Source organism: Pinus tabuliformis, chromosome 4_2, assembly GCF_031772625.1.
Source record: "Pinus tabuliformis cultivar Carrire ecotype Pingquan chromosome 4_2, CPIR1, whole genome shotgun sequence".
NCBI lineage: Eukaryota > Viridiplantae > Streptophyta > Pinopsida > Pinales > Pinaceae > Pinus > Pinus tabuliformis.
In genome coordinates, this window is record NC_142304.1 from 1,147,659,129 (window position 1) to 1,147,803,307 (window position 144,179).

A 144,179-nucleotide genomic window follows, 5' to 3' on the forward strand; every position below is an offset into this window, starting at 1 on the left:
TGATTCAGCATATATAGACGTAACCTTATTTATAATCCTTACAAATAGAAGTTGCAATTTTTTTTCATATATATATATTCAAAATAAAAAATCATATATATTAAAGAGTTAATATATACATAGTTTGTTTTCCTCTATCATTTTTATTTAGAGGCAACGTCACAATTACAAAAATATTGTGAGTATAAAAAAAGTATGTCTTTCTGCATCTATGCTTGGTACTATCCAACATCTAGTGACAAAAACTCAAGGGGAAAGTGCCCATGTATCTACAACTTCTGTTCGAACATATATATATGTATACATACATATATAGAAAAAGAATAAAAATATTTTTTAAATGAGAAAATAATTAAAATATATTAAAACAAAAAAAATGGAAAATTTAATTTAAACATAAAGCATAACCACAAAACACACACACACATATATAACATGAAAATAAATTAAACAATAATAGTTGTTAAAAAAAAGGTCAAAGGATTTAAAAATCATAGTTAATAGCATCATTGTATTGAGCAATAACTGACATCGCCCCATTGTTATTTCTTTTTATTTTTTATTTTTATTGTTTTTTCTTTAATGTCATGATTATTTGGTCTTTAATGCCATGATTTAAAAATGTTGGAATTTTAACCCTAAAAAAGATTCAATGTTGCATCACTATTTTTGACTTTTTGTGTGTTTTCTCATATCTTACATAATCATGATATTTGGTTTTTAATGCCATGTGTTAGCATTAGGTTTACACCTTCATATCAAGTCAGGGATGTTAGTCTATCTTTTTTTCAAAACATAATCATGAAAATGTGTGTGTTATATTCATTACAAGGTTGGCTAAACCTAGGGAAATGTGTCATTTAAACCCTTTTACCTAACCCTAAGTTTATGCAAAATTTCACTTTATGATTTGACCTTTAGAAAAAAATCGGGTAGTGCTACGAAATGTTTTCGTAGCGCTTTTCAAAAATATTCAAAACTTGATTTTCGACCTGTTAAGCCATCTTTCCTGACTAACCAAGTGGTGTTTTATAAAATAATGATCCTCCCCTTGCATGATGTGACATTTTCCACCAGTTTGAGCCCATTTGAGCCATTTTAAACCAAACCCTAGTTTACGTTGTTTTACCTAAAAATAGTTTTTCCAACAAACCAAGATTTGTCATTTTCCAATGCAAAAAGAGGGTTAGTTGTTTTGTAGTCCCCTATTAAGTTATTGCAAGGTTAGTGAAGGTGTTGCAGGTCTTGGAGCTTGGAAAAATGGGTCAGTTTGGTCATGTGAAGAGGTTTGAACCTGATGGAATGTACTTCGAAGTGCACCCTGAAATGCTTGATCTTTTCAGAAGTGTGGGTTAGGAACCAATATTTCAACATTTTAATGGGTACAACCTCCACTGGTGCCATGATTTTATCTTCTATTTTGATGGTAATACAACTAGAATCAGGATATTATAGTTCCCTGTCACAGAAGAGTTGATTGTTGAAGCAACAGGTTTGTCAACAAAAGGTGAAAGGTGGTTCAAGAAACAAAGGTTGTTGAATGTGGATTTGAATCATTCCTGAAAGAAGACTACCAAAATCAAGACTGGGATGCAAGGGTCCTCTAAAGAAAACTAAAACCTCAATGGGCTACTGCACTTAGAACTATCCAACTTTTCTTCACTTGTGAAGGTAGGTATTCCAAAGCTTACCTATATCACATGAGGTTTCTTTGTCACTTAGCAGGTTTTAGGGAAATGAATTTGTCATACTTCCTACCTCAAAATTTTTTGAAAATTTGCACTAAGGCGAGGAAGAGATTTGAATTACAAGTTCATGATATTTATCATCACAGTCTCATTAATATTTCATATACCCATGATTGGAATAAGCAAGTGGAACAATTAAGGCAAATGAGACAAAGGAACCCAAACCCACATGTACCTAGAAGATCAAAAAGAGGCCAAAACAAAGTTCCTTCTCAACTTGTAGCTCATGAGACCAAAGGAGAATCTAGCCAACCTCTGGTTGAAAGACATAAGGAGGTCCTTGTGAAAATTCCAGAAGTTGAGGTTGAGGTTTACGAACGAAGGACTAGAAGCCAAAGAAGCCAATAGAGAAATTTAGTAGAGGAGGAGGAAATAAAATAGGAAATATCAAAGAGAAAAAAGGGCAAACAAAAAATTAAAATAGAAGATGAGGAAGTGAAGAGAATACAAGTCAACATAAGGAAAAACAACCTTTAAATGGAACAAGTATACCAACTAAAGGAGAGAAGTGATTTAAGAAGAAATTACAACACTCTGTTTTTTCCTGTTTTAGTAACCATGTTCAAACAGAGATTCCAGGCAGCTGGTAATGAATTTTTTTTTTTTAAATGAGGTTTTTGTTTTAAACAAGATGCTTTAAAAAATCCTCCTTCATATTTTACCTAGATCTAATAATTTAGAAACTATAGAGGAATGTTTCAGGCCTAGTTTTCAGATTTTGTAGTTCTGTATTTTCAAGTTTTAGTTACTATTTTCAAAGCAGTTTACGAGCATATGGAGATGAATTTGGGAAAAACACAATATATTTTTTGGACATAATGGATCAATCAACAGAAACATCCCTCCGTTTTCTAACAGGTGTCATGGTTTGGAAGATAATAATGCACCTTTGGACCCTATTTTTAGGAATTTTCCAGATTTTTCGAAATTATGTTTCCTATAAAAATGCCAAGTCAATAGCTAAAGGCCACCTCATCAAATTCGACTTAGAGAGCAGACTAAATATGGGTTTTTATATTCATTTCTTTTAGACCTTGATGGTTATTGTAATTAACACTTTCCACAAATTGTGGATCTAAACCTCTATTTTATTTTCCTATATATTACATGAAAAATATGGAGAAAGGGTTGGATTTTCTGAAGAAAAAAAATAGTCATTGTCTATGTGTGTTTGAATGATTTAATTATTTCATTTGCCAAGATCAGTAGATTGTAACCAATGATATAAATATTAATGAGATAGTTGGTTTTAGTATGTATCTCTGTTTTTTTCAAATTCTCCTTTAATAATCTCATGAATGCATTCCTTCTGAATATTTGGAAAAGATAAATTAGTTCAAAATTCATCTTCTTTTTTGATGCTCTAAGTTAAGGTTTTCAAAGGTTCCCATTTTTATATTCTAAATCCACCTTAGGATTCATTTAGCATGCCCTATAGTGGCGGATTGTTCTTATTTTTCTTCATCCATATACAACAAATGGCAAAGGAATAGGATCTTCTATCAACCTTGTCTTTATCAATCCTAATTAGATAGCTAGTTATCTTGGTAAACCTATATAAACCTAACTATTTGAATCCATCACCCAATGAACTATTGATTTCAGGCCCAACCAAATGCTACATCAACACAACCTATCTAAATATCTAGCCACAATGTAAAGGTCAGAGAGATCCCTCTCTAGATTGAAGGGGCTAGCCTTCAATCTACAAGTTGGAGTGAAAAGGTTACCTTGGGAATTTCTCTCCTACATCCAAGAGAATATTTCTAAGTGCTAACACCATGGTTGAAAAATGTTGGAATTTTAACTCCCCCCACCAAAAATAGAGAGAGAGAGAGAGGGGGGGGGGGGGGGTGTTGGGGGGGTTTGATGTTGCATCACCACTTTTAGAAATGAGCATAAAAATTAGTACTAAATGCAACCTAAAAAAACCAAATAATTTGATTAAATTCTCATTAAGTTTAGATAACTTTGTTTATAATGAAAAATAGTATCGTTTCAACTTATATATATATATATATATATATATATATATATATATATCATCCCATGAAAAAAATGCATACTTTCTATTCATTAAGTCAAAGTATACATAGTGGAAATTCAGATAAAATAGCGTTGATCAGAACAATTGAGGTGTAACTCTAAGATAGGTCCTCAAAAGGAAAAGAACCCCAATAGATCTGTGTCCCCAAAACTTAAGGATCAAACTTAATAGATGGAAAATGCGGACTCATTAATGCGAGTGGGAGTGGATTCAATTATCTCCCCCTAACCAACTATGAGAACTAGAGTCCTTTTGGAGAGAAAGTCATCCTTACTGTTATGTTCCCAGTGGATGTGTTGGATTTGTAGATCTTCAAAGAACTCTTGTAGTTTTTGAATCCTTTATTTCCAGGGTGAAAGATGAAGATTGTTGATCATGCTTAGACCTTTTAACTAGTCAATGACTACACAGGAATCACCAAAAACTATAGACTCTTTATATTGTGTTTTTGGGAAAAATGTAGTGTGTACCAAAAAGCCACCATCTCAACCTTGTTGTCTTACCTTAGACCCAAACCCGGTCTGATAGAGAATAAGTAGTCATGTTTGTGGAAAAGAAGAATTACAATGCCACATTTGTTGGGGACATTCATTTTTGAACCATCAAAAAATTCCCAGGACAACCTAATTTGGACGACCATAGGTCCCACTGGGATGTAATCTGGCTTCAGTCGACAATCATCCTTCAACTCAGCAAAACTTTATTTAATTTTATGGACCATTGTGGCCCAATTGGTCATTGAATCTTCAAATATGACACCATTCCTTGTTAACCAAATGTCTAAATCACTAAACATGACATAAAGTAAAAGGAAGAAAGTGGAGGCGAGGTGAGCCAATTACTTAGGCACTTAGTTGGTGATTGACCCCCTAGATTCCTAGGAAATCCAAATCAAATTGTATGTTGTGCCAAATTGATAGTGAAAAGGTACATAGAGAGAAAACGTGATCCACGTTATTTGATTCCTTTTTGCAGAGTACACACCAGGTAGCCCCTACCCATCCTCTCTTCTGCAGATTATCATGAGGAAGAATTTTTTTATTCAATTGCAACCAAATGAGCAACTTGATCTTTATAGGGCATTTCCACTTTCAAATTAGTTTTTACCACCTAAAAATTACTAATACTTGTTCAATGTTCTCTTGCGCCTCATATGCCAATTTTGTCATGATTGTGCCATTTTATTTATTTTGAGCCCACATCAGCCTATTTTCACTCAACTTCAATGTCATGACATTTAGCGCTAAGGATCATGTGAGGTCCTCTCATTTGGTAACTATCCTCCCAGAGAGACCTAAGTCACCTGCTGAGAACCAAGTTTGTCACCTACTACTAGATACATCCCGGGAAGCAAGGTCATCCAAGTTGTTGACACCTTTAAATTTGAGAGTCAATGCTATATTTAAGGAGGGATATGGCACTTCATTCACCATGACCCAAGGATCATAAATGAGGTTGATATTTTGACCATCACCAACCTACCATGCCATGTGTTTTCTAACTAATGGTATGAAGCCAACAAATATTGCCATACATTTGATCCCCCTTATCTCGTCTTGTTCTCTAACCTTAACCAATTTTATACCACTTGATTTTTCCAGTGGTTTTCTCTCATAAGGAAACCCCATAGGCCCACGTTGAACATACGCATCCAAAGTATATTTTCCACCAAGTATTTTGAAAAGTAGAATATATTCTACAATCCCTAGCCACCCCCCTTCTTTAGTTTAGTCAATGTTTTTCAGCTTGTGAGATGGAACCGTGATCCTCTATTGTCCTTCCACAAGAAATAGTAACACAATTTTTGTATTTTTTCCATAATAATTTTGGGAACCCTAGCGAGCGACATTAAGTGTATTGGAATTCCTTCCAAAATAAATTTGACCAGGATTAGTCAACCACCCAAGGTGAGCCACCTATTTCATGAGTTGGAAATATTGTCTTCAACCTTCTTGACTAACCAATTCCAATCTACAAATTTTTAATTGTTAGTTTCAAGTGATACCCAAATATTTAAAACCTAAATCAAAGGGGAAAACTGAAAGGGTAAAAACTTTTTGAAGTCCTTCAAAATATGATCAAAAATGTCATGGTAGAAAATAAAGGATTTGGTATTGTTGATTTCCATCCCTAAAGAATCATAAAACAACTTAAGGATATCACTTATAATACTCCTGTAACAACCCTAAGTAAAACATACAACCAATTACATCAATTTATGCGATTAATAATCAACACACAACTATTCAACTAATTAGCATAGAATTTCCCAGAAACATGAGTAGAGATGCCATACCTATAGCGACAATATTTATTACTTGTGACTTCGGAGTTGAATTCTATTTTAATCCTGCTTACAGAAACAAAGTTCTTAGGGACAACTCTCCACCCAATCATAGGCTCAGTTGCACATAATCTTTCTACATTTGGTCATCCCCGAGCCCTCATTCAACATACTGCTGTCAGGGAATCCTTTGTCTTACAACACTTTTCTTCCAAGAGAATAGATGAATGAAGGGATGAATCTCAATCTCCTTATCGTCCATTAAATAGACCAAAAAATAGAAAGGGGTTTGCATGCACACATTCCATGTGTCAACATGCAACTTTTATTTCTTTATTTTAAGTTTTAATTAATTTAATATTTCTATTAATTTAGCTCTTTTCTAATTTATTCATTTTTACTTTCTTTTGAACTTTACTTATTCTTACTATTTTTATATATAGTTATTTAGAACTCCAGTTTATTATTCACTATTTTATTTATTATTATTATTATATTCTCTTTATTATTTATTACTTATTCACTATTATTATCTTTTATTTTTATTTTATTACTTATTTACTATTATTATATTTTCTCTATTGTGTATTATTTATTTTATATTTTAATATTATATTATATTTATTACTATTATTATTATTATTATTATTATTATTATTATTATTATTATTAAGGGCATTACATACTACCCTCTTTAAGGAACTACGTCCTGAAGTTAAGTTGAATCATTTAACATTTTATTTAATTTAGTTATTTATTGCTTCATGTTTGCCCTACACCATCTACTGAACTAGTATAACCAGCAGGAATCGAAATTTTTCACATTACCATGGAAATCCAAATGAATATTTGTCCTTTTTCCCAACTTTTGGAACCAGGCATAAAGCCTCATCGGTTTGTACCATAGCCCAAGGTTGGTGCCTGGCTTAGGCCTCATCTACCCCAAGGTGGACACCCGACTCAACACTCCATGTAGTAGTACATCAGGCATCTCGAAAGGTTGGCCCACTCCCTCCAGTCTCACTAAGGTGCATAAGCCCAAGTATCAAATACCTTACACCCCCGCCAGAATTTGGCATCCCAATCCAATATCAGGCACTTGACCTCCTCAAGATGGTCCTATAGCCCCTCAAGAGTTATCTATCAAGAGCTATACAAGACAAAGGAACTATTAGCATATATAGTGTTGATTGAATATGTCCCCATCCTATATGGTGTTACATATTCTCCCTCATAGGTATGGGCTCCCATGAGATCATCAAATAAACCATCCCTCTCAACCCATTTGTGGAGTTCTTGTCAATCACCACATCTCAACATACAACCAATGCATTAGTTATAATCATAGTATCAATGAAAATAATCCCCATGTGAGCTCTTGCATGTCAACATCATTCTTAATCACCACATTTTGAATACAAAGAACTGCATGTTCATGCATGTCATAAAATCTGCATGCAATTACCACATGCTTCACATAATAATATCCTCATAATTTGTAACATCAACAGATCAACATCGAAGATGTATCATCACATAATAATTGGAACCACACATCAACATAACCTCATACCATAACATCATAAATATGAGAATCAACTCAATACATATCAAATGTAGAGTAATAAGCATTCTTATCATGATTCAAAAATGGATACCAACTATGAGATAATATTATTCAACATTGATCTAGTATCTAGATTATCTCATCAATACTATTAATGTCATGTTTTCATCAAAATACCAATTACTTTACAATAATCATTTCCTATTCCTTCTACTAGGAAGTTGTCTATTTATATAGTAGTTATAGTCTTTTAAGCATAATGTTATACTTCAAAAAAGTCCATCATCTTGAGCTTCAATCTCGAGTTATGTATTCTTCCTTCCCCAAGGACATTTAGTGAAATTCATCATATGATATTATTGGCCATACAATCATTTCTCGAATCATCAACATCAAAAATTAAAATTCCATGATCAAGGTACATATTTTTCTTATCCACTCTAGTACCATTCCATGTAATTACACAGAGCCACTAGATCATCATTGTTTAAGCTTTATGTCATGCTTAATCCACCTACATAATTATCCTTTTGTGGTTTAACCATCACCTAGTAATTTTCAAAAATATTGGCTCATCTCATCATCTTGGCAACTCAGTACCACTTGATCTCTTTTATCTTAGATGCACCCTTCTTCGGGTTAGACTAGGGATTATATCCCATAACTTTTGACTTGTCAAATACTATCTTTAATTTATAATTTCAAGTGCTTAGAACCACTACTACAATTATCATCCATAAAAAGGTTTTGTATACCTAATGTGCTTGGTAATAACTTCTTTCAATACTAATAGCACAAACTTGATAAGTTATCCTATATAAAGTCTCACTATATTATCAACACTCATGAAATAAATAGTATATATTAATCAAATTCACCTCCCATTAGCTGATAAAAAAAAATTTAAGTAATTTTTCTCAAAACTTTATTATAAAATTCCCAACAATATTCCTTCTTACACTTCATGCTTGAATTTTTTACCATATAAATAAACCCAATTCCACCTGATTTTACTCTAGGACATCCAGATATTTTATGTATAAATTACAAGTATAGTTAGAAACGTGTATGTACAAGTTACAAGTATAAATTTAAAGTGAGAAACATACAATAGCAAATCTTTATAAAATTAAAATTAAAATTGTTACTAATATCTAAAACTGTTACTAATATTTTATACCAAATTTTAGATAACATGCTTACCACATGCTTACCCGTTGATTTGGATGTTTTTTCGTTGCATGTAATTTGGAAAGTATAAATTTTTATGATGATGAATTAAATTAGAATGTATATGCATGAAAATATATTATTTAAAAAATTGGATTAACACAAGAAAGTGTTAATGTTTTTAGTTAATTATTAAATAAGAGAATGTTTATTATGTCATCTTCACGATCAAACATTTTTTATGGAATAAATATAATAGAAAATATGTTTCCATATATTCCATGTAAGTAATAATGAATAATAGAAAATGGGTTCATATTGAATTACATAATAACAAAAGGTTCTTAAATCCCAAGTGTTGTAACCATGCTCTGATATCATATGTAATAACTTTAAATTAAAACATATAACTAAGTACATCAATTTATGTGATTAATAATCAACACACAACTATTCAATTAATTGGCATAGAATTTACGTAAAACATGAGTAGAGACGTCTTACTTGTAGCAATATTTCTTACTTGTGACTCCAAAGTTGAACGCTATTTGAATCCTACTAACTGCAACAATTTTTTCACAAACAACTCTCCACCCAACCGTAGGTTCAGCTACACATAATATTTCTATAGCTAACCACCCCCGAGCCCTCAATCGACTTACTATTGCCAAGAAATCCTTTGTCTCACAACACATTTCTTCCAAGAGAATGGATAAATCTCATCCTCTTCATCGTCCATTAAATAGACAAAAAAATGGAAAGAGATTTGCATGCACACATTCCATGTGTCAACATGCAACTTTTATAAGAGGTTCACATGCACACATTCCATGTGTCAACATGCAACTTTTATAAGAGGTCTACATGCACACATTCCATGTGTCAACATGCAACTTTTATTTCTTTATTTTAAGTTTTATTTAATTTAATATTTCTATTAATTTAACTCTTATTTATTTTATTCATTTTTACTTTTTGTTGACTTTACTTCTTTTTACTATTTTTATAGTTTACTTTTATATATAATTATTTAGAACTCCCGTTTATTGTTTACTATTTTATTTATTTATTATTATTATTATTATATTCTCTTCATTACTTTTTATTTATTTACTATTATTATATTTTCTCTATTATTTACTTTTTATTTACTATTACTATCTTTTCTTTATTGTTTATTATTTATTTACTTATATTTTAATATTATATTATATTATATTATTTATTATTATTATCTTTATTATTATTAGGCGCATCACTACTCCACTCCTCCTAAGAGCTATAACAAAAAATGAGTATGTTGTCCACAAACAATAGTTGAAGTAATTTGATAAGAGTTGTGATGTGAATACCTTTTAGTCTTCCACTCTTCCTTGCTTCGTTTAATAGAACACTCAAAGCGTCCCCAATCAAAAGGAACTTGAAAGGTTAAAGGAGACAACATTGTCTAACTCCATGTGTAGCCTTGAAGAAATTCGTCGATTCATTGTTTACAAGGACTGTAAAGTTAGTTGAGGTGATGCGGGCCATAATCCAGTTTGACACTTCCAAGGAAAGGCCAATTTGCAGCAAAACTAGATGTAGGAAAATCCAATTTACTTGGTCATATGCTTTCACTAGATTTATCTTTAAGACCAACCCCAAAATTCTCTTTTTTCATACTGTGTAGGCCCTCCTATGTCATTGTTATAGCATCTAGTATCTCGCAGTTAAAAAGGAACATAAATTGTTCTCGCAATTGATGTTTTGGTGTTAATCTTGTAGAGGAAATTACATATCGAGATAGGTCGGAACTCAGAAAATGAAGATGGCTTTAAGTTTTTTGGAATGAGGGATATAAACATCACGTTTAGCGCTCCCTAAATCTGACCTATAACTTGAATCTCCTTTAATACCCAAACTAGATCCTTTACCAAAATATCAAAGAAGGCAAAGTAAAACTTTGTTGTCCAGCCATCAGTTCCTGGGCTCTTATCTTTCTTGGTCTTGCATAGGACTCCCTGATCCGGACTCTCAGCTTCCGGAATTAACCAAGATCTTTTACTTTTGTGATGTTAGCATAATTGCATGTGATTGAGTATGAAAACTCATATGTACATACTTTAAAGAAGAGGAAACATAATGATGACCATCAAATCAAAGGAATACATACATTGATAACGGAGTTCACTCAGTATGGGTTACGTTTCCGAGTCCTGTGTCAAGAATGGGGAGGCTGCTTCATTAAATGTTGCAAGCTTATGATGATGTACATGGTATATTATTTTTCATTACAATGATGTACTCCCTCAACAAGAGTGGCATGTCTCTCCACGAAACGCTCTCCTATATGAAATATCACTCATATGGGCCCTCCTTTAGCATGACAAGATCTCTAATTCTCACATGAAGTGACATACAAGTATCCTCCAACATAGTAGCAAACAAGGATCTCAAGATCAAAGCATCATCTCAGCAAATCAGAAAGAAAGACATGACATCACTGCATCATATACCTCCACTTCTGGGGATGGCCTGAAACTGCACAACTCTACTGAAGAAATGGATTACACTATTGAATTCATGGAACACAATCGTGTCGAATGACTGTAAACTCAACCCCTTTCTAACACCGTTAAAATCTGGACCCTTGAGAATCTCGAAGATTCCCCAAAGATTCTTTCTTATTGTTTGATTAGATTTATGTTGCTCATATGACAATTCTAAGTTCACCATTGTGCTCCTTGTGAAAAACTGAGTAAATTTGAGTATAGAGTCGGTCTGGTTTTGAAACTATCAAAAATTAGCCCTTAGGGAATCTTTTAGATTCCTCATGGTTCCACAAAGATTTCTCTCTGCAAGTTGACTAAAGATATGTTTCTCAAATCCGAAAATCGATCACACCATCAGATTCCTTGCGGAAAAATTATTTAAATGAGTATAAGGTTGGCATGATTCTGTGACTATGAAAATTTGGCCCCAAGAGAATCTTTTAAATTCCTCATGATTCCATAAAGATTCCTCTCTGCAAGTTGACTGAAAATATGCTACTCAGATTACAAATCTGATCTCACCATCACACTCCTTGCAAAATTCTGAGAAAAATGACTATAAAGTCAGGATCATTTTGTCTCTGCCAAATATCAACTTCCAAGGGAATCTTTTAGATTCCTCAAAATTCCCTACGTCAGGGTTCCATGCCTCATTTTTCGTGCCTGCGAGAAGGTTTCATATGACCTCGTTTTGCATACCCATCTTCGCCATCCTACAGTTCGTTTCTCCTCTGCTGCCCTAGGCAAATGAATTTTTGAGTTTAAATATATTGTTTTCAACATAAATATCAAAGATTTTCCCATTGGCCCATTGATAGCAATGGTTAACTTTAGTGTGGGAGGCCCTGGTTCCATTCCCATGGCCTCCGCACTTGGAAATTATTATTTTTTCATTTTCATTTTAAAATGGGTGGCATTTAATATGGCGGTGGTATTATTTATTGTGTGATGTTTGATGGTGGGGCTGCTGGCGGGCAGGTCGGCGACCAACTGGGCGGGTTCGACTCCCGTTGGCCTTGGTTGTTATGTATATAGTGGCAAGTTTGGGGTGGCAGTTCCATTAATGGTGTCTCGGCCATAAATTTAATATGTTTTGTTAATATCATTTGGGGGTGGCGGGGTGGCAGCCCATCACCCCATTTTAATATTTTTTTGTTAGTTTAAAAAGAACTGTTCAAAAAAATTCAACCAGATTTTGGGGTTTATCGGAAAAATTAAAGAGGCGACAAATCATCTCATTCCAACTACTAGAATCTGTTGCTGATAAGTGCCAAATTGTTGTCTTGTTAGTGGTTGCCAATGGGTTTAGTTTGACACAAACTTTGACTAGCCATAACTTTCACATATGAACTCGGATTGAGGTGTCGTTTGCACCGCTAGAAAGATTGTGATGAGATCTTAGATTTGACCCTAGTATAACTTAAATCCAACAACTTTTACTTTTTAGTTTTTCCAAGGCCACTTCTGAAATCTAATCGTTTTTGGAGCCACCTGGATTACTCCCAATACTTCATTTTTTGTAATTGGTTCAAATAATTTTTTATTTTAGTCATCTACAAACGTCCTCAAGAAGTGTTGAATGACTTTCATCTATGCTTCAAGTCTCTAAATCTTTGGTTCTTGATAGAGATCATGAAAGAATTGGTAGCCTTACTTGCTCAGATCCTCTTGAGTGGAGACAATTGTACCATTTCTTCTAGCTAATTCCCATATCTTACTCATCGCTTGTCGATGTTGAGCTTTATGGAAAATAGGGTTTTTCTATCCCCTCGAGCCAATCATAGGGCTCTACTTTTAAGCCTCCATGTTTCCTCCTTGAAATCTAGTAATATTTCATTTAAATTAGCTAACTCCCTTAGTTTTAGGGACTCTTCTTCTGAGAGTATTTTTTAGTGATGACACCTACTCAAAGTTGACATTTCAAATTCTAGGGAGTTCAACTTCTGGTGTTGTCTCTCCTTCTTCTGTGTGTCCCAAGTTTTCACTACTTGTTTGAGGAGACAAAGGGAACTTAGAAATTGTGATGCCATTGATTCATGACCAATTAGGTCGATGGGCTTCCAAGTAGAGTAGACCAATTTCTTGAAGTTGTTATCCTCAAACCAATGTGACTTGAACTTGAAAGGTGATATTTTCTTTTCCCTTGGCTTCCCTAGCTAAAGGTAAATAGGGGAATTTTCTGAAAATCCCACCAAAGCGTCCTCGATCCAACTTTGGTAATGACTGAAAATCATCGACATATACTCCACCACCAGGAACCGGTCCAGTCTCTTAGATATTCCTTCATTTTTGACCCACTTAGTTTTCCAAGCCGATCTTATTGGGAGCGACTCAACAGCAACCAGTCCTGAGTCCTCGAATAGGTGGTTGAAGATGGGAACTAGTGAGTCTACCCTTTAGTTGTGCCCCCATCTCTCCCTGATAGACAAGATCAAATTTAAGTCTCCCCCTACAATACACATGGTGTTATGCAGTAACCCGAACACATGAACATGTTCCCCAAAACCCCATCACTTCTCATACGTCCTATAAACATTAATCAAGGAAAAATATCGCTACTCCTGACAGGGATAACCCTCTAGCACTAATCCCACTTGAGTGCAGTGTGTGTTGTGAACCAATATTCTTCGTCCCCACCCCAACAAGAGACCACCTGACATGCCTTGAGCGTCCTGAGAACAAAAATTCCACTAAACTAAAAAAGAAGAAAGAAAGGATGTCAAATTGTCACCATAACTCATAGTCTCTTGTAGCATAACAAGATCTGACCTAGTTGACTAGATCAAGTTCTTGATGGCCCTTTTTTAGAGGTTCACTCTCACCCCACAAAGGTTCAATGATAAGATCATCATCATGTATAACCCCCATAGGGCTTGCAACCTCTAACAGCATAGAAAGAAAAGTGATTAGCTTTGCCAATACTTGCAGACCTCCCACTCCCACCTCCTCTCCCCAATCTAAAAAGCATCTCCCAATGCTCCAACACCCCCTTCATCCTTAAATGCAATCCTTCCCATGATCAAATTTTCCTTATGCAGCCTAGGAGTGTGGATCTTCTAACATGTTCCCTATGCATGTCCCTGTCCTCCCATTACTTCCCCTTCTAAAAAAAGGTTCCAGATGCTCATAATTGCCCAAAATAGGTTTACAAATACAGCCAGTTGTTAGAGGCTTCAGGATATGATACAATATTATAATAGCACAATCTGATTGTGTCGAGAAGTGCTCTACAATCCAATATGAGAGAGATGTTGTCATGTAACGCTACATTTAAAAATAATAAAAAAATACTTACATTAACAAATTAAAAAAATACTAATAATAAAAAAATCAATGTCCGTCATAAATAAAATACTTCAGTTTCCACTTTAACGTTACATCAAGCTTTATATAGAGAGATAAAGTAATTGAAAGTATAAAAAATAATTTACTTTTTAGTACAAGGGATTCATGTAGTTGTCAAATGACATGTTGAAATAATGTTATTGATACAACATATTACATTCATTTTATGTTCAATTGACATGTAACTATTAAAACATATATATCAACTTTATACAAAAGAAAAAATCTTTTTTTAAGGTATTTATAACAAAAAAATTTATATTTTTATATAGAGAGAAAAAATATATAACATTTTAAAAAATATTAATAACAAAAAGAATTTGATGATGATGATGGTTAACGTCCACTAAGACCAAATTGGTCTATCGGACCTATAATTTGCTTAGTTTTTAATTGTCTGTCTCCTTGTCTTTCTTGGCAAGATTGGTGTTGTAGATTTCTTTTTTTTCTCTATGGTCTTCCAACTTCATTTATCTTGCATCTCCTTCATCTCTTCTGGTTCTTGGGACATTGGTGTCTTAGCTTTGCGATCTGTTGTGTTCGTCCTTTTGAAGATAGTCGGAGAATAAGTTTGGTCTAGGAGATCTGCTTTGCTGTTAAATGAAGATTTATTTTGTGTGGTATTCGAATCCTCATAACTGTTGATGCTTGAGGGGTTGTCAAGTTCACTTTTTTGTTGTTGGGCGGGGCTTTCTCCCTACTTGTCTTGAGAGTTGTTTCTTTCTTGCCCAATTTCTTGTGATTCAGAGTTTTCTCTAGAGTATTCTTCTTTGATGACAGTGTTGTGTTCTTTTTGTGCTCCTTCCCACCATGTAGATCTGTGGTGGTTTTTTCTAGTAGAATTTTTCTGGGAGGCTTTTGGGCAATTTTTGGCTAGATGGCCTGTCTCAAAGAAGGATCGACATCGGAAGAGGACACTTTCATAATCGAGTTTCTAGTTCCACGCATAGTCTTTACTTGTTAGGTTTATTTCAACTGGGAATCCAGCGTTGAAGTCCATTTCCACACAGATGCGTGCATAGGTGGTTCTAGCATATTCCTCTGTTTCTGGGGACCTACAGTAAAATTTCCCAATTGCATTTCCAATGGCTTTCAGTGAGGAGAGATTGCATAGATGCAAGGGTAGGCTTGGAAATCTCACCCAAACTAGTGCTGAGGTTATGACTGCTGTTGAGGGATCGAATGATGGGTTCCATGGCTTCATGAATAGGCCTGAGTTTTCCCAAAACCAAGGGTTGGAATCTAGAATACATTATCTGCTTTCAAGATTTTCAAAATCTACTATAAAAAAACCCCTAGCATAGGGGTAGATATTAATTTCATCAGATATGACAGGCTTCCATACCTCCGAGATCCAATTGTGGAGAGTTGTCAGTCGCGGCCAAAAACCATTGAACCAACAGATTAGGGCACTTTCAGAAAACTTCAAAGCCTCATTGAGTGAGGCCTGGACCACCTAGACAGTGGGAGTTGGGGCTTCACTGACGATATGGGCAGGAGCTTGCCCTCCAAAAGTGGATGGAACTGAGCCAACAACTATTTTTGTGAAGCTGGGAGCCATATCGTACTTGCCCTTAGAACCCAGCCACAGAGAAATAAGGCAGAAGATTAAATCTAGATCTAGCCACAGAAGATTGAACAGGTGGTTTGTCTATGAAATTGGTTGTTGCCTTTGATAACCCCACAACGTGAGACAGCGGAGAGTGCCAAAACACAGTGTGGGATGTAGAAATTTTGAATAATATGACACTTATTCATAGAGATTATCCTGATTATACACTATTGCGGAATACATGCATAATACATAACCTCCTCTACGTTGATCATCAATTTTGCAGAATTAAAAACAATGAAACATCAATCGCATGCACACATTAACACAGTATGTAATCCGGGGAAAGCATACAGTTGAAAACCCCACACTATCTGTATATTATATTGATTGAGAACATGTAACAATACATAGTACAATACTCCTCACAAGTACTCAGTACTATCTCCACCTGTTACACACAAAACTAGCTTAGATCTGAATCAATCACAGGTTCAAATCTCCTCCACTACTTTGCCTGCCTCCACTGTGCAATCCTGCATGAGAATAATGATGAATGGCTGAAGCAAACTTATATTTCCTTGGCTGAACCACACAATCCTCATTGGCATTACTCAATCCCATTGATTGTGCAAGATCTCATGCACAACTATAGTCACAACTGATAGCAATCTCAACCTCTAACACCTGTCTCCACTTAACTGTCCATGCACTAAGTTAATTGATGCATTCTTTAGTTGCTTTATGAGTTAATAATTAGTGAAATAATTAACAATTAATTCACATCACTCGTCACTAGTGTATTCTGCAGTGACTAAATACAACTAGTTTAACCAAGTCAAACTAAACACAACTCCATCAACTCCACAATCAACTCCACAATCAACTCCACCAAAACTCAACCACATGAGTTCTAACTGAAGTCCACCATGCAATAGCTCAACTGACCCACAAGAAAAGCGTATTTCCTTCTGACAGCTGCATGTGCCACATCTGTAGCTCAAACTAAAGTGCTCCAAGGGGATAAGATAATGTTTATAGTCCAAATATTATTATGAGCTAATAATATTCGACTGTTCTATTTTTAGCCTGGCAGTCTAAAAATAGAAACCGCCCATATGTCTAAAAATAGAAGTCCATATATTTTTACCAACATGACCAATCATCCACAAATAGCATCCTACAACTCATAAACCATGATCCATATGTCTAAAAATAGACTTTGCACCAAAAATAGCCTACGGGCCCACTTAGTGAAGGCGACTCCTTTCCACTGAGCTCCATCATCTTGTTGCATTTTCAACACTCCCTCTCAACAAGATATGGATTATCTGCAACCCCTATCCTGCAACTCTGGAATGTTCTGCATGCAACACATTTGTCCGGTCCACTTGCTCCAACAACACTTGGAACAAAAAAACACTCCCAACCGACCACTCTGTTGGGCTAGGAACATACTCTGATGCTAAAGCTCTACCTGCTGCTGACAAGTGCTCCCTCTCTGACATCTACGCTACTGCAACATCTCCATGCATCTTGCACCATTGCACACTTCTCTGTGCCACCTAGCACTGCCACCTAGCACTATGCAAAACACTTGTGCCTCTCGCATTGCTGCAGCCTGCTAGCTATGCACTATCCTGGGATTCCCTACATTTTCACTCTCTCTGCCGCTCCATCCGCATCTGTCTCTACCCAATCAGTCAGTTCCTGCTACTCCACATCAGGGCTTCCGTAACAAGGTCTCATCCAAGAGGTTGGGTACCTCAAGGATCTTGCCCCTCCTCCTTGGGACGATCAATCCACATCACCCCACCTCCTACCTGGAGTTATGGCTGCATGCGATCCCTCTGCCCACCTGGCTCGAAGTTTCCCCCTACTGGAGGTCTCTACATGAGTAGATGTCTCTACTCAATCTCCTCTCAGCTTCCCTTGTTGTGGCTGCTCCACAACCTCCTGAAGCTGCTGCACCAATCGTGGCTCCTCCACAATCGTCTGAGACTTCTTCTGGCTTTGCATGTTGAGAGGTAATATACGCACCCTCTCAACCACCAAGTCTCCATTAGTTGCCTCGCCGCTCAAGGCTTTGCATGCATCTTGAACCTCAAGAGCATACAGGTTCTTGAGCCGTGAACCAATCTGCTTCACCTGTCTAGTGATGATGTGTCTAAGGAAAACCTTTCCCTTACTGAAAACTAGATCACAGCCTCTGTCTTCCAGCATCGCGATCGACACCAAGTTTCTCTTCAGTCCTGGTACATACTTGACATCGGTCAAGGTAATGTGAGCTCCATGCTCCCTCTGAAAAATAATCATGCCTACACCTGAGACACTATACTTCTCATCATTACCCATTGCTATAAGTATCTGGAGATCTTTCTCTTCCAAAGTACTGAACAAACTCTTGTCACTGGTCATGTGGAAAGAAGCTCCACTGTCAAGAAACCAACCACTTCCCACCATGGATGAAACCATGCATGCAAAGAGTGTGAAATCCAACTCAAACTGTGAAGAAAGTGCATCACCTTCAGATCCTTCCCCAGATCCCTTCTCGGACTTCTTCTTTAGGCAATTAGTAGCATAATGGACCAACTCATTGTCACACGGAATCTGTCAAGGGTGCGGACACGACTGACCTTCCTAGAAGTCTAAGACATTCTAATGACAAACAAGACAAAATGGAGTGATCTTTCTCTAAATACACCTTTTACAACATGAAAACTACAAGTGTTTAGGCTTACCTTATTCCAAAACGCTGTTGTTGAAGTCCGTTCTTGACGATCCGGATGAGCTCCTCCTTCAAGTCAATTCCTGCAACCACAAACAATCAAACAATTACCAAGCACTTGCATTTCATATAATAAAACATATATTCAACATGCAGACCAAGGAACACATGAAATAACTCATTAACACAAGCTATTGAGAAAAATAAACCAGTTTGTATTAATAACGAAACAAAGAAACTCTTACAACCTGGCCTTGGTGTTGTGCAAGTTCCTCCCAGGGTCCATCAAGGGTTTTCCTCTACTTTGACAAAGCTCACCCTCTCCCAAGTAGAATCAAGTGAAGACAATCTCTCCTCACAAAGGCTCTAATGGAAGACCTAAATCCTGCAGCATTTACCCAAAGAAAATGTATAGCTCCAACCTCCTCTCCTTCTGGCTCAATGCCTTCATTTATAGTGCTGTAAAGAGGTTATTCAGGTCCACTATCAATGGGATCATCCCCCTCTATGGGTGGGATAGCTCCCTTATTGATGGGATAAGTTCCCCCTTAATAGAGATACATGAACCAACTGGAGGCGCATCCATTTCATCAAACCGACCTCTAGAATGTTCTAGAAGTAACCACAAGTAACTTTTTCAAGATAAAACTCGCGCATTTTGCCTTTTACAGAGGGACGCACCTGTCCCTTAACATACAGAGCGTCCATGGACGCATATTTTGTGAACATGGTCAGCGTCCCCGCAGGTAAGGCTAGAGAGAACCTGCGACCCCAGAGATAAACATGATTTTTACAAGACTTTCTCTCTTCTTTGAGTTTGAGATGGATAACAGAGGCATGAGACTTGCCTAAGAGGGTAGCATGACTGTTGATTTGAGCCATACTAACTGTAAGTAGTCAAGGTGACATTTTTTAGTGTAACAGATTGCCCCCTAAAGTGCGAAGCCTGGAATAGAATAGGGTTTTGTAATTCTAGGAAGGGTGAAGCGCTTTATCATTTCAAGGATTGCCTTGTGGATGGCCTGGTTGGAACCTGCAATTTTCAACACAAAATACATGGATAAGATTATATCATCACTGAGGTAGGCATTCCCATACTCAGATTCAAAACTTTAACTAATGGACTAACTATTCTGATACAGGAATGATCTTGCAGTACATTATTTTTATAGACTTTTGTAGACACAGTATGGACGCAGCCATCTGTTTATGATAAGTCTACATAGACAATGAATACAAAACTCCTCGCAGCCTGGATGGTAGAAACTAGATCCAGGGTCTTCACTTCTACTTCCCGAATTGGTACGATTCTAGCCATGTGATTAAATGATTCGATGTCGAACATGGTAGAAACCACTTGATTACCAGTCAATGATGTAAACTGTTAACAAGCGTGAGAGAAACCACCAGTAATGTCAATGGTCCTCAAAGTACCAAGCACAACCCGTGAAATGTGAATAGATGTTTTGATGTCGAACACTTCACGGAATCCTTTGATCGAAAGTCAATGATGTAAACTGACGTCAAAGGCGAGAAACCTGCCATTGATGCATGCAGACTTCAAGGTACTGTCGATTCCTAAGTCATCTTTCTAGATAATGTGTCGATGTCGATAGAAAGCGACCCGTTGCAGGCAAGCCCGCAACACGAAATCATTGTTCAAGTTGAAGAAATGTTGCTGTAAGGACTGACTCAGGGATGGTCAAATGGATGACAAGTATTTTGCAGATGAAAGTTTTGCTTGCAGACCTCTTGAACACATAACGACACAACAGATGGTTTGGTGACGAATAACTCAAAGTTGATCCCTGAACCCGGTTAAAGATTTTCAAAGTGATTTAGTCAACTGTGAGGTAAAAGATTTCCCAACCCAGGTGAATGAAAAGTGTCGTGTTCAAGAGCGGTAATAAAGTTTCTTCTGAGGCAAAAGGTGACAAATAGGTTCATTCTTCTCTTTTTTCCCCCACCATTTCTGGCAAGTACCTCTTTATTTTTAACAAGCTTGAGGAGGATAACATATGCTTGATTATAAGCTCATCCTTCGGACGAGTCCAACCTAGTTTAAATGCGAACCCTAGGAAGGAGTGGTTCGTTCCTGTTTGTAATTGAACAGGTCCTTTACTGTAAAAGTTTAACGAGCCCAGTATAGGAGAAACTCGGCGTTTTTCAATTTTAGAGAGTCTGAAAAACTTAAGGAAACTCCACGTTGAACTTTTTCGTATATTTGTGTCCCTCAAGCCCGAAAAAGTATAAAATAATACCTGGGGGAACCGCTTGATCTTGCGACCAAGGAGTACTTTCATAATAGTATCGTTGACCTGAAAAGTAAAAAGCGATCAAAGACACGTCGTTTTATTTCCTTATCGAGTTTGAAACGACAAAAACCCGGCAATCTTTTCCTGATTTTGCGGTCAGAAAAGAGCTAAAAGGGGACCGTCTTTTAATTCCGTTTTAACGAGTGAAAAAGAAACACTCGGCGATCTTTTCATGTTTTAGGAGTCAGAAAAGGGCTTAAAAGATGACTCTGAAATTTTGTTTGTGAAAAATTACAATTTCCCTCGAAATCCCTTCGTCCTGCACAAAAGCGACACATTACTCATACCTGTTTAAAATAGGCAAAAATACATTCGAAAACATCTTTTCATGGTAAAAAATGAACTAATTCATCCAAAAAACCTATAAAAAGACCTTTTACCATGTCATTTTTACCGTTTCACTGTTGAGGTTGAAAAAGGAGCTTTTGACAAGAAACTTCCCGTGGTTGCTGCGGAAAATCTGACCGTCGGAATCGAACGCCGTTCACCGAGGTATTTTACACATCCCACTCTTCATTTTTATCCGTTTAGTTTTTTGTTTTTTGGTCTCTGTTTCATTTTTTGGGGGGGTTTTGGGTTCAAAATGCGCCCCTCGGCGGACGCAGGTGCCCTTCGGGTGACCCGCGTCCCCCGACTTTTTCTCACACGGGAAAAAGGTCGGGGGACGCAGTCCGCCTTCAGGCGAGCTGCGTCCGGACGCCCTGTGCTAAAAAGCCGGGGTGCGTCTTCCGCAAAGGGCGCATTTCAAAACCCTAACTCTCTCAAAAAACCACCAAATTTTCTCAAATTAATTTCTAATTGACTCTTTTGATGTGCAGGGCCCAAAACATGTTAGACTGGAGAGAGAGAGAGCACGTAGAAGACGATGAAGCTGCGATTAACCACCAACCCTCTCTGGATGCCCTAAGAACATGTGGATTGTACAAATATTGGACCATACCGGGCATGAGGGGCCAGGTAAGATTTTTGGAATGGCTGGTTGAGCGATGGAACGTTCAAGATCAATGCTTTTACATTGGAGGGCACCAGCTCGAGATAGAGCCCTCGGATGTATACTTTCTCACTGGCTTGCCAAACAGAGGTGAGCAACTCAACCTTGCGGGGACCAGGCCGGGTGGCCAATCCCTTGATGATCTCCGCGAGGAGTGGTGCAGACCAGGGACTCGCCATAAAAAAGGCGTGGAGATAAAGCACATCGCTCTGGCGGAACTTAGAGTTATTGCATTTACGGTCACTAGGATTTGTGGCGCGGCCGCCTTGCACATTGCCTCCGGATCCCAAATGCGGATGGCAGTTGACTGTTACCAAGGCACCATCTTCAACTGGTGCGAAGCTGTGTCGGCTCATATGAAGAGCCAACTAACCAAGGCAAAGAACGGACGACTAAAGACTTTTGGATATGGGCCTCTAGTCGTGAGCTTTGCCTTGGAGAGAGTTCCTATGCTGATCCCTCAGCAACTCACTGTTGATGACTTGGGTCCTCGGGAGCCAAAGCTTGTTCGATGGGTTGCGGTGATGGCCCGGCATCCTGACGAGGGTGCTGCAGTGGTTCGATTCTCAGACAGTTACTTCGACTGGCTAGAGGGCCAGCTTTTTGTGATACAAGACTTTCCATATGCCGGAATGGATTTCAGAGGTGATCCGGACATGGTTCTTCCACAGGGAGAACAATGGGATGACAGAGGTACTTTCATTTTCACAAGTTTTCTAATTATGTATTTTTTATTTTTCATATATATCGTCTCAAAGTAACAGTAAAATTTTAAAAATGCAGATGTTGGACCACAGCGTCCAGCCAATCTCCGGCCTTACGACAGACGACATCCAGCTGCACCGGCACCGGCCTTACAGGATGCGACAGCAGAAGTACTAGCCGATTTGGAGCATGATCTAGAGCGTCTCACGGCAGATATACCTGAGACTACTATGGATGATATTCCAATGAGGCTTCAGCGCTTCGTGGTCGCGGTCCCTGGACCGTTTAGGAGATTTCTGCGCAAGATAGCCCGCGCAGTGGTGTCGTACAGAGAGCACCACCAGTGATTGACTAGTCACTTTTGTAGTCACATGTGACATTTTTGACTTTTTGCACTATCATTTTGCCGATCATAAGGTGTGTTAAACCTATGATCGAAGACGATGTATATATTTTTGGACACACTTCTATCTATATCTATATATCACTATTACCGGCTTATCTTGTTTAACATGTATGATGAAATGTCTTTAAATTTACTTGCATGATTATTATAAATGTCTGTCCAACACTCGAGAAGCAATTGCATCTGCTAATGTATTCAAAGACCTTGGAATATGTTGATATTCAATGTAATCAAATTCACGTTCCAAGAGACGCACTCTCAAAAACAACCTTAATAACACAGGATTTCTAATGGCATAAACTCTATTAAGCTGTAATACAACAAGTTCAGAATCTAACCTCACTATCAAACGTCGAATTCCAAATGAAATAGATTCGGATAATAATTCAACCACTGCACTGTATTCTGCAATGTTATTCGTTGTTTGACCGAGGCTTACCCCATGCATAGAAACTAACTCGTCAGAGGGCGAATAGATAACCCAAGCTGCGGAAGAGATATTCCGTGTACTACGACAAGCACCATCAGCAAATCCAATGTATGTTTGGAGAGGCGTCGACATCTACAATATCAAGAGTAAAACCAAGATGAGCCAAAATAATGACGAAAAACCACACTTGCTAAGCTAAGCACACTGACTAAACTAACACACTTGCTAGCTAGAAAGGAAATCTAACCTATCTAAAAATTTCTCCATCCATCATTTTAAGCATAATACCTCTTTAGGTAAAGTCCATTTCTGGGTTTGCCCAAAGAGTCCCCATCAAAATCAACTAACTCATAAGCCCCTTTTGCTAGCTTTCGCTTTACAATGTAGGGCCCATGCCACATGGGAACGAATTTTCCGGCACCTAGCTTATCGTTAGCTTGATCATATAATAGTACTAGGTCTCCTTCCGAAAAACTTCGAGGGGTTACATTTTTATCGTACTGAGCTTTCATTCGTTTCGCGTGAGTCTCGATAGCTAAAGTAGCGTCACGTCGAGTCTCATCTAATTTAGCTAAGTATAACAACCGTTTCTCCTCTTCGGAAGTAGCTGGAAGTAATTCGACAGCCATTTGAAGTGATGGGATTTCGCACTCAATAGGTAACACAGCTTCTAAGCCATAAACTAGCTGAAAAGGGGTGAAACCTGTTGAATTTTTCACTGAAGTTCGATATGCCCATAGCGCCGAAAATAACATGTTATGCCAATTCGTTCGATGGATACCAATGATCCGTCGAATCATGACGACTAGAACTTTGTTGATTGACTCAACCAAACCGTTGGCTTGCGGATAATAAGGTGTAGAGCTATCGTGGCGCAAACCAAGCTGGCTTGTAAGTTCAGTCATCATGACATTTCGAAAATGGCTTCCATGGTCCGTAATGATTGCTTGTGGGACACCAAACCTAGTTATGATATGATTGAATACGAAAAGTGCAGCTGTCTTGCCGCTTGCGTCGAATGTAGGCATCGCCTCGGCCCACTTAGTAAAATAATCAACCGCAAGGATGATATACGCATGCCCCCCGGCCGAGTGAGGGTTACAAGTAATAAAGTCAATGCCCCATTTGGCGAATGGACCAGCGGCAATTATAGGGTGGAGAGGAGCAGGTGGAGCGCGCATCTTGCGATCAAACACTTGACAGTTGTGGCATTTTCTGACGGCAAGGATACAATCTTTAAACATAGACGGCCAGAAATAGCCAGCGCGCAACACCTTCTGAGCTGTGGCATACCCAGACATATGACCGCCACATGCTCCAGAGTGACAATCATTCAAAACTCTCTCAGCCTCATCGTGAGTTAAACAACGTCGAAAAACTAAGTCTGCCCCCAGGCGATAAAGTGTATCTCCAATAATTCTGTATTGCTGGGATTGAAACCGAATTTTTCGACGGTTTTCCTTGGAAGCTTCAGGCCGAAAGGTTTGGGTTTGGAGATAGATGATTATATCCCCATACCACGGATCTACAGTGCTAATAAGAAACAAAGATTCGTCCGCAATGGACTCCTCTGCCACAGTCTCTGTGTCAGCACTCGGGAAATCACACATCAATTCCGCGAAGACTAAAGATTTCTTAGACTTGGACTTCTCAAACTCCAAGTCGAACTCTTGCAGGATGACGATCCATTTAGAGTACTTGCCCCCTAGCAGTTGTTTTGTCAAGATATAAATCATAGGGTTGCAATCCGAAATAACAGTAGTTTTGCGGAGAAGAATGTAGTGACGAAAACGCTGGACAGCTTGAACGGCTGCCAGGGCCAATTTCTCCACATGCGAATATTTTAACTCAGTTGGATTTAAGGTTCTGCTAAGGTAATATATCACATGCTCTGCCTTGAATTCATCTTCTTGAACTAACACCATTCCAATGGTGGAATGCGAAGCTGCGAGGTATAAGAAGTAGTCCTGGTTGTAGTTGGGAGGATGCAATAACGGTGCATGGGTCAACGCGTGTTTCAGTGCATCAAAAGATTGTTGAGCAATCTCGTCCCAAAAGAATTGTACGTTCTGTTTCAACAACCGTGTAAAACCTTTAGTGACCTCGGCGTAGTTAGGGATGAATCGGCGTAAAAAGTTTGCTTTCCCTTGCAAACTTTGGAGTTGGCGCAAACTCGAAGGAGGAGGCAATTGGATGATAGCCTCGACTTTCGAGGGATCGACGCGAATGCCGGTTTTGGAAACAACAAATCCCAGCAATCGACCTGTTTCTATACAGAAAACACACTTGTGGGGATTCAACCGAATTCGATAATGCCTACACCTCATAAAGATTGCTCGTAAATGGACAAGGTGATCAGCTCGGTGTAAAGAATGAGCAGGCAAATCATCGAGATAGGGTTGCACAATGTGCTTGATGTCATGAAATGCATAAGACATGGCCCGTTGAAAAGTAGCACCGGCATTCTTAAGGCCAAAAGGTAATTTGCAATAAGCAAATGTCCCCCATGGACAAATGAATGCCGTTTTTGGTTGATCGGCAGGTAGAATATTGATTTGATTATAACCTGAGAAACCATCCATGAAGGAAAACATCTCACTTCCGGCACAATCATCAATAATTTGATCGATATAAGGCGTAGGATAGTTGTCTTTTGGACAAGCTCGATTGATATCCCTATAATCGATACAGATTCTTATTGTTCCTTGTTTTTTATTGACGGGAACAATATTCGATACCCAATCCGTTAACGGGATCGGATAAATGAAACCTGCTTTCAACAGCTTTTCGACTTCGGCTTTGATTGCAGCTGCTTTTCGAGGGTGAATCTGACGCAACCGTTGCCGAATGGGTTTAGCATCCGGGTAGGTTTTGATTTCATGAACAACAATGGCAGGATCAATTCCCGGCATTTCTCGTAAGACCAGGCAAACACGTCGCGGAATTCTTGGAATAGGGCCTTGTAAGTTTGGATTTCTTCTTCAGTACATGCGGCACCTATATGAATGTTCTCCTCGATTCCGGGCTTCACTGAAATATCAATGGGAATAGTACGAGAAATATTCCCTAAATTCAGCTCTGAATCAGAATGTTTCGTTGGATCCTGAGCGTCTTTGACATATTCAGCGGTAAAGATAGATGAAAAATCATTTTCAAATGCATCATCCTTAGGTAAAAACGAAGATCTGTGATGGAGATCTTCCCATGGTAGATCATCTACACTTAGGATTTCGCGAAGTTGTTCGTCAGATGACACTTCTTCGGGAAACGTTATCCGTTCTAAGGGTGAGGTGAAAAGTGACTCTTCACTGACCACATTCATTTGGTCGGTTGAATGAAAGTCGGTAAAAGACATAAGAGCTTCATAAGCAATCTCATACGGACTCAACGGCATAACATCACCGAGTGAGTCTAGCTCAGAGTCAGAGGGAACATACCAAGGATCATCATAAATAATGTTTTCTGACGTGATCATATGAATTGTTGCGAACGAAGGGTCTGCATTGAGTGGAGGGAGAGGAAAAGTTCCCAGTAAACCGGAATCCTTAACTAAACCTACACCAATGTCCCTATAAGGGATTGTCGTTTTACCAACATGCTGGATAGTTTCTAAAGAGGTTGGGTCGGATGAAAAGTATGTCAGCTGATCAATAGTCACGATCTTACCGTTATGTGGAAACTTAATGACTCTGAAGACCGATGAAACGACCGCTGTCATAGCATATGACCAACTTCGACCCAAAAGAAGGTTGTAGTCTAGAGGGGCATCAACCACTTCCACATCCAGACTAACGGTTTTACCTTCGACCCCTATAGGCAATTCTTGTAGAATACCAAACGGACGGAACCCACGGCCATCAAAGGCCTTAAGGATGGTGGGGGATTGGTTCAACGAAGGAGAACCAAGCGATCTCCAACATTGAATCGACATAATACACGTAGAAGCTCCCTCATCAATCACAGTCCGATGAATAGGCCTGTTTTTGACTATCACTGGAATTTGGAAAGCCATTTGATGGGGGAGACGCGGTGTACTACTTTCTAGATCAAAGATCATTAGGTTCGGGTCCTGAACATCGACAGCTCCAATAGCCGACAAAAGCAATTTTCGTTGCGCTGGACATGATTGCAGCACTTCGAGTGCCGACATTGCTGAAGGTGAAACAGCTAAGTCTTCAACAATGTTGTAATTCTGGGCTGCTCTCGCATGTGGATTGAAAGCAGACCTTCGAAGTACACCCTTGGCGGGCGGCTTAATCACTAAGTCTGGGTTAGGTTTTTCGATCTGTAGTGGATCGGAACCAGGAGCTGAGGTTGATGGGTTAGAGTGAGAAGATTCTGCTTCTTTACCATCAACAGGAGCCTTACTACCATAATCTTGCGATCGAGTCGCAATCCTGACATGAGACATCATCAAAATGGGTTCTTCACTGGCATTCGAAGAAGAACCTATCATCTTATTTTCCTGCTCGGGAAATGGATTCTTTAACACAGCAGGAGTCGGAGAACCTTTAACTATTTTCACTACCTCGGCCCGATGAGGGCAGTCTCTCGTAAAATGATCTTCTTCACAAATGAGACAAGGATAACGAGGTTTGCGCTTTTCGTCATTGGTTTCCGACTTTTCCGTTTTCTCCTTTGGAGCCTTGTCTGCTTTAGCCTTCTTCTTTCCTTTCTTCTTTCCACCGTTTTTGGATTTGGCCGTAGATGACTCTACAGCGTGAATGTCGGCGGTAAGTTCAGGAGGAGAAGACTCTCCTGTCGGAGAATCAGGCAAAGTGATAATTGGAGTATTGGAGGTCTTGGAAGACTTCTTCTTACTCTTCGTAGTCACGATACCGATCATACCATCAGCGGCATGAGATCCCGAAGGAGCAGCAGCGATTTGGTTTGACTTTGGAAGATCCGGAATTTTCTCGTGTAACGTACCCGACTGAGTGTAAACTAAGTCAAGGTATTGTGCCTGAGCAATGACTTGCTCCTCAGTAACTACGCCGGCCTTAGCTACATCTTCAGTAATTCTTGGTAATAATGATTTTACAAACCATTCAGCTAAAATTTGGTCCGGGATAAAAACTTTCACTAATCTTCTTCGACGTCTCCACTCATGGATGTGATCAGAAATGTACGTGGATGTCGATTGTTTTAGCGAAGTTAATAATTCTGTACCATTATCGTATCTGACTGGTAACTGAAAATGAGTTAAGAATGAAGTAGCTAACTGGCTAAAGTTGTAAAAAGAAGCCCGTGGCAACTCAATGTACCACTTGGCTGCGAGACCAATGAGTGTACGCTGGAAAAGACGTAAGCGGATAGAATCATCTGAGATGGAATTTGATGCACACCAGAGGTGGTAAGTCATCACGTGATTAGACGGATCCTCTCCAGACTTACCTTCGAACTTGGGTATATCGCTGGGCAACTTATTTGGCATTGGCGGCCAGAACGGAAGATATTGAATTGGATCGTTCGTTAGGCGCGTCAAGTCGGGTAAATCTAAAGTCGCAATAAATGGTAACTGCCGGTTAGGATCTCTGAAACTCTGAGTCACAATACCAGCCCCAGGAGGAGGATATCCAGGATAACTAGGAACAGGATTCGCATTGGGGATATTATATCCTCCTGGAAAACCAGGATTAACCGGACCGTACTGGGGTTGTTGAGGTGGTTGATAAGTGTACCCAGGATACGGTTGATACTGGTAAACCGGTTGTTGGGCAGCTTGCCCAGGTTGATACTGTCCCTGGTACGGAGGTTGAACAAATTGAGGTTGAGTAGTAACAACCGTACTTGTACCAGGTTGACCTGCAGGCATCTGGACTGTGGTTTGAACCGTGGGTCCAGACAACGGTACAGATGTCTGAGGAGCGGTTACAGGGACAGTAGAAACCGGAGCTGCCGATACTCCAGATGTAAGCATGGTAGATGAAGCGGTAGTTGCTGCAGCCGTGTGAGGTGGAGTACTCGGTGCAATTGGCGGCTGAGTAACTACAGAAGTTACAGGGGTCTGAACACTTGACTGGACAGGTTGCGGTTGCTGGGGTGGACCAGGAACTGCAGGTTGTCCTGCTTGAGGTACCGACTGTATACTTGGTTGCGACATCTGTTGACCCTGTGACGGATCCCATGTTAACATTCCAGGGTATTGACTCGTAACAGGTTGAGGATACTGAGATCCATAGCCGTATTGAGGATAGGGTTGATAACTGTAAGGTGTAGTCCCATATGATTGCCCTTGAGGTGGTTGATAACCTTGACCAGGGTATTGACCCGTAGGTTGATAACCTTGAGGTAAATACGAATACTGGGGTTGACCTTGACCTTGAGGTTGGTATCCTTGAGGTTGATACCCTTGGGGTTGATACCCTTGGGGTTGCCATCCTTGAGGTTGCCATCCTTGAGGTTGATACTGATACTGAGGTTGACTTTGGGGTACATATTGAGGCTGGGGTTGATACCCTTGGGGTTGATACCCTTGAGGTTGCCCCCCAGTCACAAATGAAGTACCTTGAGGTTGCCCCCCAGGCATTAACGAAGGTTGCCCCCCAGGCGGTAATTGGCCACCTTGAGGTTGGTTAATGGGAGTTGAACCTGACATCATATAAACTTCACCTATACTCAATGGTACATTACCACTGTTTCCAACTAATAACCCATGATCAACAGGTTGAGGAGATGCTCCCGCAAAGGTACCAGAAAGTGATTGATACCCAGTAGGAACAGAAGGACCGCCATGTAAAAATGATTCAGGACTTTGTGAAAACACAGATGACTGACCAGACATATTTACAGGAGAATGAATTCCTCTAGGTGGAACCGGAGTACGAGGTGTAGAAAAACCTACTGAGTTGTCTAAAAAATTGGTTAATGCAAGGTACCAAGATTCACTTCTAGGAGGACTGTAAAAGATGGATTCACGCTCCCTTAGATCAAGGGTAATTAGATCTTCAGAATCAGAAACGCCTATTTCTTCCTCTGGAACAAGTTCTTCTATAGCAATTAATCCAACAGGAAGATTTTCGGTGATAATTCTTTCTATTCTTGGTGAATCAGGAACACTAGGAGTTGGAGTAACAGGTTCTGAAATTTCAGGTTCTTCGCCTGTTTCACTGGCAGATGAAAAACTACCAGCAAGCTCGGAAACTGTAACAGCTTCGGGATTGTAACCTGTTTCTAATCTTTGGTAATCTGGATGGACTACCAAGGAAGATTCTCCTTCTTCAGGTGAACCTACTCTACTGCCACTAGGAGGAGTTACAAGGACCTTTAAACCCTCTAAATAACTGGGGTCGTCTCGAGGAGGTGAACCCCTAAGTTCACGGGATCTTCTCAACAATTCGGCCACAGAAACAACTTCAGGAGACTTGCCCGCAATGCGACGGGACCTTCTCGGTAATTCCGCCACAATTAAAGATTTTAACTACAACACACGAAATCAAAGTAAAAAATTTCAAATCAAACCACCTAAAGTCTTCTAAAGAACCAATCAAATTTGAAGCACACGCCTAAATAATCTAGAGCGTCAAACCACACACAAACAGTAGTCTTCCGGACCAAAAGCGCTAGTTGGTGATTAGGCCCAACCTCGCAGGATTCAGTACAGAAATAGTGGGTGGAACAGTTACCCCGGCAACCTGCTTAATGAATAGACTGGACCAAGTTCCTCCACTTTAACCGTCTCGAAGTGAAGCGAACCCCCCAGAAAATCCAAGTGAGTATAACCGACGTCTGCTCCAGGTACAGTGGGACCTTCCCTCCACCGTCACCTTGGGTAGAATCCTAGATATTATGGCCACTAAGGTTACCAATCACAACAATTACACCTGGGGGAACAGTCTAAACTCCGACAGCACGCAAGGGCAGAGTAGCAAGCTCCAATCCCCTTACCGGCTCCTTGACAACAATCCAAGGTTTACCGATAAGTGACCCCTGGCTCCTCGACAATGGTTAATCCGAGGTTTACCGTTTGTAATACGTACTGCCTGGCGTCGTTCCCAACGAGGGAGGAATGATCCCCTCACTGGTTCGGACACGAGCTCGTGTTTCTCCTTTAAGAGGAGCTTTCCCAGAATGTAACTGAAACAATTGGATTTGTTCTACTCAAGATAGACTATCTGTTTGGTTTTGTAGTCTTGGAGAGTTAAGTACTCACCTACTCCAAGACCCTAGCCTAAGCTATGTTGGTGCTTCAGAGCCCTAGAAAAATAAAGATTACTAGATTGATTTTAATTTAAGCGTTACTTTTAAGGTTGTTTCTTAAGTCAAAAGGTGATGGAAGTGAAACTAGTGGTGTGTTGACTCGACTCGAAACCACTACAAAATGCACCTAAAATGATTTATCCACTACTTTACTTTTTCGATGAATTGCTTAACTAAAAAGTTGAGAGAATGCAATCTTTATAAAAGCAACTTCTTAATTGAAGACAATCAAAGAAACAATTCGTTTTTCTTTTCCAAGCATAAAAACATAACTTCTCTTTACATGCACGAAAAAACTCTTTTCTTCTTTTGAAAACAAAAAGCTACTTGAAACAAGACTTTTTAAGAAGATGTTTTTGTATTTTTCTTTTAATAAAGCAAATAAATCTAATATAACCAAAAAACAATCTTAACAACTCTTAAAATCTATGAAAATGCACTCATAAGCAAACTAAAGGCAAATTTACTCTAAGCAATCTTAACGAGGCCAAAACTAACAATGATTATTTCTAAGGTGTTTTACTTGATCACAATCAAATCAAGGACTAGCTTATTGCAGAACCAAAAACTAGTCAAAACAAAATTCTAATCTTTTTGTCCTTTTTGAAAATGGAAATCAATACTTTAAAAACAAGCAATTCGAAATTTGACCCAAAACAACTCAAATGACAAGTTGCTCAAACAAGGAGACTTTACGGCAGGCTCAACTTCTAAGAAGGTTGACTAACCAGAGATATCTAAGGCTGGACAACTTTCTAAGCTCAAAGTCACTACAAAGCCTTTCCAAAAATCAAACCCTAGGTCTAAACTTCGTTGAAAACCACTAAAACACTCAAAGCTCACAAAACCAGTTCAGGTGAGAATTCTTGACAGGGTACTAAAGGATCTGGGCAGAAAACACTAAGAAAAAACAAAATCTAAAAGTAATTTAAGGCAAAAATGGAATTTTCTTAACTTTTACAGGAAGACGCAGGCCACCCGTTGTCACAGGTGCGGCCCCGCACTGTGCAGTCGACAACAGCGCGTCCAAGGACGCACTGTGCAGCACACAGAGACTGCGTCTTTCTGGAAAAAGGAAGAAAAACTAAAGCCAACTAAATCTACAGCTAAGCCACCCAAATACTAATTCTCACAGTCAAAAACCAGAAAATAAAAATGATTTTCTCAAAGCAAAGTTCATATAAAGGAAAAGACTCTCTCATTAATGGATTCCCCAGCGGAGTCGCCAATTTGTCACACGGAATCTGTCAAGGGTGCGGACACGACTGACCTTCCTAGAAGTCTAAGACATTCTAATGACAAACAAGACAAAATGGAGTGATCTTTCTCTAAATACACCTTTTACAACATGAAAACTACAAGTGTTTAGGCTTACCTTATTCCAAAACGCTGTTGTTGAAGTCCGTTCTTGACGATCCGGATGAGCTCCTCCTTCAAGTCAATTCCTGCAACCACAAACAATCAAACAATTACCAAGCACTTGCATTTCATATAATAAAACATATATTCAACATGCAGACCAAGGAACACATGAAATAACTCATTAACACAAGCTATTGAGAAAAATAAACCAGTTTGTATTAATAACGAAACAAAGAAACTCTTACAACCTGGCCTTGGTGTTGTGCAAGTTCCTCCCAGGGTCCATCAAGGGTTTTCCTCTACTTTGACAAAGCTCACCCTCTCCCAAGTAGAATCAAGTGAAGACAATCTCTCCTCACAAAGGCTCTAATGGAAGACCTAAATCCTGCAGCATTTACCCAAAGAAAATGTATAGCTCCAACCTCCTCTCCTTCTGGCTCAATGCCTTCATTTATAGTGCTGTAAAGAGGTTATTCAGGTCCACTATCAATGGGATCATCCCCCTCTATGGGTGGGATAGCTCCCTTATTGATGGGATAAGTTCCCCCTTAATAGAGATACATGAACCAACTGGAGGCGCATCCATTTCATCAAACCGACCTCTAGAATGTTCTAGAAGTAACCACAAGTAACTTTTTCAAGATAAAACTCGCGCATTTTGCCTTTTACAGAGGGACGCACCTGTCCCTTAACATACAGAGCGTCCATGGACGCATATTTTGTGAACATGGTCAGCGTCCCCGCAGGTAAGGCTAGAGAGAACCTGCGACCCCAGAGATAAACATGATTTTTACAAGACTTTCTCTCTTCTTTGAGTTTGAGATGGATAACAGAGGCATGAGACTTGCCTAAGAGGGTAGCATGACTGTTGATTTGAGCCATACTAACTGTAAGTAGTCAAGGTGACATTTTTTAGTGTAACACTCATGCAAACGAAATCATCTCACCTTTGACTTGTCAACCTTCTTCCCACCATTGGAAGAACTAGATTCAGAAAGAGAACCCTTCTCCTTCCCCTTCTTTTCTTTGGCAACCAAAGCATAATTTTATTCATCAGATGCATTTGATGAATATCCTTCCCTAGTATTCTACCTGATCTCCTCTTGCACAAGATCAGACCAAAGTCTCTCCCATCCTGGCAATTTCTCCCGACCATTGACAGAGTCCTGATAGGAATTCCAACTCTTTGGAATACCAAGGAGAGCCAAGCTCACCAAGTCCTCATCATCGACAGTCACCCCCACACTTCCCAGCTCATCTCGGCATTGGGTGAACTTCGTGAGATACCTAGGCATACTGTCTCCATTCTCACACCTAATGTTTCTGAGTTTATCCTTGAGCGCCAGCTTCCTCTCATCGCTCTTGCCTTGGAATAGATCTATCAATGCTTTCCACATCAAGTATGGAGAAGCCTTTCCATGCAAGTTGGACACAATGTGATCCTTCACGCCCTCCAACAGAATCCTTCGACACTTTGCTGTCTTCTTTTGCCAAACCTCAACGTGAGCAGCATCAGTAGGCTTTGGGACCTCAGCCTCTATGAACTCCTTCAGCCCATTGTCATCTAACACCGCCTCCATTGTGTCTTTCCATGCAATATAATTTTAGCTTCCCTTAAGAGCATACTCCAATCGCAATCCGTTGAAAGACATTTCAACTTCGACACCAAGAAAACACTACTGCAAATTCGAATTCCACCAGCTCAAAACTCAACCGCTTCTGATCTAAAATTCGTGAGAACAAAGTATTTCTCGTACAGAGATTGATTGTATGGGCTTTTACCGGATATCTCACCTTCCAAAAGAAAGATGAATCCAGAGGCTACCTGGCCCAATTACAGACTCTGCCTGAAGAAATAAAATGTAAACACTTTCTGAATAATAGATCTGATGATCAACTTTGCTTCGATACCATGTAGAAATTTTGAATAATATGACACTTATTCATGGAGATTATCCTAATTATACACTATTGCGGAACACATGCATAATACATAACCCCCTCTACGTTGATCATAAATTTTGCAGAATTAAAAACAATGAAACATCAACCGCATGCACACATTAACACAGTATGTAATCTGGGGAAATCATACAGTTGAAAACCCCACACTATCTGTATATTATATTGATTGAGAACATGTAACAATACATAGTAGAATACTCCTCACAAGTACTCAGTACTATCTCCACCTGTTACACACAAAACTAGCTCAGATCTGAATCAATCACAGGTTCAAATCTCCTCCACTGCTTTGCCTGCCTCCACTGTGCAATCCTGCATGAGAATAATGATGAATGGCTGAAGCAAACTTGTATTTCCTTGGCTGAACCACACAATCCTCATTGGCATTAATCAATCCCATTGATTGTGCAAGATCTCATGCATAACTATAGTCACAACTGATAGCAATCTCAACCTCTAACACCTGTCTCCACTGAACTGTCCATGCATTGAGTTAACTGATGTATTCTTTAGTTGCTTTATGAGTTAATAATTAGTGAATTAATTAACAATTAATTCACATCACTCATCACTAGTGTATTCTGCAGTTAGATTAAATACAGCTAGTTTAACCAAGTCAAACTGAACACAACTCCATCAACTCCACAATCAACTCCACCAAAACTCAACCACATGAGTTCTAACTGAAGTCCACCATGCAATAGCTCAACTGACCCGCAAGAAAAGCGTATTTCCTTCTAACAGTTGCATGTGCCACATCTGTAGCTCAAACTGAAGTGCTCCAAGGGGATAAGATAATGTTTATAGTCCAAATATTATTATGAGCTAATAGTATTCGACTGTTCTATTTTTAGCCTGGCAATAGAAACCGCCCATATGTCTAAAAATAGAAGTCCATCTATTTTTACCAACATGACCAATCATCCTCAAATAGCTTCCTACAACTCATAGACCGTGATCCATATGTCTAAAAATAGACATAGTCTAAAAATAGACTTTGCGCCAAAAATAGCCTGCGGGCCCACTTAGTGAAGGCGACTCCTTTCCACTAAGCTCCATCATCTTGTTGCATTTTCAACATGGGAGACGAGACCCAGCCGCAGAGAAATAAGGCAGAAGATTAGATCTAGATCTAGCCGCAGAAGATTAGATCTAGAACCTAGCCACAGAGAAGATTAGATCTAGAACCCAGCCGTAGAGAAATGGCACTCCTGAGACAAAATTTCTCTCAATAGAAAGCTCCCAATTCAATACTCTCTGATTTCCACAGTCCAAACAAAATTTTCTTCTTCTTATTGGGGTTTCAACCCCAAAACCCTTTTAACAGTTCTGGTTTAAAAGCTGTACCAATGGTGGCAGCGGATCCCTTGTTTGATTCTCCCCAAAGTACACAGTCTATGATGGAATCCTTCGACAAGTCTTTGTTCGAGCTTTGCAAAGACAACACTAGCGAGTCGGTTCTCGATCTGCAGAAGAACCTGATGGAGTTCTCGACAAAACTCTGCAGAAGAATATGCAGAAGAACTATACTCATGTGGAAGAATATGCGGAAGAACTATACTCTGCCAAAGAAGGAAGAACTATGATCTGCGGAAGAATACCATGGAGTTCTCGACAGAACTCTGCAGAAGAATATGCGTTCTCTCTGTGGAAGAGTATGCGGAAGAATTTTTTTTAATTTATTTAATTTATACATATACAAAACAAGTGAAAATTAAAAATGTTTTATAGTTAAAATATTTTGTTAGTACATTGTTCAAAATTAACAATGATCCAAAAAAAATTACATGTCAGAAAGTTCCCACTCGAGGCTTGGTAAATGTCCAATTAAAATGAATTTATGTTAACTATATAACAAGCAATTACAAATTAATCATCTATAATAATAAAAATTGAAATAATAATTTATTCTACCTAATTAATATTAAAAATATATAATTTCATCTCCATATAAAATTTAAATATAATAAATATATAATTTCATCTCTATATAAAATCTAAATATAATAATGTTATATATCATTATAATGGTATAATATAATTATAGAAATCAATTAGAGTTATCTCAACCATTGATAATAAATTCACCATTAATTTTTTTTGGTTTTAAATACCAATTCAAATTCTCTATAAATTAACCCACAAAAAAAATTGTTAATCAAATTTAAAATTAAATAATTAAAATTAAATCTAACCTTAACGAAAGCTCTTAATGTCGTTAAGACTGAAAGATACAAAATTCCATTTCACTTCATCATAACAGAAAGAAACAAAATTTCATTGCACTGATAAAGCCTCCACGTTAACATTGAAACAAAGACATTGTAAAGCTTCATTATGTTAGGAAAGAATGGTTATAATGTGTTTGTACTAATATATATCACTTTCAAGTTAAGGTATTGGTGGGAGGAATAACAAAAGTTTATAATTACAATAATTTATTTTATCTTAATGAAAAAATAAATAATGTTTATTAATTAATTATTGTAATGTTAAAAGTGTTTTTTATAATTGAATATATTAATTAATTATTATAATATTAAAAGTGTTTTTTATAATTTAATATAAGGAAAATGTGTAATTAGTTTTATGTGAAGGAAAATAATATATAATTAATATAAATTATAAATTATAAATTAAATATTTTAATATTTATATTAAATAATATTTTTTTTGTGGGTGAGTTTAGTTAGAGATGGTCGTGAAAATGAAGTGTTATGTGGGAGGAGATTCTAGGTTCAGATCTCTCTATTCACCTATGTTTCCAAAACAGGTATATGTAGGCACCTAGAGATTATAGTAGTAGTAGTTGAAATTGACTCGTCACCAGAGTATGAGACCAGCCCCGTTTCGATATATATATATATATATATATAGCTTTAATGTTCAACATGGATTTGATACTTGGTATATATAGAGAAAAATCAATTTTAACTTGGCATTTATGATGCCTTAAGAGTAATCTATATATATATATAGCTTTAATGTTCAACATGGATTTCATACTTGGTATATATAGAGAGAAAGATCAATTTTAACTTGGCAGTTATGATGCTTTAAGAATAATCATGCTTCTAGGTGTAAATTTATTTTTCGAGTGCAAAACTAAAAAAAAGATTTTCATTTAAAAAGATTTGATTCCAATGCATTGCAAATCTAGAGTTAAGACAGATTTTGGTTAAAACATTTAAATGATATATTGATTATTGTGATGGAAATATGCAATTATGTCAATGCTCAAAATAAAATTGATATATAACCTACTACATCTAAAACCAATTTAAATTTAACTTCAAGGCTAAATTTACTAAATTAAGATTAAATACAAAATTTAAAAATAAATAAATAATTTCACCAAAAATTTCCTCCCTCTAAATACATTAAAAAAAATTAGAAATTAAAATAAATTTATATATACCTAATTTTAAAATCCCAACGATTAATAAACACATAAATTATTTTAACTTCAAACGAATCTGCAAACCTAACCAAATACTGAAAGAGAGGTGACAACAAAAACAGAGAAATGCCCAGAGGGTTGGTTTAATCATAAGAAGGGACAAGTGAAAGAGAGAAATGTGCAGAGGATCCCTTAATCATAATAAGGGACAACAAAAACAGACAAATGGTCGAGGGGTTAGTTGATGATATCATACCGATCCCACAAAAAGAAAGGTCGACAAAAACAGAGAAATGCCCAGAGGGTTGGTTATTCATATCATAAAAAGCCATCACATCGCCGTGATCTCCAGAATCAAACCAGTTGCCTGCAAACTCTTTCTGATACATTCGCCTGTTGACTTTTTCTGAGCTCAATTTTATATACTGAAAATGAAAAATAATAATTTGGTTGGCAATGGAGCATTGTTAAAGTTAAAAGAAAACATACAAAATTAAATTTGTTAAAAACGGTTAAAGATAAAACGTAATTGTATAGATTGAGTTATTTTTATTTTTATTTTGATTGTAGATTTTGGAATATTTTGAAAATTTAGATAAAAGTGAAGTAACATTGAATCTTTAAAATGGAAAATCATGCTTGTGTTTTACTATTCAGTATTGATTCTCAGTTTTGTAATAAAAGAGGCCCACAAAATTTGTTAAATAAATTTAAAGATAATAAAATGTAGTTTTTATAAGATAAAATTGATAGATGATATATGTTATGCTAGACGTGTTAGAGTTATAAATATTTCATTTAATGGAAGATGTATTCCAGTGGTAAATATTTCATTTAATGAAATCAGTTATTTTTTTTCCAAGAAATTAAAAGGAAGATAAAATTGATTTCAATTGTAGATTTTGATATATTTGATAAAATATATTTAACTTTAATTTTAGTTAATATTCAAAATATTCTAAAATTTAAATAACTATAATTAAATAAAAATATATATTTAAAATTTAAATAATTACAATTAAATAAAAATATATATTTAAATTTTATTAATTTTTTAATATATTCAATGTATTTCAACAAATCAACCGAAAATATTTGAATTTTATTGATATTTATATATATTTAATGTAATTAAGTAAATTAATTATTTTTATCTATTAAATATTATGTATTCTTAAATTTTTTAAATTTAAGATAAAAAATTAAAATCAACATTTTAAAATTATAATTTTAATTATTAAAAGTATAAGTTTAAAGGTTTTGAGGATGATTAAATCAATTTAAATTTCCAAAATTGTAATCTAAATAATACATGTAGTAATTTCAATAACGGGTGATTTAGATTTTAAAGCGATCATTCAAAATGGATCAAATTGTGTGTTAATTATTCTTTGGATTGAATTGTGTGTGAATTATTTGTGTGAGTTTGTATATTTTATCATTTTTTCAAATTTTGTAAATGTTATGAACAACAAGTGGATAATGTTCATGTAGATGCTAAAGAAATTATGTGAAAAGATACTCACTAATTATCATATAATAGTAAAGTTGAGTGAAGTCACATATTTGCTCTTAAAAGTTACATCACACACTATTATGCTCGTGGAAGTTGTAGATATAAATGCTTCTAAGAGATTAGGTTTTACTTACTCCCATCATCGATGATAGCAAAAATCAAGTCATGTGCCTTCCAACACTTAATGAAGAGTGCTTTGTTCAATCCTATTAGCATGTTGAGTATTCTCATTATTGCAATATGTCAAAAATCTGGAGCAACTGGATAGGCAACTGTAATTTTTGAATCCTCTGAATGAATCTATTAAGGGCCTTGAAATCTTTTTTTCCCTAAAGAGTTTTTCTTTATTCAATAAAGTGACCATGATCCTTATAATAATTAAAGTGATTTTTCCCTTAACCAAAAAATGCAAAACACTAGCTTTAAATTGTCTAGTGCCCATTAGAGTTTGAAGGAGTTTGGGAGGTGGAAGGGTTTGAGAAAGAAGTACTAGTATTGCAAAATTTCTTCTCGGAAAACTTGAATCCAGGTTTGTTTTCAACATATGTGGTTATTTTGTATACTCTTTAGAGAATCTACTTCAAACATAGCTCTCTCTCCTAAGGCTAGGAAGTAACCTAGAAAGAAACTTGATCTTAAGTACCTCTTCCATATCTAAGATTCTAGCATGACCTAAAGCTTGTTGAATAGATCAATACATTGTTGCTCTAATTAATTTAGAAGTTCCCTAAGTTGAACTCGTCGTGCCAAAAAATTTCGTCCTATGAGGGTAAAACCTTATTGTCATGGAAAATTTGCAATCTACACATCCAATGATTTATTATCTTCAACAACCAACAAACTATGGCGTTCTCTTAGAATTCTGTAATCATTTCATGCATCATCTTGGTTTAATTTGGCATGGTTGGTAAGGCATTGCTCAAGGGAAATGCGATCAGCCAAGTCATCCAAAGATTCAACTTTAGGTTACTTTTTGGGTTCCATTCAAGGTCAAGTTTGAGATCAATCTACATTTTGTCTTTCCTTTCACATTTTTCCTTTTCTTCTTTTTCCTATATTTTTCTTACAAGGAGGTTATTTCCTTCTTCGCCCTTGTGATAGTGGAAAAGGGTCATTGAGAATGTGTATTTCAATGTTGAATGGAGTTGTCAAGAAAGGCACAAAAACATGGAAATATCAAAAAAACACAATAATGTATTGATTGTCAACTCAACTATTCAAACTCACTATTTTTTATAGATATAATAAGTAACGACCATGTTAGACACTACCTAGTAAGTAGATGTTGCCTCAAATTCATGTCGTGATATCATACTAAGTTCATTGTGGAGTATTGATTGTCAACTCAACTATTCAAACTCACTATCATTTTTTTTTATAGATATAATAAGTAACGACCATGTTAGACACTACCTAGTAAGTAGATGTTGCCTCAAATTCATGTCGTGATATCATACTAAGTTCATTGCTCCACAGCATAATTGTACACATCATAAAGTTGGTGAAGAAAGTAGATTTAATAAAAAGAGTAAAAAAAAAACTAATTGACTTAAATATAATAAAAATAAAAAATATAAACACTTAACATAATAATATTAGAAACCATGGTAAGAAAGCTCTTATTCCTATTGATATAAGAACAATTATAACGTGTGATAAATGTACAAAAACTCACGATAAAACTCTTTTCTATTATACCTACTCACAAGCAAAATATCCATTCTTAATTAATTTTATTTAAATAAAATATGTCTTTTTTCATATATAAATTTTATTTTTTCTCAATTACCCAATATTATTATAAATAAATATTTTTGTTAAAATTTTTGAATTTATTTAACTACTATGTAAACTATGAATCCTACAGCTTATTCATCCTGCATTCAAACAGCATCCATGTGGCAAATTAACCAAATTATCCTATGCCCATGCTAGGATGAGATAACGAAACTAATAATTTTGATCATTTTATTGAACATCTAATTATTTTCATCATTTTAAATATTCTAAATATGTCTAAGATGAACTTGGTCAATTTAATTTTAAATTTTCTTAGTTAGCTCAGTTTTTTTTAAATGAGGGAGACTATCAGCAATGATGAAAAATGATGAAATACAAATTTTGAGTGCAAAGTGACAATGTAACAATAGATATATAGATAGATATGGAGACAGAGTGTGTATGTTCGGGGGGTGAGATAGAGAGACAAAGAAGGAGAGACAATAGGAGATAGGGATATAGATGGAGGGGACATAGATGTGCTTTCTCTAAAATCAATGCACATTGTTAATCTAATTAATTTGAAATTAATGTACAATATACATCTAATTGTATAAAATTAAAAATCAACATCTACACTGAAATCAATGCATCTAGTGCAAACAATCAAATAGGATTAGAAATCAACATCTACATTGAAATCAATGCATCTAGTAAAAGAAACTAAATAGGATTAGAAATAAATATCTACACTGAAACCAATGTATCCAGTGCAAGCAATCAAATAGGAGTAGAAATCAACATCTACATTGAAATCAATACATTTAGTGTGAGGTATTAAATAGGATTAGAAATCGACATTTACACTGAAATCAATGCATCTAGTGCAAGAGATCAAATAGGATTAGAAATCAATATCTACACTGAAACCAATCCATCAAGTGCGAGCAATCAAATAGGAGTAGAAATCAACATCTACACTGAAATCAATGCATCTAGTGTAAGGTATTTAATAGGATTAGAAATCGACATCTACACTGAAATCAATGCATCTAGTGCAAGCAATCAAATAGAATTAGAAATCAACAATTACAGTGAAATCAATACATCTATTTTAGTGAAAAACCAAAATATTCATGAATTTCTAGATCTAACTTCTATATCTATAGTTGTCTCTGTGTGTCTCTTTTTTCTTCCCTCTCTCTCCACTTACCATTGTGTCTATCTCCCTCCCTCTCTCCCTCACATCTCTCTCTTTGCCTCTCCCTCCTTTCCTCTATCTTTCTCTTCTTCCCTCTCTCTCCCTACCATCTATATATACCTCCCTCCTCTCCTTATTTGTCTCTCTAACTCAGCTCCCTAAACACATCTCTCTCTCTCTCTCTCTCTCCAAAGCTATATGTCTATCTATCTCCCGCCCCCCCTGCTCTCTCTCTCTCTCTCTCTCTCTCTCTCTCTCTCTATATATATATATATATATATATATCAGCCTAAAAACATTCTCTCTCTCTCTCTCTCTCTCTCTCTCTCTCTCTCTCTCTCTCTCTATATATATATATATATATATATATATATATATATATATATATATATATATATCCCATTGTCTCTACCTGCCATTGTCTCCCTATCTCAGCCCTAAAAAAAGCACACTCTCTCTCCATATTTATCTATGTATCTATTTCTCTCTGCCTCCCTCTTCCACTCCCTCTCTCCCTTCGTCTTCCTCTCCCTCTCTCTCTATCTTCCCCTTCTCTCTCTCTCTTTCTATCTCTCTCATCTATATATATATATATATATATATATATATATATATATATCTCCCATTGTCTCTACCTACCATTGCCTCTCTATCTCAACCCTCAAACAAACACACTCTCCCTCCATATTTATCTATATATTTCTTTCTCTCTCTCTCTCTCTCTCTCTCTCTTCATATTTATATCTCTTCCTCCCTCTCTCTCTTTGCCTCTACATCTCGCCACCCTCAATCTATATCTCTATCTCCCCTTGTATATCCTTTTCACCCCTAAAACACACACACTCTCTCCATATCTATATATATTTCTCTTCCTCCCTCTCCCTCTCCCTCTCCCTCTCCCTCTCTCTCTCTCCCTCTCTCTCTTCCTCTTTTCTCTCTCTCTCTTCCCCTTGTCTCCATCTCTCTCCCCCCCCTTCTCCCTCTCTCTCTCTTCCCTCTTGCTCTCCTCTCTCCCTCACCATCTCTCCCTTGTCACTCCCTCTCCCTCTCCACCTTTCTCTCTCTATGTCTTTCTTCCCCTTCCAACTCCATCTCTCTCCCCCTCTTTCTCCTCTCCCTGAAATCCTCTCTCTCTACCATCCTTCCTCTCCCTTTCTCTCCCACCTCCCTCTGTCTCTCCCCCCATCACACTCTCTCTTTCTCTCCACCCTCCAACTTTGTCACTATCTCCCTCCCTCTCTCCTTCTCGCTCTCTCCCTCTCTCCCCCCTCCATATCTATGTCTTCCTATCTCTCTCTTCCCATTCTTTCCCTATCTCTATCCCCTCCTTTTCTCTCTCTTCCCTCATCTCCTCTCTCACTCATTCCATATTCATCTCTCCCTTGCCACTCCCTCTCTCTCTCTCCACCTCTATCTCTCAATGTCTTTGTTCTTCCTTCCCTCTCTTCCCCCCTCCAAATCCATCTCTCTCCCTCCCTCTCTCCCACTCTTTCCCCCCTCCTCTCTCTCTCACTGTCTCTCCCACCTCTATGTCTCTCTCCCCCACTCTATTCCCCCTCCATCTCACTCTCTCTCATAAGAAAGTATCTAAAAAAACATAATTGGTTGTAAAATATTCAACCTATATTTTGGATCAATCATGTCAACGAAAATACAATAATAAAAAACTCAAAAGAATCATGCATTATCTTTCATGTATCATTGTTAGTCACTTTTCTTTCTCTCTTCGCTTGGATCTTGGTTAAGATGCATATGTATATATAAAATCATTCTCATTTTTAATTTATTAAAACCTCTATTTAATCTCTATGGGGAGGGTGGAGGGTTTAGATACACCTCAAAAGTAATTATAACATTTTTCTTTTAGATTTAATTAAAGAATATTATAAAATTAAATTAAATTAAAGTATTTGTAAAATATTTTGATTTTGAAATAAGTTATGGTTTTTGGGCATGTGGTATTGATAAGCCCTGGTATTGGCCCATGGTATTGATAAACCATGGTACTAGCACATGGTATTATGATTTTCTTCCTTCATCTCCCTCTCTATCTTTCCCTTGTGGTTATTGACCCATGATATTGTAAAAAAACCTATTTAGAAATTAATAATATCCATGGTAAATATTCGTGATTAAAAATCTTGCCATGTTGTAAATATTAAATTTTTTATCCACTTATTAATTAAATTTATAGATAATTATGGAATCATTATTTTAATTTACATGGTAAAATGGATATATATATATGATGATGATGATGATGATGATGATGGTTAACATCCGCTGAGACCAAATAATGGTCTATCGGACCTAAATAAACAAATTATCTATTTTGATTTAAGATTTTATTCCTATGCTCAAAAAGCTTGGAGAGAAGCCTCCCGAGCTCACTATAATTTTGACATTGTAAAAGGCTAGGAAGGTCAGTATTGTAGCAAAGATTGTGAAACTGAGATCTAATGTGGTTATACGTGGGGCACTCTAAGAGGAAGTGGTTTTCATCCTCGATGTTCCTATTCTCACATATATGGCAGATCCTTTCCGTCCATGGCGTTTTAGGAACTGCCCAGCGACCTGTTTCACTATGGAGCTCATGAGAATTCGTTCTAATCTTTGCTATATTAATTTTCTTCTTTGAGCTAGTTAAAATAGAGAGATACTTTTGATCTTCTAGGGTGAGGTTGATGACCTTCTTATAATAACTTAATTTTCTTTTAGCCGCTAAGTCTTTCTCACACCACATATATATATATATATATATATATATATATTCTTTTATCTAAAAAATTGTTCATAATTTTATTAATAAAAAACAAAATTACAATAAATAAAAAAATGAATTTAAAAAATATCTAACATCTCACACTTCACATTTAACATCTCATTCCTAACGCTCACACATCTATCCTACACTAATTATTCAATCAAATAATAAAATGGAAAAAACTAAACCTTCTTTCAAGTTTTTGCATATGTAGAAATTTTTAGTTTTTATGCATCAACTATATTAGATGATGTAATTTAAATACACTCGAAGAAAAAAAAAAAATTTCTTAAAAATAATTAACGTAATTTTTCAAAAATAATATTACAATTTCTATTTCATTATATTTTTCGCATAAATAAAAATAAGTACATATACATACTATATTTACCATCCTTATCTTGTATATGCAATACAAAGATGATGAATTAAAAGCTATTTTTTTAAGTGTAAGAAAATAGATTAACCTAAAAGTTTAAAAGTTAAAACCTCCATAAAGGGAAAATTTGTATTTTTAAAAACCATTAATTAATTATTTTAATTAATTAAAAATTATTTATATATTAAAAAAATTATATTAACTTTTAAAAATTAATTAATTAAATTGTGGGGATTTGAATCTGGTTGTTAATTGAGTAAATGGATGAATGTGTGGGCATTGTAGCTCCATATCTTGGGCAGATTCGGCAGGGCATCAAATCTGCCATGAGCAAATTGCACTTGTTCCTATGCAGACATATATAAAGAGCTTAATTCATTAGTAGATAGATTTTCAAAGGATTCTATTCCAGTTATTTCTAGGGCTTTCGAATATCCAGAATTTGGTAATGATCAACTTGCAGGGGTACTAGGCCTCCATTTCTAAACTCATGTATTTAGGAAAGTTTTTCTTTTATTTATTTTTTTTAAATTGAGTTGTTATTGTCTTTATAGAGGACTTAAGGCTTATTAATTTTTTTTGGTTTTGTTAGTTTCCTACTATTTTTTTTGTTTTGGTTTTCTTTTTAATCTAGATATAGAACAATAATATATATTTTTATAATGAACATTTCCAAAATTTAATCTAATAATTTTTTTCCAAAAAAATCATTATTGAGGGGAGAGGCTTATTCTACAGCTCACTGTGAAGACTATATGTACGTATGTTCGTGCTCAGCTTGTAGTTGACACATGTCCCTTTTAAAATAAAGATTTCTCTAAATAGAAAAGAAAAGAAGAATATGCTATGCATGTTTAATTAGTTGTCTCAAAAATACAATTTAAATAATAAAAAATTACACAATGTTTTTTGCACTCTAAAATAAGTTTACACTTAAAAGAAATTTAATCTTTTTCAACCCATCTTAGATTTGTACTTAAAAGTAATCTATATTGATTAATAAACAAATTACCCTACTATTTCTAAATTTTCACTGGATATATTATAGTGACCTACTAAAAGAAAGTGATGCATAAAATTTCATTTTGAAATAATAAAAATGCATCTCCTTTGCTTCAGTTAGTTGCATTTTTATGTTTCTTGTTTAAGGTTTACATGTTTTTAAATTTTTCCAATATGGCATGTTTTAAATATTTCTCAACATTTTTAGTTATATATATTTTTTATGAATTTTTTTTTTTAAATTGAGTGAACATTTTACAAGCATTGTTTTAATTGTATATGTTAATTGTTCAGATTGTATAATCCAAGTGCAATAAAGGTTTTTCTAATTTGAATTGGAGCAATTTATGGAAAGTACCTAGTTTAGAGAATTTAGATCTAAAACTGTTTGTGGTCTTAAAGGATCTATTTTTAGGAAGTGGGTTGGGATAAATATTTTCCACTTAATCATTTGGCCTTATGATGTTATTCTACACTCAGAGACCTTCTAGCAGTGTAAGAAAGACATCAATCAAGTTCATATGCAAACATTATGGCTCATGGAAGTTGACATTTCATGATTAACCACCATAATTAGAGAGAATGTCACTTGTCAGTCATAGCAAATGATCTAGCCATGTGAATACTATGAATAATACTTTAAAAGGGTTAAAGTTGTAACTCTAATTAAAAGTTGAAGGAGTCAAACTTGATCCTTATCGGGCAATGCTATATTCATGCCACTAGGAGGAAAAGGGGTTCCATTTGTTTTGATTGTATCGTGTTCCACAATAGAGAGGAACAACTTTGGGGTAAAAATGAGAAAGCATAACAAAATGGATTTAGTATCTATAATATCCCATTAGGCCACAAGTCTCAAGTAACTCCACGGAGAATGCATTTTTTCTTTGTAGTTGCATTATTTACATTTCAAATAAAAATAAAGAACAACAACCTCACCTTCTAGTTGGGTTTTCTCCTGAAGGGTTTTCTATAGCATAACTTGTGCTCATTGTGATTGATATGTCATTGCAGTTTATTGTTCTCTATTTTCCACATTTTCTCTATTACATGCATAAACAAAAAATAGTGGTTAATAAATATGGAATCTAAGGGAATTAATCCTTATAATATATATTTCAGTCTATTTTTATCATATCTATGTTGAAGAATTGTCCAGTAGAATATCCATGTTAGATTATGAATCATTTCCAAGGTACTGAAACCATTTATACAGTAAAAAATGCAATTTAAGTCATGAAAAAATGTAATGTCACCATCAATTAGGTAACCCACTTGTGTTTTCCAATACTAATATTGTTTTTAATTTATAAAAAAAAAAAAATTATTAATTTTTTTTTTAACATAAAGTGATTATTGGCTCATGGGCCTTTGGATTGACGGTGAATGGGTGTTGTTAAGGCACTCCATGTGAAAAGGTCACCAGTTCAAATCTCTCATGGGCGTTAACCCCACAAGAAAAACATAGAGTGATTATTATAATTGTCATTTCAAGTGGCATGGTTTTCCTTGAATAATGGTGATGAGTTAGTCCAAAGCCAATAATGGCTATCCTTATTGGGATAAGTGTTCCATACCTTGAAATCTTGTAGTGCAGCAGGTCATGATTGCTAAGTGGTAGCAAGGAATAAATGCAGAGCAATAGTAAGAAAGAAATGAAGATCGCTAGCAAACAATGAATGTAAAGAGACAAAAATTAGCCAATTAATTATTGATGGTTTCTAGCATGTAGAATTGGAAAATCCTAAATTGTTTATTGTTTGGTTATACCTATTTATTGAGTAGTAGGATTGAATGAAAAGAAAATGTGACTTTAACTTATTTTTATGTTGTTTAAATTCCTCAGAACCCTTATACTATTTATTAACACACTTTTTGAGAGCACAAACACATGGTAATGTATTATAACCATTCAGTTATTGAATTATGAATTAACTGTGTTTTAAAGTGTGATGATTTTCTCCCATAAGGTTTTTCCCCAAAAAATTGTTGACTAATGGTTGTATGTTTACAACTATGTTATTTAATGTTTGCACATTCTACTCTCATTTACTAGTGTAGGAAATGTATTCCAAATATTTGCTTCCTTTCATTTGGTATCATAGGTTAATCACCTCAGATCCAAGGTGTTACAAATAAGGCCTCTTTATCTAATCTTGGTTTGAGTGGGATCTCACGAAGAAATAAATATTGTTGCAAAGAAATGGCAATCACATCTAGACTAGAAATGAAGAAGATTAATGGCACTGACTTTAAGATGTGGAAGTTCAAGATGGAGGATATTCTTGTATATCAATATCTATAGGTTTCTGTATCTTGAACCAATATCATTAGTATGAAAGATAAAGAGTGGATGGTGTTAGAGAGGAAGGTAAGAAGCCTTATTAGGTTATGTTTGGCCAATTCAATATCATTGAACATTTTCAATTGAAAAACAAAGCAATTCCATAGAATAAGTTGGAGGATTTGTGTCAAGCTAAATCCTTGGTGAATATACCTTTTTATTGGAAAAAAAAGTTTTCCTTTAAAATGTATGATGATGATTTTCAATCGAGTACTAATACATGCAATATAATTGTGACTCAGTTCATTGCACTTAAGTGAAGATGGATGAGGAGGATCATTGTATGACCCTCTTGTGTCTTTACTAAATTTATGTGAGAACCTTGTAATGGCCATTGGAAGCATTGTAAAGACATCAATGCCAAATGAGGTCATGGATGCTTTACTCTGAGAGCAGGTGACTTGTTGAAATATTTTGAATGTACAAATGAGGCGTTAGCAGTTCATGGAATATCGAAGGAGAAAGGCAAGAAGAGAGAAAACGACATATCCAAATCTTGTGGGAGACATAAGTCTCCTAGAAATTCTAAGGAAAAATGTAAAAACTATGGCAAGGTTGAGCATTTTCAAAATACATTGCAAGAAAAGAAAATGAAGAATAAGAAGCAAAATAATGATTAAGATGACAAATCTAAAAAATCTTCTTAAGAGGATGGTGAGATGTTTTCTTTGCAACTTTTTCAACCCATGCAAGCCAAAGTGCATGGTTGATATACTATGGAGCTTCCTTTTATATGACTTCCCATCGCTACTAACTTCCAGTGTGATAAATATGATAGTTGGATATTATACCTCAGGATGACTCTCCTTTTAACATATTTGATCATGGCATACCCTTAATTATATTCTCAAAAATAGATAATGGGATTAGTGTAGTTTTGTACATTTCAATTCTAGCATGCAACCTATTATTAGTGAGCATAGTTATTTTCTCTAAAAAGGAATGTAAGATGGTCCAAGGAGCTATGGTGCTCACTAAAGTTGTTTGTGTGGGAACTTTGTTCTAGTTTTATACATGCACTATTTAGTATAATAGTTCATTGATTTTTGCAATGGAAATATCTATAGGATTACACTTTCACAATCAAAACCTATATCTACTTATGATGCCCATGCTTTTTGGGTACCCAAACAAGCTCTTGCTTTAGAAATCAAGCTGCCTTTTATGGCACCAAAGGTTGGGCCATATAGATGAGAAGGGCCTACAAAAAAACAAACAAAAATTGATGGATTGAATGCTCATGCTCTTGAATTTGAGATTGTATAATCCAAGTGCAATAAAGGTTTTTCTTTTTGAATTGGAGCAGTTTTATGGAAAGTACGGGTCTAAACCTTTTTAAGGCCTTAAATGGTCTATTTTTAGGAGGTGGCGAAGGTCATAATCCGCAGGAATATCCTATGGTGTTGATCAGAGGAGGTAGAGTGAAAGATCTGCCAGGTGCGAAATTCCATCGTATTCGAGGAGTCAAGTATTTGCTGGGAACTCCGGGTCGAAAAAGGGGCAAATCTAAATATGGTGCGAAAAGACCCAAATCGATATGAATGAAAGAACGAATGAAAGAGGGATGAAACTTGTTCATTATTCTGCTATCTTTAGCTCCGCAGTTCATTCGAGTTTCTCCCTCCCCCTCTTATGAGCGTTCGTTGGGTTGGGGGTAAATATTTTCCACTTCATCATTGAACCCTATGATGTTATTCTACATTCAGAGACCTTCCAGTAGTATAAGAAAGACATAAATTAGAGTTCATATGCGAATCATGGAAGTTGACCTTTCATGATTAACCACCATAATTCGATAGAATACCACATTAACCCTTGTCACTCATAGAAAATTATCTGGCCATGTGAAGATTTTGAAGAATACTTTAAAAGGGTCAATGTTGTAACTCCAGTTGAGAGTTGAAGGAGTCAAACTTGATCCCTATCGGGCAATGTTATAGGCATGCCACTAGGAGGAAATGGGGTTCCATTTGTTTTGATTGTACCATGTTCCACAATAGAGCAAAACAACTGTGGGGTAGAAATGAGAAAGCATAACAAAATGGATTTAGTGTCTGTATTATCGTATTAGGCCACAAGTCCCAGATAACTCCACAGAGAATGCATTTTTTCCTTATAGTTGCATTATTTACATTTCAAATAAAAACAAATAAGAACAACCTCACCTTCTAGTTGGGTTTTCTCTTGTAAGGGTTTTCTATAGCATAAATTGTGTTCATTGTGATTGGTATGTGATTGCATTTTATTGTTCTCTATTTTCCACATTTTCTCTATTACATGCATAAACAAAAAACAATGGTTAATAAATATGGAATCAAGGGAATTAACCCTTATAATATACATTTCAACCTATTTTTATCATATTTGTTTTGAAGAATTGTCTAGTGGAATATCCATGGTAGTTTATGAATCATTTCCAAGGTATTGAATCCATTTATACATTCAAAAATGCAATTTAAGTCATGAAAAAATGTAATTTCATCAATAATTAGGTAACCAACTTGTGTTTTTCAATACTAATATTGTTTCTAATTTATTAAAAAAACATTAATTTTTTTTAACATAGGGTGATTATTGGCTCATGGGGCTTTGTATTAACGGTGAATAGGTGTATTGTTAAGGCACTCCATGTGAAAAGGTCATTGGTTCAAATCTCTCACGGGTGTTAACCCCACAAGAAAAACATAGAGTGATTATTATAAATGTCATTTAAGGTGGCATGGTTTTCGTTGAATAATGGCGATGAGTAAGTCCAAAGCCAATGACGTCTATCCTTGTTGGGATAAGTGTGCCATACCTTGCAATCTTGTAGTGGAGCAGGTAATGATTGCTAACTAGCAGCAAGGAATAAATGTAGAGCAATAGTAAGAAATAAATGAAGATCACTAGCAAACAATGAATGCCAAGAGACAACAATTAGCCAATTAATTATTGATGGTTTCTAGCATGTAGAATTGGAAAATCATAAATCATTTATTGTTTTGTTATACCTATTTATTGAGTAGTAGGATTGGATGAAAAAAAAAAATGTGACTTTAACTTATTGTTATGTTGTCGAAATTACTCAAAATCCTTATACTATTTATTAACACACTTGTTGAGAGCATAAAGACATGGTAATGTACTATAACCATTCAATTATTGAATTATGCATTAACTGTGTTTTAAAGTGTGAGGATTTTCTCCCATAATGGTTTTCCCAAAAAAATTGTTGTCTAATGGTTGTATGTTTATAACTATGTTACTTAATGTTTGCACATTCTACTCTCATTTACTAGTGTAGGAAATGTATTCCATGTCTTTGTTTCCTTTCATTTGGTATAAGAGGTTAATCACCTCAAATCCAAGGTGTTACAAATAAGGCCTCTTTATCTAATCTTGGTTTAAGTGGGAGCTCACGAAGAAAGAAATCTTGTTGCAAAGAAATGGAAATCACATCCAGACTAGAAATGAAGAAAATTAATGACACTAACTTTGAGATGTGAAAGCTCAAGATGGAGGACCTTCTCGTATATCAATATTTATAGGTTTTCTTATCTTGAACCAATATCATTAGTATGAAAGATAAAGAGTGGATGGTGTTGGAGAGGAAGGTAAGAAGCCTTATTAGGTTATGTTTGGCTGATTCAATATCATTGAACATTTTCAATTGAAAAACCAAAGCAATTCCATAGAATAAGTTGGAGGATTTGCGTCAAGCTAAATCCTTGGTGAATATCCCTTTTTATTGGAAAAAGTTGTTTTCCTTTAAAATGGATGATAGTGATTTTCAATCGAGCACTAATACATGGAATACAATTGCGACACAATTCATTGCACGTAAGTGAAGATGGATTAGGAGGATCATTGCATGACCCTCTTGTATCTTTACTAAATTTATGTGCCAACCTTGTAATGGCCATTGGAAGCATTGTAAAGACATCAATGCCAAATGAGGTCATGGATGCTTTACTCTGAGAGCAGGTGACTTGTTGAAATATTTTGAATGTACAAATGAGGCGTTAGCAGTTCATGGAATATCGAAGGAGAAAGGCAAGAAGAGAGAAAACGACATATCCAAATCTTGTGGGAGACATAAGTCTCCTAGAAACTCTAAGGCAAAATGTAAAAACTATGGCAAGGTTGAGCATTTTCAAAAGACATTGCAAGAAGAGAAAATGAAGAATAAGAAGTAAAATAATGATTATGATGATGAGTCTAAAAAATCTTCTTAAGAGGATGGTGAGAGGTTTTTTTGCAACTTTGTCAAGCCATGCAAGCCAAAGTGCATGGTTGATAAACTATGCAGCTTCCTTTTATATGACTTCCCATTGGTACTAACTTTCAGTGTATGAGAATTATGATAGTTGGATGATATACCTTGGGATGAATCTCCTTTTATCATATTTGATCATGGCATAGCCTTAATTAGATTCTCAAATAGAGGTAAGGGGGATTAGTGGATTTTTGTACATTTCAAGTCTAGCATACAGCCTGTTATCCATGAGCATAGTTATTTTCTCTAAAAAAAGCGTAAGATGGTCCCAGGAGCTATAATGCTCACCAAAATTGTTTGTATAGGCACTTTGTTCTAGTTTGGTACATGCACTATTCAATATAATAGTTAATTGATTTTTACAATGGAAAGATCTATAGGATTACACTTTCAAAATCAAAACCTATATCTATTTATGATAGATATAGGTGGAGAGGGAGAGGGAGTGATAAGGGATAGATGGATAGAGAGAGGGAGAGAAGGGAGGAGGGAATAGAGAGAATAGGTGGGGATAAAGATAGGGAGAGAAGGGAAAGGGAGAGAGGGAGGCACAGAGATGGAGGGGAGAGAGAGAAAGAGCGTGAGGGATTGGGGGGAGACAGAGAGAGGTGGGAGAGAAAGGGAGAGAGAGAAGAGAGAGAAGAGAGAGATGAAACCTATATCTATTTATGATAGTCATACCTTTTGCATACCTAAATAAGCTCTTACTTTAAAATGCAAGTTACCTTTTATAGTACCAAAGGTTGGGCCATATAAGTGAGAAGGACCTACAAACAAAAAAGTTAAAGATGGATTGAATGCCTATGCTCTTGAATTTGATTTTGCAAGCATTAGAAAACAAAATCGTACTATTCTAGTTTTCATGACTCTTATAGGTGTAGACTTACTTCATTTTGACGTATTTGGTCCAATTAAATTTCCTTCCATCTTAAGATTTTATATTATGCGTTATTGAATAATGATTATTATAGAAAAATATAAGTACATTTCTTAGAACTAAACCTAAGGTTTTTAGTTAGAATGAGTTTAAAGCTCTTTTGGGAGACTAAGATATTGAGCAGTTGAGTTTTTTCAAAATTTAATAAGTTTTATAAAGAAAATGGCACTAATAACCATGTTGATTTTTATTTTGCAAAATTTCATATGTTTTATAAAAAAAATGGTATGGAAAGACATAAGAAAATTCCATGTGCCCTCAGCAGAAGGGAAAAAGGAATGATCATAAAATGATATGGATGAACCAGTATTAGAGAAGAAGTTCTAGAGACAAGCTAATGCTATTTTATATTATTGAGCCTAGAGGCTCATTATACAGCTCAGTATGATGTGTAAATGATATTTTATATTATTGAGCCAAGAGGCTCATTGTACACCCAGTGTGATGTGTAACTTTGTTATCATCAAAGTTGAAATTTTGCTCAAATAAAAAATTAAAAAAAAAAAAAAAATAGATAACTATACAAAATATTTAAATAGTATACAAAATATTTAAATAGTGTTGGTTCATAAAAATTTTGCATTTAAAAAAATTAAATTGGATTCCTATAAGCTTATGTCAGATCCGTATTTAAAATAGATCTATACTAGTTTTATTAACCCGTCTTCAAAATTAACTTTTTAAATAAAATTCTTTGTTAACTTTTTAAATAAAATTCTTTATTTCTTCATTGGGGAAAAAATATACACTCTTGTTTTGTGTTTTCTTTGCAACTGCAATAGCAAAATCATTTTGACCTTCCCCTTCTGTGCTGAAATTGACTTTGACCTTCCCCTTCTGAGCTGAAATTGAAAAGTTTGTAACGTGATGTATTCAGTGATGCCCGTGGTCACAACTTACAATAGATTGGTGAAATTATACAATATATCTTAGATCACGTTGACCGTGTACTTGAGTCTCAGCAAGATTCTCGCTGCCGAGCCAGGTATATAAAATCGAGCGCAATGAAATCTATTAAAAAAAAACTTAAGAACAGAATAATTTGACAACCATAAAGTTCAGAGTATTGTCACTTCAGCGAAAGCTTGAAATTTTTTATTTGCAGTAAGGAAGAAGCAGAATTTATTAAACATAAGCCATGTGGCAGCTGATCGAGGCTGAATCGAAACACCTGAGCCATGTTGTGGATACAATAATGCCCAGAAAATTGAATTAGGGCCTCCTGTTAGACCACAGCTCAAACAAATTTAAACATACTACTTACTAGATATGTCAGGCTATAAGATGAATTACTGAGAGCTAAGAATTATAAATCCCTGCAGGAACGATTAATAGCGATACGGTGTATTCAGCATATCAGTGAATACCCAGAGGGCAACACATTATTATTTGAAATTTATACCTTCTACTCCCTCAAAGTGATTGTACCAGTAAATGGGAGGAGGTGGAGTTAGATGCAGTAAAAGTTGATTCCCAGCTAACAGATCTGCAAAATGAGGTTGGCTTTCCTTCACCAGCTTGGCAAAACGACGCCATGAGACCTTCAGCTGTGAGAGCAGTGTAGCCCACCTGAGACGACGTCCAATACCCAATACAAAACGAGCCCTCCTGCTCCTCCTTGCCCTTGGCCTCCGCCTGCTTAATTTGAATAAACGTCTTGCTTTTCTCCCTGTTACTGTTACCCCTGTTTCTGAAGATATCTCCTTTTGTTCTTCTGAAGGTATCTCCTCTTCTTCTTCATGTTTCCTGATTTTTTCATAATGTCTAATCCCATGCCACATCCTGGGTAGCCATAGCTGAGAAGAATATGTTCTGGTTGCCATTTTTTCAGACATTTTTTGAAACAAAAAGTTCCAAGAACATTTCCCTCCTGGGATTCTTAAGCAGAGCCCATACAGAAATGCTCTGGAAATCAAACCCTACCTCCCTTCTGGTATTCTCAGGTAGAACCTCTCCAGAATGCACTGAGAATCAAACATAACTTAGTTATAGACATGGCCCAACCTACCACCAAAAACTGAAATACAGATCAATGCAACAATGATGGTATCCACAACCCTCCACCAATGATATCGACAACCCACTACCAGAAACTGAAAGGCAGATCACTGCAACCATGAAGGAGATCTACCACCTCCCATTAGAAACTGAAAAACAGATCAATGCAATCATGAAGGAGATCTACCACCTCCCATTAGAAACTGAAAAACAGATCAATGCATCAAGGAATGGTATCTATATCCATACAAATGTGTGTGTATTTTAGATTTAGATATGTATCTCATATATCATATATCATCTGTTTGGTGATGCACTTCAATCGGTAGGTATTTCCATTGCACCCATTATCACCAGCTGCAGCAACTGGCCATTAGCATTGAATGCATGGGAAGGCTGAGTGTGTTGCTTTACCCTGTTTTTGTTTGCCCCTTCAACTACTCTATGTATGTCAGCATGACTTCATGTGAAGGGCGGAAGCCTGTCTATCTATCATGTGGTAAGTACACCGACCTGCCACTGGTCCCTCTGTGATAGGTAAGATATTGCAACATGCAGTTAACATAAAGGAAGGAATTTGATCCTGGTCTGTGAGATACATCAATATAGGTCACATGCCATCAAGTTTTAAAATACCAAACTTCTGCAGAGCTCCTCTCCATATATCAAGTCAACCTTCAAAAATCTATCAAAGGTTCATCTTTCATCTTTCACCTCCATTATAAAGAGAGAAATTACTACTTCAAAAATATAACATGCAATCATCTTTCACTGAGGAATTACAGTTTCAATCTAACATACAATCATCTTTCAATGAGGAATTACAGTTTCAATCTAATATACAATCATCTTTCACTGAGGAATTGAAGTCTTCTTAATCCTGATGGGTTTTCTATTTCTGTAAATCACATTTTCTGATTTTTATTGCCTAAACATATAATCTATTGAGTTAACGTGATTTTACCCAGAGAATCTCTGTTGTTTCTGCAGCTGATAAAATTATGTTTAAAGTATATTTGTGAACAGAAATGAAAATTAACGTAAATTTATTGCAGTAACTTTAATTCTGCTACGTATTATTAGATGGGTGAAGTGGGAGGTTCAAATGTTCCATAAATGGATCTGTTTGTGTTGTCTTAAAGAACAGGAAAATTAATTGTTTAGATTATCATGATTGTTGCCATATTATTTTGGGTTGTTGAGTTATGGGACATGGAATTTATTATGAACATTTATATAGTCGGCCCATTGGAACCGGCACTTAAGTGTAAAGAGAGACATTTTTCATATAGCAATCATTATGTATTGATTATTGGTATTTTTGAAGGGTAGGAAAATGTATGTTTCAATTGAGTAATATTAAAAATATTGTTTATTTGATATTGAAGGATTTAAAAATGGTTTATTTGATATTGAAGGATTTTAGATTTTATGTGTGGTTAAGTTATAGTTTTAAAATTAATAATATTTTTTTTTGGTAAGTTTGGTAGGATTATATCATTATTATAATCAATTTATCATTTTGATCACGAAAATAGCATAAGATTTGAACCTAAGATTTTTGATTCGATGAAACTTCATTTCTATAGCCATTACCAAACAAATTTTATTTATTATTATTACTATTATTATTATAAAAACTAGAAAAAAATAGTTTATAAATTATGTTTATTTCGTAATTTTATTATTATTATAAAAATTAGAGAAAAATAGTTTACAAATTATGTTTATTTTCTTTTCCATAAATTAAATAAAATCTAATAATAAATATATTAAGTAGTTTGAAATATTTTTTAAAAAATAATTGATTCTTTGAAATCATTACTTAAGTGACAATGGAATAACATTCATAATTATAAAAACTAGTTCTATATAATGTATTGGTATAGTTAAATGATAATGGAATAACATTCATACTTATAAAAATTAGTTTTATATAATGTATTGGTATTATGTTAGGGGCATTTATCAAATGTTTTGACATTTAATTATATGCAAATTTCTAATAAAAAAATATATTTATCGTAATGTTATAAATAATATTTATTTTTAGTGATAAAATATATAATTACAATAATATTGTTATTGTAAAATTTATATTAAAAATAAATGATGAGTCTATATGATGTTCACCAATAGTAAAGATGGGTATTTATTATTATGTTTTGTATCCATAGACGTAAGGCTTTTATCTTGTTGATCTCAAGTATATTCATAAGTGGGCTTTTAAAATTATAAAAAATAAAGTCAATATATTATAGGTATTAGGGGAGGTATAGGGTACCAAGGGGTCTATAGGGTTGAAGGACAAATGAAGATATCTAGTAAAAATAAGGGATTGTTTTGTTTGGAAAGTTGTATTTGGAGGGGGATTTGGGAAGATATTTATTAGTTAAGGAATTTAGACTTCTGTGATCCATAACATTGTTAAGATAGTCTTCGGCAAAATCACATAATCAATCTTTTGTCGACGCGTTTCGAACCAACCAGTGTGGTTCATCGTCAGGACAAGTTGAAGGACTGATCTGGCTAAGCCTGATTAAAGATATTTATTAGTACTTATCAAAATTAGGAGTATTTTTTAATATTTCACAAAATTGCATACTATATCACAAGTTCATTGAGTGAAAATCCTGAATCCATGCCCATCTACAATTCTCCTTGATATATGGTTGTAATTTAATTTTTAAAAAATAAGTTTGATAATATGCAACTTAAACACTTAATGCTTTAGTTTGATGAGGTTAAAATTATTACAAAAAATGATTCTCCAAATTTACTCTGTTATTCTTTTAAATTGTCAAATCTACTTTAATATATTTTTATTTAAATATGTTTTTATGATTTATCTTATATTAATTTATAATAGGTACAAGCTTTCGAGGTGATGATTGATGTTGTGAACTAGTTGCGCAGAGAGACTCACTGAGTCGAGAGCCTCATTCTATTGTGTAACCTTGTTTGTAGGCCATCAAAGCTGAAATTTTGCTCATGTTGACCAAATATATCTATATATATATATATATATATATATATATATATATATATATACAAAACATTTAAATAATGTTGGCTCATAAAAAAATTACACCTAAAGAAATTCGATCCCTCTTGGCTCATGTTAGATCTCTATTTAGGATGGATCTATGGTGATTCTATAGCCCATCATGATGTGTAACCATATTCGTCCATCATCAAAATTGAAATTTTACTCATGTTGGCCCAAATAAAAGTTTATATATATATATATATATATATATATATATATATATATATATATAGATATAATGTTAGTTCATAAAAAAAAATTACAGATCTATGCTCGTTTTAATCTCACTTCTTCACCTTTGTGAGTATTGTTCCATGCAATGAGTGTTAAATAGATTATTTCAAAATCATTAAGAATTGGTCACTTGTGACTAATACTCATAGATATGAATCATAAATTAAGAGCTACTTTATTCACAAAATTTCTAAAATAATACATTCATGGATATGGATCATAAATTAATCACTTACACTATTCAAATAATTCCAAAAATAATACCTCCTATGTTTGATTGTGCAAACCTGTCAAGAAATAAAAGAGTAAAGGGATTTCAACCTGAATTATGTTGGACTACAAGATTTACTAATACTCATAGATATGAATCATAAATTAAAAGCTACTTTATTCAGAAAAATTCAAAAATAATACATTCATGGATATGGATCATAAATTAGTCACTTACACTACTCAAATAATTCCAAAAATAATATCTCCTATGGTAAGCATGTCAAGAAATAAAAGAGGAAAGGGAGCTCAACCTGAATTATGTTGGACTACAAGAGTAATGAGAATTCAAATTGAATAATTTGTAAGACATAATATTTGTTAAAGTTTTGCAAATGAGGTAGCAAGTTAAATAAATTTGATTACAAAGAAAACTCCACAATTAATTGTGCTTCACAAAAGACATCTTGAATTAAATGATCTTCCAAAAAGTCTTAATTAAATGATAATTAACCATATGTACTTCATTTTCTTAATTTCAATTTCACTTTTTCACTAATACAACTTATAGAATTAAATGATAATTAATGTCATGTAATTCATTTTCTTAATTTCAATTTCACTTTTTGACTAATACATCTTATACCATTAATGCTAAATTAATTATTCCTAATAAATTTGTTACTTATCCTTAATGTTCTACCCCTATTAAAAAATTTGTTACTTACCATTAATTTTTTATATTAATAAATTAGTGTAAAATATCAAAAAGGATTTGTTTGAAATAATATTAATAAATAAAAAGTTCCAGTTAACTCTTTTGACTTGACCATAAATGTTTTAAAAAGTTGTCATGGACTTTGTGTTTAGATCCTTTGTAATTTATATTTATATGCATGTTGCTAACATAAAACCAGGCTGACAATCTCAACTCCTTTCTCATTATACAAAACAGAAAGTCAACCTCAAGCTACTGTCACGGTATCGTAACTCCCCGAGCTTTTGATGAATTGAAGGAGGATACTCAATTATTTCAATTATAAATTCTGCGGACGGATTGATACTCAATTATTAAAACATGACGACGCACACGTTATAAGAATCGACAGCCACAATCAGGAGGATTGACGGCCAAGATTAAACAAGGACCATCGCGGGTATAAAACCCTACCTCTTTTCTCTTTGAGCCCTTCGCAAAACCATCAGGTTGACATGAGCACCAGGGTGACGTAACCTTTTAAATTCTCCGGGGCAAAATCCTATTTACATAATTTGATGGGAATTTCTCCTTTCCCTTGACAGTAAATACCTTGATAGTTTCTCGTTTTCCTTTTCCTCAAACCATTTGGGTGACATCATGTTTACATCATCTAGTTCATGTCGCCTTCTCTAGTAGCACCGTGTTTCATTCATTTTTGAGTTATTTTTTTTTGAGTTATTTTGTCTTTCATATACATATGCATGAAACAGATACATATATCATTTAGACTAAACAAAATAGCTGAAATATAATATTACATATGCATGAAATGTGATGGCTTTGTTATATTAAGAAGTGTAAGTTCCAGTCATACAATACAACCATGACCAACCACTAGTTTCGACAATGGAATGATACAGTGACTATCATCTGCTCCTCCAAAGAGGTATACTAGCTCTACACAGTGGAGAAGCCAAGGCTCGTTACAATATTGGCCCAGCTCTCTCTAAGATACTTCTATTGGAAGCTTGGCTAACCAAAAGCCCATAATATGAGTCATGAGGGACTATATATAGCAAAGGCTGGGGTGGCCCTTGACATTCCCTTTTGTGATTGTTCATCTATCCTCATGACTCTTCATTTACTCTATGACTATTACATCCAACTATCGACACTTGAACTTCCACTTGACAAGACATTACATACAATCTGCACATGTACCCATGTGAGACAAAACAGGCTTGAGCAAGCCATGCAAGACATCACTATGACTCGGACAACTGTGGGAAGACCAACTCTTCGACATCCTCACGATGGTCGACAGTAGCACTGATGCCAAGCTTGATAGTCCGCGATGGTGTTCGTGTACTCTGTGGTGACATCTTTCTGGAAACGAACTCTTGCCTCCATTGCATCCAGGTACACTGCTCGAGCTCCGCTGTCCAAATCGTTTGATAGCATGCGCATCATTGTCTTGAGTGTGTTCGTACCAATGACATACTGATGCATGGTGTTAGCACTGATCACCAAGTCTACGCTAGTTGCTATGCGCATCAACTCATCAAAGTACGAGTCAAGCTCTAGTTGGACTTGTGCCTTTTTCTTTACCTCAGTGAGTGTCCCAATAGATGGGATTGTTTGTGCACACACAACAACATCCATATTCCTGAATACCGTGCATGGGAAGCCTGCAAACTAGTGATGAGTTGTGGGAGACATTCATAGTTATGGATCTGACTTCAGATGTGTGCCTTCAACTCGATCGCTCTGGGCTTCATCATCTTTGGCAAGTGTAATGGAGCTCCCTTGTATCTCATTTTCCATGTTTGCATGTAGTCAACAACAACATGCATGTTTTACAAGATACGTGCTCTCCTAGCACATCGATGCTACCAACCGTTGAGATGGACAACTGCCTTATGCACGGTACAAAACTTGGAATACAACGCCTGTGTGACTGCCTCAAGGGACAACACTTCATCCGGTATTGCCTTCTTCAACTTTGTTCAAGCAGATGTTGTAACCAATTCTCCTCCTTGCTTGGCCATCTGTAGCTCCTTAGCCATTTTCTCGTTCTCATCTATCAAGAAGTGAACACTCACGCTAGTGGTTTCGACATATGCTCTGGTAGCATTGACCAATGTTGTTGGATGCTTACACACGTCAGACACGATCACTCATTCCTCAAATTTTGCAGGAGATGTGTTGTCATCCGGATTAGACACTCTGCGAGATTGCACAAATCTATGTTGCAACTCGTCGATTGATATGTTGTGCATCTCTCCTTCTGGACTGTCTTTAAGGATCTCAATGTCTCCTTGGTTGCTTGGGACTTGCTCCACTTCCAGATCGGAGTATCTGGTGGGTTGACCTCTTGGTGGTAAGGCATGAGGTCGATGTCCTGTTCTAACTCTTGCTGCTCCATATCTGTATCCATCTCTTCAAGTGATTGTTTTATCTTTTGAGTGAAATCCTGCTCCTGCGACTGCTCACCTTGTCTACTTGGTGCCGGTTGTTTTGATGAGTCTACTACCTGTACAGGTGAAGTTTCATCTGTCTGTACATGTTGCGCCCCCTGTTGTACATGTTCTTGCTTCCTTCTCCTGTTTGCACAGCTCTTGTTCCTTCTGGAGTTTCTCCTTCAACTCATGCAACTCCTTCTCTATTTCCTCCATTTTTTGTTTTTCTCTCTACCTTTGCGCGTTCCTCCTATCACATTGTTGCCTCTTTGCCTCTATTGCCAAAGCTGTTTTCTACACAAGTGGGTTTGCTCTGAACTTGCAGCTTTGCTCTGCCTCCACACTGTCGACAAGCTTCCTCTTGCCTTTTTTGCGCACTAGTATGTTTACCTTTACTGCTTGTGCTCTCCTAGTTGCTGCTTCGCTAACCATTCCACAACGATGCCGACCAATTCATTGGGTCTGTAGAAGCAGTAACAATATCTCCATGGGTCTTCCTCTGCCTAATGACATGCCCCGTGGATCCATTGAAATTGTACTCTCGTGCAGTGATCTTTTACAAAACAATGATGGTCATACGGATTGTAGCTTTGGGTGTCGAAAGGATATTTCTTGATCTCCTCTGCTTGGACAACTACATGCTTGAAATTTCATATCTTGTATAACCTGATCCGCAACAGAAGAGCGGGCCAACATGCCTTCTTCTTCCGGTGCAGCCTCGTTGAAAATCTTGCCAAGATGTGGTATGATACTTCTTGCATGACGAGCTTGTCCATGGAAAACTTCGGCAAAACATGCGGAGGCTTCTCCGCGTTGTACATCCGTATGAAGGTGTCCAACAGTGAGGCATACAAATCTGCAATATCAATTAGTGTCTCCATTTCTACCTTCGACATGCAAGGTGGATCCTGCTCAAATATTATCTTGTACACCGGGGTAACAAAATGATTTGACAACTGTGTGATAACTCCTCTGAAGCTACATTCGGAAAACAGTTTACAATAAGTGTTCACAGAGGTCTCTACCGATGTCCATGTCCACTTCATGCCCAGGAACTGCTAACGGGCACACATTGCATCCAAGATGTATGCGGACATGTATATTTATGATTGTTGACCTTTGGGCAGTTGTCAAGCTCCCGTTACCCGTTCCTTCAGCTTTTGAGCCAATATGATAGACCAGTTGCATGCTTTGCCTTCACTGCCAGTTGGTCCAACACGATCACCCAACTCTGCGGGAAGGTCTCTGTGCTCTCTTGGCCATACAAGCGACATGCAAATATGAACAAGTGTCACATCCCCGTGTAAATACATAAAAGTTTTTTTTTTTTTAAAATGGTAAAACTATATTACATTTACATAACCCTTACCGTAACCATTATTGCGCAGTTTTATCATTTACTTATAGCTGAACAGAGGTGATATATCTTGGACCTACTTTATTTGTTTGACAATCTATACAGTTTATTGACTTAAGGTTCGGCTTGACTGCATGGGTGACATGTGTAATAAACGGCAATCGGATTACATGCCTTGTCCGACCCGTAGCCTTTTCCGGCGTTGAGCTGTTGGCGGCATTTAAGTTTCATGTCAGTGATTTAACAGGTGGCCTGGCTCACCCGCTTGGCCATGTGACTCGTCGGTTCTCGCACCCTTGGCCTTCACGCCTTGGGTTCCCGCTCTATTCCTACGGTGGAGATCTAATGCCCAGATCGGAGGGCAGGGAAACGTCTAAGGGTTTGAGGCTTTTCATAAACCCCTTAGAGCTTTGCTCGTGGCTCATTTGGAACGGGAAGGACTCTCGGCATTTCTCTGGTCAATCAATCACCTGGTTTCGTTTTTCATTTAACGCCTCCCCTGAGCTTCATCTACAGCTCCGAGGTCTTATGCTTACTCTTCAGGGACACTGTGCAGGTAATACACTCTGTTTTTTTTAATTTAGACACAGTCTTTTCGCTACAGATTATCTCCTATTTCCAAAAGTTCGGCACAAGCTTTGCATGCGTTTAAAAATGAGGTTTGCTACTGGATTGTAAGCACCCATTGACTGATATCCCTCGATATTGTTGTGTGCAGGTAAGGATTGTTACAAGCCCCCTTTCTGCTTGTGGAATGACGGAGCCCAAATGCCTCGACCTTCTCCGTCTCATACCAGGTAAGCAATCGACCCTAAAACCTGGTGCGAAGTCTAAGGGTTTTTCTTTCCTTGATGTGCCGAAACGGCTGTGATTTATACCCGCGTGTTTTCTTCTTTTGTTTCTTATATGTACTGGTTTTCGGCTGTTAGATTCCAAGCGAGGAATTCCAGAGGAGATCCTCATGATTCGCATGTGTTTTTTCCTATTCTCAGGTCTTTATGTTCCGACTTACCCTGTTGAGCTATGAGAAACAGGCAGTTTCCCTTGCGCCTTAACCCCGTGCAGCGGTTGAATGATTCGATGGCAATCTTTGCCTTCCTGTGTTTTAGACATTCAAATGCCACTGTTATATGTAGATGTTGAGGCAGTTGTTGAACTGGCCGCTGTGTTTGGACCTCTCTGGTCAAGGATGTTTTTATTTGGACATAATGAATATATATTCAATTTTACTCTTTCAGTTCTTCGCTCTTAATTACTATTTGTTCTGTAATTGCTGGTTCGCTTCTGGTCTTTCCTTGGATGGTTAAATTGCATGCCGCTCATACTTGCAGTATGCTCAATCTGATAATGTTGGTTTGCCATTCTGAATTCAGTTAGTTGTTATGTCTAATTCTGTGAGCAGTATGTATTCCGGTTCTACCACTATCGCATAATGTTATCATCTCAGGAATGGTAGTTGGTTTTTCTTTACTATTCCTTTTTGTTTATGTCCTCCTTACGCAGTTATGGAATGCTGCATTACCAGCATATGGTTCTTTCCGTTACTGAGTTTAAGTTATAATAAGATTGTTGGATTGTTACAGCGCATACATATATGTAATACCTGTTGAATGTACGTGTATACATGTGATTACTTACGCTGCCGTGTCCATAGCCACGGTTAAGCAATTTCTGTGGTTGCATTCGTTGTCCTTTGAATGGATACTAGGGAAACTAGACTTGGCTGGTTAATCATTCTCGAAATATTTACTTCTCAGTACCGTTCAGTTAACTGCAATTTATTTCACTGTTAAGCAACCAGTTTCGTAATATTTACTCTTTTCGATGGCATTTGGTTATATGTGACTAATTCTCTGTGTTATACGAATTCTCTTGTGGTCACAGTCTCGTAAAGTCTCTAAACTCTGAACTTTGTTCACAATGTGTAATTACATGATTTGTCCAACGGTATTTGGTTAGCATAACTCTGGCTGTTCTCTAAAGAAAAAGTAGTTTGAGGTCTTTTACTTTCCTTCTCTTAACTGTGGATAACACAGGTAATGAAGATAGTCTAGTCGTTCTTTTAATGTACCTATCTGCTCGGATACCCACTACAGTGCTTCTGGTCCGACTTATTGTTTATATGTTTCTTTTATTTGAACTACCATTAGCGTGTCAGGTTTTCTCTTTTACAATTATCTGACATTTAAATAGTAATATTTGCCTGAATCAAATATACTAAAGCAATATGATATCAAAGGAAAATTTATGATGTAAGGGTCTGCACTGTCAACTACTGTAAATTTATCTGCAGTGTGGTCAACAGTCATTGCTGAACTAATTTTCCTTCAAATGCTAACACGTACCTGGTTCACCAGTGTTGTATATATACGCTTCAGAAATTCACCTGCAATCCATATTTGCTCTTGTCCACCCAACCTTGAGATCCATCGCTAAGACTGGAATCTCCCCCCGAGCTATCTTGCAGGCCTACAGCCCTCAACAAGATACATGCACCTTGTGCCTGGTTATCTGGTCCTTACCAGACTTAACCAGCTTTTTTTTTTTTTTTTTTTTCCTTTGGAATCCTTCTGTCTGTCCCTACAGCACAGAATTCCTCTTTTCTCTACCCAGGACTTTTCCCCGTTAGGGAGGGTAGTTTCAGTCAGTTTTCATAACTGATTTTCTTCTTCAAATCCTCCTTTCAGAGGTTGCCAGCATTTCAAGAAGTATATATTTTCCAATATATTTTAATTCACAAATAAAATAATATGATTAGAGTTTTTTTTTTTAAAATAAAAGAACAACAATCTTTCAACTCTATCTCTTACTACAGTAAAATTCCAACATTTACATTTTCTAGGGTCATCACACCAAGTATTGATACGCCTTCCACAGTATCTTTGTCTTGTAAATCTGGTTGGGTTTCATCCTAAATTTGGCCAGCTCCTTTACCCAGTTCTTCAAGATATCCCTTGAGTTGGCAACACTATTGGGTAGGGTGAAAGGTGTCTCCATGGTGATCATTGGCTTCAATAAATGATACATCTACTGATAACACTGTGCCCTGAAGGTAGAAATCTCTATCCCACTAATACTTCTCAATGTCATCATCTCGGGATCAGCATGCGAGATGATCCAATGTATCGTGTCTGCACATGGGAATGTGGGATACCTGCATGCAATCTTGTACAAGTCGAACTTGTGAATGTTCACATAGACTTGGCGGTCTTCGAGGACTTCCCCAAAGGTGCCTGTGAATGCATCATTGACCTCTTACCATTTCAGGTTGATGTCTTTGTCTACAATCAACTTTGTGTCTTCATAGATCGGAAAACTTGTAGACACTGGCTCAACTGGTGCTCTAGTTGCTCTTCCATCAATGTCCTTTGATCTTGCTCTCTTTGAGGCCATTGATCCTGCACTGCTGAGAGGCGAACGAACACCTGCTAGATTTGGAGACATGGCGACATGCATAGAAAGAAATCTGTCAGTTAAAACCAAAGAAAACTTGAGGGATGACATGATACATACCTGGGGATTGACTTGCAAGGATTGCAGAATTTTCACTAGGAGGTCGGGGACTAGCTGCCTGAACTACGCAAAAGGAAGTCCGGAATGTCTGGAGGCTGGCTAGCTACTGGAATTGCGCAATGCGCAATCCAGACGAGCCTACTGGGTGCTAGGATTGCAATGCACAATTCCAACTAGAATGTGATGCAAGCCCAGACATTACATTGCACAATTTTCTGGACCAACAGTCACTACCTCTCAGAATTGCGCAAGGCAAGACTGGAGGACAGTCACTGGCCATAAATGCACATTTTTTGGGAGGAAGGCAGAGCCTTCCCTCTCAAGATTGTGCAATGTTGTCTTGGTGAGGATGAGTCCAGACCAACGTTGCCTAGACTCCACAACGGAAAACTGAAATAAAATGGGGATGTGAATGCATGGCGCTATTGAGTGTAAGTAGGAGTGAATGATCGTGCATGCAAAATTCAGAAAATGGAACAACATGCATGTGTGTGAAGCGAGTCATTGAATCAACGACCATTTGTGCAAAAAAGTGTCATGCATGCGACAACAGTCAAATGCTAATGAAAACTAAAATGGTTCTAGTACAAGCTAATATGCATGCAAATGATAGCAAGCGTTCATAGAAATCAAGCAGACAACACTCACACAAGCCAAAGCACAAAAAGCGATAGAAATATTGCAAAATACAAATTAAGTGAACTTACCCGGAAATAGCTGAGTTGGATGTGTCGAAGACTCCTGAATGTGTTGTGGGATGTTAGAGCTCCAAGATCGATGTGAAGAAGTGAGCTTTGAAGCATCGAATAAATAAGTTTGAGATTCATGATGTGCATGCCACAAATCTAGGAAAAAGTGACACTTGGCGGAAGGTTTCTAAAACAATCTTTGCATGTAACCTCCAGCTACTAAAAATAGCTCCCTAAAATCTAGGGATGCTTTTTGCATTTTTATTTTTACTATTTCGGGAAAAAGTATCCCATGCATGCAATTCAAGTTTTCTCAATCCAGGGTGGAACCGGTCAACTTGAGGGCACATGCAACATCCTGCTTTCCCGAGGGAGAAATTTGCGCATTTCTAGGAGGGAGTTGGGCTGGCTGCCTAGAGGAATTGCACAATTTCTAGGAGGAGCAGTTGACTGCTACCCAGAATTGCGCAATTTCTGAGCTGAGCAGTCCTGTTGGGCCAGATTGAGTAGTTTTCAGTGGGAAGGTTGACTGACAGTATTGTGCAGTTTCTGAGCCCCGCAGGCTGCCAATCAAATTTGCGCAATTTCTAGAGGGAAGGTTGGTTCCCCTCCCAAATTGCGCAATTTCTTGAGGGAGTTGCTCAGCCAGTAGCTGGACCAAGTTCGGGGAATCAGCCTATGAGGGGAGTGAAACATGCAATCATGCACAGGCTTTCATGTTGCTAGAAAACCAATGGCGCTCATGTACTTGATAGTGCAAGACATGCTGCTGAGGATGTTTGGTAGGGAGGCTAAAAAACAAAGCTAAGGAAAAATTTTGGAGGGTGGTTGTAGCCGCTACAACACATGGTGACACACTAGTAAAACTCCAACTCTCTGAATGGACCTTGTTCGAGAAAAACAAGTCTAACACCTCCGGAAGTATTGTTTAGTTCTTTGTTCATCTTGGTTTCCACACTTGCTTGATTGTAAGATGTAGCATCTGCCAAGCTCTTGGTCGATTGACACACATTCCAAGCCAAGCCAACACAGTTGTTTCGATTGGGGATGAGGGGTATATTGGTGCACAAGCAGTATAGTCGTCAGAGTCTTAGTTTCATCTCTGGTGTTGCTCTGCTGCCAACAGGCCTGGACAGTACCCCGACAGAGTCACACAGGAACACAAGCATCACTCTGTTGTCAGTGAACCTGGTCAGTATCCCAGCAGGGTTACTTGCATCACCTCTCTATGCAGGAAGCCTTTCTCTTCTTTCACCTTATTCATTTTTCATTTTGAAATTTTTCACTTTTCATTTTTTTCATTTTTCATTTTCATAACTGTGCATAGCACTTATTCATTTTAGAGGCGGAAGAGGGATCCTGACTTATTGAGAGCAGGAGGGGTTGTTCGTTCGGAGAAGTAGTTTATATATACCTCTGGCATGCTTGTTAAGGTTTTCCCCCTCACCTTACTCTACTTGACTGAGTTGACAAGGGTTAACCCAAAAATACCAACTAGAGTAGGTGACACTAGTTAGGGCGCAAGCATTATGTTTTCACCAAGGTTCACCTCAAACATTACGTATTTTCCATTGGCATATCATGGACTGAAGATAACAAGTTCTTAATACATAGGCAGGATGACAGATAACCAAGTATAGATAACTGCACAAGTCCTCTTGTACTTTACCCAACTTGTTTCAAGAGTCACACACGATTTCACGTGAAACTAACCTACGAGCAAAAAACAAGCAAACCAACACAAAACAAAGCGGAAGAAAAAGTAAAATCGAAAGCAAAGCAGATAAGAAAACAAAAAATAAACAAACAAACATGCGAGGTAAGTAAGAAAACAACCAAAAGCAAACACTACTCATACTCCTAAGCTAACGGTGCATGGGCATGATCAAGTGAAGTGATACTTCCAATGCAGCCACCGGTGCATTGGTTGACCCATGTTGGTGAAGGCATGGTCCGCGAGCAACACAGTTGTGTGAACCAACAAACAAGAAAGATATAACAATGAATACAAACACACTCCAAGTTTAAATGTGTCCACATAACATAGGTGAGTGCAAGTACATGACATGCAATCCATGGACTTATCACGGTGTTATGTGACACTATGTGCATCTATGAAGCATATGCATACTCTTCACTTTGACATGCAAGCAAACGAAAGAAACAAATACAAATTGCGTCATGCATGTGTGCTTACTACGTATGATTCCTCCAATGCATGAGCGACGGGATCATGTAGTTCGAGTGGAGGAAGTATAATATGTGTGTGAGATTGATCTTCAATGCATATAGATGAATGATGAGGAGCCTTGGGTGTTTCCACAATTTCCTGATCGGAAGTGAAACCAACCTCAGGACAACGAGGGCCTGACATAACCATCAACTCGGGCTAGAGTTCCTCGACTATCTGGGGGTTTCGACTTCTTCGACAGATAGATCATCATACACAGGTAGCTTTGAAAAATCAACTGTGATAGAATCATCATTGTGATCGAATAGAGGAGAAAATAGATCACGACAGTTATGACCAATGAAATCAATGATTTCATCGGCATCCTCATGATTTTAGGAATCAAATAGAGGGGTAGATGAGAAGCGGACAAATTCACCCTCTATGTTTCCGGAAAAAGCAGATGAAAAGTCAAGTGGATTTTCAATGAATAATTTATCCTCTCTGTTGTCAGATGATGGACTGACATCCCGGGTGTTCTGTGAATGATCAAAAATGGGTGCATTCGTAGATGGAGATACACATGCGAAGTCATGGATGGTAGTTTCACCAAAGATGTCAGGGAAGAATAGAGGAGGCTTGGACAGAAGGGAATCATCCTTCGCCGAGGGTTGATACTCAAGCTCCCAGTCATACTCTTCATGAATAACATTGCATGTTGGTTGTGCAACATAAACTATTTCAATGGCTCAATCCTCGTTCACAACAAGTGTAAAGTCCAGAATGGAAGAACTCAAGACAGTGTCATCCGGAGGATCATCCGAGTACGAAGACGAAGGTTGAGGTACAAAATACATGTGACAACTCAATGGACTCACAACCAAATCTACGCGAAAATTAAATGAAGTGATGTTGGGAGGATGTGACAGTTGAACAGATGTGTGTGCATGCACTCCCGCATCACTCTACATTGGTGGAGTTGTTTGATGAGGGGACGACAGACAATCACTCGTGACAGCAATCGTGTCCGTCTGTGATTGTGCAGCTCCATCACTAAACTATGTTGAGCGAGGCTTAGGCTCAAACTTCTTCTTGGGATGGACTGATTTGTTAAGACAATATTTGAATCTACCCCAAAGATATGGGGATTTCATTTGGATTTTCGAAGCTTCAAACAGAAAATCACGGAAGTGCTACCAAAAATCCATAGGTGATTCATGTGGGGCCTTCCGTTTTTGTAACAATTTTTTGTCAAGAGGTTCTGGATCAAAATGATGGAAGGTAGATTCAATGAGATCATAGAACTGCTCGAGCTAGTGGACGCTGTCATCCGGCACACTGCAACACCACCATTGTGGGGATTCGTGAAGTGTGTATGCAAGCAGTAGGCTGGCCTCTTCATCATAACATCTATCTTCCTTGTCAAGCATGGCAAAGAAGTCTTGTAAGAACACAAGCCAGGCCACTTCGCCTTTAGAATCATACATGAATTCAGACAAGAGATCAAAAAACTCCCTCGTGATGTTGAGATGCGTGACATGCGAGAAACATCATGGAGGGGTGAGTGTGACAGAATCCATGATAGATGTACAAAGGTTCAAAACAGGATGAGAGGGCACAACTTGTCATTTGGCCCTCCTTCTAGTGCCAGAAATGTTGACGGTACTGGACTCACCAACATGTCAGGGGATCTCCCCGGTACGAAGTCCCAACTAGACCTTAGACCGTTTGGTGTAGCACTCTGAGCAGTGGGTCGTAAGGTATCACCTTAACCGTGGTTTCACACAGAGGCAAGTAATATGTCCCTATTGGTAGCAATGGTGTGACATATGCAGGTACTCAAAGAAGGTGCATGAGCGGTTCTAACACACGGAGGGTGAGGTGAGTGCGCCCCTTGGAAACCTGTGAAAGCACGGAGTTAAGAAGGGAACACATGAGCTAAGATGCATCACAAATTGGAAGGCAAGTGAGCTAGCAATCCAAAGTGATGGTTAAACCAACAACACATTGTGGTAAGACTCATACATACATATACAAAAAATAGCTACACCTGCATGCGTAAGCAAACATATACATATATCATTTAGAGTAAACAAGATAGATGAAATACAATATGACATATGCATGAAACGTGATGGCTCTATTATATTAAGAAGTGTAAGTTCCAGTTGTACAATACAACCATGACCAACCACTAGTTTTGACAGCAGAACGTTACAGTCACTGCCGCTTGCTCCTTCAAAGAGGTATACTAGATCTGCACAGTGGAGAAGCCAAGGCTCGTTACAATACTGTCCAAGCTTTCCCTAGGATACTCCTATCGGAAACTTGGCTGACCAAAAGCCCATAATATGAGTTATGATGGACTATATATAGAAAATGGTGGGGTGGCCCTTGACATTCCCCTTTGTAACCGTTCATCTATCCTCATGACTCTTCATCTACTTTATGACTGTTACATCCAACTATCAACACTTGAACTTCCACTTGACAAGACATTACATACAATCTGCTCATGTACCCACGTGAGACAAAATAGGCTTGAGAAAGCCATGCAAGACATCACTATGACTCAGACAACTGTGGGAAGACCAACTATTCGACATTCTCACGATGGTTGATGGTAGCAAACTGATGCCAAGCTTAGTAGTCCGTAATGGTGTCCATGTACTCTGTGGTGACATCTTTCTAGAAATGAACTCTTGCCTCCATTACATCTGGGTACACTGCTTGAGCTCCTCTATCCAACTTGTTTGATAGCATGTGCATCATTGTCTTGAGTGTGGCCAGACTAGTGATATACTGATGCATGGTGTCAGCACTGATCACCAATTTGCGCTGGTGGCTATGCACATCAACTCGTCAAAATACAAGTAAAGCTCCAGTTGGACTTGTGCCTTTGTCTTTGCCTCGGTGAGTGTCCCAATAGATGGGATCATGTTTGCAAACACAACAACATCCATACTCTTGAATACCAATGCATGGGAAGCCTGTAAACTAGTGATGAGCTGCGGGAGATCTTCATAGTTCCAGATCTAACTCCGGATGCATGCCTTTAGCTTGACCTCTCTGGGCTTCATCATATTGGGCAAGTGTAACAGGGCTCCCTTGTATCTCATTGTCCATGTTTGTATGTAGTCAACAGCGGCATGCACATTTGACAAGATACGTGCTCTCCTAGCACATCGATGCTGCCAACTGTTGAGATGGACAACTGGCTTATGCACAGTACCAAACTTGGAATAAAACACCTGCATGACTACCTCAAGGGACAATACTTCATCCAGTATTGCCTTCTTCAACTCTACTCAAGCGATGTTCTAACCAGTTCTCCTCCTTGCTTGGACGTCTATAGTTCCTATCCATTTTCCCATTCTCAACTATCAAGAAGCGAACACTCGAGCTAGTGCTTTCGGCATATGCTCTGGTAGCATCAGCCAATGCTTTTGGATGTTTACGCACGCCAGAAACAATCACTCGTTCCTCAAAGTGCGTAGGAGATGTGTTATCATTCGAAGTAGAAACTCTACGAGATTGCACAACTCTATGATGTGACTCATCGAATGATATGTTTTGCATCTCTCCTTCTAGATTGTCTCCAAGGATCTAAGTGTCTCCTTGGTCACTTGGGACTTGCTCTGCTTCTGGATCTGGTGAAGCTGGTGGTTAAACCTCTTGGTGGTAAGGCATGAGGTCGATGTCTTGTTCTAACTCTTGTTGCTCCATATCCGTCTCCATCTCTTCAAGTGCTTGTTCTATCTCTTGAGTGAAGTCTTGCTCCTGCGACTGATCACCCTGTCTGCTTGGTGCTAGTTGTTTTGATGAGTCTACTACCTGTATGGGCACATTTTCATCTATCTGTACATGTTGTGCCCCTTGTTGTACCTGTTTTTGTTGTGATTCCTTCTCTTGTTTGCGTAGCTCTTGTTCCTGCTGGAGTTGCTCCTTCAACCCATGCAAATCCTTCTTTGTTTCCTCCATTCTCTATTTTCCCCTCTACCTTTGCACATTCCTCCTATCACATTGTTGCCGCTTCACCTCTATTGCCAAAGCTACTTTCTACACAAGTGGTTTTGTTCTAAACTTGCAGCTTTTCGCTACCTCCGCACTATCAATAATCTTCTTCTTTCCTTTGTTGTGCGTCACTATGTTTACCTTTGCTAGTGCTAGTGCTATTGCTAGTGCTCTCCTAGATGTTGCTTCATGCTGCTTCACTAACCATTCCACAGTGATGCCGATTGGTTTATTGGGTCTAGAGAAGCTATAAAAATATCTCCATGGGTCTTCCTCTACCCAATGACATGCCTAGTGGATCCACTAAAGCTGTACTCTCGCGCAGTGATATTTTACAAAAAAATGTGGGTCATATAGATTGTAGCTTCGGGCACCGAAAGGATATTTCTTCATCTCCTCTGCTTTGACATCCATGTGCTTGAAATTTTGTATCTCGTATAACCTAATCCACAATGGAAGAGTGGGCCAAGTTACCTTCTTCTTCCGGTGCAGCCTAGTCGACAATCTTGCCAACGATACTTCTTGCATGATGAGCTTGTCCTTGGAAAACTTCGGCAAAACATGTAGAGGCTTCTTCGCGCTATACATCTGCATGAAGGTGTCGGATGGTGAGGCATACCAATCTGCAATATCGATCACTACTTCTATTGTTGCCTTCGCCATGCAAGGTGGATCCTGCTCAAATATCATCTTGTACACTAGGGTGACAAAATGATCTGACAATTGTGCGATAAATCCTCTTAAGCTGCATTCAGAAAAAAATTTACAATAAGTGTTCATAGAGGTCTCTACCGATGTTCATGCCCACTTAATGCCCGAGAACTGTTGATGGGCACATATTGCATCCAACATGTACGTGGACATGTAGATTTCTTCTTTCTGACCTTTGGGCAGCTGTCAAGCTCCTGTTACCTGTTCCTTCAGCTTGTGAGCCAATATGTCGGGCCAGTTGCATGCTTTGCCTTCACTAGCCAGTTGGTCCAACGCGATCACCCAAATCTACAGGAAGGTCTCCGTGCTCTCTTGGCCATACAAGCGACATGCAAAGATGACTAAGTATTGATATACCTTCCGTAGTATCTTCATCTTGTAAATCTGGTTGGGTGGAAGGCCAAATAAGCGAGAAGAGAAAGAAGAAGAAAGGCAGGTTGTTCTATTATATGACTTTGATTTCAGTCGAGCCCCGTTGTCATCCTGAATTTGGCCGGCTCTTTTACCGAGTTCTTCAAGATATCCCTGGAGTTGGCATTGTTGTTGGGTAGGCTGAAAGGTGTCTCCATGGTGATCACTGGCTTCGACAAATGATACATCTGATGATAATCCTGTGCCCTAGAGGTATAAATCTTCATTTTGCTGACACTGCTCAATTTCATCATCTTGGGATCAGTGTGCGAGACGATCCAATGTATCATGTCCACGCATGGGAATGCAGGATACCTGCATGCAATCCTGTATAAGTCGGACTTGTGAATGTTCAAATAGACTTGGAGGTCTTCAAGGTCTTCCCCAAATATGCCTGTGAATGCATCATTGACCTCTTTCCATTTCAGCTTGATGTCTTTGTCTACAATCAACTTGGTGTCTTCATAGATTGGTAAACTTGTAGACACTCGTTCAACTGCTACTCCGGTTGTGCTTCCATCAGTGTCCTTTGATCCTGCTCTCTTTGAGGCCATTGATCCTGAATTGCTGAGAGGTGGATGAACACCTACTAGATCTAGAGACATGGAAACATGCATAACAAGAAATATGTCAGTTAAACCAAAGAAAACTTGAGGGATGACATGCTACATACCTGGGGATTGACTTACAAGGATTGTGCAATTTTCAATGGGAGGCTAGGGACTGGCTACCTTAACTATGCAAAAGGAAGTTCAGACTATCTAGAGGCTAGTTGGCTACTGGAATTGCGTAATCCAAACTGGCCTGCTGGGTGTTTGGATTGTGCAATGCACAATTCAAACTGACAAGTGATCCAAGCCTAGGGGCTGCATTACGCAATTTCCTGGGCCAGCAGTCACTATCTCTCAGAATTGCACAAGGCAAGACTAGAGGATAGTCACTAGCCATAAATGCGCATTTTCTGGGAGGAAGGTAGAGCCTTCCCTCTCATGATTGCATAATGTTGTCTTGGTCAGGGAGAGTCCAGGCCAAGGCTGCCTAGACTCGACGATGGGAAATTGAAAGCAAATGGGGATGTGAATGCATGGAGATATTGATTTTAAGTAGGAGTGAATGATCATGCATGCAAACTGTGAATGAAAAATTCAAAAAATGGAACAACATGCATGTGTGTGAAGCAAGTCATCGAATCGGCGAACATTCGTGCAAAATAGTGGCATGCATGCGACAACAAAGAGATGCTAACGAAAATTGAAATGGTGCTAGTACAAGCTAATATTCATGCAAATTAAAACAAGCATTTACAGAAATCAAGCAGATGGAACTCACACAAGCCAAAGCACAAAACGCGACAGAAATGCTACAAAATACAGGTTAAGTGGACCTACCTGGGAATAGTTGAGCTAAATGTGTCGAAAACTCCTGGATGTGTTTTGGGATATCAGAGCTCTAGGATCGATGTGAAGAAGTGAGCTTTGAAGCATCGAATAAATAAGTTTGAGGTTCATGACGCGCATGCCACAAATCTAGGAAAAAGTGACACTTGGAGGAAGGTTTCTAAAACGATATTTGCATGTAACCTCCAGCTGCTAAAAATAGCTCCCTAAAATCTAGGGATTCTTTTTGCATGTTGCTTTTTGCTATTTCAAGAAAAAGTAGCCCATGCATGAAAGTCAAGTTTTTCGGTCCCAGGTGGAACTTGTTTACCTGAGGGCACATGCAGCAGTTTGCTTGTCTGAGGGAGAAATTTGCACATTTTTTGGAGGGAGCTAGGCTAGCTGCCCAGAGGAATTGCGCAATTTCTAGGAGGAGCAGCTGACTACTGCCTAGAATTGCGTAATTTATGGGTTGAGTAGTCCTGCTGGGATAGATTATGCAGTTTTCACTAGGAAGGTTGACTGACAGGATTGTGTAGTTTCTGAGCTTAGCAAGCTGGTAGTTATATTTGCACAATTTCTGGAGGGAAGGCTAGTTCCCCTCTAGAATTACGCAATTTTTTGAGGGAGATTCTTAGCCAGTAGTTGGACCAGGTCTAAGGAAGCAGCCTATGAGGGGAGTGAAGCAAGCCATCATGCACAGGCTGTCATGCTACTAGAAAACCAATGAAGCTCATGTACTTGACAGTGCAAGACATGCTACTGAGGATGGTTGGCAAGGAGGTTCGAAAACAAAGCTAAGGAAAAGTTTTGGAGGGTGGTTGTAGCCGCTACAACAGTATTAGAAAGAAAAGATGATGTGTTAAAAATTTTAAACAATTTAGAGCTATGGTAGAAAAATTAATTGGCAAGGCAATCAAATGTCTAAGAACAGATAATGGAGACTAGTTTACTTCTTTATAATTTGAATAATATTTCAAGGAGGTTGGGAGTGTAAGACACAAAACCATAGTTAATACTCCTCAACAAAATTGTGTGGCAAAACATGACTATAACTCTTTTGGAAAGAGAAAGGAGCATGTTGAGCAATGCTTGTTTCTAGCAAGAGTTATATGGTGAATTGATCACCATCTATTGCAATAAACTACAAAATTTCTAAAGAGGTATGGACAGGTCATCCATGTCATTATTCAAATTTAAATATTTTTTGTTGTGGTGTGTATTCTCTTATTCCTAAGGATCGACGTTCTAAATTAGACCCTATATTGAAGAAATACATATTTTTTGGTTATAATGATGTTGCTAAGGGAAACATGATGTGGGATCCTACTCCCCGCAAAATCGTCATTAAAAAATATGTGATATTTGGTGAATATTCTCTTACTAAATCAGATCATGTAGAAGATGTTATGAAATAGGAACAAACACCAAATCAACAAATTAATTGATACAAAATTGTCTACAAACACATGGAATGTTGGCTTATATGGGCTTGACCCAGGGTCGGAAGAGTTATTTAGCCAAACAAATCCCCCGGTTACCAGCCCTTTCAGCAACAGCCTGCAGAGTGCGGACTGAGGTCTCACCCAAGGTAGCAGGGGAGAGTACTAGAACCAGTTTTCCCCACCCTTGAGATGTCTTGATGTGGTGTGGAAGGCTCACACTCCGTTCTGTGGCTTCGCGCCGCTCGTCCTCGCGTAGATCTGGATTCAGGAAAATCCTTGCTACTTATTAATGCGATGTTTATAGATTAGATCTACTTTTTATGGTCTTTAAGCAAATATTTAACATAAATAACTAGTTCGCGCACCCAGAAAAGATACAGATTCACATAGACTCATAACATAAGCATACGCGCATAGATCAAACAGTTATATCAACCATAAATTAACGAGATCTAAAATAATTTAGATTTAACACAAAATTTTAGAATCACCTTATCTTTATTTACTTCCTTCACCAATACATCCAGATCCACCCTGCGCACTCAGCTGTAGGGGTCCGCACACACGGCTGCGACTCTACTAGGCCTTTGCGCACATAGCTACAGAGCCTCTATCTATCTACCAACACCCTTGACTCATACTTACAGACGCTTCAAGACTTCCTTCTTCAAAAATCCGTTACCTTCCAGATCCAAAAGTACATACCAAGAAAACTACTTTCTACCCACAGAGCCTTGCTCTATTTATACATTTCCATGGTTCGCGGACCATGGGAAAGCCGACTTACTTCCTATTATTCTATATTATTTCTTGGGCGGACAACCCTTTGAATCGATCTATTACATTTCACGCTCCGCATATTTCATAATTTTTACAATATTTTTATCCTAATTTATAGGCTCTAAGCCCCCAAAACTATTACACAGGACCTCCTCTACCTAACATGGAATTATGAAGAAGCTTATGGAGATAAAGAAGTTGTATATGCTGAAGACACTTAGGAAAGTGTTGAAATTCCAAATCCTACATCAAGAAGATCCACACAAGAGAGAAAAGCTTTGAAAATATATACTAAAATTGTTTCATCTATTGTTTTGGTTACTGATGTGGAAGAATCTTCTTATTATCAGGAAGTAATAAATGATATCAACATAGAAAAATGGAAAGTAGTGATGAAAGAGGAAATGGATACCTTGGAGAAAAAAAAATATGTGGGACCTAGTAGAGCTCCCAAAAGATAGGAAGGTTTTTGGATGCAAATGGGTCTTCAAATTGAAAAGAGGCATTGATGGTAATATTGAAAGATATAAGTTCAGATTAGCATAAAAATGTACTCGCAGATGGAAGGTATAGATTTCCATGAAAAAAATTTGTCAGTTGTTAAACTTAATTATATTCACATTTTGACAACAATGGTTTCTTTTCTTCACTTGGAGTTAGAACAATTAGATGTTAAAATCGATTTCTGTCATGGATATTTGGATGAAGAGATTTATATGGAACATCCAAAAAGTTGTGTGCAACATTGCATCAGAAGATTAGTTTGCAAGCTCAAGAAACTATTGTATGGCCTGAAGCAGATGAATAGGAGATGGTACAAGAAGTTTGATGCTTTTGTGATGAGCCACAATTGTATTATAAGTGAGTATGATCATTGTGTGTACTTTAAAAGTTTGAATGACATATTCATTACCTTAGTATTGTATGCCGAACATATGCTCATTGAAAGTAAGAGCAAGGAAGATATTAATAGGTTGAACCATTAGATGGCTAGGGGATCTGATAAGAATAATATAAGAGCTACAAAACAAATTTTGGTAATTAAAATGCATAGAGATGGGAAAAATGGTAAGCTCAAGTTTTCACAGTAGAAGTATGTAGATAAAATACTTGAGAATTTCAGGATGAACAATGTGAAACCACTTAATATCCCTTACACTTCCCATTTTAATCTTTCTTCTATCTTATGTCCTAGTAATGAAGAATAAAAGGAGTATATGTCTCATGTACTATATGTTAGTGTAGTAGGAACTATGATGTATGTGATGGTTTGTACTAGACCTGATATTTCACATACAGTGGGTTTTATCAGTTGGTTCATGGAAAATCCAAGAAAAGAGAAATGGGCTGTAGCGAAATGGGTGCTTTGGTATCTTAGTGGAACCTGTTATTATTTTATCACCTTTAAGGGTTGTAAAGACTATGCCTACGAATATGTTGACTCAAATTTTGCAGGTGTTTTGCACAAGCGGAGGTCCACTTCAAGATATGTCTTTACTCTTGCAGGGGGTCCGTTAGTTGGATGTTAAAGATTCAAGAAACAATTTATTTATCCACTAAAGAGGAAAAATATATTGTTGTATCACATGCTTGCAAAGAGGCAATTTGGTTGAATGGGCTTTGTAGAATTTCCCACTGTAGATCAACAGATTATGCAATATACTAAAGCAAAATACAAGATCTACTTCTACAACAAACTTGCGGAAGCTTAATCGATTTTGAGCAAGATCAAATAGAACACATATAACTGAGAATGAGAAAGCAATCACACATTAACATAGAAGAATACTTTGGGGAAAGCCTCAGCTAAAAACCCCAATCTCTGTATTATCATACAAGTGGAAATATATCTGGATTACACAAAGCATTAGCTCACAAGCTATCCTGCTCTTAGTACAATCCCTCTGCTGCTCATAGACAATCAAAGGCTTCTCACAAACCTTCTCCTCTACCCTCCAAGCCTCCTATTTCCTTGCGCAGTTTCTCTTGGGGTTCGATGCTGCCACCTGTGTGAATTCACCTCTCGCACTACTCACTAAACTCAGAAGTAACTGCGCAATCCTGAAGGAGATAATTCCTTCTGCATGGATGAGTTTCCTATATAGGAAAATTCCTCCAACTGATAATACATTGTCCCTTCCTCTGATCTCAACTGGGTCTCTGACTGAACTGACATGCATGAGTTATTTATGAGAGAATATTCAGTTATCTGAAGTGAAGCAGTTACGTGCATGCATGCATTAACTAACTAAACTCACAATTTTTTCAACAAACTGTTTGAACTAATCTAACTAGACTTAACTCAGATAACTAAGCTAACTAATTACAACTCAAAGTACAACTCATATTGATCTCCTTTAATCAAGGGATAACTTCCTCAATCAAAGGGGAAACTGTTGCATGTCTTCACATAGACTTCATGTTTGATTTTCTCCAACTAATTAACTCAAGATGAATTAATTAATTAATTTACAAACAACTGCTAAGATCAAATTCGAATTTTACTTCTCAATTTTAGTTCAGGGACTAACTAAAATTGGAATCTATCCCGAAATACTATTTATAGCAATTCTATTTTTAGCATTTCCATTTTTTCATTCCTTGTTGCTATGTCCAACACTGGTACCTGAAATGCTATTTAGAGCAATACTATTTTTAGCATTTCTTGTTGCCATTTTCAACAGGCTTCTAGGTGAACTTGGGAGAAAGCAGAGTAGTGTAACTACATTTTGTGATATTTAAAGTGCGCTACATTTGGCTACAAATCTAGTTTACCATAGAAAGACCAAACCTATTGATATAAAGTGTCATTTTGTAAGATATATTATTGATGGAGGTGGAGTAAATCTCATAAAAGTCCACACTTAGAAAATTGTGCAGAAATTTACAAAAGCAATGTTAATAGAGAAGTAGTAGTGGTGTCTCTCTTTTCTTGGTTTGTAGAAAAGGTGATAGGATTTTGGCAAGGCATTAGAAAAAAATTGTTAGGGTGGAGATTGTTAAAATATGACAACAATATGTAAATGTAAATTTAATTTTACTCAAGTAAATATTGTTGTGGTTATTTAGTTTTACAAACTAAAATAAAGTTACCAAGACTATTGTAATAGAGCCTACTTCATATATGTTCCAAGAGGAGGTGCGGAGATCATTAAGAGGATGGTGTGGCTTACCCCCAATGCAAGATACATTTTATCTAAATTGATAGATCATCGGATTCTAGTAACCTAACTTCTTTGATACATAGCATGTTATTGTACTATGTAAGCAACATCCACTCGAGGTGGGAGGGATTAACAAGCACTATTGCGAGCCTGGCTCTAATGAAGTTGTGCGACTGAAGGTATGGGTGGCATAATTGGCAAGTTTTTGCTAGAAAATAAATTTTGAGTCTTATATGTTGTTCACATCTAGAAAAGGTGATATATTTATGTTGTTCGTAGCACACATAAATGGTGCCTACATTGGTGATGATAAGTATGGTGGGTTTCGTGGTTTGAAAGTAATTCATGCTAACTAGGTAGCTACAAACTTCGAAGGGTGGAACAAGGGGGCACAATATTTTGACTTTGGTTCGTGGAGGGGATTCAACTCAGATCGTACTCAGAACCACATTAAAGTAATTATGGGATCTTGTCTTCATTCCTATTGTTTCTCAACTACAGATTGTTTACAGTTTGCTTCACGTTATTTTCCCCAATTTTTGGTGGGCGTTGTGGTTATTCCGGTTAGTTTATTTTTAAGGGCTCTATTTGTTTGGAATTGGCTTCACCTCTTGGGCTGAAAACCATACAATAACACTGCTTGATGATTGTATACTTGACGCCAAGGTTTCGGTGAATTCCCCTCCCTATGTTCCTTTACCATGTTATTGTTGGAGAAGCTTGGGTAATTGTGGTCTTCTAGCTTGGGGAAAGTCGGGGGAGTCCAACTTTGTCTAGTTTTTTAAATCCGCTATATGTGTGCAAGGGATTGGCTTTGGTTTGGCATTTGAGTAATTTTTTTTATTACATTCTTGGAGTATGTGTAGTTTTGTTGTTTGGTCGAATCATTATGCCATGCCATCATGGGCATAATCAACGTGGAGTTGGGCAACAAGACCGTACCATCTGATCTTGCATTGAGAATTAGGCCCAAGAGGTGGCTGTTACATATCAGCAATAACCTCACTAGGCACTCAGAAAAGCATTCACCAATTAGAAAGGCATGTGCTCCACGATAGATAGGTCGTCTCAGATTATGAACTTATGGATGAAATTTCTCATTGGCTCCCTCACCCTGGGCACATTAGGAGCAGAAGAAACCGGTATATGCATGTTGTTACTCTCCACTGTCAGTTGAAGACTTTACTAGGGCGTGTCTTAAAAGAAAAGCACGAGGACAAAAATGATATAATTTCCTTCTTCAATGACATCCAAAGGATCCAATGGAGAATGAAAGATAGCCTGGATAAGTTGGAAGCTCACATGACTCATATGGAAAAGCACATCTAATGTGAATTCAAGCTTCCAATAATCCCAGGCACCAGACCATAATATTGAGCTTCTGTGAGATCTTGAGATTCGTAAGATGGTTACTTACTCCAACTTGTTTATATTATTTTTTTGGACCTTTGGCTATTTGATGTTCTAAATAATGCAATCAATTTTGTTTTTATGTAGAAATTTCGTTATATCACATACTAACTAACAAATCTTATCAAAGTGAGCCTGGTATAATTTTATAAAAATATTATCAGAGATGTAATTTTTTAATCAATAGAAGACTTTTAACTTATACATATATGAAAATATTAATATATACCCAACAAAATTTAATAAAAATGCATCAATTCAATTATTGTTAGGACTAAATCAAAAAATTGCATTATATGTTCAACTAAATGTAATATTTTTATTTTAGAAATGCATCAAATGGTTGAGCAAGAGATTCATATTCAGCGAGGGCACAGAGTTGGCCGTGAATAAAACATATGGAATCCATCCATGGGTTCTGATTAAATATTTTTTACAAATATGTAAGTTCTGGAAGAAAGGATTCTTTGACAACTATATACGTGGCTTCCAAGTATCCGCATGTAGTAGAAAGGGTTTCTCTTTGAACCAACTTCCTCTGAATTTGAATCTATTTTTCATTTTTAGGTTTGTTTACATTATATTATTTTTTAATTAATAGTGTTTATTTAAACAATTTTCTTCCATCTAATCTTATATATTCATGTTAGAAAGGACCACAAATTATACACCATGCTCTATAATATCTTCTATAATTTTTTAAATAGAAATGAAGAGAATTTGTATTATGAAATATGTATATTTGTATTATATCTTTTGGTAGATTGGTAAGGTCACATTTTAACAATGGAAGTGGTGAAGAGATGGAGGTGCGCTTGGTGGATCAAAGGGATTGAATGTGTGATTAAGAGGGTGGGTGGTATGTTTGTTGAGTGAGTAGTGGGGTTGAAGGTGTTCCAAGTGAAAGGTAGGGAGTGAAAGTGTGTATTTGTGGTACCATAATGCAAATTACCATTCTATCAATCATCCTCCTAGGAAGTGAAGGGGTAAGTCTAAATGATGTTTTGGGGGTAGGGGTTATGGTGAATATGTGAATTCATATACATACCTTCACATCATTACAAATGGGAACGTTCACCAGCCCTCCACCCATTCCTATAGGTAAAGGTGTGAATAGAAGCCAAGTTTCAAAAGGAGCATATTAAAAAGAGGTTTCAACTTAATCGTCTTTGATGGGGTGAAAGTGTGCATCTTCATTACCTCCCTACCCACCTTGGGAGGTTTAAGATGTGCATGTGACCAAAGTTTCAAAAGAGACATATTTGAAGGATTCACAACATTAAGGAGGGTCATTAAAATTATTCATAAGAAATAAATAGCTACATAAATTAATTAAATTGGCCTTTAAAAACATAGAATACCATAGTTTTGTCCTTATAATCAGTTGACTTAATACAAAAACAATTCCATCTCTCAAAAAGAGACCAAATTCATGCTTCTAAATAATCCCACCCAAGGAAAAAGATAATTGGAGTCTAAAATTTCCCTAAAGCATGATGGTCCATTTCAATGTGTGGCCGCTCGTAGTTTTAGAACCTTAAGTATCCTAATTACCCTCCTGCAACCCCTACAACCCCCTCTAAATTTGACTCCCTTACCAAATTATCCCCCACCCTATAATAGGGTTTGGTAGGACAATCTCATGCTTTTAAGGAGTGCATGAGATTGGGCTTTCTCCATGATAACTTAGAAGATTTTTCTCTTCATAACAATGGGAAAATTTGTTTCTAATACCTTTAATTTCAACATAGATCACCAACTTCATCCATTAAATGAAGCATCTAAAGGATGCCACAATCCACAATTGAAGTAGAAGCATGAGAACTAGATCTCAACCAATAGACAATGTGCATTTATTCACATGTAGCCAATGTGAAAACTTTTAACATCCATAAGTACTTTGAAAGATATATTGTGCAATAAGGATACATTGTATAGTTTAGAACTCCAAAGATAAATTCACATTGTTAAACTCTCCCATTGAAAAAGCTCTCAACTTCTTGATATAATTAAATAAATATTTTGAAGAGAAGGATAAGTTGCAATCGTAAATACATTCAAGATTTGAACAAAATATCCTAAGATCTTTAAATCATTTACATTAATTGGTAACATTTTTTAACCTTTAATTACTAACCATTGAGGAAGAGAAACTAATTCCAAAACAAGATGGATACCCTAGAATAGGTAATAAAAAACATTATACCACAAATTCAATATTGTAACATATGCTTTTGGTTTATTTTTTTGAAAGTATTTATAGAAGAGAGAGGTAGGCAGAAGATTTGTTTGACAATGATAGTACCATTAAATTTGGAAATCCACAAGTGGGATTTTGGATTGGAATCTGTAAAATCAAGAAACAATATTGTAGTTGCAACACTAGACTATAGATGTCAAACCAATAATGAATCCCAATTGTAAACTACATGTGAAATCGCCAAGATATTCTCCAAAATATATTTCTCATTAATGTTGTGAATGTTGCCTCCAAGGGATTTCATCCTCACAAACCAAAAAGACATGAACTCCAAAATATCAAAACCAAAATATGAAATTAACTCCAAAAAATTAGTTTTATAACTCTCCCAAGAAGTTTTACCCTCTTTATCAAGCCCGGTGGGGCTAAATAAATCACTTTTAGTCTCTCAATTAAAACTTTCATTCTTTTTTCCGTTCTTTTCTTAAATAAAACAATTTTCACTTTATAACTGGCCCTTAGAGTCCCTTCATTAAAAATATTAAAATAATGATAAAGTTAAATCTTTGATTTGAATTTATATTGACGGTGTTGACCTGCCAACATTTAGGGGATCTCCTTGGTATGAAGTCCCAACTAGACCTCGTACCGTTTGGTGTAGGAGTACCATCTGGTATGATGGCTTGGTTGCCATTATCTTAAAGATATGCCTTATCTCTTGCTTGTCAGCATGTGAGAGTGGTATACTTAGTCTTCAAACAACAAGGTTCGTGTGCTGGGAGAGTGCATAGTGTAACTCGTGCCTAAGTTATTTCACTGCAGAGGGAGAGGGTGAGTGTGAGACTCAAGTCGAAAGGGAATAGTCCCAACTCTGTTAGAGACAAAAAAAAAGCAGGACATGCACATCTTCCAGCGTAGTAGTCCACTCGGATGCGGAAATCACAAATGCACAGTGAACAGGTTGTTGGAAATAATACTGAGAGGGGGGGGTGAATCAGTGTTATCAGATCAGTAAAACCTTTCCAATTTCATACTCAGAAACATATACGCTACTTCAGTTAAGTGAACCCGCGTGTACACGCTACTGTGTTTAAAGCAACTAGCGTATATCCAGAGATCTTATGATTTAGTTAGCTTATCTTCAGTAAATGCATCAGAACATTATTAACCACATTAACAGTAAACAGGTGCAGTATAACAGAACATATCATCACATAAAAGCCACACACATGAACACCATGATATAAGGTGGAAACCCAATGTGGGTGAAAACCACCTGCTGCAATTCGTCTCTTTCTTCTTTAATAAGAAACTTCTTTTACAATGTACTAGTGTAGTCCTCTACCAGCACGCAGGCTACAACCTGCAGAGGGCTACAACCCTCATAGCTCTTGTACTAGCCGATCCATTTACTAGTACGTAGGTGCCAACCCTACAGAAGGCTACAACCTTCACTCGTTTTCCAGCTGCTCCTGGAAGGGAGCTACAACCCCCTGGCTCTTGTACTGGCTGATATGTTTACCAGTACGTAGTTGCCGGCCTACGATCTTCCTGGGACCACGTTTCATACATTTTCATACTAGATCCATAAGACAATCACCATTGTAGTACAACCTGCATCATCAATCACTGAAACAACCAATACTGAATCACTGAAACCCTGTCAACATCATAACAACAACCAGATCCAACTCCATCTACAAATATCATACTTCACGTTGTATACGCTACTTCGACGAGCCCAACCTGCGTGTATACGCTCTTTTACCAAAACCAACCCGCGTACAGATCTGCAAATTCTAACTTATAACTCCGTAACTATATCAGACATCAAAACATACCCAGATCACAACAATAAACATGCATCAATAGATCTAGTCTATCCACAATCATACCATAGGAAGATAATCCTTCCAAGCCTTGAGATCTCGTTCTATCATTCATCATCCTCCACATGAGTGAAACCTTGGTTCAGATCACCAACCCATAACCTGCATTTGGATCTCACTCTTCCTCAGATCTTCATCACACACACACTCACACATTTCTTTGGCCTAATGATCTTTCTCCTTATATAGCTTTAGGCCCTTCACAATACCACGGTCCAAAACCATAGTAACCCAATACCATCAACTCAATACTAGTGATCAACACGTCTGTCGAGACTCCATGGTCCAAAACCATAGGCACAAATTCCAAGGACTAACTACCACGGACCAAAAGTAAGCTTTCCGACATGTACGCTCTTTTCCATTCATGAAACTGCGTGTATACCCTACTTGGTATATAGTGAACCTGCGTACACGCGACTTGGTATATAGTGAACCACCGTGTATACGCGACTTGGGCTTAATGAACCTGCGTGTATAAACTTTCTTGGCCTGCTGTACTAAGATCTGTCCTCTGATTAAGTTGCCATCACCTGTACCTGCCTCTGAGTGAGTTGCCATCAAGGACAACACTTGTATCATAATGCCAACAATCTCCCCCTTTGGACTTGATGGCAACCACCACACCAAGTCACTCTCCCCCTTTGACATCAAGGGCAAAGGGCGGACCAAGATTTTCTCCTCTTTGGTATACCGTTTGCTGTACATACTCCCCCTGAGTACCTGCTGAAATCTCCAAATGTGCTCCCCCTTTGTATATGGCAAAGTGTACCAATCTATCCATGCTCCCCCTGAGTACATGCTGAAGTTTCTGATTTGGCTCCCCTTTGTATTAATCCATCCATGCTCCCCCTGAGCAAATGCAGGTTCTAAGACCAGCAATTCATTCAAGACCATGACTATCATTCATCATATATGATCTGTACCTGCAATACCATTCCTTTGATCAAACAACAAGATGTATCATTTAGCTTCATAGACTTTATCAACAACTTGTAACCATAATGCCAACAATGCATTATTTGAAGTATATGCTCCCCCTGAGCTTGTGCCATCTGTTTTCAGTTAGATCTGATCATGCATACATCAGTAATAAGCATCAAGATATCATCATCATCAAGTTAGGATTAAAACACTTCTAGCATCTTAAGACATTTCCAGACCTCCTCAGCAGACTGTAACTGTTAACCAATAGAGCATATACTGGACTGAAACATATCAGACCCCTTTTCTAAGTCTGTTCCCACTGCTTTTCCACAAACTGACATATACGCGACTTTGCAGTGTAGAAATCGCGTATATACGCAACTTCCCTTCATTAAACTTGCGTATGAGAATTAGAACACTGAAGTTTTACACCTTCAGCTCCCCCTGAGTCTGTTATGTCTGTGCTGTGCTGAGTACCCTGTGCTGTGCCACATATTTCTGACTGAACTTCCTTATTCTTCCATATCTTCAGGCATGTTGATGATTTCTTTTTATCATGAGCTTTGTTCCTACAATCTTTTGCTCTATGTCCAAACTTGTTACATGCATAGCATCTTACATGTTTCATATTCCTCCTATAGCAATCGGCAGCTTTGTGACCAAACATATTGCAAGAAAAGCAATATCCATTAAAGTACCTTGAATGTGATGATCTTTCTGCATGATGGTCTTGAAGCCTTCTTCTTCTACATATGGCTGCAACATGTCCAAGATTATGACATACATAACATTCAACATTATTCATGGGAGGAGCAAAAGATTTTCTTTGAGGGGTCTCTTTCCTTGATTGTTGATGGGGTTGTCCTTTCATCTCCTTGTAGAGCCTTTCAGATTTTGCATTAGAGATTCTTGTCTTACTTTGTGAACCAGATTCACCTTCAATAGACTCATGAAAACCAAGACCAGTTTTGATAGCAGGGGACCTTTGACTACTAAGAATATCATCCAAGATCTTGGTACTATCTTGAAATCGTAATAGTTTATCTTTTTCTTCTAATTTACTTTTCAAGATATTTACCTCAACTTGATGTTGTTCTTCTTTTTCCAGACATTGCTTCTTCAAGGTCTCTTCAACTTTCCTTCCTTCATCCAGCTGATGCCTTAGTTTGAGGATCTCATTTTCTTGCTCTTTATTCAGTGCTAGCAGCATTTGTCGAATTCTGGAGGCACATTCCAACAGATCTTCTAATTTGATGATTTCTTCTTTGAGGGCATTCTCCTTTTTGCTAGGTAGATCTTGCTGATCTATGGTTTCATCTGATGCTTCATTTGTTTGTCCATCTTCATTCTGAGGTGATTCAGGATCTGAATTCTTGCTTCCACTCAACGGCAAGTTGTCATTGTTCCTTTGAGCTGTCTTCTTCTTCTTCTGACGTGCTTTCTTCCCCATTTTTCTACGAATCTCCTTCAAGCGATCAAGCTTCTCTGAAGGACCTGCTCTGATACCAATTGTTGGAAATAATACTGAGAGGGGGGGGGGGGGTGAATCAGTATTATCAGATCAGTAAAACCTTTCCAATTTCATACTCAGAAACATATACGCTACTTCGGTTAAGTGAACCCGCGTGTACACGCTACTGTGTTTAAAGCAACTAGCGTATATCCAGAGATCTTATGATTTAGTTAACTTATCTTCAGTAAATGCATCAGAACATTATTAACCACATTAACAGTAAACAAGTGCAGTATAACAGAACAGATCATCACATAAAAGCCACACACATAAACACCATGATATAAGGTGGAAACCCAATGTGGGTGAAAACCACTTGCTGCAATTCGTCTCTTTCTTCTTTAATAAGAAACTTCTTTTACAATGTACTGGTGCAGTCCTCTACCAGCACACAGGCTACAACCTGCAGAGGGCTACAACCCTCATAGCTCTTGTACTAGCCGATCCATTTACTAGTACGTAGGTGCCAACCCTACAGAAGGCTACAACCTTCACTCGTTTTCCAGCTGCTCCTGGAAGGGAGCTACAACCCCCTGGCTCTTGTACTGGCTGATATGTTTACCAGTACATAGGTGCCGGCCTACGATCTTCCTGGGACCACGTTTCATACATTTTCATACTGGATCCATAAGACAATCACCATTGTAGTACAACCTGCATCATCAATCACTGAAACACCCAATACTGAATCACTGAAACCCTGTCAACATCATAACAACAACCAGATCCAACTCCATCTACAAATATCATACTTCACATTGTATACGCTACTTCGACGAGCCCAACCTGCGTGTATACGCTCTTTTACCAAAACCAACCCGCGTACAGATCTGCAAATTCTAACTTATAACTCCGCAGCTATATCAGACATCAAAACATACCCAGATCATAACAATAAACATGCGTCAACAGATCTAGTCTATCCACAGTCATACCATAGGAAGATAATCCTTCCAAGCCTTGAGATCTCGTTCCATCATTCATCATCCTCCACATGAGTGAAACCTTGGTTCAGATCACCAACCCATAACCTGCATTTGGATCTCACTCTTCCTCAGATCTTCATCACACACACACTCACACATTTCTTTGGCCTAATGATCTTTCTCCTTATATAGCTTTAGGCCCTTCACAATACCATGGTCCAAAACCATAGAAACCCAATACCATCAACTCAATACTAGGGATCAACACGTCTGTCGAGACTCCATGGTCCAAAACCATAGGCACAAATTCCAAGGACTAACTACCATGGACCAAAAGTAAGCTTTCCGACATGTACGCTCTTTTCCGTTCATGAAACTGCGTGTATATCGTACTTGGTATATAGTGAACCTGCGTACACACGACTTGGTATATAGTGAACCGGCGTGTATACGTGACTTGGGCTTAATGAACCTGCGTGTATGAACTTTCTTGGCCTGCTGTACTAAGATCTGTCCTCTGATTAAGTTGCCATCACGTGTACCTACCTCTGAGTGAGTTGCCATCAAGGACAACACTTGTATCATAATGCCAACACAGGTAGCACATACAACACCTAGTGGAATAGTCCACACGAGTGTGACAGTCGTTATAACAAGTTTATGAGAATGAATCTGTCGAGTGTCTAGTGGAATAGTCCACACAGGCGAGACATCGTTAACAACTGATACAACACATTTCCAACAGCATATGTACTAAAATAGCTAAAATAGTTCAACTGTCTTAATACAGGTTAAAGCAACATGCATTACAAGTGTCCAAAGAATAATATTATAAACGAATATAATACATGTGTGAAAATGTGTTGGCCTATGAGGGGTATATATAGCCAAGGGTGAACTTGACCCATGTGACTCTTCGACTTCCCTCATGACTGTTTGACTTACATGACTCTTCCACTAGCATGACTCTTCAACTTCGTATGTGGGTCTCTTAGACTTCCACGTTACATTACATTGATTACAGCAGTATGGGTTTTCTATTTCTGTAAATCACATTTTTTGATTTTTATGGTCTAAACATATAATCTATTGAGTTAACATGATTTTACCAAGAGAATCTCTCTTTTTTTGCAGCCGATAAAATCATGTTCAAAGTATAAAAGTGAACATAAATGAAAATTAACATAAATTTATTGCAGTAACTTTAATTCTGCTACAGGATTACCTTATAATGAATTATTAGATGAGTGAAGTGGGAGGCTCAAATGTTCCAATTGATCTGTTTGTGTTGTCTTAAAGAACAGAAAAAATAATTGTATAGATTATCATGGTTGTTGCCATGTTATTTTGGGTTGTTGAGTTATGGGACATGGAAATTATGAGCATTTATATAGTCGACCCATTGGAACCGACAGCCAGTTGTAATAATAGATGTCATAAGTGTCTAAGTATAAATGTCGCAACTATATTATGATACTTTGAAATGGAAAGAGAGGCAATTTTTATATAGCAATCATTATGTATTGATTATTGGTATTTTTGAACGGGTAGGAAACTGTATGTTTCAATGGGGTACTACTAAAAATATTGTTTACTTGATATTGAAGGATTTAAAGATGGTTTATTTGATATTGAAGGATTTGGATTTTATGTGCAGTTAAGTTATAATTTTAAAATTAATAATATTTTTTTTTTTTTTTTGCAAGTTTGGTAGGATTACATCTTTATTATGACCAATTTCTCACCTCGATTAAGAACATAGCACAAGATTTGAACCTCGAATTTATGGTTCAATGAAACTAGTGAGACTTCATTTCCATGACCATTACCAAACAGATTTTATTTTTATTTTTATTCTTATTATTATTATATAAAAATTAGAAAAAAATAGTTTATAAATTATGGTTTTTTATTCTTTTCAATAAATTAAATAAAATCTAAAAATAAATATATCAAGTGGTTTGGAATATATATATATATATATATATATATATATATATATATATATATATATATATATATATATATATAATTGATTCTTCGAAATCATTAGTTAAGTGATAATGGAATAAAATTCATTATTATAAAAATTAGTTTCATATAATGTATTGGTATTATGTTCGGGGCATTTATCAAATGTTTTTGCATTTAACTATATACAAATTTCTAATAAAAAATATATTAATCGTAGATTTTATAAATAATATTTATTTTTAATGATAAAATATATAATTACAATAATATTGTTATTATAAAATTTATATTAAAAATAAATGATGAGTTTATATGATGTTCACCCATAGTAAAGATGGGTATTTATTATTATGTTTTGTATTCATAGACCTAAGGCTTTTATCTTGTTGATATTAAGTATATTCATAAGTGGGGTTTTTAAATTATAAAAGATAAAGTCAATATATTATAGGTATTAGGGGAGGTATACAATACCAAGGGGTTTATAGGCGTTGAATGATAAATAAAGATATCTAGTAAAAATAAGAGATTGTTTTGTTGGAAAGTTGTATTCGGAGGGGGATTTATTTATCAATACTTATCAAAATTAGGAGTATTCTTTAATATTTCACAAAATTGCACACTATATCATAAGTTCATTGAGTGAAAATCCTGAATCCATGCCCATCTACAATTCTCCTTGATATATGGTTGTAATTTATTTTTTTTTGAATATTTTTGATAATCTTCAACTTAAACACTAAAGGCTTTAGTTTGATGAGGTTAAAATTGTTAAAAAAAAATGATTCTCCAAAGCTTTGTTATTCTTTTAAATTGTCAAATCTACTTTAATACATTTTTATTTAAATATGCTTTTATGATTTACCTTATATTAATTTTTAATAGGTACAAGCTTTCAAGGTGATGATTGATGTTGTGAACTAGTTGAGTAGAGAGGTGATAATTGATGTTGTGAGCCAAGAGGCTCATTCTATTGTATAACCTTGTTCGTATGTCATCAAAGTTGAAATTTTGCTCATGTTGACCTAAATAAATAAATAACTATACAAAACATTTAAATAATGTTGACTCATAAAAAAAAATTACACCTGAGGAAATTGGATCCCTCTTGGCTCATCTTAGATCCGTATTTAGGATGGATCTATGTTGGTTCTATAGCCCAGTATAATGTGTAACCATGTCCATCCATCATCAAAGTTGAAATTTTATTCATGTTGGCCCAAATAAAAGTTTTAATATCTATATATATATATATATATATATATATATATAGATATAATGTCGGTTCATAAAAAAATTTAGTTTTAATCCCAATTCTTCACCCTTGTGAGTATTGTTCCATGCAATGAGTGTTAATTAAATTATTTCAAAATCATTAGAAATTGGCTACTTGTGACTAATACTCATAGATATGAATCATAAATTAAGAGCTATTTTATTCAGAAAATTTCAAGAATAATGCATTCATGAATATAGATCATAAATTAATCACTTACACTACCCAAATAATTTTAAGAATAATATCTCATATATTTGATTGTGTAACCCTGTCAAGAAATAAAAGAGTTGAGAGAGTTCAACCTGAATTATGTTGGATTACTAGAGTCAAGAGAATTCAAATTGAATCATTTTTAAAACATAATATTTATTAAAATTTTGTAAATAAAATAGTAAGCTAAATAAATTTGATTAAAAAACCCTCCACATTTAAATATGCTTCAGCCAAACACATCTTACCTTCCAAAAAAATCTTAATTAAATAATAATTGAGGTTATGCACTTCATTTTTTAATTTCAATTTCACTTTTTCACTGATATATCTTATACCATTAATGCTAAATTAATTATTCAGATTCCTAAGAAATTTGTTACTGATTAGTGTAAAATATCAAAAAGATTCGTTTGAAATTATATTAATAAATAAAAGGTTCCACTTAACTCTTTTGACTTGAGCCTGAATATTTTAAAAATTTGTTATGGACTTTGTGTTTAGATCCTCTGTAATTTATATTTATTTGCATGTTGCTAACATAAAACCAGGCTCAGAATCTCAACTCCTTTCTCATTATACAAAACAGATAGTCAACCTCAAGCTACTGTCACGGTATTGTAACTCCCCGAGCTTTTGCTGAATTGAAGGAGGATACTCAATTATTTCAATTATAAATTCTGCGGACAGATTGATACTCAATTATTAAAACATGACGACGCAGACGTTATAAGAATCGCACATTATAAGAATCGACAGCCACAATCAGGAGGATTGACGGCCAAGATTAAACAAGGACCATCGCGGGTATAAAACCCTACCTCTTTTCTCTTTGAGCATTTCGCAAAACCATCACGTTGACATCAGCACCAGGGTGACGTCACCGTTTAAATTCTCCAGGGCAAAATTCTATTTACATAATTTGATGGGAATTTCTCCTTTCCCGGGACGTAAATACCTTAATAGTTTGTCAGTTTCCTTTTCCTCAAACCATTTGGGTGACATCATGTTTACATCATCTAGTTCATGTTGCCTCGTTTAGGAGCACCACGTGTCATTCACGTTGAGTTATTTTGTCTTTCAAAAGGGTTGAATCCAACCACTGTGGCACCACATCAGCGTAGATCCATATTAGTGGCCACATGGCCTAGGTCCCATCAGTTTCTTGGCTTCACACCCCACTCAAGTTCTATTAAGTGTTTTCCCCTTTTTTTTATGTGAATACCTCGAGATGAAAATACTCAAGTGTTGTTTTTCTGGGCGCAGATGGTCTCCATTTTAAAACGTCGGGGACCGAGATTTAAGTGTTGGTCATGACCCTTGTTCACATGAACCCTTTACGTCAGTGTTGGTGCTAACATACAATTGGAAATCTTACCATGACTTCACACACATATATATATATTTATATTTGAAGTTGTATGGCAATGACACCCTTGACTCTATACCATACTGGCCCATCTTTCATGAGCTTGATGCATACTCGACTTAGCTCATTCTTGGTTAGATGTATAAAAATGTTGTCTCCTAAACTTGCATTCGATGCAAGTTACTCCTCCTAATATTTACCACACTCAAACTGACCTATACACACACACACACATATATATATCTTGAGCTTGTGACATATATCGATAAATGTTAAGGCCTATCCCTCCCGAGCTTAACAAGGCCACGACGTGGCCTATCCATAACTATATACATATAAATGGAAATACATGCTTTTTGTAAATGAATTCCATAACGAAAGGCCCATAATAAATTCTATAATGCAGCGCGTGCTAATGAAAATCCTTTAATATAAGGAAACAATCAAATAAACAAAGATACTCGGGTAATTAGACATAATTTAGGCTCAAAAACAGACACGGGAATTAGTGATTCCTCACCAAGCACATAGAAGTCATCATTCCTCATTATCTCTATTGGAAATAAAATTTCCCTACTCAATAACAAAGGGGATCAACGTTTCAAATTATTCACACAAGAAATAAATGTTCCTCGGCATTAGCATAAGCATTTTAACAACACGGTAGATATATGAATTACATTCAAATACACACGAGCATAAATAAATGATTATCAAAAGGAGTTTGGCAACCGAGATTAGAACTTCAACTCTCCACCCAACCTTAGATTGCCCTACACTGCAACCTTTCTTACAACCAATCACTCTCGCGCCAGATTTCAAAGCTTGAGGAGGTGTGCTTAAAGGAATAAAATCAATTCTACTAGCTAAAACAGGGTCTCCAAAGGCCAATCTATCTCTACCCACCAACTATCAGGAATTCAAATACAGTGAATAGGGATTTCTTTTCCCAAGTGTTCTCGACAAAACCCGGCTATTACACCATAGAGGCCCTTCATTTATTCAAAAAAAATACATGGGATTCATGAAATCACAGAGTCACCATTCATTCACAAGAGGAGAAATTTATGTTATCATGGGAAGGTTTATTAAGTGGATAAGCTTTGTAGGAGCGTAGAGACCACCTCTCCACGTAGTTTGTCAATGAGTGCAAGCATTGATGTGACCACATCTGGTGGTTCATCATCCCAACAATTGCCTAGGTGTGTCTCTCCTGGACAGTAGGTTTAACAATACACAAGCTTCGTAGTGGGTTCATGAGTCATAAGGCAAGCCACTACTAGTGGGTTCATCAATCCTTAGGCAAGGCACTGCTCAATTATTATTAACCATCAAGCTTTTTCGGTTTCATCAATTGGCTACCATTAGAGAAATCTATCCCTCCTTTCCCCTAGTTCTGTCTTTGTTTTTGATTTTTTGTTCTTGTTCCTCTCATGATGAATTGTCTTCCACTATGGAATGGTCCTCTTAAGTTGGGTTTTCCCTAAATGAATAACTCTTTTCTCTGCCTTCATTTTATATTTTTTTTCGGCCTCAAAATTCGTTGGCCCACTCTATCACTGCCACATATTGGTTTTTCTTTCTCGACTTCCATCTCAGTCATTGTAACCAACCATGCCCCCCTCATGTCGTGCGTTATGCTTAGGGTGAGCCAGTTGGCTAGTGTATCCCACACCAAAAATTAAATCATGGTCCTCTTTTGGTTGTGATTTTTTCCAAGAGAGTATGGTTCTTGTCCTCTCTTTTATAATTGAATTTAAAGCACATCCATCTCATTTAAGGCACACTATTCAACCTCCATGATTGGTATTAAAACAAGCAAACATCCTCAAGAAATGTCCTCCCTAAGGCCATTTTAATTATAAAAAATGGCTACAATATTTACAATAGGGGAATTAGCCAAGGGCTATCATATTAGTGGTCATGAAGGATACAAAGACAAAGAACCTTTACAAGCTCATGGGTAGTACTCAGATCAACAAAGTAGCACTGGCATTTGAGGAGGCAATTGAGTCCACTCATTTATGGCATCAACGATTAGGTCATATGAGTGAGAAGAGACTTCAGGGATTGATTGATTGCAAGTTACTTCCAAAATTGAAATCTTTAAATTTAAATCCCTGCAAACATTGTATATTTGGGAAACAATGTAGACGAAAATATAAAGCAGATAGTCATAGCAGTAAAGATATTCTTGACTACATTCATTCTAATGTTTGGGGTCCATCCTCTACTGTTTTTTTTGAAGAATCAATGTATTTTCAATCATTCATAGATTATTTTTCTAGAAAGATATGGGTCTATGTATTAAAAGGAAAAGATGATGAGTTAAAACTTTTAAACAATTTAGAGCTATGGTAGAGAAAATAATTGGCAAGGCAATCCAATGTCTAAGAACAGATAATGGAGCCAAGTTTATTTCTTTAGAATTTGAATAATATTTCAAGGAGGTTGGGATCGTAAGACACAAAACCATAGTTAATGCTCCTCAAAAAAATGGTGTGGTAAAACACAACTATAATTCTTTTGGAAAGAGAAAGGAGCATGTTGAGCAATGCTAGTTTGTAAGAAGACCTATATGGTGAATTGATCACCATCTATTGTAATAAACTACAAAGTTCCTAAAGAGGTATGCACAAGTCATCCATGTGATTATTCAAATTTAATGATTTTTGGTTGTGGTGTGTATTCTTGTATTCCTAAGAATTGGCGTTCTAAAATAGACCCTATATCGAAGAAATACATCTTTGTTAGTTATAATGATGTTGCTAAGGGAAACATGATGTGGAATCCTACTCCCCACAAAATCACCATTAGAAAATATGTGATATTTGATGAATCTTCTCTTACTAAATCAGATCATGCAGAAGATGTTATGAAATAGGAACAAACAACAAATCAACAAATTCATTGAGACAAAACTGTCTACAAACACATGGAATTAAGAAGAATCTTATGGAGATAAAGAAGTTGTATATGCTGAAGACACTTAGGAAAGTGTTGAAGTTCCAAAAGCTACATCAAGAAGATCCGCACAAGGGAGAAAAGCTCTGAAAAGATATACTTAAATTGTTTCATCTATTGTTTTGGTTACTTATGTGGAATAATCTTCTTGTTATCAGGAAGTAATAAATGATATCAACATAGACAAATGGAAAGAAGTGATGAAAGAGGAAATGGATACCTTGGAGAAAAAAAAAATATGTGGGACCTAGTAGAGCTCCCAAAGATAGAAAGGTTGTTCAATGAAAATGGGTCTTCAAATTGAAAAGAGTCGTTGATGGTAATACTGAAAGATATAAGGTCAAATTGGTAGCAAAATGTACTCGCAAATGAAAGGTATAGATTTCCATGAAAACAATTGTCAGTTGTTAAACTTAATTATATTCACATTTTGTCAACAATAGTTGCTTTTCTTGACTTGGAGTTAGAACAATTAGATGTTAAAATATATTTCTTTCATGGAGATTTAGATGAAGAGATTTATATGGAACAACCAAAAATTTTTGTGTAACATCGCATCAGAAGATTAGTTTGCAAGCTCAAGAAAATATTGTATCGCTTGAAGCAGTTGACTAGGAGATGGTACAAGAAGTTTGATGCTTTCGTGATGAGCCAGAATTGTATTAGAAGTGAGTATGATCATTGTGTGTACTTTAAAATTTTGAATGACATATTCATTACCTTAGTATTATATGTTGACCATATCCTCATTGCAAGTAAGAGCAAGGAAGATATCAATAGGTTGAAGCATTAGATGGCTAGGGAATTTGATATGAATAATCTAAGAGCTACAAAACAAATTTTGGGAATTGAAATGCTTAGAGATGGGAAAAATAGTAAGCTCAAGTTTTCAAAGTAGAAGTATGTAGAGAAAATACTTGAGAAGTTCAAGATGAACAATGTGAAACCGGTTAATATCCCTTTCACTTCCCATTTTAAGGTTTCTTCCATCTTATGTCCTAGTAATGAAGAAGAAAATGAGTATATGTCTCGTGTACTATATGCTAGTGTAGTAGGAAGTATGATGTATGTGATGGTTTGTACTAGACCTGATATTTCACATACAATGGGTTTTGTCAGTTGGTTAGAAGAAAATCTAGGAAAACAGAAATGGGTTGTAGTGAAATGGGTGCTTTGGTATCTTAGTGGCACTAGTGATTATTGTATCACCTTTAATGGTTGTAAATACTATGCCTGTGAATATTGTTATGTTCCTATACCAACAGGTGTCATATATCATGATTGACTTGGTTTAGCTCTGAAATATGTACATACCTTTGCTTGTTGCAAATGTTTTCCATATTTGTAAAAAATCAAAAAATTTACAAATGTAAAGAGGGTATGCCCTAAAAGAAAATCAAAGGGCAAAAGAATGAAAACATGAAAAAAATGAAAGAAAATGAACCCCAAGAAAAAGAAAAAGACCATGAAAGTGTGCAAATCCAAATGCCACTGCTATTTGACTTTTTGTATAATAAATATTGTGCGAAACTTATTACTTATGCCACAATCCATGGTAACCAAATAGTTTAACCTTGGTTATTCTATGTTTTGAATTTCATGTTTATAGGTAAAGAGAATAAAATCCGACCAAACTATTTAATCTTGGCAGATAAGTAGATAGGTAGAGTGAATAAAAGGAGCTCAACAGTTTAATCTGAGCCTTTAGATGTAATAAGGATAGACTTAGATAGATTTCCATTGTAGAAGAAAAAGAAAAGTTTGATAAGGGTTTGCCAGTTTAAGTGCACCCTAATAAAAGGAGTAAAAAGGGTAGGATGTGTAGGTGGGTAAGTAGATGATTGGTTGCAGAATTATGTATGATGAATGGTTAAGTTAAAAGCTTAAATCTTTTTCTTTCATCACTTTGAAAAAGTATGGATGACAATGAAAACATTTACATCCGAGAAAAAAGTGAAACTAATTAACCTCCTCACTCATTTTTCCCTAAATTTTACTAATTTCCCATAAGTACTAAAGGCACCAATAACCTGAAAGTTAAAGGGGCTCAGAGCATTTCTCTAACTTCTGGAGGGACTAGACCATCGGCCCAATAACTTGCAAGGCCTAAGTGCTAAAACCCCTTCATAATTCACTTATTCCCTTCAAATGCTTTTCGTAAGTAAAATCATTATTTTACTTAGGAAAATAAAGGTTCTTCATAAATACCTCCCAAACACATTTTAGCCTAAGTCATAATGTTGGATGATGAAATGTATTTTCGGAAAAATTTACTTAGCGCTTTTTTCTTTCCATATTCATATTAAATTTTTATTTTTATTATTATTTAACTCCCAAAAACAATAACCCTTTCTCGCATTAATTAATTAAAATCCCACAAAAAGTAAACATCCCCTCCCGATGGTTTGAAAAATAAACTATAATAATGTTAACTCAGTTGGATTAATTAATCAAATCACGATTAATTAAGAGCCAAACCCTCGACGCATTAAAAAGGGATTAATTAATCACCTGGATTAATTAATAACCTCTCCGCCAATCATATCACCCCTGATGTAATTAAAGTCATTTTAATTATCATCGGGCCCCTCCATTAAATCCCCGCCACTTCCTGCTACCGACTACCGTCCGATCAACCCCCCCACATCCAACGGTTCTCGTCCATATCGCATAGACCTTTTAGTTGAGCGTTAACCGTGTGATACGAGAAGTTTTGACTTTTCATTGGTGCTACGTGTCACTAGATCTATGGCATCACGCGACCCTCCGCCAAAACCACCAACCTCCCAAAAGTAGTGCGACCAAAACCATTACCGCTCCCGTTTACTGCCTCCGCTAAACGACAATGTGTCCCATCAATTGGTTGCCACCAACTGTCATTTTCATTCACCTGCCAAAAATCATTGACTTTGTGCATAAAAACAAAAATGTTCATTGTTTTCCCTTTTTAACTGAGAAAGTGACTTCTGCCTTCCATGCACGTACTGAGTACGTCAATTCTAGCAACTGACTTCCAACCATCAACCGCTACCAGTTGTTGAACTGCAGATCACTGCGGACTACTGTGCGCACCCTGAACGCCTTCATTGTAGCCATTTGTCCATATAGTCGACCAAAAACAAGTACTTACTGCATTTCCCTCTCAGAAGCCCTGTTTTGTACTGAAATTCCACTAAATTGATATAAATCCAAATTATTCAGTACAATTAAGCTATTTTCTTAGTCCCCAGCGTCCCAAGCACCTGTTTTTCCTGAAATTCCTTGAAAACCACCAAATTTTTTCCTTGAAAACACAAGAACCAAGGATGGAAGCTCTTGTTTCCCTAAACGTTGCTCCAATCACTACTCCCCACAGGGATTTGGACTACCTCCCCTTGGCCGATAAAGATTTTCAGATCAAAGACCTTACTTTTGATGATAGCCCCTTGAAATTCTATTGCAGGTACCGAGACAATTACCTAAACCACTCTGATAACATAGGTCTTTGGGAGTCCAACCTCCCCAAATATCAATTCCCCACTATCCACATTTTCCCAGATATTGTCCACCAATGCCATGCAAATTACAATCCCAATCTAAGAGTTGTCATGTCCCCGGACCAAAGAATCCTTTTCACTATTACAGCCGAGTCTATTAATGAAATGCTGCAAATACAGCCTGGCCAGAACCTCACTCCCCTTTCCATTGCAGAATTACTTGAGAAATCTACCAAGATGTCTAGTTCTGAAATTAGCAGAGTTTGTCAGACTTTCATTGATAAGGAGCACATGCCAAAAGACCCCCCTCCCTACATGTCATGCTTTTTCACTGATTTGGGAAAAGATATTGTTACCATGATTGCCTGTATTATGGGTTTTACCACCAGTGAGTATGTAGATGAATTGACCTTAGCCTTCATGACTATTTTTACCCCTGGTCAACCTCCTGCAACTAAATATGACTATGCTGCATTCATTGCTGACAAAATGCATGACCAGTTCATGAGACTAGAGAATGAGAGGGTATTCAAATATTCTTCAGTCCTGTATCATCTTTTCCTTTACTATCAAGCTGACAAATTCCCTTTATTTGTACAAAAGCTTGACACCAGAGGGAACCCTAGGTCAGTCATCTTCTGGACTTCCATTTTGCATTATTCTCCCTCTTCTCCTTATTCTTATATAGATTTTATTGATCATTTTGTCCATCTTGTAACTACTATGTTGAAAGGAAGTTCCCCTCCTAGAATCAGTGATGATATTAAGAGAATTCTTCAATTATCCAAGCAATACAAGATTGGGGATTGGTACTTGTACCAGAACCTACAGAGATCAGAATTTATGGGTGTGAGCTGCCTCCCTTCAAACTGCCTAAATATGTCTCCATGAGATTATTTGCCCGGGAGTACTACAGGAAAATGATCAATTCTGATTAAGTCCATTTTATGAAATCCAAGAAGAAAGCTCAGTTAAGGATAAAGGATCACTTAGGCCCATTTGTTTGCAACAACAGAAAAGCAAGAAAAGAGGTAGAAGAAATCCTTGAGAGAATGCATTTGAAAAAGGGTTTTATTTGGCTTTATTATCCTAACAGCTTCATCTGTGAAAGAAGAAAAAAGCACAAGCTATCCCCCTACTTCCATCATAGAATTCCAGAGATAGAACAGTATGCAAATCAAAATGATTGGGTGGATGGAACACTTATAGAACAAGACAGTGAACAAGTTGAGGTAGAAAATGTCATGAAAGATTTGGAAAAAATACTTGATCTTGATTCCTTTGAATAGGTGCCTTCAGAATCTTCACAGAGACCAGCACAGGAGCCGAGTGCACAGTCATCAAGACAACCAGAGACTTCAGAACTAAGGAAAGATTCAGGGTCACAAAGCATTTTTGAGGAATTGACTCAAACTAAAACAAACATGGGCAATCCTCCAGTATTGCAGACTCCTCTCAATGAGGAACAAAATCAAGAAAGAAGCAGGAGTGTCACTTCTAGACCAAGTATATGTTAAAAGGACAAGATTGAATCCTCTGTCTGAGCAGGAGTATGAAGAAACCAGAAGTGACACAGTACAGACCACAGTAGCAGGAGAGACACCATCTGCCTCCCAAACTCAGGCATTAAGTAGGCAACCAAGTGTGGAAGTGTCATCATTCAGAGTAGCATCAGAACAAAGCCAGGATTTGAAGGAAAGGTATAAAGAAATCAAGACTAGGAATGAGCAGCTCAAAGCTCAAACCTATGCCAAATATATGAAAATGGCTCCCACAAATCAGACAAGGTTGATGTCAGCTTTTGACATCAAAGAGGGAAAAATGCAAATGAGCTTCTTGAAGCCAATGATACAACAACCACAGTCCATGGCTAATTACTTGAAGACCAATTTTGAAGTTCTTGCTAAAGACATCCACCCAATTGATCAAATTGAGCTCCACAAGAAAATGGGTGAGATGGTCTACTCCACTTTAACCAGTAAAGCCATCATTGCACATCAATTGCAAAATTCTTTGAGCAATACTATAGCACAATTATAGTTAGAAAAAGCCTCTTCTTAGGCTAAGGGCGCTAGAATAAAGTCATTGGAATACTTAGTGATTGAGTTAGGTCATAATCCAAAAGATATTAAGGCAGCTCAGAGTTTGATAAAAAATAAGAATGAAGATATTGTTGCACTCAGAAAACAAATCAAGCTCCCTCCCCTCATACATCCACAAATTGCAGAAGTCATTAAGAAATAGAATGAGGAGGAACTTATGGACTTGGTCCTTAAGTTAAATGAACAACTGAAAGAAACAGAAAAAGGGTTGGAAAAGGCTTTGCAGTCTAAACAAGGTGAGTCAACCACCATGCCTCAGACTGTAGTGCCCATAGTTTTTACAACAGTGCCATCTACTATTGCATTAGCTCTGGCACCCAACGTTCCCCTAGCAATAACTCTTCCACCAACAATAGGTACTTCTGAAGCAGCAACAACTTCAACATAGCAAACAGAGGACTTAGTCAAGTCCATGGAAGAAATGAAAATCCAAGCAACTGAGATACAAAAATTAAAAGAAAAGGTTACTAGCTTGGAGTACAATTATGAGATATCACAGATAAACTACACTGAAGAGGAGAGAAAGAATAGAAGGATGACTGACCAAATAAAAACATTAGAAAAGGACTTAACATTTGAAAGGCCCTTAAGAGATATCAGAGAGATTTTGATGGACCAATATCATTAATGATATTTGGTCTTCTATTCAGATTATCTTTGAGAAAATTGATTTAATGAAACTAGCTTCAGAGGCTATACAAAAGACCAGAAAAGAATTGGGGAAGAAACCTGAAGAGGCAATCCAATTAATCAATTTCTTGAATAGCCAAAGTGGGGAAGAACTGGGACAAAAGGATATAGAAGACCGGACTGGTACCATCCTTGAAATCAAAAGAGTTCTGACCAAAACGAACTTAATGCTTAACCTAGAAAGAAGATGTCAAAGTATCCAAGAAGACATTGATGATTTCATGATAAAATATAACATTCTGAGAGAGAAAGGACTTCCAAACTTATTGGTCATAAATGACAAGCTGATGAAACATGAAGACTATATTGACATACTGCACCAACAGGCTAGAAATCAATCCATCTCTTCAACAATGAAAGCACTACTCACAGGAAAAGTGCTATATGATGGCTTAGAAAACATTTTCTATATTGAGCATGAAGTGAAACACTTGTTCACAGTTCAACCCAATTTTACAAAGCACACTGAGGCTGATGAAATATACAGAAAATTAATCAGGATGAAGATACCCAATGAAGAATGGTGGACTGATATCCTCTTAATCGTGTAAGTTACTATGGTAACTTTGAGGTAAAAGAAAATATTCACTAAGGTAAAGTCTGGTGAATAGGTAAAGAGTATCAGTAGGGAAAAGTAAACAAGGATCTACCACACAATTACTAGAGCAACAGCAAGAGGCAAATTTGAGTTTCAAACTCCAGCTCTTCCATGAATAAAGGGACAGCAGCAATCAGTTTTACATCTGTCTCTATATTTTTGAAAAATATATTTTGTAGTTCCTAGAATAAATCTCATGTAGTTATGAGATATTTTGATGTAATGTTTGTATAAATACTTCTCCATTCGAAGTATTGAGGGTGGATTCTATAACATCTATGTAAATCTATGCTATTAAACTGAGAAATCTTTTGTACTCAAATCTGGATTTTTGCTAGAAAAGGAATTAAATTTGAGGAAATTTCATCAAATTCATGTGTAGTCTAATTGCAAATAAGTATTCTATCCTTGTGATTTTATGTGTTTTCTATATGTTTCAATGTTTCATGCATCTGAAATCTAAATGGTAAAATAGTCAAAGTATATCAGAATTAGCTTTATTGCTCTCTGTTATCAACAGTATACCATTTACATGTTTTCTTCTAAACTATTTTGATAAAGGAATTCTTAATTGCTCCTCTATCCCTCTAGTTTTTCTCTAATAAGTCCCTGGTATAGGATTCTTAATTGCCTTATGCTGGTTGACCTATCTTCCTTTCCTCTTTCTAATCCTAACTTGAGGATTCTTGATTTCCCTCTAGTTTTGAGAAGAAATATCATCCATTCGAGCCCCAAAGTTTGTTTTTACTCTATTATCCTGCCTGTTGAAATCCTACCTCAGCAATTTGACTTATTCTAGTGAACTATCCTTGTTTGACTCCATAGCCCAATGGCCTAAAAGCCTAGTTTGCCCATTTGTTTCAGAACTCCACCATTCTCAAACAAAACAACCTTGAACATTTATAACTAGCCTAAAATATTTTCAAACAAAGCTAAATCATAAAGAGAGAGCCCTCTCTGAGTACAGATTGGCTAGATTCTGTACTTAAAAGATTGGTTTGTGGTTACCTCGGACTCCTTTCCTTCTTCTAATAACTTCAAAGGAAAATCTGAGTGATAACATAGTGGTGACTCCACTAGGGAGACCAAATCCTCAGTCAAATAAACCTTTAAGAAACGTAAAGTTTGATTTAAAGTATCTTAAAGGATTTTTAGAAGTTATTTTAAACATCAATATAAGAAAACACATAAAAATTTGAAATTTGGCTTCAAAAAGGACTTGATACACTAGGGATAATCCTAACCCTAATCCACCCCCTATGTTTGAGAATCCAAACCTGATTCCTAGAATCATCAGAAGACAAGAAAGTTTTGTTAGCCCTCGACCATTGTTCAGATCCCATTCATGTCCTGCTGAGTGGTTTTTCCTAGAAGACCTTCCTTTTGACAAACATTTTGAACTCTCTCTGTTCAGAACCACATCTGATAGTGAACTATTGGACCTAGTCCAAGATCCAGAATTCCTCAGAGAACTTGAAACTCAACGAGCCAATTTGTCAATTGATCAATATTTGCAGAACTCTTCTCAGTCATCCCTTACCACTGAAAGAACACCTGAACCTTCTGAAACCACTTCTTTTTCTGCTAGTTCATCATTATTCCCTCACTCCTCTGAAACCCAAATCACTCCCCCATTCATTCCTTCGTCCTCTCCACAGCAAAACACCACTCCACACTTGACTGTTACTTCTAGTTCTCCATCCACAACCCAAACAACTCCTGTAACCCCAACTCCCATTCATACCACTACCCAACCTACAATCATGGCCAATAGATATGCTCCCCTTGTGTTGCCTGCTGCCCCAGGTGCTATGCCACAGGATTATCAGAGTAAAATTACTACTTTTGATGGCACTGGGACCTACACAGCTCAGCAGCATACTAGGAAAATGACAGACTACTTTGAACTTCATGAGATTGACACAACAGATGTCCAAATGAGAATTTTCGTCCAAAGTCTAACTGGAGAAGTTAGAACCTGGTTTAGATCTTTAGCTCCCCAAAGCATAGACAGTTTAAGAATCCTTTACCAACAATTCTTGAATAGGTGGGAGAAAAATAAGGACCCCCTTCAAATTTTATCTGAATATGAGAACCTTAAAAGGGGGCCTCATGAAACCATTCAGGACTATTGCTCTAGGTTCAATAGTGTTTACAGTGCCATTCCAGTCGACCTTAGGCCCTGTTGTGCTCTACAACAACCCCCCATTTCATACAAATTTTATTTTCATAACTATAATATGAAATGGGTCCCTTTTAGAATTAAATTGGTATCAACTTAGTATTTTTCAAAAGGTCCGAAAATAAATAAAACATTATAAACCTTTTGATAAATCACATAAGCGGTCTTATAATAAAAAATGAATAATCCCTTATTATTGCGATAAAGCGATCGCAAGATCGCATATCGTAATAACAAAGGATACATAACAAAAGGCCCATTAAGTTTTCCCCGATGCGACAATACATGAATGGCTATCGGATATCGGCAATGGCAAGCTGTCATAACAAAAGCCCCTTTTCGCTCCGATGCGATGCGATATCGCTATCGGCGATCGGAGATGTACCATGCATGCATTTCAAAGCCCTCATTTAAAAACTCCCGATGCAAATTGGTGATATCGCTAACGACAATCAGGGATTCCGAAAGGAACCAATATAACAACTTAAGCTTTCCCCTGATCGCCGATTGCGATAAAGAGAAAAGCGCAGATTTCAAAAAAGATTGGTAAAGCCAGGATATTTTATGGTTATTTAGTATTAATGGCCTTTATTTTCTCGATAGCGATTCACTTGCACTCAACCGCCAAAACATCAAAGCCACGCTTAAGTGAATCATTTGGCCAATAAATGACATAATGAGCATTTAAAGGATTGGCAGGTTTAAATGGCCATTTAATGAAACAGTAAGTCTAAAATCTATTCAGAGATTGGTGGCCACCTTAATTTAAATCCTCCATTATTCATTGATTAATGTATCTCGTTCTTCTTTGGCTTGTGCTATCAATTCTCCGCATTAGTTTCATTTTCAATCCTGTGCAGAGCTCTTCCGAAGCAGTAAATTCAGGCAGAATGGGGAAGAAATCTAAGAAAACCGCAATAGCTTCCGCTTCGCCAGCTGCAAGGCAACCCACTTCCAATCCAGGAACAAATAGAAAGGGACTGATATCCGACACTACATGTCTAGGACTCGGCAAAACTACTTGGCTAAGCACCTATAATTTGATTGAGGCCGAAGAACCTGAGGTAACAACAGTGCAAGCCACAGCAGACACGACTCAGAAATCTGATGCTACTCTAAAGGATTTAGCTGACTCTTTCCTTCATCGGATAGCAGCCCGGGAACAAATTCTCCCATATACAGATGTGGTGAAGTGGGAAATTAAAGAAATCCCAATCACAAACAGAACATTTTGCACCATGGACAGGAGAGTCTTCGGTTCATTTCAACCTGATGATTTGAGGCAAATGTACCATTTGCCTGTACCGAAGAAGAAGTACAACAAGCCATTCTTGGAGAAATTTAGAAATGAGAACGAAATTGAATCTGAACCCATTCGGGATTGGAGGCAAAACCCAGCAAAACACAAGCATGAGTCTTTGGGTAAGTACTCTGTCGATTCTTTGTGTTCTCCTTATTGTTATGCAGGGATAATGATGTGTAGATTGTGGGGGTTATATAATTCCGCAAACTTCACTATAGAGATGGTTCATTTGATGGAGGCAGCATGTAATAGTGAAATAATGGATTGGGAAGCTATATTGTCTGATAAGCTAGCAACCGCAGTCCTTGAATTTAGAAACAAATCTCGCATTACTGAAAGGGTCATTCCCCCATTCTACTATAGTGCCTATATCTTGGACACCCTGTGTTTTAATTCTGAATTTCCTGTGCTTGGATGGAGATGGACTCCACAAGACCCCATGCCCATTCATATATACCATCAGAAGTTATGGAAAGCCCACTATAAGCACCATTTATATCAAGTTTGCAATGGTTTTATGTTACCCATTCACTATTCCATTTTTGATAAACTTTCTCCTAAGATTTCCTACCAAGCGGAGGTTGACTTGACATCCGTAGGAAGATGGTTCGGAGAAGAAAAATTCACCTATGTAAGAGTTTTTGGCAACCAAGCCAAGCCTCATGTCCTCCCTTTGTACATACCCGATAAACTGTTAGCTCGGGAGGTAGCCTATCAGATTACATCCGAAGGAGTTACACAGACTCTAAAGAGCAAAAAGAAGCAGGTTTGGCCTCCTTTTCCTCTAAGATGCGGTGTCTATTCTCTGCATGACTTTAAACATGCAGAGAAAGAGGCTGATAAAATCAAGGCACTAAATCTAGCCACTCTTCCTAATAGGCGATTTGATCCAAACAAAGTCGCCTACAATGCACTTGAACAGGCAAAATTAACTAAATTTGACCATAAAGAAGATATGTTTGATGACCTGTTCTCCTCAGCCAAGTCAATATTCCAGGTTAAATCGTTGGCCAGAATGAAATATCAGGATGACGGGTTAGTTGAATTTAACAGACTTAGAGAACAGAGGTTGCAAACTCTGCCTCTAGATCTGTTAGCAATGACCCCAATGACAGAATCAAGCGAGCCTGAGCAGCGACTCACTAAGGAACCTCCTGCTACATCAAAAGAGCAAGAGGAAGTTGGTGGGCCCCAGTATTGCAGCAATAACGCTGCAACTCCTGGGACTCCTATCTTTAATTTTATCAACCCGGTAGTTCGTAACAAACTTGGAAGCGACGGTGCTGTATGCACAAGTACTAGCTCTTGCCGCAGCTGTCACTTGGTCAGCTGGCACAAGTCTGCTAGGAGCTTAAGCCAACTTCTATGAGCTCTTAGAAGAAGCTTTTTAATTGATGGATGAAAGCTAACTCGAAGGAAGCTAATCTACTTGCGGAAAGAAACTGAAAGCCAAAAAGAAACGCAAACCCTAGCAAACCCTAATTTTACCGCCTAACCCTACTGGTGCAAGAAGAATGATGAAAGCTACAGAAAGAGATGCCATTGACTTCTAAGAAGGTAAAATGCATGTGTCTAAGTTATCACTATCTAAAGAAAACATCCTTTTGTATTTTTGAATAAGTTATTGGAATTATCATGCATGTGCTTTTAACTGGCTTTTTACTGTGCAGGGGTGGATCAAGGAGGAGAAATTCTTGGACAAGGTTGGGAAGGTTCAGAGAGGGTCTATGTAGTCCCTAACACCCTTCCAGAGAGTTTCACAGAGTTTGGCTATCAAGAAACCTCATTCGTGAGCTTCTACAGGAAGTCTGCAGGGGTTCTACAGGATGTTTTAGGAATTTCTACAGGATGTTTAAAAATTGGATTTTGGAGGATGGGTGAGTGAGGGAAGATGCATGAATGGATAGGGAGGTAGGATAGGGGCCTGGAGTGACCCAGAGACTGGTGGATGGAGTGGTGAGAGGGTGTAGAAGGCTGACTTGGCTCAAAGAAGGCTAAGACAATGATGGAGCAAGAAGGTAGGGTTACGTGGGCAAAAGGATAGGTGTGAGATGAGGAACCTAGCTAGGAGATGGAACAACTGGCTCTGATGAGGCTTATGAAGATGAGAGAGTGGTAGAGATGCCCTGCACGATGTACATTTAGACGAATAAACAAAGTCTTGCAAATAATCAAAGTCCTAGCTAGTCTAATCTAACTGTCAATAAAACGAATGAAAAATAGCTTTATTTGGAAAGAAAACCATGTACATCAATCATGCAAAGAAACATTTTAGAGATCTGAACTTGTAACTAACCTCTGCAAATGAAACAGTACACTAAGGATTGCATGGTCAAGAAAACTAGTGTTTTTGTTGGGGCAACGCTGTTTCTTCAATTCCAGCCCCTGATCCAATAAGGATGAGGCGAAACAGAGAGTGTTGTTGACCCTTTTCTTGGATTTTTATTATGTTATTATCCTACCAACTAGATCTGAACATGAAAAGCCTTTTTTTACCATCAAAAGCAATCTAAATAACAAAGCAAAATTTAAATCTAAATAGCAGATTTTATTCTAAGAATGCAGCAAAAACACATAAAGATAAACAAAGGAGGTACTGGGCACTTGAGATGGGCCCAACCCCAAGAGATACAGCCTCCTAAGAGATATTTAGAGCTGGTGCAAAGCTGGATTCATCTTTATTGATCAAAAGAAATGTTACATTCCAAAAACTGTCCACAAGGAGAACTTGAAAATGTGCTGAAAGAAAAGCTAATCTACTGCCTAAAAATCGAACTACAAAATGACTACAAAATGAATACAAAATGACTAACTACTGGCTAACCAAAATGAGGCCCTAAGCCTTCTTATTTATACAAATTGAGGACCCCAACAGTCCTCCTAAACTTTAGGGACTCGGCTACCCAAAACTTGCAATTAATAGCAGTCCTACTTGACTTGCGTGGCTGCCCTTGGATAATTGATTTGGTGGCCCTTGAACTCTGAGCTGATGGTGGAGAATTCGAGGTAAGGGCCCATAAATGAAGGGGACACCTTCCTACAAATCCTCTCTCTTGTTCTCCCACGAATTTGGCTGCCAAGTGCTCATTAAACCCCTTGATTTTGTCTCCAAATTGACCAAAAAGACTACACAAATCACCCATTAGACTTTTTGACATAATGACTAACTCAATTCACTCTATTAGCATAAATATAATAAAAAACATGCAATAAACTAATGATAATGGTGGATTAAGTCGAATTAGGAGGTTGAATGAGCCCAAATAATTATCCATTTTTGGGGCTCATCAGAAGTGCAAGGAAAAGAGCAGGAAGAAGTGCAAAGAAGAGATCAAGAGGAAACCTAGGGAAAAGAGTAGGAGAAGAGCAACACAGAGGTGAATGTAGATGCCCAGATTGACCTGAAATTGCTCCAGGAATGGCAGCAATTCAACTCAATCATAAGCAATCTTGAGAGCTCAAAGGAAGCCGAAACATCAAAAGTGGCTGACACACAAGAGACAACTTCCAAACAGGTTCCAAGTGGAACCAGCAGCCTACACAGTTCTACAAGAATAGAGATAATTCCCAAGGATCCTTTCGATCAGATTGTTTTGCAAGTGGAATAAATACCTCCGTTGGATGTATTTTACAGCCCAAACCACAGGGCTGTAATAAAATGACAACGGAAAAGGAGAAGGACTGATCAACCTTCCCTATTCCCGGAACAAACAGTGACAACTAATGTGGTTTGGAAAGAGGAATTTAATCCTTCTGATAACCTTACTAAATTGTCCCAATATGTTGGGGCCTATTCAGCAACCACCATGGACAAGGCATCAGAAGTGACTAATTTGTTAAGAGAAAAAGACCAATCAATCACCTCGCTACAAGTACAGTTATCGAAGGCACAACAGAAGGCAGAACAACTGGAGCAGAAATTGTACACACAACAACAAATAAACAATCAATTGAATAAACAATTGCAGGAAGAGAAACAGAGAATTGATTCCAATGCAGTTCAAAAGTAGAAAGAGCTGTCGGAAGCACTGGAAAAATTGAAAATGATGCATGAACAGATGGGGAAATCTAAAGATGAGCAAATTGCTCAATTATCAGACCAAATAGAGAAAACCAAGAATCTTCCACAACCAGCTGAATTCAGAACCGAGGCATTACAAATTAACACAGCATTGGTGACACAAATAAGGCTGTTATGTCAACAAATCGCCCAAGTAGAACCTCTATGTGACTTAATAGCATCAATAAGTGATAAATCGGCTGATGCTAGAACAGACTTGGAGCAGGCCGATGAGACCTTGACTAATTTTCTTGAGTGGCAAGACACTGATGAGGGACAGGCAGCTAATTTGCCAAAAATCCTAGAATCACATAAAGAGATAATATTTATGGAATGGCAGTCCCAGTTAATGAAAGCAGAGAGAGCAGTTTCCAAATGCAAGTTAACCACAAGTATTTTTGTTGAATTGATTAATGATACTCTCTACTTATCTAACATGATCTCTCAATGTACCCCACGTAAATTGCTATCGACTAAAACATTGGAGCAGTCATGTTATCAAGAGCTAGAGAAAAATGGGAGATTAATCGCAGGAATTAACAGTTTGACATGGGACACCTATTGGTTGTTCCTAGTCAAACCATACAGCCAGAGAGTCGCCCTCAAGTGCCTCACAGATGCAATCGGGTGTATCATTCTCGATATACAAGATGCCACCTATGCTGCCCAACTCAATTCTCATCTCAACCGACCACCAGAAGTGGAACCAATGCTTGCAATATGCTAGCTCAGGTCTAAAGGCAAACAGCCTAAGTGATGAATCATGTTGCCGACTCCCAGATTGTTGTGAGGAAGATATTCTGAATCAAGTTGTACCAATTAAGTAGGATTTTAGTTTCATAGTTAGTTATTTTTAATCAAGTATTTATAGACCCTTTCATGGATAGAAAGGATTACAGAAATAAGATGCTTGACCATCTCTGTAATAGTGGGAGTTATAAGAAGCTTTCGAAAAATCCCCTCAAAAAGGTTTCCAGAGCGGTCGCTCTTGCGATCAAGTCGTGCAATTCCACGATTCCTCTAGCCCAGAAACTTATTGAGGGAAACCCCATCACTCCTAGGATATATGGTCTTCCTAAAATCCATAAGGATGGGGTCCCCCTAAGACCCATTGTCAATACCATCGGTGGTCCGACTTACCTCCTGGCCAAGTTCCTCGCTGCAAAGTTGAGACCCTTGGTTGGGCAGACTGAGTCCTTTGTCAAAGACTCAGCGTCGTTTATTGAGGATCTTAAGAGAATTAAACTTGAGCCCGAGGACATTCTGGTAAGTTTCGACGTGGTCTCTCTTTATACTTGTATTCCTATCAATGAGGCCATGAAGGTAATTAATAAGCTAACTGACCCTGATACGACTAAGTTAGTTGAGCTTTGCCTTACCTCTACCTTTTTCAGCTTCGAGGGAGAATTCTATGAGCAGACTTGCGGAGTGGCCATGGGCTCCCCCTTGTCCCCTGTCGTCGCCAATCTCTTCATGGAGGAGTTTGAGTCTAAGGCTTTGGCCTCCTCTCGTCTCTTACCGAAGCTCTGGAAAAGATTCGTTGATGACACTGGTGTTGTCTGGCCTCATGGTCATGACGAGCTGGATCATTTCTTCAGTCACCTTAATAACCAATCCACCGCCATTAAATTCACGATGGAAAAAGAAGATAATGGTTGTCTTCCGTTCTTGGATGTTCTCATCTCTAAGAAGGTGGATGGTTCCTTTTCTCATCAGGTGTTTAGAAAGAAGACGCATACTGAACAATACTTACATGCTTCTTCGCATCATTTCCCCACTCAGAAGTTAGGGGTCCTTAGCACGCTTGCCACCCGAGCTATAAGAATTTCGGATGAGGAGAGCCTAGAAACGGAGAAGGCTCATCTCCTAGATGTCTTTGAGAAGAATGGTTACAATAGGCACCTCGGTCAAAAAGCCTTCCTCAGGGCCAAGAAGGAGCCCTCAATCCGAAGGGTTCCTAAAGATCATATCATGGGTGTGAACCTTCCTTACGTCCAGGGGACCACGGACAGGATTGCGAGGATTCTGAGGAAATACGATGTGCCCGCGACTTTTAGACCTCTCAACACTATCCGTGGCTCCTTCAGGTCTGTGAAATACCCGATTGACCCTAAGGACATGAAGGGCGTCTATTTCATTCCTTGTTCCTGTGGGACCCCTTATATTGGTGAGACTGGTCGCTCTATCAATCAACGGATTAGCGAGCATTCAGCTGACTTGAGACATGGTAGGACCAAGTCCTCAGCCCTGGCTGAGCATGCAGGGAAGACTTTGCATCATGTTTGTATAGAGGAGGCTCAAGTCATTGCCAAAGTTGCGCAGTTTCACCATCGCAAATTTAGAGAGGCCCTGGAGATTGAGAAAAGGCCGATCAATCTTAATAGGGATGATGGCTGGAAGATTAGCAGTTGCTGGGTCCCAGCCTTATCTTCCTAGCCTCCTCATTCCCCTTTTGTTAGGTCTTAGGGTTTCTGTCTTCCCTCTCCTTAAGTTTCGTTTTTGGCGGGTTAGTCCTACTATTATGGAGTGTTTGATTTGTTAATAAGTTATTAATTAATTTCGGGCTAATTATTGTATTAACCTTATCCCGTTTATGATACTATTGGGTATATTATAATTAGATTAGATCTTTTGTTTCCATAATTTCAATTAGTTATGCATTTATATTTAATTCTACTATACCTTTAGAATTAAAATTCCCTTTATCTAATATCTAAAAAACCTTTTTGGACCTTTTAAGTAATAATATATTTACCTAATGAACTTTAATAACAGATGATTGAATAAATATTGATTATTTAATGAATATAAATTAATAATTTAATTATAAGAGGAGATATAATGACCATTAGGTTTAAAGTATAAATAAGAAAGTATTATAAATAAATATATGATAAACCAAGAAGATGAGTTATACTATTATTAATAGAAATGGACTTTAACAACCCTCAATTATGGTATTTACCTAATGCATCTAAATTCTAAGAATAATAATACTATTTATTTTTTAATAATATTGGAATTATAAATTATTAAGGAAATATAGTTTATTTAATAAACCTGTATTGGTGTATATAACTTATGGTCCATTATATTTAAATAATAAATAAGAATGATTTATTTTAAAGAACAAATAAATCTAACTTACCAACGGACCATTAATTAATTATTATTAAATGAACACTCAATTACCTAATGTAACTAAATTCTAAGAGTAAGAGTATTTTAATACCATTTATTTGTATTTAAATAATATTAGAATAATAATAATTATAGATTAATTAATAAATTTGGACTATTATACGAGATATAATGACCATTATATTTAATAAATATGGATATTATATTATTTAATATACTCAAATTAACCAATGAATTATCTTAATACTGAATTATATTTAATTTTAGATATACATATACATTTATTTAAATTAACAATTGAATTCTTTTATTTACCGGGTTTAGCTATTTATAGGAATATTAATAATTAAATTAAGGGTTTGACTAGGATCATTAGGTCAAAATTAGCCGTTGGCAATATAGCCGTTGGAGTCTCTGCACACTCTATTTAATCAGCTAAGCCGGATTGGTTCTTCAACTTGTCCTGACGATGAACCACACTGGTTGGTTCGAAACGCGTCGACAAAAGATGGTTTATGTGATTTTGCCGAATATTTTCAAAACACCCTTTCATGTATTTAGAAAGGGTCATAAGTTTTTGTATATGACTTAAACTTGAAGTTGCACTACTGTACTTCAAGCATATTCTTTTATAAATACTGGGCCAATTATTCCAATTTTGATAATGAAGCTTTTATGTGAATGTGCACTATTGCCTTTGTTTAAAAGTGTTTCTACGTCGGAAGAAGGAATCCAAATAGCGATTGATATTGGGAGTGATTTGCAGCTCATATGGTACTACTATCTATGTCTGAGTTCATTCTGTTTATGTGAATTGTTGTTTGATCGCTCTTGCTATTATCAGATATATATGCATGTGTTTTTAACAACATTCTTTATACTTTCCACTACTAGATGTTTACAACATGCTTTTCTTTTAATCATACATGTATCAGTAATATAAAAGGATAAGTGTAACAATGTGTTAATCACTTTGTTCAACTATTTGAACAAAGTAATCATTAAGTAAAGGAATGTCTATGTTTATTGTTTAGATTCATATATATGCCTATCGATGAACATAGATCATTAAACGTTGCACTTCAAAGAATAGAAGCCTCTCGGGATAGAATAGTTATTTATATTTTCGCTGATAGATTAAGTCATCCATTCATTATCATTTATTAGAAATCAATCACTCATCCATCCCCTTTTATTCATTATTGGGAAACTGGTCCCATTATATCCAGTCGGAGCCACCATTCCAAACGGAAAAGGATCTGTATTAAGGTCCGGACTGGGTGGTTATCCCCCAATGTTGATACAACGATTTTCGGGGCATCAACATTTTTGGTGCTAGAAGGAGGGCATGAACTATGAATGGTGAGAAAATCCAAATCTACAGACCATTCTCAGAGCAAATCTCCCTCCACATCACCTCGTTCTTCCCAATTGCATGCTGGTTCTCCAGTATTCAAGCAAGAAGAAGAGGAATCAACTACCACTGCTCAAACCCATCATACTCTAGAACGATTAAGTCCTGAGTCCCCTGAAGTTCAGTTACTCATCCAGAAACTTCAAGGCTTCTCGATAACACCACAGAAATCTGAAGTATCTCAAAGTAGTGAGACTTCACAATTCAATTTACCTCATCCCCTCACTAGACTTCAGAGCAGAAAGCTCGGTATTGAACCTACTGAGTTCCCTTTACCTAAAAGGAAAAGGGCCAAGAAGAACACTGAAGGATCTGACAGTGAAGCACTTTCATCCACATCCTCCATCTCATCTTCCCCTGTGTGAAGTCAACCATCCACTCCCTCATTACATATTGTTGTTCATCAGGGATTATGAACTTCAACATCCCAACCTACGCAATCCTCAATATCAACTCCTTCCCAAACATCTGGAATTTCAACAGTAGTATCATCCACTACTAGTGTTACAATGGCAGATCCATGGACCAGGCCTAGTGTGGTCAATATGCCTGCACCATTACATGCATTACCTGATGCTCCTGAAAAATGGCTACCCAAGTTTAACCCAGATGATGGAACACAAGCTGAGGAACATATTAATAACTTCATGTTATCAGTTAATCTCAAAGGAGTAACTGAGGAAGATGTTGTAGTTAGGCTTTTCCCTTATACTTTGCAAGGATCAGCAGGATCCTGGTATTTTTCCTTGCCATCTGGTTCCATTACCAGTTGGACCACTTGCCAAGAACAGTTTCTCACTAAGTATGGTGATGATAGATCTTTAGCCACATTAATAAATGATCTCTCCAATCTTAGGATAGAGCATAGGGAACCGATTAAAGAATTCAATGCGCGATTTAATAAACTCTTGAATAAAATCCCAACGGCCTCCAAACCAAGTGAACAAATTAGAAGCGAATGGTATATAACTGCCCTACTTGCCAATATAGCTATTTTTGTAGACAGGGCTGCAAAACCAACTTTAGTTGAAAACATGAAAGAAGCACTTGCTGTGGAGAAATGTATTAATGCTCTAGAAAAGAAAGCTGCTCTTGAAGATAGAAAAACCAAAAAAGTTTCTTTTAAAGATGATTCAAAGAAGAAAACTCCTAAAGATCCCTATGATATGGAAGGTCTGCAAAAGGTCCTTAAGACTTTGTCAAATGAAATGGTTGAAATCAAAAAGCAAGTAGCAGAAACCTCAACTAAAAGGCCCTTTAGAACTTTCAAGAAAACTGAATCAAAACCACCAAATGTTATATCTAATGCAGATTTAGATCCTGAGGAAGAAGAAGAAGAGGAAACAATCTCACCAATTGATGATGAAGATGAAGTTGTTGAATGCCATGGAATGTGGGATTTCATACTGCCTAACTCCGATACAGAAAATGAAGAAGAAGCTTTTCCTGTCACCACTAGGAGTAAAGGTGCCCCTGAACCTGTCTAGGAAACTTCAAAGAAAAGAAGTGCAGGTGCTACAACAACAAAGGAAAAGGTATCCACAAGGAAGCCAGCTGCAACGGTTCCCCAAAACCAACCTTCAAGCTCAAATATGCCCTCAACATCTAAAACATTGGTAGTATCTGATTCAATGGATTACAATATCGTTGATGATATGAAGAAAACCAAGGCAAACATTACTATGTTTGAACTTAGTAAACTAAAACATCAGCAGCAATTGCTTCTCAAAGAATTGAATGTTGTTCCTTCTTCACCTCTTCCCAGTGCTAAAGCTGCAAATGATTTAGGACAACCACCTTCTAGCAGGATTGAAGTTACTAATACGATTCTGATCGGAGACAGATCCAATTCCCATACTCCTCCATTCCTATTAACCTATGAGATTTATAATAGTAATTTGCACAATTGTTTGATTGACTCAGGGGCATCCTCAAACATAATGCCAGCTTCGGTTTGTTCCAAACTGAACATTGAACCCCATAAATCTGCAATTCACATCATGCAGTTAGATAGAACCAAGGTACAGGTTGTAGGAGAAATTAACTCTGTAACTATCCGGTTATCGGCTGATCTGCGAGTAGTTCAAAGAATTGATATCTTAATCGCTGATATACCTGAATTTTATGGTTTAATCTTAAGTAGGGATTGGTCCGAGAAGCTCCATGTTTACATTTCTACTGATTGGTCCCACATGTGGCTACCCTACAATGGAAAGCCAAATCAAATAAACATCAATCGGGAAAAGCACATGACCCACACTGTCACCGAGTTCGAACAGGAAAATCAACCCATAGCATTTAATAACAATATCTTAGGGAATTATTCGTCGGAATCATTCTTTGACAACTTCACAGCCCAACCATCTCCTTTCTCAGTAAACAATTTTACATCTCAGATCGAAAATTATTCATAAACAGATAGGTCAAGATGTTTTAATGATACTGAGAAAACTGTAAATAAAATTGTTGATAATTCTTTATTTTGGTCTTTATATTTTGATGGCTCTAAGTCTAACGAAGGCTCAGGAGCAGGATGTATCTTGGTTAGTCCACAAGGAGAAAAAATAATGTTTTCCTTTAGGTTGGAGTTTGAATGCACAAACAACACAGCCGAGTATGAAGCCTTAGTCCAAGGACTGTACAAAGCGATTGGCCTTAAGGTGCAATATTTGAAAGTGTTCGGTGATTCTGAAATTATTATCAAACAGGTGAGAAATATGATTCATTGTCTTTCAAATCACCTCAAGCATTATCAATCGCTGGTGCAAGAACTCACCTCGCACTTTTCAGCATTCAATATTTCTTCCATCCCTAGGTCTCAAAATTCAGCAGCCGACTTGCTAGCCAATGTTGCTTCCAAACTCCTACCTTCCGAAGATTATAGCCCAGATAGATTTTCAGTAGAATTGCTTTTTAGGCCGTCAATTCCTGACAATGTCACTAATTGGAGAGTATTCAATCACGATGAAGACATTTTACAATTTTTGACTTCCGAAAAGTCATATGATGATCATATTATAGAGGAAAGCGATCATGATCTTTAGATGAAAGAAAAGCATGAGGAAAACTCAATACCGAAGCCTGTGGTGAAGCTGGAGGATCTTTATGATATTAAAGACAGATTTAAACCTGTGATAAATACAAAGCTCCACAGTTCCACCTTGAGGTTTGAATTGATTAATCTTGGCACTGAACAAAATCCTCAAAACATTCACCTAGGATTAGGACTTTCTCTGGAAGAAAAAACGGCATTCATTAGACTATTAAGAAAGAATAAAAATGTCTTCGCTTGGAAGTATGATGATTTAAAGACATATGATACATCTATCATCCAGCATACCATTCCAATGCTTGCAGAACAAAAACCAGTTCAACAAAAGCTCAGGAAAATACATCCGAACCTAGAGAGTCAAATTAAATCTGAACTCAATAAAATCTTAAAGGCTAAGATTATTTTTCCCGTTCGGCACTCAAACTGGGTCTCCAATATGGTGCCTATTAGGAAAAAAATGGCGATATCAGGATTTGTATAGATTTCAGAAATCTGAATAAGGCAAGCCTAAAAAACAATGTCCCATTACCTACTATGGAGCAGATACTCCATTCAGTAGCAGGCTCTAAATTGATGTCCTTTTTAGATGGCTTTTCAGGATATAACCAAGTTTTGGTCCATCCTGATGATAGACTTAGAACTACATTCAGAACAAAATGGGGAACTTATGCCTATCAGAAAATGCCTTTCGGACTCATTAATGCAGGAGCCACGTTCCAAAGAGCCATGGACATAGCTTTCAAAGGATTGATCAATAAAACAGTAGTTGTCTACTTAGACGATATTACTGTATTTTTTAAAAAGAGACCCAATCATTTGCATGATTTAAACCAAATATTTCAACGCTGCAGAAGGTACGTATTTCACTCAATCCTAAAAAATCCTTCTTCGCTCTTGATCAAGGAAAGCTTTTGGGAATTATTGTGTCCAAAGATGGAATTTATATTGATCCGAGTAGGATTAAAGAGATCTCTAAAATCCCTTTTCCTCATAATAAAAAATCCATGCAGTCATTTTTAGGCCAAATCAATTTTGTCAAAAGATTTGTTCCAGATTTTTCTCACATCATTTTGCCACTACAAACTATGATTAAGAAAAATTCAGTTTTTAGATGGGGATCAACAGAAAACGAAGCGTTTGATTTAATCAAACAATCAATAATCAATGCCCCCGCTTTAAATACTCCTAATTTTTCTAATCATTTCACATTGTATACTATCGCATCCGATTTGTCTTATGCAGCAGTACTCACTCAGATTAATGATCACAACTTGGAAGCACCCATTTCATTTTATAGTTCAAACTTGCAGGGTGCTGAACTGAATTACTCCGAAGTAGAAAAGCAAGCATTTGCTGTATATAAAGTTGTCAAATGTTACAGACCCTTCCTTTCAAAAGCTCATACAAAATTTATAGTCCCTTTCCCTGCAGTAAGGCAACTATTAATCCAGAGGGAATTAGGTGAAAAAAGGGCAAACTAGGTTACAACACTTCAAGAATATGACTTGGAAATCAAGCCAACAAAGATTGTTAGAGGCCAAGGTTTTTGCAAGTTATTGGCAGGAGCATCCAACATTCAACAACCAGGTGATACACAACATATCGAATAAATCAATCAGATAAGTATTACTAATTCTGAATCACAATATGCAGACTTGATCTTTTATTTGAAAAATGGATATGCACCTCCTAACCTGTCTTATAAAAGCAAGAGGGCCATTAGATTGAAATCAAGAAATTTCACAATTGTTGATGATGTACTTTTTAGGAAAAATTATGATTCAATCTTATTAAGATGCCTAGAAAAACCTGAAGCACAAAAGGTTTTGCAGGAATTAAATGATGGACCAGCAGGAGGACATTTTGGAGCTGACACAATAGCCCACAAAATCATTCATGCTGGATATTATTGGCCCACCCTGTTTAGAGATGCTCATGAATATGTAAGGAAATTCCAAAGTTGTCAAAATTCTAGTGGAAGACAAAGAAAGCCAGCTTTCCCTTTGCAACCAGTCAACATTGAACAACCATTTGAGCAATGGGGATTGGACATCATAGGAGAAATCACTCCACATTCTTCCAAACAGCATAAGTATATCCTTACTGCCACAGATTATTTTACTAAGTGGGTTGAAGCAATTCCTTTAAAGACAACAAATTCTGAGGCAATTATAGAATTCATAGATCAATTCATCATTACCAGGTTTGGTGTCCCAAATGCTCTTGTTTTTGATAATGCATCTTACTTCTCTGGAAATTCTATGTTTGATTTCGCTATTAAAAGAGGATTTAAATTGAAATATTCTGCTAATTACTATCCCCAAGGTATTGGTTTAGCAGAATCTACCAATAAAAATCTAATCAAGATTATTAAGCGAACTATCGAACATAATCATAAAAACTGGCATAAATCTTTAATATTCGCACTATGGGCTGATAGGATAACACAGAAAGCTTCCGTAGATTCTTCTCCATTCAATCTTGTGTATGGAAAAGAAGCAGTGCTACCAACAAATCTTGTCCTTCCTTCTCTAGCCCTAGTTCAGTTTATTGAAGAAAGACCTTCTTCTTCTATTCAACTTAGACATGATCAAATCCTAAAATTAGAAGAGGAAAGAGAAAAAGCCAAAGTTACTCATGCAAAACATCAGCAAATTGTCAAGTCATCCTTTGATTCAACTTCATCCGGTTCAAAACAATTTCAAGTCGGTGATTTAGTTCTGAAATGGGACAAAGCCCATGAGGATAAAGGAAAACACACCAAGTTCCAGAAAATGTGGCTTGGGCCATTTCAGATCTGCGAGAAGATAGGCCATTCAACCTTCATATTACAAGATTTATCAGGTTTGAGAGATTCTCTCCCTGTTAATGGCCTTATCTTAAAGAAATTCTTCAATTGAGGAGGTAACCCCTTCTCCTTTTTTAGTTTAGTAAAATTTGTAGTTTGTAGGACCATTAGGAAATAAAGTTGTAAGGTATCTTCCATTGACCTTTGCTGTATTTAAAAGTTGCTCAAAGAAGTAGTGTTGATATTTGCTTTTAAAATAATAGAAGCCTTAGACAAAAGGGACAATTTCTAGGAAACTAGGTATAATTGCATTCTGAAACCACATTTCAATTTTTGTGAACTCTTCTCAAGATTTAGAAGTATTGTAAATCATTTTATGTTTTCAAATTGGTCACAAAAAAGGTTATCAATATCAAAACAAAAACTAATCCAATTTCAGCATCATCAACTCTTACCCTTTCATCCATTCTCTCTTAAGGAGAAAATTGTCCATTCCATTCATCGAAGTTTGTAATTACTCAGAGTGTAATTCTAAAATATTTGATATAAAAGATAAGGGGTCTTATTACAACCCTGCTTACCATGTTCATCGGGAAATAGTTTAACCGACATTACCAACACTGCATACCAAAACAGGGTAATGGCTTAGAATTATAAGAAAAGGGGTCTCATCACGAGCTAGCTTGTTCGGTTAAATTACTACCAGTGAATGGCATTGTCACTCAGCTAGCCACCAAACCAAGACAATGACTTTTTATCTTACAGAAAAGTAAAATAGATACAAAATATGAAAGCATGTTTTGAATTCATTCTGTTAATCATAATCTGAAATGGATGGGATAATAGACAATAATGTGGTTAAAAGATATCCCTATCGAAACTATGAACGTTTGCTGGAAGCAGAGGCTCTACCTATGACAGACGAGTCAATTCTAAAAGCTGATTTGGAAAGGTTTTCTGTTTTATCATTATCAACCAATAGAGGCCAATTTAAAACTTAGAATGTATCTAAGTTTAAACAAGAGAGGAAATTAGTAAAGATAGTTTTATTTTATTTGGAATGCATATATATCTAGTTATATTAGAATTTTCCTCTTTGATGAGATTCCTATTTAGAGAGAGTTTAAGTATTTTAGTACTTTTCAGAGATAACTATTTCTTCCAGCGAATCGCCAATTGTTGTGCTCTACAACAACCCCTCATTTCATACAAATTTTATTTTCATAACTATAATATGAAATGGGTCCCTTTTAGAATTAAATTGGTATCAACTTAGTATTTTTCAAAAGGTCCGAAAATAAATAAAACATTATAAACCTTTTGATAAATCACATAAGCGGTCTTATAATAAAAAATGAATAATCCCTTACTATTGCGATAAAGCGATCGCAAGATCGCATATCGCAATAAAAAAGGATACATAACAAAAGGCCCATTAAGTTTTCCCTGATGCGACAATACACGAATGGCTATCAGATATCGACAATGGCAAGCTATCATAACAAAAACCCCTTTTCGCTCCGATGCGATGCGATATCGCTATCGGTGATTGGAGATGTAACATGCATGCATTTCAAAGCCCTCATTTAAAAACTCCTGATGCGAATTGGCGATATCGCTATCGGCAATCGGGGATTCCGAAAGGAACCAATATAACAACTTAAGCTTTCCCCCGATCGCCGATTGCGATAAAGCTAAAAGCACAGATTTCAAAAAAGATTGGTAAAGCCAGGATATTTTATGGTTATTTAGTATTAATGGCCTTTCTTTTCCCGATAGCGATTCACTTGCACTCAACTGCCAAAACATCAAAGCCACGCTTAAGTGAATCATTTGGCCAATAAACGACATAATGAGCATTTAAAGGATTGACAGGTTTAAATGGCCATTTAATGAAACAGTAAGTCTAAAATCTCTTCAGAGATTGCATTCATGGCCACCTTAATTTAAATCCTCCATTATTCATTGATTAATGTATCTCATTCTTCTTTGGTTTGTGCTATCAATTCTCCGCATTACGTTCATTTCACTCCTGTGCAGATCTCTTCCGTAGCAGTAAATTCAAGCAGAATGGGGAAGAAATCTAAGAAAACCGCAACAGCTTCTGCTTCGCCAGCTACAGGCCCCCACTTGGTTTAGCCTTGATCAAATTTCCTGATGGATTTGATTCAGATATGTCTTTTTAGTTAAGAGAAAGGAACCCTCCCTCTTTGGAAGAAATGCAAAGTGTAACTGTAAGTGTTGAGGCTAACCTACTTTCCAAAAGAGCCAAAGCTAGGAACGAGAGAAGTATACCTACCAAAGATGAAAGTTCACCCTTTGAACAAAAGCTTAGTGCTATTTTTAAAGGAATGGACAAATTGTTTGACAGAGTTGACACAATTGATAGGAAACCTCCTTGGGATGGCCAACAGGCAAATTCAGGGAGAAATCCTAATTTTAGAAAAAAATCAGAATCAAAAAACTGGTAAGAATATTATTGACCAGAATATCAGACCACCTTTCCAGGAAAACTATGCAGAAGCCTCTCAATCAGAAGACCCTGAGCAAGACACTCGGATAAATTTAATGGGTCTAGAAGGTGATGAAGATGTATTCCTAACTTAGGATGACCAAGAGTCCCATGTGCTGCAACACTTTAAAACCCAAACATGAGAGTCATTTGATTTCAGATAGGGATATGACTCTGCTATTTTTGAAGTACATAAGCAGTATAATTTAAGAAGTAGGAAAAGTATTGATAACCCCGAAACAAACCAGAAAACAGCTCCTGATCAACCTAAAAAGGGTAAAACAGTTCCAGTGACCAAAACATTTCGGATCCTTTCAAGAACAAATCAAAATCCCTCTAGCCTCACCATAGAAGATGTGTCTGATAACCAGCCTAGCAATGAAAAACCTTCCACTTTACTTCCCTCTAAGGAAACAGTGGAAGAGCCTCAAAATATCACATTAGAAAAATAAGTGAAGGATGTTCCAAATCCTGAAATAGAAGAAAACATAGAAAATATTTCTGCCAGAAACCCAAAGGTTCAAACTGACAAAGTAACCCTACCCTTTAATCTAGGAGCAGAGGTGGCCAACCTCAAAATTTCAGTTCCTTTGACATAATTGGTCAAACATAATGTTTACAGGTCTCAAATAAGCAAATCATTAAATATTATTGAAAATACAGATTCTATAAATCTCTTTGATGACCAGCCCCAGTTGATTTTTGGCCTTGAAGTAAATGGGAAACCACTGGAAGGAGGGATACCACCTTTCTATGTCAGTCTCAGTATCCATAACAAGATTTTGCATAATGCCATGTTCGACTTTGGTGCCTCTCACAACCTCATGCCCAAGTCTGTTATGGAGAAACTCAACTTAGACATCAATAGAACCTATAAGGATTTGTTTTCCTTTGATTCTAGTCAAGTGAGATGTTTAGGGCTTATAAAGGATTTATGTGTCTCTTTGTTTCAGTACCCTGCCAAAACTATACTTATGGAAATAGTGGTAGAAGACATTCCACTCAAGTATGGCATGCTGCTGTCCAGATCCTGGGGTGCCAAACTTCAGGGGTCTCTACAATTAGACATGTCATATGCTACCATATCTATTTTGGGACAACCAAAGAAGCTATATAGAGAAACCTTTTTGATGTATGTAGTGAGTAGTCAGGAGAAGCCTCAAAACTTTCCCATTTACTCAGTGCATTCTGATATGGATTCCTTTATTCTCTATAATGCAAAAACTGATCCAGATGATATTCCAAATGGTATAGTAGCAGAACCAAAAGAAATTAAAAAATCTAAAGACATAGCAACAGAACCAAAAGAAATTGTAAAAGGAAAGTCAACTGTCCAAATTCAAGAAATATCAGATGATAAAGAAAAACTAGATGACAAAGAAAATCCAAATACCCTAGTTAAGAAAGACTACACTACCCTAGATACAAATTATGAACATGAAATTTTATGGCATTTAGAATTTGGTGGTTTAGTAAACAAATTAGGTGCAGGGATAGGTGTATGGATCTATAACTTAGAAAATTATCATGAAGAAGGACATGCCTATAGGTTAAATTTTAAGTGCACAAACAATATGGAAGAATATGAATCACTCCGTCTAGACCTCAAGCTAGTCAAAGGATTAGGAGCTATAAGGGTATCAATCATGGGAGATTCTGAACTGATAGTTAAACAGATAAAAGGAGTTTACATAACCAGATATCCTAGATTAGGACATTACAAAGGTACAGTCATAGAAATCCTTAATACTTTCTTAGAAACCCAACTTGCAACTATTCCTAGAAAACATAACATGCAAGCTCATAGCCTGGCTATGTTTGCCAACACCTGCAAATCGCCTTTCCAGCCCCATCACCAGTATACTGTTGAGATTAGGCATAGGCCAGCCATCCCTGATAATCTTAAGAACTGGCAAGTTTTTGAAAACGATAAGTAGATTAATCACTTTCAGACATTAGATGAAGAATTTTCTATCATTAATATAGATGTAAACATAGTTTCAGATTTTGATCACACTAATGAGTTAGACATTAACGAATTGGAAGAAAAATCAATAAACATGCTTCACCCTACTAAATTCATGAGAACAGATATTCAGGATTTAAAGAAAATGGATATTAATGAAATAATTGATGATGAAACTGAGGTTATAAATCTAAAAGATAATCAATTACCCAAGGGATTAACTCCTTTGGAGGACTTATTTGACTCTAATGATATTCCTAAAAAGCCTAAGATGGAGCCCTTGAAAGCAGACATTGAAGAATGCAACATAGGAACTCAAGAGAATCCTAAACTGATAAAATTGTCCAAATCATTACCCCTTGATGAAAAGATGAAATATATTGAGCTAATGAAAGAATTCCAGGATGTTTTTGCCTGGAGTTACGAAGACTTAAAATCCTATGATACCAGTATTATTCAACATACTATGCATTTGAAAGAAGATCAGCAACCTTTGAGGCAAAAACTAAGAAGAATTATTCCCGTTTTATTACCTTCCATTGAAAAAGAGATCAAACGAATGTATGAAGCAGGAATCATTGCTCCCATTAGGTTTTCAGATTGGGTGTCTAATCTTGTCCCCATAAGAAAGAAAACATGAGAAATCAGATTGTGTGTTGACCTTAGAAATTTGAACAATGTCTCACTCAAAGACAATTATCCCTTACCTAAAATGGATCACATAATGCAAAGGGTAGTAGGCTCTACAATGATTTCACTCTTAGATGGATTCTCAGGTTACTACCAAATTTTAATCCATCCTGATGATCAAGCAAAAATTGCATTCGCAACACCATGGGGAACCTTCATGTATGTCAAAATGCCCTTTGGATTGAAAACTGCAAGGGCCACCTTTCAAAGAGCAATGGATATTGCCTTTGCAAAGGAAATCCATGATTTCCTGGTTATATACCTTGATGATATAACAGTCTTTTCAAAGTCAGATCAACAACACCTGGATCATCTCAGGCAAGTTTTTCTTAAATGCAAAAAATTTGGCATCTCTCTGAACCCAAAGAAATCTTTATTTGGTTTTGAAGAAGGAAAACTGTTAGGCCACGTTATCTCTAAAGATGGAATCTTGATTGACCCAACCAAGATTGAAGTTATCTTGCAAATACCTCACCCAAGAAACATTAAAGAACTTCAAGCAGTTTTAGGAAAAATAATTTTTTTAAGAAGGTTCATCTCCAACTTAGCTGAACTAATTAGATTATTGAATAACATGTTGAATTTTTTTTTGACTATTAAGTGGACATTAGAGGCTAAACAATCATTCAAAGAAATAAAATTAGCCTTAACTCAAACACCAATCCTCACAAGCCCAAAATTTGGCAGAGACTTCATTATCTTTTCCATTGCATCAGAACACACCATAGCTGCAAATTTACTACAAAAGGATGATCAAGGATGTGAAAAACCAATATCCTTTTTTAGTAAAGCTCTTAGAGATGCCTCATTAAAGTATAAAAAATGGAGAAATAAGCTTTTGCTTTGGTAAAAGCTATTAAATATTCCAGAGTATATATTTTGTATTCTCATGTAGTATCTTATCTTCCAAACATTGTAGTCAAAGATATCCTGACACGGGATGGAGTTGATGGCAAGAGGGGAAAATGGATAGCTACTATTTTAGATTATGATATAGAGATAAAACCTACCAAGTTAATTAAAGGTTAGGGGTTGGCCAAACTCATGGCAGAAACAAATTGCCAAGCCCTATACATAAATCTGATTGCAGAACTGGATAACGAACAGGAGATGGTGACTCCATAGATCAGCCAGCCTTTTCTAGATCCCCTCTGGTACGCTGATATTATATATGTTCTACAAAACCTGCAAGCTCCTCTAGGGTTATCCAGAACTAAGAGGAGGTTTTTGAAAATGAAACCTTCGAAATTTTTCACTATCGATAATACTTTATTTTGGAAAAATCATGAAGGCATTTTGTTAAAATGTTTATAAAAGAAGAATCTGAAAAAGTACTCCAAGAATTTCATGCAGGGGATTGTGGTGGGCATCTCTATTGGAAGTCAACTACTGAAAAAATTCTAAGAGCTGGATTTTACTTGTCAACGTTGCTTTCAGATGTTAAAAAATTTGTAACTTCCTACCATAAGTGTCAGATCTTTGAAGGAAAAAGAAAACTTTTAACTTTTACTTTGAAACCTATTTCCACTGAAAAACCTTTTCAACAATGGGGTCTTGACTTCATTGGAGAAATTCATCCACCCTCTTCTGCTTAGCATAAATGGATCCTCACTGCAATTGATTACTTCACCAAATGGATAGAAGCTATTCCCTCTAGAAAGGCCATTGATATTGTAATAATAGGTTTTCTAGAGTCTAATATTCTGTCTAGGTTCAGCTTTCCTAAAAAAATTATCATAGATAATGCTGCAACCTTTAAGTCAAAGAAAATGATTGATTTCTATCACAAGTATCACATAACACTTGGTCTTCCACAACTTACTATCCTCAAGGGAATGGAATTGCAGAATCTTCCAATAAAAGTCTAATAAATATTATCAAAAAACTATTGGAAGATAATAAGAAAACTTGGAACAAGAAATTAACCAATGCTTTGTGGGCAGATACGCTTACTACTAAGAAGTCCATTAGAACCAGTCCCTATGAGCTAGTGTATGGAATGGAGGCAATTTTCCCCTCATCTTTAGGAGTTCCAGTCATGAAGTTACTTCAGGAAGCCCAAGTGGAACCAAATGATATACAGAGGAGAATTAACCAGACTATCCATTTACAACAAAACAAGGAAGAAGTATACAACAGAGCCCAAGTATTGCAAGAAAAACTTAAGAAGATCTTTGACAAAACGACCAAAGAAGAAGACTTTTATCTGGGAGACAAAGTGTTGATATGGGATTCCAGAAGAGAGGACAAAGGGAAACATGGGAAGTTTGACTTCCTGTGGAAAGGGCCATACATTATATATGCCTTCAGAGGAAATAATGCATATTTTCTTAAAGAATTGAATGGTGCGGAGATTGAAGGAGGACTAGTCAATGGTCGAATGTTAAAGCACTACATTGAACCAGTTTACTAATTTTACAAGTTTAGTTGTACATACTATATCGTTCATAATGTTCAGTGTTGATTGTGTGGTAAAAGCTTTGAAGTTGAAGCTCGAAGAGAAGGCCCTAAGCTTCAAAAATATTACTGTCATACATAACAATAAAGCAACAAGGAAAAGGAAATTGCAGAGTAAAATCACAATCTTTCAGAAGGCCATTGATCTACTGTTCTTGACTTTCCACCAGGGAAAGCCATCCCCAAGTGGAGCCACTGTTATGTTCCTATACCAATAGGTTTCATATATCATGATTGACTTGGTTTAGCTCTGAAATATGTACATACCTTTGCTTGTTGAAAATGTTTTCCATATTTGTAAAAAATCAAAAAGTTAAGAAATGTAAAGAGGGTATGCCCTCAAAGAAAATCAAAGGGAAAAAAGAATGAAAAGGTCAAAAAAATGAAAGAAAATGAACCCCAAGAAAAGGAAAAAGACCATGAAAGTGTGCAAATCCAAATGCCATTGCTATTTTACTTTTTGTATAATAAAGATTGTGTGCAACCTATTACTTATGCCACAATCCATGGTAACCAAATATTTTAATCTTGGTTATTCCATGTTTTGAATTTCATGTTTATAGATAAAGAGAATAAAATCTGACCAAATTGTTTAATATTGGGAGATAAGTAGATAGGTAGAGTGAATTAAATGAGATCAACAATTTAATCTGAGCCCTTGGATGTAAAAAGGATAGACTTAGATAGATTTCCATTGTAGAAGAAAAAGAAAAGTTTGATAAGGGTTTTCTAGTTTAAGTGCACCCTAATAAAAGAAGTAAAAAGGGTAGGATGTGTAGGTGGATAAGTAGATGATTGGTTGCAGAATTATGTATGATGAATGGTTAAGTTAAAAGCTTAAATCTTTTACTTTCATCACTTTGACAAAGTATGTATGACAATGAATACATTTACATTGAACAAAAAAGTCAAACTAATTAACCTCCTCACTCATTTTTCCCTAAATTTTACTAATTTCCCATAAGTACTAAAGGCACCAATAACCTGAAAGTTAAAGGGGCTCAAAGCATTTCTCTAACTTTTGGAGGGACTAGACCCTCGGCCCAATAACTTGCAAGGCCTAAGTGCTAAAACCCCTTCATAATTCACTCATTCCCTTCAAATGCTTTTCTTAAGTAAAATCACTATTTTACTTAGGAAAATAAAGGTTCTGCATAAATACCTCCCAGACACATTTTAGCATAAGTCATAATGTTGGATGATGAAATGTATTTTCGGAAACATTTACTTAGCACTTTTTCCTTTCCATATTCATATTAATTTTTAATTTTTGTTATTATTTAACTCCCAAAAACAATAACCCTTTCCCGTATTAATTAATTAAAATCCCACCAAAAGTAAACATCCCCTCCCGATGGTTTGAAAAATAAACTATAATAATGTTAACTCAGTTAGATTAATTAATCGAATTTTGATTAATTAAGAGGCAAACCCCTGACGCATTAAAAAGGGATTAATTAATCACCTGGATTAATTAATAACCACTCTGCCAATCATTTCACCCCCGATGTAATGAAAGTCATTTTAATTATCATCAGGCCCCTCCATTAAATCCCCGCCACTTCCTGCTACCGACTACAGTCTGATCAACCCCCCTAAATCCAACGATTCTTGCCCATATCGCACAAACCTTTGGGCCGAGCGTTAACTGCATGATACAAGTGGTTTTGACTTTTCGCCGGTGCTACGTGTCACTTGATCTATGGCATCACGCGACCCTCTGCCAAAACCACCAACCTCCCAAAAGTAGTGCGACCAAAACCATTACCGCTCCCATTTACTGCCTCCACTAAACGAAAACGTGTCCCATCAATCAGTTGCCGCCAATTGTCATTTTCATTCACTTGCCAAAAATCATTGACTTTGTGCATAAAAACAAAAAAGTTCATTGTTTTCCCTTTTTTCCCAAGAAAGCGACTTCTGCCTTCCATGCACGCACTAAGTACATCCAGTCCAGCAACTGACTTCCAACTGTCAACCGCTATCAGTTACCGAACTCTAAACCACTGTGAAATACTGTGCGCACCCTGAACACCTTCATTGTAGCCATTTGTCCATACAGTCGACCAAAAACAAGTATTTACCACATTTCCCTCTTAGAAACCCTGTTTTGTACTGAACTTCCACTAAATTGATATAAATCCAAATTATTTAGTAAAATTAAGCTAGTTTCTTAGTCCCCAGCTTCCCCAAGCACCTGTTTTTCCTGAAATTCCTTGAAAACCCCCAACTTTCTTCCTTGAAAACATAAGAACCAAGGATGGAAGCTCCTATTTCCCTAAACGTTTCTCCAATCACTACTCCCCATAGGGATTTGGACTACCTCCCCTTGGCCATTAAACATTTTCAGATCAAAGAACTTACTTTTGATGATAGCCCCTTAAAATTCCACTGCAGGTGTCGAGACAATTACCTGAAACACTCTGATATCATAGGTCTTTGGGAGTCCAACCTCCCCAAATATCAGTTCCCCACTGTCCACATTTTCCCAGATATTGTCCACCAATGCCATGCAAATTACAATCCCAATCTAAGAGCTGTCATGTTCGTGGACGAAAGAATCCTTTTCACTATTACAGCCAAGTCTATTAATGAGATGCTGCAAATACAGCCTAGCCAGAACCTCATTCCCCTTTCCATTGCAAAATTACTTGAGAAATATGCTTAGATGTCTGGTTCTAAAATTAGCAGAGTTTGTCAGACTTTCATTGATAAGGAGCACATGCCAAAATACCCCCCTCCCTACATGTCATGCTTTTTCACCGATTTGGGCAAAGATATTGTTACCATGATTTCCTGTATTATGGGTTTTACCACCAGTGATCATGTAGATGAATTGACCTTAGCCTTCATGACTATTTTTACCCCTGGTCAACCTCCTGCAGCTAAATATGACTATGCTGCATTCATTGCTGACAAAATGCATGACCAGTTCATGAGACTAGAGAATGAGAGGGTATTCAAATATTCTTCAGTCTTGTATCATCTTTTCCTTTACTATCAAGCAGAAAAATTCCCTTTCTCTGTAAAAAAGGTTGACACGAGAGGGAACCCTAGGTCAGTCATCTTCTGGACTTCCATTTTTCATTATTCTCCTTCTTCTCCTTATTCTTATATAGATTTTATTGATTAGTTTTTCCATCTTGTAACTACTATGTTGATAGGAAGTTCCCCTCCTAGAATCAGTGATGATATTAAGAGAATTCTTCAATTATCCAAGCAATACAAGATTAGGGATTGGTACTTGTACTAGAACCATACCGAGATCAAGATTTATGGGTGTGAGCTGCCTCCCTTCAAACTGCCTAAATATGTCCCCATGAGATTATTTTCCCTGGAGTACTACAGGAAAATGATCAATTCTGATCAAATCCATTTTATGAAAGCCAAGAAGAAAGCTCAGTTAAGGATAAAGGATCACTTAGGCCCATTTGTTTGCAACAACATAAAAGTAGGAAAAGAGGCAAAAGAAATCCTTGAGAGAATGCATTTGAAAAAGAGTTTTATTTGGCCTTATGATCCTCACAGCTTCATTTTTGAAAGAAGACAAAAGCACAAGCTATCCCCTTACTTCCATCATAGAATTCCAGAGATAGAACAGTAGGAAAATAAAAATGAGTGGGTGGAGGGAACACTTATAGAACAAGATAGTGAACAAGTTGAGGTAGAAAATGTCATGAAATATTTGGAAAAAAGACTTGATCTTGATTCCTTTGAATAGGTGCCTGCAGAATCTTCACAGAGACCAGCACAAGAGCCGAGTGCACAGTCATCAGGACAACCAGAGACTTCAGAACTAAGGAAAGATTCAGGGTCACAAAGCATTTCTGAGGAATTGACTCAAACTGAAACAAACATGGGCAATCCTCTAGTATTGCAGACTCCTCTCAATGAGGAATGAAATCAAAAAAGAAGCAGGAGTGAGGCTAGTCCCTCAACAATGCCACTAGACCAGGTATATGTTAAAAGGACAAGAGTGAATCCTCTGTCCGAGCAGGAGTATGAAGAAACTAGAAGTGACATAGTCCAAACCACAATAGCAGGAGAGACACCATCTACCTCCCAAACTTAGGCATTAAGCAGACAACCAAGTGTGGAACTGTCATCATTCAGAGTAGCATCATAACAAAGACATGATTTGAAGGAAAGGTATAAAGAAATCAAGAATAGGAATGAGCAGCTCAAAGCTCAAACCTATGCAAAATATATTAAAATGGCCCCCACAAATCAGACAAGGTTGATGTTAGCTTTTGACATCAAAGAGGGAAAAATACAGATGAGCTTCTTGAAGCCAACAATACAATGACCACAGTCCATGGATGATTACTTGAAGACCAATTTTGAAGTTCTTGCTAAATACATCCACCCAATTAATCAAATTGAGCTCCACAAGCAAACGGGTGAGATGGTCTACTCCACTTTAACCAGTAAAGCCATCATTGCACATTAGTTGCAAAATTCTTTGAGCAATACTGCATCACAATTACAGTTAGAAAAAGCCTCTTCTCAGGCTAAGGATGCTAGAATAAAGTCATTGGAAGACCTAGTGATTGAGTTAGGTCATAATCCAAAAGATATTAAGGCAGCTCAGAGTTTGATAAAAAAGAAGAATGAAGATATTGCTGCACTCAGAAAACAACTCAAGCTCCATCTCCTCATACATCCACAAACTGCAGAAGTCATTTAGAAATAGAATGAGGAGGAACTTATGGACTTGGCCCTTAAGTTAAATGAACAGATGACAGAAATAGAACAAGAGTTGGAAAAAGCTTTGTAGTCTAAAAAAGGTGAGTCGACCACCATGCCTCAAACTGTAGTGCCCATAGTTTCTATAGTAGTGCCATCTACTATTGCATCAGCTCTAGCACCCAAAGTTCCCCTAGCAACAGCTCTTCTAGCAACAACATGTACTTCTGAAGCAGCAAAAACTTCAATGCAGCAAATAGAGGACATAGTCAAGTCCATGGAAGAAATGAAAATCCAAGCAACTAAGATACAAAAATTAAAAGAAAAGGTTACTAGCTTGGAGTACAATTACGAGATATCACAGATAAACTACACTAAAGAGAGGAGAGAATAGAACGATGACTGAACAAATAAAAACATTAGAAAAGGACTTAACATTTGAAAGGCCCTTAAGAGATATTAGAGAGATTTTATGGACCAATATCATTAATGATATTTGGTCTTCTATTCAGATTATCTTTGAGCAAATTGATTTAATGAAACTAGCTACAGAGGCTATACAAAAGACTAGAGAAGAATTGGGGAAGAAACCCGAAGAGGCAATCCAATTAATCAATTTCTTGAATAGCCAAAGTAGGGAAGAACCGGGACAAAAGGATATAGAAGATTGGACTGGTACCATCCTTGAAATCGAAAGAGTTCTAACCAAAAAGAACTTGATGCTTAACCTAGAAAGAAGATGTCAAAGTATCTAAGAAGACATTGATGAGTTCATGATAAAATATAACATTCTGAGAGAGAAAGGACTTCCAAACTTATTGGTCATAAATGAAAAGCTGATGAAACATGAAGACTACATTGACATACTGCACCAACAGGCCAGAAATCAAGCCAACTCTTCAACAGTGAAAGCACTACCCACAGGAAAAGTGCTATATGATGGCTTAGAAAACCTTTTCTATATTGAGCATGAAGTGAAACACTTGTTCACAGCTCAACCCAATTTTACAAAGCACACTAAGGCTGATGAAATATACAGAAAATTAATAAGGATGAAGATACCCAATGAAGAATGGTGGACTGATATCCTCTTAATCTTGTAAGTTACTATGGTAACTCTGAGGTAAAAGAAAATATTCACTGAGGTAAAGTCTGGTAAACAGGTAAAGAGTATCAGGAACATCAGGAACAGGTAAAGAGTATCAGTAGGGAAAAGTAAACAAGGATCCAACACACAATTACTAGAGCAACAACAAGAGGCAAATTCGAGTTTCAAACTCCAGCTCTTCCATGAATAAAGGGACAGCAACAATCAGTTTTACATCTGTCTCTATATTTTTGTAAAAGATATTTTGTAGTTCCTAGAATAAATCTCATGTAGTTATGAGATATTTTGATGTAATTTTTGTATAAATACTTCTCCATTCAAAGTATTGAGGGTGGATTCTATAACATCTCTGTAAATCTATGCTATTAAGCTAAGAAAGCTTTTGTACTCAAATCTAGATTTTTGCTGGAAAAGGAATGAAAGTTGAGGACATTTCATTATATTCATGTGCAACCCAATTGCAAATGAGTATTCTATCCTTGTGATTTTATGTGTTTTCTTTATGTTTCAATGTTTCATGCATCTGAAGTCTAAATGGTAAAATAGTCAAAGTATATCAGAATTAGCTTTATTGCTCTCTGTTATCAATAGACTACCATTTACATGTTTTCTTCTAAACTATTTCAATAAAGGAATTCTTAATTGCTCCTCTATCCCTCTAGTTTTTATATAATAAGTCCCTAGTATAGGATTCTTAATTGCCTTATGCTGGTTGACCTATCTTCCTTTCCTCTTTCTATTCCTAACTTGAGGATTCTTGATTTCCCTCTAGTTTTGAGAACAAATATCATCCATTCGAGCCCCAAAGTTTGTTTTCACTCTGTTAACCTGCCTGTTGAAATCCTACCTCAGCAATTTGACTTATTCCAGTGAACTATCCTTGTTTGACTCCATAGCCCAATGGCCTAAAAGCCTAGTTTGCCCATTTGTTTCAGAACTACACCATTCTCAAACAAAACAACATTGAACATTTATAACTAGGCTAAAATCTTTTTAGACAAAGCTAAATCATAAGGAGAGAGCCCTCTCTGAGTACAGATTGGCTAGATTTTGTACCTAAGAGATTGGTTTGTGGTTACCTCGGACTCATTTCCTTCTTCTAATAACTTCAAAGGAAAATCTGAGTGATAAAAAATATGTTGACTCGAATTTTGCAGGTTTTTTTCACAGGAGGAGATCCACTTCAAGATATGTCTTTACTCTTGCAGGGGGATACATTAGTTGGATGTTAAAGATTCAAGAAACAATTTCTTTATCCACCAAAGAGGAAAAATACATTGTTGTATCATATGCTTGCAAAGAGGCAATTTGGTTGAATGGGCTTCTAGGTGAACTTGGGAGAAAGCATAGTAGCGCAACTACATTTTGTGATATTTAAAGTGCGCTACATTTGGCTACAAATCTAGTTTACCATAGCAAGACCAAACATATTGATATAAAGTGTCATTTTGTAAGATATATTATCGATGGAGGTGGAGTAAATCTCATAAAAATCCACACTTGAGAAAATTGTGTAGAAATTTACAAAACCAGTTTTAATAGAGAAGTTGTAGTTGTGTCTCGCTTTTCTTGGTTTGTAGAAAAGGTGGTAGGATTTTTGCAAGGCATTAGAAAAAAATTTGTTAGGGTGGAGATTCTTAAAATATGACAACATTATGTAAATGTAAATTCAAGCTTACTCAAGTAAATATTGTTGTGGTTATTTAGTTTTACAAACTAAAATAAAGTTACCAAGATTATCGTAATAGAGCCTACTTCATATATGTTCCAAGAGGAGGTATGGAGATCATTAAGGGAATGGTGTGGCTTACCCCCCAATGCAAGAGACATCCAAAGCGATTTTATCTAAATTGATAGATCAACTGATTCTAGTAACCTATTATTTAGCTTCTTTGATACATAGCATGTTATTGTACTATGTAAGTAACATCCACTAGAGGTGGGAGGGATTAACAAGCACTCCTACGAGCCTAGTTCTAATGAATTTTGTTGTGCAGCTGAATGTCTGGGTGGCATAATTGGCAAGTTTCTACTAGAAAATAAATGTCGAGTCTTATTCGTTGTTCACGCCTAGAAAAGGTGATATATTTACGCTGTTTGGAGCACACATAAATGGTGCCTACATTGATGATGATAAGTATGGTGGGTTTCCTGGTTTGAAAGTAATTCATGCTAAGTGGGTAGCTACAAAATTCCAAGGGTGGAACAAGGGAGCACAATATTTTGACTTTGGTTCACGGAGGGGTTTCAACTCAGATCTTACTCAGAACCACGTTAAACTAATTATGGGATCTTGTCTTCATTCCTATTATTTCTCAACTATGGATTGTTTACAGTTTGCTTCAGGTTATTTTCCCCAAATTTTGGCGGGTGTTGTGGTTATTCTAGTTAGTTTTTTTAAGGGCTCTATTTGGCTTCACCTCTTGGACTGAAAACCATCAAACAACACTGCTTGATGATTGTATACTTGAGGCCAGGGTTTCGGTGCTTCCACCTCCATATGTTCCTTTACCATGGTATTGTTGGAGAAGCTTGGGGGAGGTTGGGGGAGTCCAGCTTTGTCTAGTTTCTTAAATCCCCTATATGGGTCCAAGGGACTGGCTTTGGTTTGGCATTTAAGTAATTTTTTTTATTGCATTCTCAAAGTATTTGTAGTTTTGTTTTTTTCTTGAATCATTATGCCACGCCAACATGGGAATAATCGACGTGGAATTTGGGAACAAGACCATACCATCCGATCTCGCATTGAGAATTATGCCCAAGATACGGGTGTTACATATCAACAATGACCTCACTAGGCACTCAGAAAAACATTCACCAATTAGAAAGGCATGTGTGCCAAGATAGATAGGTCATCTCGGATTATGAACTTATGGATGAAATTTCTCATTGGCTCCCTCACCCTGGGCACATTAGGGGCAGAAGAAACCAGTACATGTATGTTGTTACTCTCCACTTTCAGTAGAAGACTTTATTGGGGCGGGTCTTAAAAGAAAAGCATGAGGACAAAAATGATATAATTTCCTTCCTCAATGACATCCAAATGATCCAATGGAGAATGAAAGATAGGTTGGATAAGTTGGAAGCTCACATGACTCATATGGAAAAGCATGTCTAATGTGAGTTCAAGCTTCCAATAACCCCAGGCACTAGACCATAAGATCAAGCTTCTGTGAGATCTTGAGATTCTTAAGATGGTTACCTACTGCAACTTGTTTATATTATTATTTTGGACCTTTGGCTATTTGATGTTCTAAATAATGCAATTATTTTTGTTTTTATGCAAAAATTTCATTATATCACATACTTGTTAAACAAACTGAAGAATTAACTTTATTGATGAATCGGACAACTCACAGGTGAGGAGCTCCACCTGGAGACTACCTCTAGCAGAACACTCTTCATGAATCATCTTACAATAAAAAATATATATAGTTTTCACACATCTAGGGAAGTTATAACAACTGCCTAAGAAGTAGGAACTAATTCCTAATCTAAGGCTCTAATGAACCGAATTTCTCCAGATTTACATATTCTCCATTATCTTCAACACTCCCCCTTAATGGAGAAAGGGGTTCACAAGTATTCCTAACATTTCCCTAAACAATTCAAACTTGATTCTACCAAGAGGCTTAGTAAATATATCAGCTACATTATCACATGAATTACAATATTCAACACATATTTCCTTTGATTGCACCTTTTCCCTGACAAAATGAAATTGTGTATCTATGTGCTTGGTGTTTTTATGGAACACCAGATTATAAGAAAGTTTGATAGAACTTTGATTATCACATTTGATAACCGTGGCTTCTGTTTTCTCTTCTCCTGCATCTTGGAGAAGTCTTCGTAACCAAACTGCTTCACATATTGCTGCACACATGGCTTGATATTCTACTTTTGCCGAGGATAAGGCTACAATATGTTGCTTTTTACTGCACCATGAAATGACCCTAGATCCAATGTTGAAGGCGTATCCTGTAATGGATCTTCGATCATCTAGGTTTCCTTCCCAGTTAGAGTCTGTAGATCCTACCAGTCTAACATCAAATGAATCAGAATATAAAATGCCAAAATATAAGGTTCATTGTAGATACCTTAGCACTTCTTTTGTTGCAACCCAATGGTTCTCATGAGGTTGAGACATATACTAGCTCAATACACTGACTGCATAAGCTAGATCAGGCCTAGTTGTAGTCAAATAGATGAGACTCCCAACCAACGTTCCGTACAATGTTGCATCTACCTCTTTCGAAGCATCATTAACTTGTAATTTTTTGTTCTGTTGTAGTGGTACAAATGCAACCTTACACTAATCCATTTTAAACTTGTTCAACAAACTCTTGACATACTTACCTTGGGACAAGAAAGTCTAGCCTGAATCTCTCCAGACTTCTAAGCCCAAACAGTAATGTAGCTCTCCAAGGTCTTTCATTTCGAACATTTGTGATAATTGCTACTTGATTTCTTCAATGAGTTTGTCTGCATTTCCTGTCATAATCAGATCATCTACATACAAAGAAATCAATACAATCTGCCCCTCATCATCATACACAATATACAAGTTAGGATCATTTTTGCTCCTGATATACCCATGCTTAAGAAAGAATGAATCTATTTTGTCATACCAGGATCTGGGAGCCTGTTTTAGTCCATATAAAGCCTTCTTTAATTTGCAGACTAAATTCTCTTCCCCTTTCTTGACAAATCCCTCTAGTTGCATTAGATATACTTCCTCTTTCAGATCTCCATTTAAGAAAGAAAACTTTACATCTAGCTAGTGTATTTTCTAGTGGTGTTTAGTAGCTAATGCAATAATCATTCTAATTGTGTTTAATTTAGCTATCGGGGCGAAGGTTTCCTCGTAATCTATACCTTCTTTTTGGGAATACCCCTTTGCAACCAGCCTAGCTTTATATTTATCTATAGATCCGTCTGCTTTAAACTTTAATTTATATATCCATTTGCACCCTATGGGTTGTTTGCCTTCAGGAAGCTAAACTAAATCCCACGTATTATTTTTAATGATAGATTCATATTCCTCTTGCATTGCTTCCCTCCATTCATTACTTTGACTAGCTTCATTAAAATTAGAAGGTTCGGCAATATTCAACATACCAATAATGAGGGCATGATTCCTGTATTTGGCTGGCAATTGTATTTTCCTGCTTGATCTTCTGAGTGGTGGAGTGGCTTCAAACCTTTTATGTTCTCCCCTCTGCAGACTGGTTTGAAACTTGATTGGATCAACCACTTCTTTCTCTTGTTGCTGCTACTATCGCTGTTGTTGTTGATGTTGTTGTTGCTCACTAAAGAAATTTCAGCCCCCACTCTAGTTATCAATTTTCCTTATCACTCCATGTATTTAGTTTTAAATCCAAGAATGATAAAAATTCTAAAATCTAGAAATGACAATATTTTTCTAAAAACACAAATTTAGAGATTTCACAATTGCTGAAATTGCAGAAACAAAACACAGCAAAATTATGATAGCCACACACAGAAAATAACACATTGATTTTTGGTCAATGTGACCTTGGAAAAACCCCCTACAACTCTTGGGGAAACCAATTTGAGAGCTATTCTTTATTTCTGAAAATTCTTTTACAGAGAAACTAAAATACACAATAAAAATTCTAGTAACCACAAATTGCAGCGTATCTTGATTTTCATGCTTGCACTTTTCCTCGAAAATCGTGCCAATCAACAAACATACAAAACATAAATTCCCAGCATAAAACATCATTCAATGTTGTATGGCTAGCCTCAAGAAATGTGCCCATAACTTGTTGTACGGACTGTACAAATTTTAGCAATACGAATGCCTCAAAGTTCATGCCCAAATCCGCCTTAAAATTCATGCCCTTTCTGTTGTCCCTCTTCCTTGATATCTGTGCCTTTCTCATGTTGTACGGTTTCTCCTTGGGATGCATGCCAATAAATGTTGCTGCCCAAATTTGCTGAAATGTCTTCTTGCTGCTCTCCTTCACTTCCTCATTGCTCAGAAATTTTCTCCTTGCTCTCTCTTCTCCTTCTCTCAAATGCTCATGAAAGAATGAATGATATTTTCCTCTTCTCTTCTCCTTTTACTCTCGAAATAACCTCTTGGGTTACCCTAAGATCTAATGGCTGAGATTCATTTAGATATAGG